At 33.8% G+C, this 144179-nt stretch overlaps 1 protein-coding gene and 1 pseudogene across 4 annotated transcripts; one reads left to right on the top strand and one right to left on the bottom strand.

Moving 5' to 3' along the window:
* Window positions 1–33872: 33872 nt before the first annotated feature.
* Window positions 33873–35425, bottom strand: LOC101713050 (ribosomal oxygenase 2 pseudogene; annotated as a pseudogene).
* A 17352-nt stretch (window positions 35426–52777) lies between these two features.
* Adgrl4 (adhesion G protein-coupled receptor L4) lies at window positions 52778–143750 on the top strand. Of its 4 annotated transcripts, none has more exons than XM_004841391.4 (16): window positions 52778–52925; window positions 54188–54337; window positions 99541–99693; window positions 104979–105128; window positions 105515–105585; window positions 106821–107000; window positions 107097–107280; window positions 108345–108461; window positions 112465–112670; window positions 116538–116711; window positions 117942–118145; window positions 119965–120185; window positions 120311–120377; window positions 140376–140467; window positions 141822–141990; window positions 142343–143750. In XM_004841391.4, exons 1-16 carry the CDS (start codon window positions 52904–52906, stop codon window positions 142403–142405), a joined length of 2223 nt encoding a protein of 740 aa, XP_004841448.1. In that variant the 5' UTR covers window positions 52778–52903; the 3' UTR covers window positions 142406–143750. The 4 variants fall into 4 exon arrangements, with proteins under 4 accessions (XP_004841448.1, XP_021111134.1, XP_004841449.1 ...); XM_004841392.4 differs by lacking the exon at window positions 52778–52925 and adding an exon at window positions 52950–53615; XM_087212962.1 differs by lacking the exons at window positions 52778–52925; window positions 54188–54337 and adding an exon at window positions 65037–65127.
* Window positions 143751–144179: the final 429 nt, after the last annotated feature.

Genomic DNA, 144179 nt, shown 5'->3' with positions numbered 1-144179 from the left:
GGCTGCTTCCAAGTTTTAGCTATTAGAAATTGTGTGCTATCAACATGGGTACACATCTATCACTGTGGTATGATTCTTTTAATTCTTTGGGGAAGATAACCAGCAGGGGAATAGCTGGGTCAAATGGGACTTCCGGTCCTAGTTCTTTGAGGTATCTCCATACTGATTTCCACAGTAGTTGCACCAGTCTACACTCCCACCAGCAGTGGAGCAGGGTTCCTCTTTCCCCATAGCCCCACCAGCATTTGTTATTAGTTGATTTCATGATAGCAGCCATTCTTTCTGGAGTGTGGTGGAATCTCAGAGTTGTTTTCATTTGCATCTCTCAAATGACCAGTGATGTTGAACATTTTTTCATATGTTTATTTGCTATTTCTACTTCTTTGTGTGAGAAATGTCTGTTCATTTCAGATGTTCATTTTTGGATTGGGTCTTTAAGTTTTGGAGGTCGGATTTTTTTAAGTTCTTTATAGATTCAAGATGGTAGACTTTTGTCTGAGGAACAGCAGGTGAAGATTTTTTCCCACATTTTGGGTTGTCTCTTCACACTGCTGGTGATTTCTCTTGCTGTGCAGAAGCTTTTTAGTAAGAAGAGATCCCACTTGTTGATTGTTTGTGCTAGTTCACGGGCAACTGAGGTTTTGTTCATAAAATCTTTTCCTACACCAATGTTTTTAAGAGTTCTACCTAACCTCCCTTCCAGCTGGTTCAGCGTTTCTATTTTAATATTTAGATCCTTAATCCATTTTGAATTTAGTTGAGTGCATGGTGAGAGATATAGGTCTAGTTTTAGTCTTTGGCAAGTTGAAACCCAATTTTTCCAGCATCATTTATTAAAGAGGCTATCTTTCCTCCAGTGAGGATGTTTGGCTCCTTTATCGAAGATGAGATGACTGAGTGTATCTGGAGTTGTTTTGGTATCTTCTAATCTGTTCCACTGGTCCTCAGGTCTGTTTCTTTGCCAGTACCATGCTGTTTTTAGCACAGTAGCTTTGTATTATAGTTTCAAGCTGCAGAATGTGATACCCCCTGCCATGCCTCTGTTAACTAGAATTTCTTTTGCTATTCTGGGTCTCTTCTTCTTCCAAATGAATTTTTGGATTGTTTTCTCAAGGTCCATGAAATATGCTGCTGGGATTTCAATTAGGGTTGCATTGAATCTATATAGCAGTTGTGGAAGTATGGCCATTTTCAGTATATTGATCCTTCCTACACAGGAGCTAGGGATGTCTTTCCATTTTCTGATATCATCTTTAATCTCTCTTTTCAGAGTGAGTTTTTAATTTCTTTATTTTGAAATAACTACAGATTAATTTGCAGCTATAAGATACAATACAAAGGGATCACAAGTAGATTTTACCCAGTTTCTCACAAATGTAACCTTTTATAAAATGATTAAATGACCAAAACCAGGAACATAACATTGAAGTAGTGAAGATGCATAATAGCTCCCTCACCACAGAGATCCTGCTGTTGCCCATTTACAACCACTCCACCTCTATTTTATTGTTTTCTATTTGCTCCTCTGTTTTTTGATTCTCTCTTTTCTTAGTGCTCTGTGGAAAATCTGAACATATATTTGCTTGTGTCTTACTTTATTTATGGTCTATTAGGGTCAATTACTTCATAAGTAGTGTTTTTAGTGGTTGCTTTAGGAATTGCAATATACATGCATGATTTATTACAATCTACTCTCTGTTGGTACTTCCCAACCTTAAGTGAACTAGAAGTTTTACTTTCATTGGGTCCTTTTACCTTCTCACCTTTGAAAAATACTTGTTTTAGAATTTTTATACATAAATTGAGCACCACAAGTGTTATAAATTTTGCTTCAACCATCCATCATAATGTAAGTAGCTCGTGCAGAGGCTTATCTATTATTCGTCTTATTTCAATATATTCTACTGTTCATTCCTTTAAAAAGTTCCAAGCTTTATTCTCTTATCATTTGCTATTTACAGAACTCTCTTTAGCCAGTCTTTAAGGATAAATTTGGTGGCAACAAATGTTTTTATTTTTCCTGTGTCTAAGAATGTCTTTATTACTTATCCTTGCTGAAGGACATTTTTGGTAGTGATGGAATTTGTGGTTTATAAGCCATTGTGTCCAATATTGAAAGAATATTGTATGACTTTCTTTTGGTAGCCAAGATTTCTGCAGAGAAAACTTTTGAGAAAGTTATATATATATATAAAGCTATACATATATATACACATATATATGTGTATATATATACACACATATATACGTATATATGTGTATATATACACATATATACGTATATATGTATATATATATACATATATACGTATATATGTGTATATATACACATATATATATCAGTGCTCAGAAATTTAACAATGATATATGTTGGCTTGGCGTTTTTAATGCCTATTTGTGATTTTCTAAGCTTTGGGAAACTCGATTTATGTCTTTTTCCCAAATTTGGGGAATAGTCAACCATTATTGCTTCAGATACTTCAAGTACTTTCTTCTCTTTTTTGACTCCAATAATATAAATGTTACCTCTTTTGTTATGTTCCAACAGATAATTTTTCAGTCAGTTTTTTTCTGTTGTTCAGATTGGTTAAATTCTATTGATCTGTACTCAAGTTCACTGATTCTGTCTCTTGTCATCTCCACTCTAATACTGAGCCTATTCAGTGACATTTTTCCATTATTAGATCTTTCAATTCTATAATTTCCACTTCATTCTTCTTTATAACTTCTATTTTTTGGTAGTGTTCTGAAACTTTTTCCTTGTTTCAAAAGTATTGGTAGTTGTATAAACATTTTTATTATGGCTGTTTTAAAATTCTCATGCACCAATGTCAGCATCTGACTTGTCTTGGTGTTGGCATCTGTTGATTATGTTTTCTCATGTGCTTTTCCTGTTTATAGTCAGGATGTGTATGATATTATATCATCAGACTCAATTCTCTTTAACCTTTTTTTAAGCAGGTCTCTGTTGGAGTGTAGTGCTCAGGCCATTTGAGAGTGCATGTTCACCATCTCCCTGCTAATGCTGTCCTGCAAGCATGACTCAGGCTGCTATGGAGACAGGCAGGGTGACAGTCTCACCTATCTGAACCTGCTGACCTTTTCCCACCAAAAGTAAGGCACCTGCACCCAGCAGCCCATGCTTCTGAGTGGAGAAGCATCACCAGCTCCCCTCAGGGCTCTGCTGCCCCTGAGGAGTGGGGAAGTAAAGCCTTCAAACCTGTACTGCTGCTGATCCAGGATGGATGGGTGTTCAGCTCCCTGTTTGGTCCCACTGTCCCACTGACTTCAAGAGAAGGAAGGTTAGGGAAGCAGAGTATCAACTAGATCTGCCTCCACCACCTCTTTTTACCTCATGAGATGGAAGCACAACAAACTATGAAACATTCAAGTCAATCTGAAAGATGGGAGAGGCTTGTTCAGAAGTAGGTATGTGGCAAACTCTCATTGATACCTTCTCATTTGGTCTCATTGCTGCATGGTAGATACGGAAGTTCTGTTCCCAGTTGAGCCTCAGTGACACCAGCGTGAGAAGCAGGTAAATGTATATCAGAACTTACTTATATCCCTTTGTTTAGTTTTGCTGCCATTAAGTTGGGTAGGGATTCTTCCACTGATAATGAAGAGATGTGAATTGGAGTGGTGACTAGCCATGCCTACACAGCCTCACTGCTGTTGAGTAGGGAGGGAGGTTCAGTTGCCCACCAGATCCCACTAACACTACCCCAGTAGAGGAATGAGTTATACCTGAGGCCACCGGGAAGAGGATGGAGTAGCTGTCCCATTGAGTGGAAGATCAACTCAACCCAATGCCTCTCCACAGCTTGAATTCCATTATCTGGAAAACCATTGCTTTTTGTCTATTTTCTAGTATTTCTGCTAGGAGGATAAATCTGATCACTGTTACTTCATCATAACTGGAAGCAAGGGTCTGAAACTAATCTTTTAAACTAATGACCAAACTTTTTGGAAAGATAGATTTGAGTTATGCTAAATTAGTCACAGTTACTGCCATTACTGACATGGACTCATAAGTTATAAGTTATAAACTCGACTGTATCGAAACATGGGACAAGAAAAACCAATCACTGGGCCAGGGATTTAGCTCAGTGGTTCTGCTGCCTGCCTCACAAGTGCAAGGTCCCGAGTTCAATCCCTAGCACCAAAAAAAGAAAATCAATAATTATGCTATTTTCTCACAATTTCAGATTTAAAAATTTGGCGTGCTCCTCAGAACCAATCAATGCCAAAATGACGTTTCATGACTAGAGTCTAGTAACCATTGTTTTTTAAATACAAACAAAAATGATAAAATGAGAATGGAGAGATATGAATTCAAATAATTAAGTGAAGTTGGTAAGCATATAATACAGCTGTGAATAAAATTTATACTTTAGTTAATAATATTGCAACAATATAAATGTCTTAATTTTGTTAAATGTACAATGGCTATAGAAGAGATTAAGTAGAATTAGCCAGATGGAAGGAATATATAAACTTTCTATTTTTGCAAGTCCTTTATAAGTTTAAGTTCATCTCAAACCAAAAGTTAATTTTTGAAAACTCTTTCCTGCGTTCTTATTGTTAGAGTCAATGACTTGAAATATCAGGGACGTTTCCATCCTTATTTCCAATCCTTTGCACAGTCACCAAAGCGTGTCATTTTTAACTCTGCACTGTCTTTTTTTCTGCAACACTTTCTTTGCTCAAATTCTCATTAATTTTAGCTTAAATAATTACAATGGGACTCTACAGTATCTTCTTAATTTTACATCTGAAAAAAACGAACTAACTTAGATTCCATAAATGAGTTGCCTAGAATTAACTCACTTAGTCACTGAACATTACATTGACTTAACTCTTCCACATCACAATATTCTCAACTTTAAAATAAGAATAATTGAAGCTGAATTGTTTATAGAGTGGCTCTGAGATATGGATAGATAGATAGATAGCCAGCCAAATTGATGATAGGTAGATCTTGGATTCTGCAAATTTCTTTCATATTAAAATAAAAATGGATTTTTAGTTTCTAGGTGCACATGAACAAACAATTGTCTCAAGAAAAATTATTTATTCGTATTTTGGTCTCACAGACGTTTTGTGATCGCCTTACAAAGAAACAGCTCTCAGGAGGTCATCGAAACCTAAAGCATACTGACATCCCTTATGCCAAGTCCACCTTGGGATTTACTACAGTTTCTAATTTTTCCTTTGTTTTGTTTCAACCATGTAATAAAACCACACAAGGCAAAAGCTGTTAATTTTCATTTTGTCACTTTCAGTAATCTTGACTTCACATAGCTATAGAACTGCCTACAAATTAATCCCAAGTAAAATAAGTCACCCTTAAATGATGGAACTGCCTTCCTGGATACATGTAATAACATCCATTAATTAATGCATCTGTAAGTACATGGGTAAAACTAAAGTAATAAATGTTTCAAAGAGATTTTTTTGCAAGTTAAATTGCAGGAAACAATGGAATGTGCTCTTAAAATCATTCATGAGCTTTAAAAACCATCATCACCTATGTAATTTTGTCCCATTTAAAATTGTTTATGAGAATGAACACAGACATTAGCATGGCTTACAGTCTTTTAAAACTAATGGTAATTTTGCTGAAGATGTTTAATTTTACAAATCAGACTCAGCTCAGAGCCTAGATTTTCAATTCCTCCCTTTCTTGCCTTCCTATGGAAAAAATTACCCAACGTTTCTTAATGGTAAATAGCAATCAGATATCTTAAACTTTCAGTTATGGGCTGCACATACTTTTCTTAAAGTAATCTTAGATATGTGAACAGGTCTAAAAGTCAAAAGTAAGGCTCGTGTTTTACTTGAATTTTCCAGTTTGCAATAAAAGTTACACTGGCATAACACCACATGTCCTCTAAGTAAAGGGCAAAAGGTTAATGAATAATTCAGAATTACTGCCAGAACCTCGCCATCATAATGGTTTTCATACTGCTTGGTTATTTCTTCCTGGACTCACTTAACTGGCATCATCCACATTTCCACAGAGCTTTATTCAGTGAAGAAAATCTACATTGAGACTCTAAGCCTTAGCAAATTGCCAAAGGATGAAGCTAGAGCTAACTGAAGATCTCTGCATATTTAAATATTCAGAACCCAAACCTGATAAATAGAGAGGGTAAGGAAGAAATTTAAGCAGAGGCAAAAAAAAAAATTCCTATTTGCACCTCAGGTAGTTTACCAGTTCACTGTGATGTTAAATAAGAACTTTGGCTTTAAATATTGACAGATGAATGATCTGACTGGAAGAAGAGTTATTAGCCAGCCAGGGCTGTGTGTTATACAAGCACTTCTGTTTTAGTTCTAGGGGCACTTGGCATAAGGACCCTCCACTATTATCTGCAGCTTGAGGATGCACAGCTGGAATGGCAATGGATTTGTTATTTGTAAAACATCCATGAATTTCACCGCAGGCCTTCTACCAATGTGGAAGCATCTGTGAATCAAACTGTTCCCCAGCTGTTCCTCCACTACCTGCAGGTTCTTGTGGTATAAAGTCCCCATTAATACTGCTGGTTACACTTCACCCCTGATGGGTCTGTACAAAATCCTTCCTCTTACACCACAGCTTAATGCATGAAATCCCTCAAAATTAAATCCCTTGAGATTCTCTTTCTTAAAAATTGTCATGTCTTTATGGAGTTACTGCCATGGTTTCTGGGGCAATTCTTTACATTTTCATTTGAACTCTTTTTGTTTCCCAAATTTCCACAGAATGTTCTCCCTTCCAGGCAGATACCCTCTCCATCCTTTCCCACAAAAAGAACAGAGAAAATTTCCATGAAAGCAAGATTCAAATGCTAAGTAAAATAAAAACAAATGCCAGGCTGACATTGTTTTAGGCCTTATCTTCAAAAGCACAATTGCTTCGGGACCCTTTAACAAATAGCTTTTTCTTATTAAGACTCAGGAAATTTTCATTTCTTTAACAGTGACACACATATTTTAGGTTTTAATTAAAAGCTTTGAGTGATAATAATTTGTATCATTGTACCACCATACTTTTATTTAAAAACAAATTGCATTTATAAATCATTGGCAAAGAGGATTTAACAGCTTTACTTCAGGAAATGGAAAAAGAGTAGACTTTCATATTAAAAGCAAGGTAATAATCTGTTTAAATTTGCAAAGAACACTTACTTTAAGTTAAACACCAACTAAGAAATATGATAAATGATTACAAGATTTGTTAATTCAACCTAGTTTTTCAAATGTTAATGGAGCACACAATATTTTTTGCTTAAAAATTCAAATATCATCAATGATTCTGTTTTAATGGCTTCAAAATTTTATTAAAATCATGTTAACTGCTGTCATCCTTGAGCTTTCAGAAGTATCATACTATTTTTCCACACAAGAGATCTAGAATTTTGTGACATCAAAGTGAATCCAGTATCCAGTTTCCACAAGCTTGTGTTTCATTAAATATAAAGAATATATGAGGTATAATTAAGAACACGTGGTGACTTCACATTTAAAGAATGATTACAGTAAAAGGCACATTGGTATTAATCCCCCTTAACGTACTCTCTCTCATTCTGCACACCCTTATCCCATCTTACTTGCCACCTTCAGGAGCAGTTCTAGAAGTCCTCTTCCATTAGTGTCTTTAGTTGTGTTGTCGGGGCTGCCTTCATGTCCTAAATAGATTCAAAACTTTAACTTTTCATGGTCATTTTTGACTTTGGGAAACAACTAGAAGCCTCATGGTGCCAGATCCAGTAAATAAGGTGGATGAGGACTCTGATGCTTTAGCAGTCTGCTCCCATTGCATTGCACTGGGCAACAGCAGTCTCCATATCTTTTACATAACATCCTGTAGACATTCATGAAAGAGGCTTTCAGAACTGCTTCAGAAAGCAGCAGAAATTAAGAGATCAACATGTTCAAAGTGAGGGGATAATTTGGGGGATGATTAATGCCAATATATCTTTCAGTGTAATACATTTTTTTAACTTAAACACACATCATTGTTTTGATTTGCCTTAATAGACTCCATTTGGTAAAGATTGCCCTAAATAACATCATTCATTACCAAAGAGTTTCTCTTCTGTGCAGATTTATAGTTTTCATTTAGATGTTGGTATTTTTTTTGAAATTTTAAATACTAAGCACTTTTAGATTTTAGATATCACATTTGTTTGTATTCATAAATGAACATAAATGTGATGTGCATTTAAAAAATTGCTGGTGCAAAAGCCACCTTCAAATGGTAAATACTATATTTGTGTTTGAGGAAAGAAAATATGTCAAATACTCTGTTCTGTTCACATTGAAAGAAAAAACATCACTAGGCTAGGGGTTTGGCTCAGTGGTGGTCAGTATGTGCTTAGCACGCACAAGCATCCCCAGCACCAAAAATAATAATAACAACAACAATAAGTAGAAAAGTAATTAACAATATTGATTTATGGTTTCTGTAGATATTTTTTTAAACCAGGATAGATTTTTCTGCTAGGGAAAATGATCTAGTTTGAGTACTGGTTACTGGTATTACGCATATTTTTCCAAAGAAAAAGCTGTTCTCTCTCCCATTTATTATTCTTCTCCTTTTCATTTTTTTTATACTCTTCCTTCCCAAACCTAATCTCCTGCACAGTATTCTCTACACACCAACATTAGTCACCAAGAACTTCTCCATTATTTGTGATAGCACACCAGTCAAGGTGATGACAGACAAATGGGCTTATGTTAGGTCTTCTTTTTGTTTAGAATGTTTTTTGTCATGCACACACATACGCACACACAAACACACAAGCACATATGGATCTGTGTGTGTGTATTTTTTCTGCCCATCACAGCCCGTCATGTAAATGTACCAAAAAGGCTTCACAAGCCATCCAGTTATGCATTCATCTTGCCATATCATTTTGTATAAAGCAGGAATCCCGTTTCTTTGCAATTACTGGAAATCTCAATCAAAGAGTGGCTCTCCTACATTAAGGCTTTGTTTTTCTTGTACATGAGTGTTCAGGCAATTTATCAATCTAAGTCAGAGTCCATGTTCTGTCTTTTTCACATGACTACATTGTGTCTGCTTCAGGATCAGCCATCATTTTCTCATTCCAACCAGAAAGAAATAGTTGCAAAGAAGGGAGTACATTGCCATAAGGAATACAAAACTTCCACCAAATCTCTAGGAGCCTTCTCATAATTTATTACTCACATGACCACCCTTAGCTCCATGGGACACTTAAAATATAATGTTTTTACCACTTATAACAGCCATGTTACTTATTTTAAAATAAAGCCTTGGTAATGAATACCCAATCAGCAATGTCTGTTAAATTTTCATGCACCCTTTTATGTTTTACTTGCTTTGCTGACTTTATCAAATGATTTATTTATGCATTTAATATCCTGTCTCCACCTTGCAAATAGTTGAGCTCCAGGTGCACATAAAAACTCTTATTATCTGCTGCTGCATCCCTACAATGGAGAGAACTCTCACATGTTTTATAAATATTTCCTAGTAAAAGAATATGGTTTATTGAAGTTCAATTAAATAGCAACTTCTAACTTGTGTAATCCAAATTCACTAAATCTTTCTTCCTTAAACTTTCACCAAAAGTATCTTCATTATTTTCAGTTGTGTCAATTATTGTTGAAATTTTTTCCAAAAAATTTCATGTAAAATTAATAATCGCAAAGATTGCATCAGTAAATATATTGTTTTGATTGGAAAGAAATTTAGTAGTTGTAGTCCAACATATTTTCCATAGAGACAAGTCCTATCATTTTACCAGCCTCCAACTGTTTCTTATCAACTCTTCCACCAATAATAAAAATGTAGCAAGCAACATTTTTGAGCAAATACTAAATGCTAAAATCTCTGCCAAATACCACATATATAAACATTTCAGATTAAGAAAGTCATTTGTTTAATCAAGTTCTATAATGCTGTGTATAGAATAAGGATTATAGTCTTTGTAAAGGCTCATAATTTAATTTGTAATGCAGCATCTCAAAATATGACAATCTGTTATAAGTAAATTAAGAAGGCTAGGCTAGTCTTTATTTAGCTTTAAATGAAATAATTAAGTAAACACTTGCTGAATATCACATGCATATAAATAATTTCTTTGGAAGATGTTCAAGTATCTTACACAAATATAGCTGGGGAGTTTAGTAGTTCCTTTAAGAACCTTTAGGAAAAATGGAAAGTTTGAGACTTATAGCTCTTATCACCAAATTCCATCCTTTCTGGAGTAACCTGCCTGGTTACTTTTAAATTCCCTGGTCTTTGATATTGTTGAAGGCAAAGAAAAATCATTAATGCTTGGCTGTTTTCCAGTGACTTGGATGAGTGGCCAATGCCATTCATTCAGTTCTCACCACTTAGAAAACAAATTCCAAGATAAGAAAGAGTAATTTCCATTGATTCCCAGGGAATTCTTTGGTAGCTCCTAAATCCGGTAGATGTTTCAGAGAAAAAAAGTCAGACAAAACTGATGGAAATGTTAATCTTCCTATTAGTATACAATAATTATTGAAGGATATGAATTTAAGTTGTGTAAACAATTACTTTTCCACTGAGAAGACTAAAGAACTAGCTGAAGTTACACAAAATCACAGAACAGACTTAGAAGTAATATTGAAACTATGACCCAAGTTTCCTGACTCTGACCTTGTGCTTAATCCATTGTTCAATCAGGTACTTAATAGATGAACCAAGAAAGAGGATCATTAATTCTTTCAGGACTCTGGGTCATTTAAATACCCAGAAAGAAATAACCTGCCAACTACGACACTGACTTTCCTGAAAGATTTAACACAACGAAGAGTTACCACCCACAATATCTTTTGCAGCCTTTAACCATTCTAGAACCAGAATTTTGTTTTAGTTTTAAGATAATTTTCGTTCCTAAAATATATGTATTTATTTCCTGCTCTTTGATCAGAAGATCAAGAAAAGCATTGTAACGTATTATATTCCACCCACTCACCTGCTTAACCATAATTATTTTCTAAGATGGAATAACATGGAAATGAAACAATCACAGATGAAACTGCAGTTGCAGTTTTAATTTTTTCTACTTTAGATTGAATTGTGGGTCTTTTAATGAAGATTCAGAAGTTTATTCATTTTGATTTAAAAAGTAAGCATAAAAGAATATATTTATCTGCCTTTTTTAGCTATCACATTAGGAATTGCAATCAAAATGAATATCCCAGTTTCATTTCCACTACAGATAACTCAGTTGTAATAATTTAGATTCTTGAACCGTAATTTTATTTAGCATTAATACAAATTCTACTTACATGTCACAGATAGTCTTTAAAAACTTGAATTATTTTGCATATGACAAGATCAAAAAATAAAATAAAAGCTTGGCATTTTTTTTAAACATTGAAAAACAATTTATAATGACAATAGTGTTAAGTAGACTACCCATAATCATTACTTTCTAGTTAAAAATACAAAATTATTTCTAGAATTGTATTTATGAATTATACTTCTCTGGGTTGGAGGAATATGCAAGAGAACAGAAAAAGATGGATGGATAAAAAAGCAAGAAAGAGAAAAGGAGTCCAGAGAAGGAGGATGCACTCAGGGGAGGAGATAATCAGAAAAATCACTGTGTCTCTTGCTTCCTGTTTTATTCTGTTCTGCCTAAAATAAGGAAGACTAAGTGACATATACTGATGTAGTTTTTAAAGGAATTGTTTTCAAAGAATTCTGCATATAGCATACATAAAACCTAGCCACTGGTTAGTACAAGCTATGGCCCCTTCTTCCTTCCTTTTCTCTCTCACTTCCTCTTTTCTCTTTCTCTTAGTTTCCACTAGTTATTGCAATGTTTCCATCTCTTTCCTTTCTAACTAAATGCAATCCATTCACCTGAATCACAGTATCATGCTGACTTAAGTCTTCCTGCTTTTTTATCTTTCAAAAAAAAAACTCCACTGTTCAATTGAAAACACAAATTACAGTAGGAAATACACAAGGCATTACTAATTCAGATTTTGATCACCAATACTGACTGGAATTTTAAAACACTATGTATGATCTGTCAAAGAACAATAGAAAAGTTATCTTGCATACACTGAAAGTAAATTGACAGTATGAAGAAACTTTAATGAGAACATTTACAGCTAAATTTGTGTTCTAAAATTTGTACTTGACATGGGAAATAATTTCTTTCTTGTTAGTATTTTAAGGGCATTAAAATTTTCTTGCTGCATGTCAATATTGGGAAGCGATTAAAGAGTATTGATATGTCTATTTTTGGAAATTTATTTTTTTCCTTTGGGAATGTTTTCAGGGTGATAATAGTTTTACATTTCTATTATTGCCCTATAAAATATTTCTGACAAATCTGCTGAATTTTAAATACTAAAGATTTTGGTGTTGCAAATAATTTGTAGTTTTCCTTGAAGTACTTTAGAGCTGCTTCTTTTTTACTAAATATTTGTATTTGTTATCATATGTGAGTGTTAATTCAATAACTCAAAATGTTATATGTCTACAGGAATCAAATTCTTACTCTTTATATCTGAAAATTTCAAATTTCTCTTTATGCAGCACATTTTCCAACCATGTTTCAGCCTCAACGTGCAGGACACAACTTCATTAAAATCATTCAGTGTATATTTATTCTTATAGTCACAAGATAAAGAGAAGGGATAATTGCCAATCAATCTGCCTGGTTCTTACATTTTAATTTTGGGAACATTTAAAGTTACTTAAAATTATTAGCTTGACATATTGCAACTAAAGTTCTTCAACTTATTCCTTTAGCTTGCAAACATTGAGGAAAAGTGCCCATAAATATTCAGCTAGTTGAATAAATTAAAGCCAAATACACTTGAAGAAAGATGATTTGATAATATTCCTTCTGGGGTGATATTCTCACTAATTTACATGAAAGAATGAATCTATATCATTTCAACTGATTTTTAGAATGTTTGACTAAGAACAGCATTATCTTCTGCTCAAAAGTGTCTTTTCTAAAAGAACTCACATTGTTCATGAAAATCAAGCTGCTGGATTTTCTTTTACTCATTTGAAGGGCTTTTGATCCTTATATGGAATTAGACTGTTTTGCATACACTGTTAGACAAAAACCATGAATATTAAGCCATTATTTTTACATTAGCAAGATTTCCCAAGGTGGGCTTTTATCACTTTAAGACATTTTGTTTTGTGTGTTACTCCTTATTTGTCTAATCACCTCTAAAATTATGAACACTGCAAGAATAATACATACTGAATAACAAAACAGCTTGAAATATTCATAACTAAGAAAGCAACTGTTAAATGTTCATAAACAAAGTTGTTTGGAGACTCCTTTATTAATTTTTAATTTATTTTCAGTCAATTCCTTATTACTTCTAAATTCCTATAGGGGATTCTGTTAATTAGTCATGTGTAAAATATTCATTAAAACTAGCCTCCTATTTTCTTCTTTTATTGCAAATTTACATTTCTAATCTTATAACCAAAATAAACGCCATTGGGTAGAGGAACCACATTAATTTTGATCAGCCATTTAAAATAGGAGCTCATGAAATAAAAGATATGATAATAGAAACTAGACTAATATTGAGGTACTGTGTTGGTAAATCCTGATATTGAAATAGCAGATGACTATCAATTCCATATTTGAAAAACATCAACATCATATAAAGTACACTTTGTTTGAAGTCTAGTAATCTAAAATGAAACTTATTGACTTTGTAGTTTATAACTCAGCATGTTAGTGTTTTAGAAACAACATATAGTTTGGTTAGGGATGCAAAGTTAATCAACCTTGATAAGGTTAACATGAAACTCAAATCTTTGGGTAGCACAATTTTGCTAAGCCAGTATTTAAACTTCATGTTTTCTTGGTAATGAATTTCTTTAGTTCTTATTATTTTTTAAATATTTTAATTGTCTTCCTTAAATATAAATTGTATCATTTGGATTCCATACTACAAGCAGTGTGGTACAGGAAATGGCTACTTTATTTTAAATGTAACATTATTAATGTAGATACTGATTTTTCCACTATAAGATAAAAGTAAAAATAAGTAAAAAGATCACGGAGGGGCCAGGGATTTAGCTCAGTGGTCCCACCGCCTGCCTCAAAAGCAGAAGGACCCGAGTTCGATCCCTGGTACCAAAAAAAAAAAAAAATCAAAGTACTTCTTTTGGGGCCGAGGATTTAGCTCAGTGGTTCTGCCGCCTGCCTTGCAAGCAGAAGGACCCGAGTTCGATCCCAGGTAGCAAAAAAACCCAAAAAAACAAAAGATCATGGAAATATCTCTCAAAGAAACATTTACCAGCATTGTGAGAGAAGTTTCCAAATTTAGATGTAGTATTACAGGAGTGAAATTCTTGCTCTGGTTTAAAAATAAAATAAAATAAAACCATTTGTCTTTTGATACATAGGATACTGGTCTTCAGTTACACTCCAGAGAGTCTATAATAATTCATACCTTCTGGAAGTCTATGTCTAAATTTTAAGTCGTGTAATTGAAATATATCAAATACAACTGCTTATCACTAGTTATTCTACTAAAAATCCACCTAAGGTGAATATTATCTACTTTTCATTGATTTTTTTATTTCGACTACAAGAATTCAAGAAATTCATACCATAGTAACACACATATAAAGCAATGTAAGAGTTCAGTATTATTATTTAAAGAAATAAATGAGTTCAGCATTCCTTATTGGTAAAAGATCCATGTTTGCCCTTCAAATCAATAATCACCAACCATGATTGCACAGTTTCATGATTGCTTAGTCTTGGAAATGCAATTCTTCATGACCAGGGTTTCCTAACTTAATCTCTTAAATATATCTTAGAGTCCTGTCTCATTCTCAAGCTGTAATTCTCCTTGATAATTTATGTTCTCAAATTTCCCATTTGCAAACCAGCTTCACATTTTAGATGGTGAAATGGGAAGTGACAAAACAAGAACACGAAATCCGATCCTAAAATCAAGCACTGATATCCTCAGTGAACAGAAGGTCCCATGGACATGAGGCCCTGCATGTGCTCCATCTCTATGAAAAAAATGTATAGGAGCCCAAAAGTTTATAAGAATGAGTGTATTATGAGAATAAAATAAATACCTTCTCCTTTGCTGTATTCCACTGCCTACAACAGTTGCCCCTCTGCCACTCTGTTTTGGAGCCAGCCGATTAGGGACTGAAACCTCTACAAACAAAACATACGGAAACAATAACAAGAAGCACCGATCTTGAACATTTCTATGAAATTGTACCATGATAGGGAACAGATGCTGCTTTCCTGTCAGACATACATTTCCAGGGAAAAAAGAATCCAGTCTCAGATACTATGCCAAGGCTGACCCCTTCACAGACTACAGCACACACTGTCTTGGAGGCAGCGCCTCAGGAGGCTTCCAGGTCACCGTGCCAGTTCCGAGCACAGAGGAAGCTTCCAGGTCAATGTCCCACAGCTCCCAGCACAGAGGAGGGGGCGGCTTCCAGGCCAACCTACCACCTCTCCCAGCACAGGGGAGGAGAGCCGTACAGATGCCAGCAGCACACCACCACCACCACCACCCCATCTAAATGATAAGGCACATAAACCAGCCTCAGAAACAGACTTCCAGATCCTCTACAGCAACCCCAAAGGGAAACAAGATGGAAGACTCAGGTACTCAACCACCTGGACTCACTGAACTAGCAATGAAACAGGATCTAGAAAAAATGAAATCAAAAATAATTTCTCAGATAACAGCAGAGCTTGTGCCCATAGTGCAAGACATGATTAATAAATCGAGAAAGGACACAGATAAAAAAATAGAGGAGCTGAGGAACATGATGGAATCCCAACATAGGAAAAAAATGGAACCCATAAAACCGATGTAAACAGATTTCCAGGAGATTTAAAGCTCCACTGAAAGTCTATGCAGTAGAATGGGCCAATGTGACACAGAATTTGAGATACAGAAGATAAGATTGCAATTAGTGACCGGGAAAAGAAAAATTTCTTTAAAATTGTAAGGGACCACGAGAAATCAATCGAGCAGCTGCTAGACGATGCAAAAAAGAGTAACGTAAGACTGATTGGAGTCAATGAAGAAACAGGAGTGCAGATGACATAAAAAAATCTGTTCACAGAAATGATAGAAGAAAACTACACAAGCAGGGGAAAAGAACTTGACATACAGATAAGGGAGACATATAGGACTCCAAATAGCCTGATCAAAAAAATCTACACATAGGCATGTGATTGTTAAGATTCCAGAAACCCAACAGAAGAACAAAGTTCTACAAGCAGTTAGAGAAAAGAAACAAATCACATACAAAGGAAAGCCCATCAGAATCACAACAGACTTCTCAACGCAAACCCTCAAGGCAAGAAGAGGTTGGAGTGATGTATTTCAAGCCCTAAAGGAAAACAACCTCTAACCAAGATTGATGTACCCTGCAAAACTACCTTTCAAAATTGACGGTGAAATAAGATACTTTCATGACAAAGAGCACCTTAGGAACTTCATGAATACCAAACCAGCACTCCAAAATATTTTAGAAAAAATCCTAGGAAAAGACAACGAGGATCACAACCCCAAGAATCCCAGTAGAATGAATCAACCAGGCATGACAAGAAGTTAAAAGCAAAGGTGGAGAATCCAACAAAAAGAAAAAGTCATGACAATGATAAGTCAATATGTATCAGTTATAACCATCAATGTTAATGGTCTCAACTCACCGATCAAAAGAAACAGACTGGCAGAATGGGTCAAGAAGCAAGATCCAACAATATGCTGCATACAAGAAACATAATTAATTCAAAAAGAAACTCATAGACTGAAAGTTAAAGGGTGGAAAACAATACTCCATGTGACAGAAACACCCAAAAAGAAGAAGCTATCCCATTTGCAGACCAAGTAGATTTCAAATCCACACTGATTAAGAGAGACAGAAAAGGACACTAAATCCTTGTAAAGGGAACAATCCAAGAGGAAGAGAGGACAATCATAAATATCTGTGCACCAAACAATAGTGTGCCCAACTATGTAAAACAAATACTAATGGACATGAAAACTCATATAAAGACTAATACAATAGTAGTGGGGGACCTCAATACCCCATTGTCACAAATAGATAGATCAACTAGGCAAAAACCAAACAACGAAATACTAGAACTCAATCAAACTCTTGAACAAATGAACTTAACAGATGTTTACAGAGTCTTCCACCCCATAAAATCACAATACACATTCTTCTCAGCTGCACATGGGTCATTCTCCAAAATAGACCACATACTCTCTCATAGAACATATTTGGGTAAGTGCAAAGGAACTGAAGTTATCCCCTGTATATTATCAGACCATACCACTATGAAAGTGGAAATCAATAGCAAAAGAAACTGCAAAAATTTCATAAACACATGGAAATTGAACAATACTCTTCTGAATAACCAGTGGGTCACAGAGAAAATTAAAGACGAAATCAGATAGTTCCTTCAATTAAGTGACAAGGACAATACAACATATCAGAATCTATGGGACACAATGAAAGCAGTCTTATGAGGGAAATTCATAGTAGTAAATATGCATATTAGGAAAACAGAACAAGCCCAATTAAACAACCTGATGCTGAACCTCAAGCTTCTAGAAAAAGAAGAGCCGGACAAACCCAAAGCCCATAGAAAGGAGGAAATTATAAAGATCAGGGGAGAAATCAATGCAATGGAGACTAAGAAAACAATACAAAAAAATCAATGAAGCCAAGAGTTGGTTCCTTGAAAGAATAAACAAACTTGACAAACCCTTAGCCAATCTTATCAGAAAAAAGGAAAGAAAAGGCCCAAATCCATCCAATTAGGAACAAAAAAGGATGAAATTACAACAGACCCAGCAGAAATCCAGAGGATCATCAATACCTACTTCCAGAACTTATATGCCAATAAGATGGGCAACACAGAAGAAATGGACAGATTCCTAGACATATATGAATTACCAAAGTTGAATGAAGAAGACCTAAAAATTCTACACAACACAATATCAATCAATGAAATTGAAGATGTAATTAAAAACTTACCAAATAAGAAAAGCCCGAGTCCTGATGGCTTCGCTGCTGAACTCTACAAGACATTTAGAGAGGAACTACCACCACTATTGTTTAAACTCTTCAATGAAATTGAAAGAGAAGCAATACACCCAAATTCATTCCTGGAAGCAAGCATCACCTCGATCCCCAAACCAGAGAAAGACCCAACCAAAAAAGAGAACTACAGGCCAATCTCACTAATGAACATAGATGCAAAAATCCTTAATAAGATACTGGCAAATAGAATGCAGAAGATCATCAAGAAGATCGTACACCCTGAGCAAGTGGTATTCATCCCAGGGATGCAGGGATGGTTCAACATATGAAAATCAATCAATGTAATACACTATGTCAATAGAGCCAAGGACAAAAACCATATGATCATCTCAATAGATGCAGAAAAAGCATTCGACAAAATCCAACACACATTTATGATAAAAACCCTACAAAAAATTGGAATAGATGGTCTCTACCTCAATCTGATCATAGCCATCTATGAAAAACCAACAGCCAACATCATACTAAATGGTCAAAACCTGAAATTCTTTACCCTAAAATCAGGAACAAGACAAAGATATCCACTATCACCACCCCTGTTTAATATAGTTTTAGAAACATTAGCCACAGCAATTAGACAAGAGAAAGAAATAAAAAAATAAAAATAGGAAATAAAGAAGTCAATTTGTCATTATTTGCAGATGACATGATACTCTATATAGAAGACCCCAAGAACTCCACCAAAAGTCTTCTAGACTCAATAACCAAATTCAGTAAAGTAGCTGGATACAAGGTCAACACACAAAAATCAACAGCTTTCCTCTACACGAACAACAGACTCACTGAGAGAGAAATAGGGCAAACAATTTCTTTCACAATAGCATCCAAAAAACTGAAATATCTAGGAATCAGTCTAACAAAAGAAATCAAAGACCTCATCTCTGAAAACTAGAGCACTTTGAAAAGAGTGATTGAAGACGATATCAGAAAACCAAAAGACATCCATTGCTCTTGGGTAGGAAGTATCAACAAAGTGAAAAATGGCCATACTTCCAAAATTGCTATGTAAATTCAATGCAATCCCAACTGAAATCCCAGGAGCACACTTCATGGACCTTGAGAAAACAATCCAAAAATTCATTTGGAACAAGAAGAGACCCAGAATAACAAAAGCAATTCTAGGTAACAGAGACATGGCAGGGGGTAATACAACCCTCAACTTGAAACTATACTACAAAGCTACTGTGCTAAAAACAGCATGGTACTGGCAAAGAAACAGACCTGAGAGCTAGTGGAACAGATTAGAAGATGCAGAAACAATTCCAGACACACTCAGCCACCTCATCTTTGACAAAGGAGCCAAACATCCTCACTGGAGGAAAGATAGCCTCTTTAATAAATGATGCTGGAAAAATTGGGTTTCAACTTGCCAAAGACTAAAACTAGACCTATATCTCTCACCATGCACTCAACTAAATTCAAAATGGATTAAAGATATAAATATTAAAATAGAAACGCTGAACCAGCTGGAAGGGAGGTTAGGTAGAACTTTTAAAAACATTGGTGTAGGAAAAGATTTTATGAACAAAACCTCAGTTGCCCGTGAACTAGCACAAACAATCAACAAGTGGGATCTCTTCTTACTAAAAAGCTTCTGCACAGCAAGAGAAACCACCAGCAGTGTGAAGAGACAACCCAAAATGTGGGAAAAAAATCTTCACCTGCTGTTCCTCAGACAAAAGTCTACCATCTTGAATCTATAAAGAACTTAAAAAAATCAGACCTCCAAAATTTAAAGACCCAATCCAAAAATGAACATCTGAAATGAACAGACATTTCTCACACAAAGAAGTAGAAATAGCAAATAAACATATGAAAAAATGTTCAACATCACTGGTCATTTGAGAGATGTAAATGAAAACAACTCTGAGATTCCACCACACTCCAGAAAGAATGGCTGCTATCATGAAATCAACTAATAACAAATGCTGGTGGGGCTACGGGGAAAGAGGAACCCTGCTCCACTGCTGGTGGGAGTGTAGACTGGTGCAATCACTGTGGAAATCAGTATGGAGATACCTCAAATAACTAGGACTGGAAGTCCCATTTGACCCAGCTATTCCCCTGCTGGTTATCTTCCCCAAAGAATTAAAAGAATCATACCACAGTGATAGATGTGTACCCATGTTGATAGCACACAATTTCTAATAGCTAAAACTTGGAAGCAGCCCAAATGCCCATCAACTGGAGACTGGATAAAGAAATTTTTTTTATAAAATGGAGTACTACTCAGCCATAAAAAAGGAGAAACTAGAGACATAGCTAACTGGATGCACATTGGGGGAATACTCTTAAGTGAAATAAACAGGACACACATGTTTAAATACCAAATAGTTGTCTAGTGTGAGAAACTAAAAGTGTAAATAAGGACTAAAAGGTATAATATAAAATGTGAAATAGGAAGAAAAGGGGCAAACGGGAAGGGGAAGTGGGAGGGGTATAGGAAAGGAAAGAAGGGAATGGAATTAATATGAGAAAATGAAAAATGGAAACAAAGTCTTTGTAAATAGGGAGGGATGGAGGGTTTGAAGGGAGGGCAGGGGAATGGGGAAAAATTAAGAACCAAGAGAGTATGTAAAGGTGCAAATTTCCAGTGATGACTGTCATTATATTGTATACCTAAAATATACTAATAGAAGGATATAGAGAAAAAAAACACCTTACCTCTATTTAGATTTAAATTTTAGCCTCACTTCAATCTTTTGGAAAAATTTTCAACTTGGTTTCCTTCCCTGCAAAGAGAAAAACAGTAGTAGCTCTTTCTACACTACTGTGACGCTGGGAGAACTCACTAATGCCTGCTACATATAAACACACTTCAGCATGTAAGCAGACATTGTAATAATACAGTAAACTACACTACCTGCCGCTTGTTCTGGCTATAAACTCTTACATCTATTCTCAATGTAGTCCATCCTTGCTGTTCCTCAAAGTGATTTAAAATCCTTCAGTAACTTTTGTCTTTCTAGAGTCTAATGGAGAGCAAACATCATGAACTTCTGTATAACCAATAATGTTTTTCCTTAACATATCCTTTTTAAAAATTAATTTTATTGGCACATTTAAGACATACAATATAATGACATTCATCATTGGAAATTTGCACCTTTACATAATCTCTCTTGGTTCTTATTTTTTCCCCCTTCCCCTGCCCTCCCTTCAACCCCTCCAGTCCTCCCTATTTACAAAGACTTTGTTTCCATTTTTCTTTTTCTCATATTAATTCCATCCCCTTCTTTCTTTTCCTTAACATACCTTTTGATGACCATCATCATTTTTTACAGACATTTTAATAATTGTGTCTGTGTTTAGAGTCAGGATGGTAGCCTTTCTCTTTGCTGTTGTTGCTTTTTAAAATTATTTTATATTGTTGTTAGTGTATGTTTGTAGTACAGTATATGTTTGTTGGTACATGTGCATAACACTTCTTAATTCTGCTTTCATTCCCTTTCCTTTCCTTCTCTCCTCCCTTCTCTTGGTGCTTTTGCAACTGAGGAGACTGAAATGCAAGCGGTGGCACCTCTCCAGATACACATCCCCTCTAGAGTTTCTTGTGGAAGACACGGCCACATGCAGCTTTTTCTTCCTCACCCAGAGATTCTATTTGATCTCTACAAAAATTTACCATTAGTTTCTTTTGCAAGTTCTTAATAAAGAAGCCCTAGATGTTGCATTATTCTAAAAAATGTTCTCTGTCCCATCCTTTAGTAGCTCATGGGAAGCTGAATATAATAACAAGATAATACAAAAGGATACTACTTAACATAGGCAAATAAAATTATATTTTATTTTTACTATGCGCACTATTAAAATCAATGAAAGAAAATTACATACTTGTTATGAATATATCCAGTTTCTGTAAAAGATACTCATAAAATAATCCACAATAAAGTTACTATTCAAATTTTTAAAGTATCTACTATCTCAAATACTTTTAAAAGATTATTAATAAACAAATTTATGAAAAAATTATAAAACTGACAACATATACTAAGAAGTTAGTTGATTTTGTTTCTGTTTTTATATCTTTAATGAAATAAATGTCATCCATTATCAGACATATTCATAGTATTTCAAAATGATTAAATATAATATAATAGTATTTGATTATGCTTCTGGAATTGTCATAAAACAATCTTATTTTAACTTACATAAGAACTTTTGTGCTGTAGAAAAGAGAAAATCATTTTCCATCATCCTTTCAAGCACAAATAACAACTTACATACAGAAAACCCAGGGTCTTCATAACAAAAAAAAATGAACAAGTTTTTATTCACATTCAAAACTTTTAAAGTTAAGATCCCAGTTGAAAAGAGAGGAATTTGGAAGAGAATCAAAGATTAAGGGTTCATCATTGCAGAATGATATTTCTTTTGACAACATAACTCAACTGCTGCTCAAAAATAAATCATTTATGATTCAAATGCTGTGAATATTTGTTTAGAGCCATACCTGTCATTTGTTTGACTTTTTATCTCCACAGGTATGAAGGAACAACTGCGGATCTCTTATTACACAGTTGAAATGATCCCTGGTAGTAAAAAAATCACAAATCGTGAGCACTAGAAAATGGGCAGCAAAATTTTTCCATTGGCCTAAGAAATCACAAACACCAATGTAATTTTGTTAATATCACTCTACTGGTTCTGAGCCAAGCACTCCATAAAATATCATTCAAATGCGGCATATGAGAAATCTATCCAGGCCATTTGATAGGATGGTATTTTTATTAGATTTAATGAAAGTGGAAAAAGCCAAACCCCCAGCCATCTCCCAAACAGCACTTCTGAGTCTCTATTGTCATACCAATGCCGACATTTTCCTGAGGAGTTAACCATAATACTCACATAATGTACATTGCAACCGAAAATAGATATTCCTAGGAAATTAAAGTAGACAAAACAGTCCTAAATTCTGCGTAGGAAAGAGTCAGATTTTAACTAGGTAAACCCTAAAATTTTGAAACAACATTTTAAATTAATTTACCTCTGAACCTATACAGCCTCTATTTGATCATGTTGTTGGGGATTAGATTTAATGTCAAAACCATTGTGCAGGATGAATGATTTTTGATAAGGAATTAATACTCTCTAAAATGCAATGATAATTTCTACCTCAAAATATTTTGGCTAAGATTGAATGAAATTTTTCATGTAAACAACACTGTCAAATACTGCTCTGTTCTAAATTATTTACAGAGCTGAATGGTAATGATTATTTTTGGCCAATTTAACTAGATATATTTTCATCTAATTTGAATGTATTTTAATAAACTACCCTCGATTTATCAGAGAGTTGGATCTGAATATAAATCTATAGACAAAAGTAATCAATTAGTATACAAGTTACAGTGTTATATTAAGTGCAAGTATACAGTGAAGTATGTCGTGAATTTCAAGAAATTTAACAAATATTGCGCTTAGTTCTCTTCAACTGTGAAAAATAAGGATTGGACTGTAAGTTATGCAACTCTCTATCTAGCAGTAAAATTCCATATTTGTGGTCAGAAATAAATATTTAAAGATCACTAATAACATAATACAGATAGGAAATTATACCTTTATGAATCAAAGACTATTGGCCATTCATTAACCCAAATGATTTCAATCTGCTTCCTCACAATAAAAGCCCTGAAAAGGAAGGACAGACCTTACTATTCCCATTTTATGAATAATGAAACTAATGGCAAGTGAGGTCACATAATATGTAATGAATGAAAACATAAAAATTCAACTGGGGCTGGAATGCACAATTATTTTTACCTCAAGAGAATTTCAGGATTCTTATGAAACATTCTTTTCAAAAATGGAACATGTTGATTTCTGTTAAAAATAAATTTTCCCCTAAGTTAAAGGATAGAATACAATATTAGAGATTAAGATATTTTATTCCACATATTAATACATTAAAGTAGTTTAACCCACATTAAATATTTTTAGCAAATGATAATAAAACATTATTCATAGGTTCTTAGATATAAAGCTTTCCTGCTAAGTGAGTTGTATTTGAAACAAAACATCAGGGCTGAAAAAATATATACACTTATTAAAAATGATTTTTCTCTGGGTTAAAACAATGATAAATGAATGTATTCTATCTATAAAACCTCTAGAGTTGATGAGAATTAAGTTAATCATATACATATTTTATGTTAAAGCCAATTAATTCTCTTAATATGAATGTAGTCATACTATTAATACCACCTTCTTTTAGGTAACTTATAATATTTCTTTGTTTCAAAAAAATACAAACCTATTAAGGTTGACTTCATATCCTATATAAGTATATATTTTTAAAAGATGATCTATAGCTCTATTTCTGAATTTTCATGTTGTTTAGTAGTGTGTGATCAGCTTTGAAACAGTTCATAAAATTTGAAATGCAGTGATATACACAGTGTATCATTTATATGTCAAAAATATTTGAATGTTAACTGTCGAACATTTTCTACTACTGATTTCCCTGGTGAAAAATAATACATTGGAATGAACAGCAAGTAGCTGAAAGAGAACCACAAATTAAGATGCAGTGAATCTTAGATTACTTTTTTTCAGTAAGCTCAATTTAGATAGAAAGTTCATGAAAACTTGTCGATTTCCTTTTTTTTTTTTTTTTCACTTTTTTTGGGGGCGTTGAGTGACAGCAGGTATATAACTGGCTCAAGGCTATCAGCATATATACTAAGGAGGGACTATTTTTGATTACCTAAAAAATTAATTTTCAAGACTTTTTTCCTGGATGGAATCTATTTCTTATTTCAGTGAACTAAAATTGCTCTGCAACTCAGAACACCAAGGATATATTTACTTCATTTTAATATTTACTTTTTATAAGATGTATGATAATAGCTTTTGAGAGTATTGTCTTTAAAATCATGAAGTGACCTGAAAAGAAGGAAGAGGAGAAGGGAGGAAGGAGAAGGGAGAGAGGGGAAGAGAGAGACAGCAGGAGAGCAGAGAAGAGACAGGGGAAATGACGCTGACACCTCTATAAACAAACTGCCTCCCTTCCCTTCTGATCACTCTGCCTCTCATGGTACAGTTTCTCAACTGACAAAACCCGGAAGTGATTCACAGCTGCTGCAGGTTCCGGTCATACTCACGGGAATGGATTCTGGCCGTCCTAAGAACTCGCTGAGAAGATGAAACTAGGCAGAATCCATGTGGAAATTCATTTCACCTCTTTCCGTTTTATACTATTATGTATTTTTGATGACTAAATGGAAAAGAAAAAATGAAATTCTACCGTATGAATTTCTATTAAATATCATTTTAGCTATCAGTTGTCACACCTGCTATTTGATGCACTTCCATCAATTGACATAATATATATATATATATATTTTTGCAACCTGTATCATTCTCTGACGACTTATTTTCTTTGCAATAAATTCTATTTATGGAAAATTTATTCAAACAGTTTAGCACCATATTGTTTAACATCATATTGTTAACACCATATTGTTTCCAATATATTTAAATATTTTTCAGTTTGAATATATAAGTTACTGACTAGTGTATCTATTTCATGCTAATGGGAATCACTGTTTTTCAGGGAAATGTGATGGCTGTTCTGCGGGCTTTCTTTAGAAACATGTGGGTCGGCCCATGCACTTCGATTTGTACACAATTTCAGGAAGTTATGAGGCTTCCTGACATTCCTTCCTAAGTTCTCCCCAACTTCATATGCTCCATCAAACGTTGATAGTCCATCAATTGCCTCCAAAATTTTATCATAAGATTCACATATACATTTCCTTCTCAGTAACCCCAAATACACATTAAGTTATGTATGGTGCCATAAAGGATTCATAAAATGCAAACATATATAGAAGTTTTACAAGATGAAAAAAATTTAATGGGCAATATTTTCCCTTTTCCTTATTGAGATGGCTTTAGAGTATCATTAGCTTCATTTTTGAGTGAGTGTGTGTATTCTTGAGTAAGTATATCATGTGAAACCTGGTTTCAAGCAGGATCCCCCCCAAACTGTAGTCTAAATTTTTGTCATATATGATTAGTCACTGTTCTTACATACTCAAAATAGTGAAAGTGTCATCATTTCACTTTCAAAACCAGTGGTCTACATATTACAAGACAGGCTGGATTTTTGTTACCTATTCCACAAAGGTAGCTCATCACCAAACACTAAACTTGTGACTGAGTAGACTCAGATTTAATCAGAAAAGTTTTTAGTGAGATACTAATAACAAAAATTCCTATACCTGTATGTGATTATTTTTATTTACACGTACTTTAGTTTCCTCCGTGGTACTCAGTCTCAAAACCTTTTGTTTTCCTCATTATGTAAATATTAAGAAGTTTAAATATGCACTACACTAAACATATTTAAGATTATTTTCTAGATTTCTGTTCCCTGACATTAAAGAGCTTTTAGCTCTTTTTGGCTTGATACTTTGAGAGAAAGAAAAAGCAAAAGATAATGCTTTCTGTTAACAAAAATATTAAAATTTTCCCACCATATATTTTTAATATCATGCCAAAGTTTTCATTTATGAAAAAATGTTTATGTCATTCCTCAATATTCATTTTTTTAAAATATACTTGAATGCAGACTATTTATGAACACCATCTAGATATCTTTTCAATAGTTGATACCTGCTTGTTTTCTTTATGGAGTAACTCTCAGTCTTAAATTAATTGAATTGACAAATGTTACACCCAAATTTTCTCTGCCAAAAGTAAATTTTTTAAATATACTGCAAATGCTTTTTTCCAAGACAATGGAAAATGCATGGTCCTTATCAACCACAAAAAAATTATTTAACTGTGTATGAATGAGTGCCATAGAATCAGTACCCACCCTCACAATCTGAGCTTAGAATAAATCCTGGAAATAGTGCTCCTTTTATCAAGGGATATGGATGATAACATTTCTATACTTAGCCCTTAGTCTTTCATCTTGAGAGGGAAAAAGTACTGATATAATCACCCTAGTATTCTAAATTACATCATAGATAGTGACTCTCAAGCTGAAACCATATGTCACAGACTTTCTCTGTAAGATTTATATTCTGTGTTGTGACAAAGTATTTGGGGAATGAAAATGACAGATGTAAGGTACATTAGCAAAATGAATAGTCACTTCTTCCCACAGATGAAGCACTTTTATCACAGCAATTTATCATGAACTAGATAGTGATTTAAGAGGAAACACTTGAACTACAGTATATAATGCAAAGGAAGTTAGAAAATTTGAAATTATGACTGCAAAGCTGGTAAGCAGAAGCCTTTTAACCTACATTGACAGATCATTTTTGTTACTATTTTGAAATTAAGCTTCATCACTTAAAAGGTGAGGAAGTGAAAAAAATATACCGTTCTCAGAATATTTCAGGCAAATGTTAAGCAAAAAAGCAGCTTAGCCCTGATTGAATCAGTAATTGCTTATATTTTTCACTCTGCATTTGCACATTTATATTTCTTGGAAGACTGGGTTGATTTTCTACTGATTCTTTCACGGTCTGAATCACTACTTAAAATGTCCATTGTTTCCATTTAAATACATTAGAACTAAATACAGTTCTGAGTTCAAGACCCAAATACTCAAAAGACAGAAAGTTTTGATTAATTCTAATTTGTTTTAATTTATTAACAGCTATTGACATTTAGGAAATATTAAGGCCACGTGTGTCCAACAAGACCTCTAGAGATAAATGTATATGATAAATGACAAAATTAGAGAAGGAAAATCTGCTTTGATGAGCATGTAGAACCAATCCTTTACTCTTTTGCTCACTACATTACACATAAAGAACCTCCTCTGGTAGTCTCTGAGAGATGAATTAGACACAGCCCAGGAAGTGCCAGCTCATACTATTTTGGTACAACAGTTAATGTGCACTTTCTATATGCAGTGCAGACATGCTGTAATAAAAATATGTTTAATATGCTGTGAGAGAAATAAGAACAGAGTGCATCACTCCTTGAAATGACCTTAGGGAGCGCTGCCCAGCACAAGAGACTCTGTAGGTGAAAGACTTGGAAAACATGGAACACAGCTGGAAGTGGAGGCCAGCCCTAAGTACAGAAGTACAGTTTAGCCAGTCAGGACACTTCCCTCCTTCTGGTCTGAATGGCAGCATGAAATAATCCTGGACAACATCAAGGGAAATCTTTGGGCAGAAGGGATTCTAAACGGTTTAGAAAAAAACAAAAATGTACACACCAAGACAGGTGTTGTCTCTTTCACACTTTGCAGTTTACTGTGAGAGGTTACAACAATAACAACTAGCACAATTTGCTATCACTTTAAGGAGAAAAGGAAGGAAAAAATTGGCAGATGTTATTTTAACTGAATATACATACTCCAAACCTTAGAGAGAGGCACATGTTACTTTGCAAGCAGAATGGCTTTGCTTTATAAATTGATCAGTGCAATTCAAAAGAACTGGCGTGTGTGTGTGTGTGTGTGTGTGTGTGTGTGTGTGTGTCTTTGGAGGCAAAAGGGGGGATAGAAGAAGCAGCTCCAAGTGATGACCTGTCTGTCCTCTACTCATCTAGTTAGTCTTGGTATTTCAGTCTAAATGATCATTTCCCTTGAGTATTTTGGGGGGGGGGGGGTACAGGGGATCGAACTCGGGTCCTTACACTTGTGAGGCAGGCAAGGAAACCACTGATCTAAATCCCCGGCCCCTTCCCTCGAGTATTGATATCATCATTTAAATATCTTTGCAGTGTCTCAGGTAACATTACCTAAGGTAAAAATGCATATTATTTACTTTAGTAGATGACATAATAATGCCACAGGTCAGATGCAGAGAAGGTTGGTTGATGTTTGGGAGAAGCCTAGAAACAAGAGCTCTAGAAAGGCTATAAATCAAAGGAATGACACAAATGGAGGACAGAATGGAGATTAAATTTACCTGCCACACAATTTTGTCTGGCTCTGGTCTAGACAAAGCTTTTCAGTTAAATTTTATTTCTTCACCAAAGGGCAAGTTTTATATCTAAAACTGAGTTTTCTTATTTTTTATTTACCAAGTCTATTACCAATCAGGGGAAAATAGAAGTACTCCATATTGACAGGACTGCTATTTCATAATGTTTAAAAATTGCTACCTTTATTGAAATTGTGTTTACTATGCATTATCCCAGTTATATTTTTAGCAAAACTGTGATGCTGATGTTGTCCTTATACTGCTCAACAAAATCAGAACTCAGTTGCCCAAGACCCTAGAACTTGTAAATCACAAAGCCAAGATTCAAATCCAGACTTTCCAAAAAGTCTTGTGTTCAGTCATAACCACTGGGTATGGATGTATAGCGCCTAGGAAGAAATTAGTCTTCAGATATGATGCTGACATATTAGAGATAATTATTTCAATATTTATTTTTGAATGTTTAGATAATCTATGGAAATATCTCTGGTTTGTCTGTCCCCTCTGAAATGCATGTTGAATTTTAATTGCCATTGTAATGATATTAATAGATGGACCTTCCAAGAGGAGATTAGACATGGGTGAATTCATGTTTTTGTCATGAAAGTGGGCTGCTGTGGGCGTGGGTGAGCTATTGAAGGGAGGGGTGGCCCTCTCCTTCCACCCACTTCTGCATGCTCTCTCACTGTGCCATTCCTTCTTCCTTGTTATGGATTGGCCTGAAGGCCTTCTCCAGTTGTGGTCCATTCATCTTGAACTTTATAGCCTCCAGAAACAAGAGTCTAATGAACTTCCATTTTTAATAATTCATCCAGGTTGTGGTATTGTGTTATAGCAGAAGAAAGTGAACTAAGAGAAAGTCATTTCTACATTTTCTTATACAACATCACATTTCCTTGTTAAGAAATGGTAACACTTTTTAGCAAACTACATGCGGACTCAAGTATTTGCAAGGATTAATAATTCATTTTTAAAAATCAGAAAAAAATCCCATAAAAATTTGTCACTGATTTCCTTACCAAGTAAGTGTTTTTATAAAATATTAGAGTTTAAAATTTATGCCAGAATAGTAACATTAACAACCTCTTTTGAAGTTTTAAGGGAAGCAATGAGTTAATACTCATAAAGTTCATTGTAGTTCCTAGTTTAAAGGCATTTAATTTAAAGAATATATATGGATTCTAATAAAAAGGTCAAGCATGAGATTTATTGAACTGAAAGCAAATTGTTCTTCATGTGTAATTAATCATGGGACTTACATTAACTGAACTGAAAGACATCCTGACTCATTGCAAGTCAGCCTTGCTTGAATAGTGAAATAAGAAAACAAATTGTCTGAGGAACATCAGCACAACACAACACAACAAGAACACAACAGAAACAAACATTAGCATAAATGTCATAATTGTCATCATTTAATATTTACTGACTGCCTGTTGATGAGTGTAGCTACAAGGACCTTAACAGTTTTAAAGAGAGACAGAATACCATACACCAACAGCATAGGGAAAATAAATTATGGAAGCAATTTCAACAGTTCTAGAATATAGACCCAATTAAATTATTACAGGTATCATTCATTCACAACATCTGCATCATCTTTTCTTTCTATAGGTAACTACTATCCTGTTTTTCTGTAGGATACTCTCTTTTTTCATGGTTACAGTACAAATATAGCTATCCTAGAACTATAAGTTAATTTATGTGTTTTTCAGAGTTAAATAAATGACATCACACTTTATCATCTTATTTAATTTGTTTTCCTCTCCTCATTGTTTTAGATTTATTCATTTGTTTCCTTTGCTTCATTTCTTTTCATTACTGAAGAATATTACATTATATGAATATACTTGTTTATTTCTTAACTCTCCCAATATTCATGGAGATTGTTTCCAATTTGTTTCTGTTTTTGTTTTCTGTTTACTTGCATATTTGTTTTTGATATTACAAACTAAGCTGTTTTTAACATTTTTACCTTTGAGTTTCAGGACATATGTGTAGGAGCTTCTTGGCTTATATATCTAGAAATAGAACTGTTGAGTGGTATTGTTTTTATTCTTAAGTGTACATTTTAAAATATAAAATACATAATTTTACTTCATCTGCCTCCAAACCAACCCTGGTATTATCAAGTTTCTTTCTTGTTGCCAATGGGAAGGACAGCTTTATTTTTGCTATCTTAAAACTCTATCGAGGGCCAGGGACTTACCTTACTGGTGCAGCCGCCTACCTCACAAGTGCAAGGTCCTGAGTTCGATCCCTGGTACAACAAAAAAACAAAGAAAGAAAAAACACTCTAGTGAGATTTTGTTTGAAATTTTATTAGATTTGTAGATTAATTTCTCAAAAAATTATAGCCTTAAGTTCAGTATAATTCTTTATACATTTAAGCTTTATTTAGTAATTTTCATTAGAGTTTCCTAATATTCCCATTAAGTCTCCTAATTTTTTTTTTTTTTTTTTTTTTTTTTTTTTTTGGTACAGGGGATCTAACTTGGGACCTTGTGCTTGCAAGGCAGGCACTGGAACCACGGAGCTAAATCCCCAGCCCAAGTCTCCTAAATTTTATTGAATATTCCAAAGTAACTTTTCTCTGTTATCTTTTCATACTGTTCTTATTGCTTTTGAGTTTCATTGTTACATCAAACTTACAGACTGGTTTGCATCCCCATTCTCAAAACATTTGATTGAAATGATATGTTTCTTGAAAATTTGATTAATCTCACCTATAAAATCACCTGGGTTTTATGTTTTCCCTTTGGGAAGACTTCTGAGTACTGTGAAACTTGTGATATCACTGCCCTATTATTACTCCCCCATAATTATTTCCTAAATCAGTCAACATAAATTATTTTCCTCATGAAATCTAACCTTTTGGACAAATATTATAACTTAATTTGAATAAAATGATTTATAATGCTGTATTTTCTTCTACTGTGAATTCACTGTTCTTGAACACTGTAAGAATTAACACAAGGGGATTATGAAAGTTTTAATTGCCCCACCTGTAATTCATGTACTCCCTATGACAATCTTAGAAGCAGTAATGATCAATATTACCACCTAAAGATGAAGAAACTGAGGCAGGGATGAGATTGATGAGTTTCTGAGTAGCCCAATCAGAATTCACAACTAGATTAATTTCCTTTAGGGTTTCTGTCCTCTAAAATGTTGTTTTTCCATTAGAAGTTTTGTAGTTTCGTGTCTTTGGTCTTAAACCAGTAAGTTGTCTTTCCCTTCTTCAAGCTTTAGAACTTCTGATGAAGGTTTTCAACTGAATAAAGTTACTTTCCATTCAGCAATGGTCAGAATGGCAAAGTTTGCAGGAACATTACTGCTCTCATTCTCTCCATGTGCTTAGAGTAAATTAGAAGAAATTTATTCCAAAAGTAAAAAGCACTGTATTATAGAAGATGATCAAAGTTCTGAGCAAACAGAGGCATGGAATGGAAATGAAATAATGCCATACTTGGAAGGAATCTTCTCCTTTTCCAAATAGAGCTTTGTATATAATAAAGAATTTAACTTTACTCAAAGAGAAGTCTGGGCTCAATCTCTTAGAATGATCTGCTCCAAAACGTTATCTTTTTATTTTTCAGTCTGGAAATCTTAAACCAAATCAACTATCCAGTGCTAACAATGTTATCTATAATGCGTATTTGGGTCACACATTATTAGCTTGACTTCTGGAAGAGCTGGAGACTGAGTTCAGCCATATAGGAGGCCAGCTATGTCTATGTGACCAAATTACCATGAAGCTCTGAACATCAAGGCTCCAGTGAACCTCCCAGCTGGTAATATCCAATGAATGTTTCCATGTAGTCTCCAAAAGTAGTCAGCAGTACCTACATCTCCACTGGGGATGCACAACTAGAAGCTCCACATTTGCAACTCTCTCACTTGGAGTTGGCCTCATATGTGTGTTCCCACAGATACATGTAATATGTGCCTTTTTGCAGCAAGAAACTATAACCATGAGTTTAACACATTTTAGTGGGTTCTGTAAGTGCTTTCAGTGAATTAGCAAATCTAAATATAGTCCTGGAAGTATAGGAACTCTGCAGGTGATGTCAGAAATGAAGGTGGTCTTGAGGACTGTTCCCTAACTTTGTATTTGACAATGACATAAGTTTATCTGCCTGGAACCCTATTGTTTTGGACAGAGTAGGTCTCCTTTCAAAAAGGCCCTTGGTCTCAACTACAAAGACGTGTGGCACACAGTCCCATTAAAACAAATAACATGCTCAATCTTCTATAATGGATTCGATTTCAGCTTCTGTATGTGTATTCATATATCCTAAATCTATCTATCATCTATCTATCATCAATCATCTATCTATCTATTGAACAAAGTCATTTTCCTTTTAGACTAGTCACTCCATCAGGTAATTACCTTGCATCTCCTAAGAGTTGATAGAGCCTCTATCCAGTTATCATTCAAAATCGATAGATCTAGGGCCGAGGATTTAGCTCAGTGGTACCGAGCCTGCCTCACAAGCGCAAGGTTCTGAGTTCAATCCCCAGTAACAAAAAAACAAAAATGATAGATGTATTACTTGATTTATTGATTTATTTTATTTCTTTTACTACATGATACATTTATTGGAGTTGTGCCTTTTCTACCACACTGGATTAAATAAACTTTCAAAAGCATGGTTTGGTCACATTCTGGGACACCTAGTATTTCACTGTTTTTTCTTCCACATGCCCATTAGTACAAGTATGTCTAACAGACATGCTGTAAGGTAAGGGCTGGTGACATTCTCTTCTTGGGTCATGTGTATGGCCAGTACTCTTACTTTGTGGGTAGACTCAAAACAACAGTACCTACCTAGCACTTCCATCTTCCCTAACTATTTGCTTCAGGAAAGACACTAAAATAGTTGTATTAAACATTCTGTCCAGAGGGATAATACCAAGTTTTCCTTTTCCTCATCTGTATTTAGTTTCAAGTCCTTGACAGAAATAGCTGAACTGTTCCAAATGTGCTTCAGTGCATCCACATGTGAGAAAGGAAAGCGAAGTCCATGAAACTCTGTTTCCTCATTTCCCATCATATGTGTGTGTCTTCTATTCTTTAGAGAATGATAGCTGTAAACCATCTTTTCTTGAGCTTCATCAGATCGATTCTGATCTGGCCCTACTGTGAGGATGATGTGGTCTCTAAATTGCAGTCTCACTATGCTGTGCAACCTCGGTAACACTCCACCTGGTGTTGACAACTCTGTTCCATCTCCTACATAGTAAGGGAGAAGTCTGTGTATAACAAAATCCTTCTTCATGTCTGATGAAAGCAGTTCTTTAGTGCCCTCCAGTCGTTCTGCAAGAGTCCTCAGAAAGCTGCTTAATCTTGTTGCAACAGCTAATGTTTCCACCATCAGCAGCTGCCGTGGTATTCCACTCCGTAACTCCACATCTTCCTTTGCAGTATCAAACACTAGCCCTGAAATGGTGTCCAAAAGGAAATCTCCCCATGAATTGTTCTGGTAAGTGCTGATGGTCACGTGAGTAGAGTGGGCCAGCCCTGGAGGAGTGTCCGCCTGATGAATGGCCCCTCTGGGAAAGTACAACAAATCACCTGGCTTCAACGTGAACTCACGTGTTGGCACACCAAGCCGGGCCTCGTACTCCACACTGTACTCGCGTGCCAGTGCCACTGTGGGTGAGTAGAGCCGCCAGTGATTCTCTCCCTCCAACTGCAGGATGAAAACCTCAACATCATCATAATGGGGAGGTAGGCCCTGAGATCCTGCAGGGGTTATGTACACATTTGAGCCGACCAAGAAGCCAAAGTAATATTCTAGCTTCTCCTGGACCCTCCAAAGCTCATCCTTAAATCTCTGAGGTTGGTGAAACTGAATTGTTGCCCTTTTCTGATCAAAATCTTTTCTCAGCTGAAGAAAATGCACTTTGCCATCTTTATTTAAAACTTTCTTCTTCCCACTGACACTCCGGCAGACATTCACATCTCTTCCGTAGTACAAACCCTGGCTGCACAGACTCTTCAAATCTGCTAGCCTAAAGAGAGATTGGTAATATGTGGCTAGGGCTGGGTCATCATGCCTCTGAACGAGGAGGGGCTTCTTCTCCCAGAATTCCTTGAAAAAAGTCTCTGTCTTGTTGGGTGAGCTTAAACTTTCAAAGAGTCTACTGGGGCTATCAAAGTTTAAGGTGGAAGCCCCACCAACAGCCTCCACCTTCACCTCTTTACTGGGAACAGGCCCCTCCTCCTTCCCATTCTCCGTAGGCTTCACTTTCTTTGGCATTGTTTGGTGTTCAAGACAAAACAAGGAGGAAATGCAAATTTATAAAGGCCAAGGCTCTGACTTTGTTGAGTTACTAGAATTGCACGAATGCTGTTTTCTTCTTTTCTCTTGTCATTATAACTCAGCTACACTGAAGATTGGGTAAGTAGAATTAACACTTAAGCCACGGCCGAGAGCAGAGTGGATGTCGGTGGCCGGGGCGGGGCGGCGTGGAGTCGTTCGGGGGAGCGCTGGCCCCGCCCTGGAGGGCGCTCCCTGACAAAAAATCAAAATGATAGATGTATTACTTGATTTATTGATTTGTTTTTTAAAATGAAAAATCTTTATTGTAAAGATTCCCATCATGACACATAATGAGACACCCTCCCTTTGATTTGGGATCCTGGTTACACAGGAGGCTAAACAGGAGGATTACAAGTTTGAGACCAGCCTGGGTAACTTAGTGAGACCTGTCTCAAAATAAAAAATAAAAAAGAGTCAGAAGTGTATCTCAGTGTGAAAGCCCTGGGTTCATTCTCCAATTAAAAACAAACAAACACAAAAACCTCCTATACAAGCTGCAATGGTCCTCATTAAATTTTTAAAAGTATAAACCTTTAACAGTATTTAGGTAATAATCCAGCCAAACTGACATTTGATTTAGAAGGAAAAGCAAGGAAATTTTTTGGTATTGATGAATTCAGAAGATTTGTGTCCTGTGTACCCTCTTTGAAAATGTACTTTAGCAACCTAAGTTGGTTGCAATAAGTAACACAATATATTCTCCCCCTACCTACACAATCCAAGAAGTCAAAGAGTAAAACATCACATCTCTGTTCAGAAGGGTGGCTAGCCAAGAGCTCCTCCAGGGATATGGGGATTTATTGATTTAATCAGCCAATAAATATTGGGGTGTTTACTGTATGCTGAGTTAAATAAAGCAGAGTTAAAATTTCTGTTCTCATGAATCTTACAAGTTATCAGGAAATATAGCATACATAGTTTAAACACATAATTTCTCAGATGGTGATTAATACAAATAATGGAAAATAAAGAAGGGAAGATAAAAAGGTAGTATCAAATTTAAGGATATGGTTTTTCCATGGGATGGTTAGGAAGGGCTTCCATTAAAGGTAACATGTAAGCACCTATCTGAAATCCAAAAGCAATGTACCAGCATTGAGCATGTTGCTGAGACAGTCATATAAAAACTAAATAGGCGATGATTTTCAGACTAGTAAGGATAAATTCTTCAAAGAGACCAGCATGAGCACTAGTCGAGGTAAACTGGGCTTGAGGGAGGGGTGAGGAATTACAGAGGGTGAAGTTAGAGAGTTAAAGGTGAGTATAGGTTGTGCAGGGTCCTGCGGGTCCATGCAAGCTCTCTGGTTTCAATTCCAAGCAAACACAAACAGTTGTTAGATAGTTTTGAGTGGAGGAGTGTCACAGGACTCATGCTATAAAAGGAGCATCTGACTGCTTTGTTAAGCATAAGTCTCCATACTATGCCAAGAGGGAAGAGTAGAAAAGCCAGCCAAGAGACAAATGGGAAAATGGCAAGACATTGTTACTGGTGGCTAGGACAAGGGTCACAGTGATGTTACCAGGGAAAATGAAAGAATTCGGAATAGATTATGAAGACAGATCTCTGAGAATTTGCTGATGGGTCAGATGGGTATGAGAGAGGGAAGCCAAGGGTGATTAGAATGATTATATCTCTAGTAATGGGATGGAATTGCTATAAACTTAAATGTGGAAATAGATGCATTCCATTTTCAGTGATTTATGGGGGAAGTGTTTTTGTTGCTTTGTTTTGTTTCGGATTTTTTAATTCTTGTTTTGGGTTTTTTGTTTTCTTTAAAGGGGGAAATGAGAAACAGACGCAGACAAATTTTAGTTTGGAGAAGGTTCCAGGCATTTAATCAGAAAAGGCTAGTGAGTAGGCTGAGGTGCTAAGGGTACAGCTGAAACATGACAAATATAAACAACAAATGCAGTCTTTGCCAGCCTCCTGTCTCGGGGACTGTGACATCCCTGTTACCTTGCACTGTGCCTTGCTCTCAGTGTTCAGGAAGTATTCAGAGACACGGAGTAACAAAGGCTCAATTTTGAGGATTTAAAATCCTGCCATAATTCTGTTCTAAGGACCATGAAATGGGAGTACTTGAATACAGACAGGGTGAGGGACTTCCTCAGGAAGCAACTCCAGAACTACTCATTTCTGACCTGTACATGGTATCAACATATTCCCTTGAGCATGTACTTGACTTTGGACAGTGACATTCATGAAAGTCTGTTAGTGTGTTATCAGAAAACAGACTTCTGAATAAGTCCATAAATTACATTGAACCACCAGGCTTAGAGTTACCTATTACAACACCAGATCATTTGTGTAAAACAGAAACTGTGATATTTTTACACAATTGATATTCAGATGTTTTCTGCTGACAACTGGTCAAAATATTTGGCTACTTCTTGAAGCCACTCCTAGAAAGAGGAAGTTTGTTTTCCTGTTGCTCTGACAGGAAGAGGCGGATGTGCTTCACCAAAACGCAAAACCAAAATAGTAGGGTACAAGATAAAAAGGAAGAGTAAGTTATGATATGGTGCTCTCTAAGCTATAGACCTAGAAATATAGAGTTGTGAGTGTGTGTTTGTGTGTGTGTGTGTCCACATATTAAATTTGCAATGCCAGACGAATCTATTATTATGGGTTAGGCAAACCAATTGTGAAATGCTCATTTGACCCAGAAGTCATAAACTATGAAAAGGAATCTAGAAACTGCCCTTTGCTAGTAGATGGAATCTGACACATTTTCTCTTGCCCTACTTCAGATCTTCTTTTTCTGTTGTAGTTCACTTTTATCCAGTTGCAATTGAAAAATAAAAATCATATAAATTTTTAAAATAAATTTTATTTTATTTTTCCTTCCCCCCCAAGCCCCGTCCCCTCCCTATGTACAAAAGCTTTGTTTCCATTGTTTCCTTCTATTTTCACTTTTTTCTTGTCCCTTCCTCCCTCTCTCCCTCCCTCCTCCCTTGTTCCCCTCCCCATTTGAACACTTTCTTCCCATTCCCCAACATCCATTATACAGTTCAGTCCTTACTTCCACTTTCAGTTTCTCACACCAGAGAAACAATGTGGTACTTAAAATTTAAGGTACACAACATGCTATTTTGATATTCATAGTATAATGATTAATTCAATCAAATTAATTAACAATCCATCTCCTCACCTGGTTACTGTTTCAGGGTGTGTGGCGAGAACACTTTAGCTAACTTCAAGCATACAGTATGGTATTGTTCCTTGGTATCTGTGAGAGGTTGGTTTCAGGACCCTCCTCAGGTATCAAAATCCAAGGATGTTCAAGACCCATATAGAAAATGCCATGTTATTTATATATATAATCTGTGAACATCCTCTTTTACTGTAAATTAGCTGTAGATACTTATACTACCTTATAAAATGTAAAAGCTATGTAAATATTATGGTATTGTTTAGTCAATAATGAGGGGAAAATCTGCACCTGCTCACTGCAGACAGCATTTTAATTGAACCTGCAGATGCAGTGGGTTCCATTATTGACCATAGTCACCCTGCTATGCATCAAATCTTGCAAATGTATTGATCCTGCAAGACTAAAATGCTACCTTTCAGCAACATTTTCCCAATACTCTGATCCCTCCACACACCATGCTACTCTATGTTTCTATGGGTTTGGCATTTTTAGATTCCATCTGTGGGAAGGATCGTGCAGTGATCTGTGTTTGGCTTATTTCACATAGTATAATGTCCTCCTGTTGCATTCATGTTGTTATGAATAACAGAATTTCCTTCTAATTTCTGGCTGAACAATATTCCATCATATATGTACCTACCATATTTTCTTTATGCAGTTGTCCATTGACAGATATAGCACTTGATTGATTCCATGTGCAGATCTTTGTTTCTAAAATGGCAATACATAGTTGTTTGTGGAGTTATGACAAAATTTTCATAAACTTATCCACCAAATACTTTAAAGTGACTGATGTATAACAATATATAATACTATTATATATCCAATTTTGTATCTTTCTATTTTAAGGTTATACAATAGTAATCTTCCTTGTCATTGAAAAGTCTTTAAGAACCACTTTTTAAAATATGTGCAATATTTATTTTCAGTTATCTTAGTACCTAATGTTATACATATATATTTTACCTACTCATTCATTCATTCATTGCAGTAAGCTACAGCTCCAGCCCAAATTTATTTTGAGACAGGGTCTAGCTAAATCATAAATGACCCAAATCAGCTCATACTGTGACCCTCTTGCCTCAGCCTCCAGGAGTGCTGCGATCACAGGTATGCTCTACCATGCCCAGCTAAATCAGGGCTATTTTTAATAATTCATACCCTGGTATTCTTTGTTGCCATTATGCCTTGATGTTGGCATGTTAAAAAACTGAAATCTGTGTCATTACTTTATTTAGATAAAGATTGTTGACACCAATACACTTATTATGAATGGAGAAATGGGTTACTAATCTTTAAGTCTAGCCAGATCCATACCAATGAATCTAAACATTGTAAATACATTACATTGTAAATATTCTTTTTTTTAATACAATTCTTACTCTGCTTAAAAACATCCCAAATGGATGGAATACGAAAAAAGTATTGAAACTGATACAGGCTAAGTCTGCGACAAAATGTTGTCTATCCACCAAAAAATTAAATAAAAAGACAAATCTAGAAAATATCCTTTGCATCAAAAACAAAATATATAGCTCTCTACTGATAAGCAGTTTACAGAGACAAACAAATAAACCTAAACTATTATTTTTAAAGATTTCCTCAAGGTTATCAACTCGAAGGATTTAAAGTATTTGGAATTCTTTTATAGCCTTGTCTCTGTACGATTCCCCTGACTAATATAGAGTTAGAAAAAGCTTCTTTGGGAACAAGGAATAATCTACACAAAAACAAACTCCTGCATTAACATTGACAATAATGACACTTTATTTAAGATAGTATGTTTTTTAAAAAAAGATTAAATATCATTATGATTTAAAGTATTTCAAAATACAGTTTTTACTTTTTTGCTTTTAGTTCACTGAAAATATTTCATTATGTTCATTTACATTAAAAGATGAAATTTATTTAAATTCTACTCTATATCATTATATATTTACAATTTGTAGTGCTTAAAATGTGTTTGTTTTTATTTTATGATTTCAAAACTATTTTTAAACAAAAAGAACAGCACTGAGATAGCATTTTGAAATTAGCCAAAAATAAGAAAAACAAAAAAATATATTCTTATTTTGTCCTAGTGTTGCTACCATCAATTTTACATGAACATTTAACATTAACTAGCTGTAGCATATTTTTTAAACTGTTTCGTTTCAGTTGAGTTTTAAAAGTTGTTTCCAATATTGGAATACTATAAGGTGGCTGTAAAAATTTTAATGCATAAAATATGTCAAAATCTAGTTTTCTAATGTGTTTTAGTTTTTTGAATATTTGTAAAAATTAACAACTCCCGAGTCAAAACTTAAGAATTCTTTCAAGGCTCTGCATAAAAATTGAGAAATTAATCTCTAAATCGATTTGTGTGCCTTTGTGTGTTTAGTTAACTAGCAAGTTCAGAGAATTTGCAGTGGAAGGTATTCTCAGGCAGTGATGCCCTAATGATGGCCACAGGATAAAGTTTCACAGTGCACAGCAATGAGTAAGCAAGGCTGAGACTCAAAATTATGTATCTTTGGTGGTTAAATCAGGGTTTGTCCTTGAGAGAACTTCTTGCCTATGTGGGCCAATCAGGCTACACATAAATAGTGACACTAAGGCAGATCATGATGTCAAAGTAGGGAAACAGAGTCAAGAGGACATGGATGATGAAAAGATGAACAATCACAAATCATAGAGTAAAAAGCAGCTCACATAATTAGTGTGTGCTCATAATGTAAAAAGACATAAATTGCCTTCATTCCATTATGGTTTATAATATTGAATTTATTTTGTTTACAATTGAAAACATACTCCAAATTTTTCTTCATGTTTTACTCTAAAGCTTATTTTTAGTGAATACTATCAAATTCAATACTTTTTCCAGGACAATATGAAATTAAAAAAAAATTACTGTTATGCAAAATAAATTTTGGTGTATAGAAAATGATTCAGTATATTTAATTAACAAAAAATGATCAAGACTACATGTTAAGATTAAATTGCTGTCCTTATTCCCCCCAGAAGTAAACCCACCAATATCTGAAGGTGAACATTATCTGATAACTGCATTTGAGAGGAAACCAGAACTGGCAAGTTTAATAGTAATTTATTAGTTCTAAGTATTTCACTTCTGTTGTCCACTGCTTAGGGACCAAAGACTTTATCAATAAGCTACATTTGCTTCACTCAAAGCCCAAGGTTCTGTTACAGAAACACCATGTGTTAGTTATAAATTAATAAAGATTCCCATTATCACTTACAGCATGCTGGGATGCTTTTTTCATGTTTCTCCAATAAAGACCATCTTATTTTTTAATGACTGTGTTCATAATCTATAAAAGCCACCACGTTGACTCTTTGAAAACGTTTTAGTAAACTTTTGAGCAAAACCCGTACGGATTTCTTTGAAGTCTTGAAGGTTTGTCATTATTTTTAATAGACAAAGCCAAGCACTCAGAGAACAGAGTCAGGAGCAGTTAAACCACTTGTATGGGGCATGCCACACTGAGGACTTCTCCTGTAGCATTTAGATTTTAAACAGGGACAATTTCCTTAATTCTCAAATTAAAGGATCTCTCATAAAATCAGTATGTTAAAAAAATTGGAGAAAGAGAGATATAGCATTAAACTACTATCTTGTTGTAAATACTAAGAAAATACTTAGATTTTCTAATTTAAATCCCAGACTTGGTGAGTGAAAAAATGTAATATAATATTCAAATTTCAGATATTTTAATTGTATTTATGTATGGAAAGAAGTATAGTTTCAAAAAATTATTTGTATTTGTCTATGATAGATACATGTATATACATTTATATAGTATACATACTTATATATCCATATGCATGTATACATGTGTGCATAATGTATCTAATTTTCTTTTTTTTTGTATTAAATTCTTTTATTGGTACATTGTAGGTATACAACACAATTATATTTCTCATTGAGAATTGTACCTTTACATAATGCATCTTGGTTCTTATTTTTTTCCCCATTCCTAGCCCTCCCTTCACGCCCTCCACTCTACCCTATTTACAAAGACTTTATTTACATTTTTTCCATTTTTCATCATTTTTCCTTTCCCTTCTTTCCTTTCCCCTGCCCCTCCCACTACCCCTACCCCCAGAAAAGGGGCAAAGGGCAAGGAAGTGGGAGGGCTAGAGGAAAGGATAGAAGGGAATGGGATTAATATGAGAAAATGGAAAAATAGGAACAAAATCTTTGTAAATAAGGAGGTCTGGAGGGGTTGAAGGGAGGGCTGGACAAGGGTAAAAAATAAGAACCAAGAGAGACTATGTAAAGGTGCACATTTCCAATGATGAATGTCATTATATTGTATACCTAAAATGTACCAATGATTAGAATGAATAATCGGTAATATAAAATGTATCTAATTTTCTAAACTGCTGTTTGGGGTTTAGAACTGACTTATCTCAATGTTATGATTTCCCTCCTGTGTATCCGACTTTCTTTACTGAGGATTTGATAGTTAACTGCTGAACTAGACTCCAAGAACAAATCAGGTGAAAGTTTGGGTTAGCATAGAGGTAACAGCACCTCAGTGAATGAGGCCCTTGCAAAATGCTGAATCTTCATGCCTGTGTTCTGCTGTACCACAACCCTCTCCTCATATGTAACATTTTGAAATCCAAACCACTGATACTTCTGCAATAAGTTGGGATTACATTTATTTAAACTTAAAAGTAAATTCCCCAATACAATGGCTCCATGAAGTTAGAAAGAATTTATTTATTTATTTATTTATTTATTTATTTATTTATTTATTTGGCATTAAAGAAGACTGGGAGGCTGCAGTGGCTGGACAGTCTTCCAGTCATGCTAGTTTATCACTGCATCACTAGGGTGAGGCTCTGTCTTCTTGCCCAAGATAACTGCTAGAGTTCTGATTTCTACCACTGTGTCATACACAGCAGAATAAAAGAAGCAGGGAGAAAAAAAATCATCTATTTTAAGGTGGTTCCTAAAGGTGAAATTGAAAGCTTATACTTATACTTCAATGGCCAGAACTTGGTCTCAGCAACCCCAGGTATAAAGTAGACTAGGAAATGCAAGCTTTTCCCATTGGCCAAGTTCATGGCTTCAGGTATAGGGCACCATTACTAAGAAAATAGAAACAATATTTCAGAAAGCGTGGATGAAGTATTTTTCTTTTATTAGGAGACAGCTTCTTCTACCTTAGAGATCCACTGCAAGAGGTACTACTTTCCAAGGTTCCTACAAATCCCTTCTTCTAGGAAGGAAGGACGTAAAGCCAGATTTCTTATCTCCTAGGTATAGTATCTGGTATTCTGTGAAAAAGTAAGAAGGGAGAAGAGTGGCAAATCCCCTCCAAAGAGTCCATTCAACGCAGTGTATCATTCAAAGTACCAGGCCAGGTACATTTACAGCTTCTACGGTTTGAACACACTTTGTTCCCTCAAAAACTCACATTGAAATTGAATTCCTATTATAAGAGGTTAAGAGATGAGGCCAGATAGAAACTTTCTAAGGCTATTAGGTTCCTGCCTTCATGAATGGATTAATCCCCTGATGGGTTAATGAGTTAAATCTGGGCAGTGGATCCACTCACTTACTCTAAAGGCCCATTTGGCTGGGTCCGTCGCATGCTCTCTGTCTCTCACAATGCTCTGTGTCAAATTGAGACTTTAAACACAAGAAGATCATCACCAGATTTAGCCCCTCAACCTTGGAACAAGGCCATAAACCAAATAAACTTCTCTTTATAACTTAGTCTGTGATATTATGTTATTAGCAACAGAAAGAGTTAAGATGCAAGCCGTTCATCATTAATAAAAGAGAAGGCACGGGCCATCAGTTTTCCATCATCCACAGAAAAAGGCCCCTGGTCCAGCCACCTCTGTTGTCTAGGAAGTGCAGGTGTATCTTCGAGGAAGGAGGTCTTGCTTTCTCCTTTGGTGGGGTAAGTAGGAGTTCAGTCTTACCAGTCGTATAGGAAGGTAGTGTCAGTCAACTTGCATGCCAAAAAGTTTGAAATTGGAAAGCAGCTGTGGATAAGTTACCTAGGAAAGTCCCTGGTCCCCAGAAGGTCCCCTGAAAAGTCAGATCTAGTGAAACTCATCCTGATAAAGGCAGCAGAGGAAGATCTCTCGATTCCAGCCCAGGTACCCGGAGTGAGTGCCTAATAGCATTTAGGATGTTTCTTTTCGATTTACTAGAGCTTTGAATCTCCAGAGTGTCATAGATTATGCCACACAGTGGATGCTTGGTCATCCTGTCTGCAGACTTAAGGATAAATAGAAGAAGATATCTTATGTTATACTTGAAGCAACACTGAGAAATATATCAATACTTGAATTATTTGCTTCTTCATTTAAATGAAACAAAAAGTCACTTTTCTTTAGATTTGCTAACTATGAAGTATGTATTTTCTCAAGAAAAACAGCTGGTTGGAGACTCTACTAAGGAAAATAGAGTGTTTTACTGGGGTGATGCTGAGTCTTTGTCTTAAGAATCACTCACCAGAATGGAAGCTTGTTCCGAGTTGTCCTTTTTAATTTACTACAGTTCTTCCTGTCTGGTTACACTTGCCTCGTTACAATGCTTGAAATACTTGCCTTTAATTGTTAGAGAAAGACTTCACTATAAAATAAATTTCTCATGGCGGACTAGGGAGTGGTGAATAGGCCTTTGGAGCTGGTCTGCTGGTATACAGGAGAGCAGCAGGTCGGGTGAGCACTACTGTTTACTGCTCTGAGCTGTGGATATGAAGCAATGCTTTGGCCTCAGAAGACACGGGCAGTTGGACATCATCTTGGGCACATGAAGTCATTGGAAGGAAATGAAGTCTGATCATCACATGATGAATATGAGATAAAGCAGGAAAATTCAAAATATTTTATGTTCTATTATTCCCAGTATTCTAGTTAATTATTAGATACTTATGAACACTTGTTTTATTGGATAGTAATACTTGGAGATGATTCAGTGCTAGAGTGATTTGATACTCTAATAATAAATTCTTAGATTGAAAATTGGATAATACACATTAAGAACTGCATCCAGATAAGTTATTTGTCATTTATATTGATTTCAGTGCTATACAGCACTTGCCACAAACAGTAAAGTGATAACAAGATTCTGATAAGAATAGATTTCTTTTTGACAATATTATTATCAATAAAATTGTTGCACTGTGAGAATATGAGGTACACTTTAAATTCAACCATAACTATTTGTTAAGTGTGAGCGTTTTATGATGACAGACTTACAAAATTAATCCATGCTGTTGACAGCCTTATAAGTCCTTCACAAAACAAAAACACAAAAACAAAAAGATCTGAGATTTAGCCATTCTATTGACAAGGACAGTAGAGAAATGGAACAAAATTAGTATATTTACAGGACAACCTCTAAGACCATAATCATATGGTTCCTCTGAAATGCTATGGTAATGACCCACAGAAAACTGTAAACAAGACACATCACTTAAATATTGTACAAATCACCCTTATCAATCTCAACACTGAAAGTAAAAGCAATGCATAAAATTAATTTCAGCTTTCTAAAGAAAGGAAGATAGTCAACAAAAGGCTCACAATTTTAGTGATATGAACCAAAGTTTTCAAAAGTGTTTTCTTTCAAGACTAAGTAAATCATGTTTGTGCTCCAAAATACGGGAGTGATGAGTAATATGTTTAGAAGATATATTGCTAATGATGAAAGACTGGAGCTACTTAAAATATAATGAAAAATAATTTTAAAATGTGGTTAATAGTAAAAGACATTAGTATTTTAGTAGAAATGTTTTATTATGTTTGATATGACTCAAATTAAAACTACTTAAAGTGTTCAATATGTGGTTCATTTTTTAAAGAACTGGTCAATTAAGGAAAATGTTTACTTCTTGTAGTAGAATCTTATTTTTATCTTCTAATTTAATTAGTGAAAATGAGAACCTCAAGCTCGGGATTAAGGGTCAATTATGATAATAATTCAACTGCAACTTTGATCTTTCATAGCTGAACAATTTCATAGCTAACTATAACTGCAGTTTAGAAATCTTTCAATTTTAAATGTAACCATTTTCATTAAGAATATTATTTGTAAATATCTGAATAAGTGCTTGTGGAAAAACTCTTCATTCTTTCATTCTTCTTGGCTCAGTGATTATATTTTATTAGAAAAATAATGTGTTTTTTTTCTGTAATATTATTATGTACACCTTAAAGGGTTGTGTTTATATTTCACAAACAAGATTCAGTTTCAAAACACGTTATTTTAAATGTTTTTTTCTCTACAGAAATCCAGACATATAAATGTTCTTGTAAATATATCAAATCTGAACTGCATTCTAGATTTCCAATAGCCTCTTTCACATGAACAAATATATTCTATATGTTCTATATGAATGTATATGTTCACATAATTTCATATGATATTGAATTTCATTGACACTTTTAAAAATTACTTTGCACTATATACTATGTTACTGGAATAAATAACTACAATAAAAATTGTCTAGTATAAGTAATATTTGGAAAATAAAAAAACTAAATTTGGAAGACAAGATAATAAAACTAGTTTATGAATAATTTTAACACATATATAAGTGAAATTAATGAGATTAATTCTATATCATAGTCCTTTGTTTAAAAATTGTCAATTTATAAATACCATGTCATTAATGTTTCTCTGGTATCATGGCGTTAAATAGCTACCCTTAAATTTGTCCAATTACTATATTTTAGACGAAATTACATTTGGAATTGGTTGGAAACAGTATTACTTGTGTTTATTTATGGTCACAAACTGAGATATGAAGAATACTCATATTTGAACCCTGTTTTGAAAAGAAAACAACAAAAAATAAATAAATTACCAGTGAGTATCAGTGAACATTTTACTTAGACTTCCAAATAGCTAGTTTTTAAACCAGTCTTTCCTCACAGATGGCTATTAATATACAGGTTACAAAAAGAAATTTAAATCTCATTTAATATTAAAATTGTTACAAATAAAAAAGTAAAAATCAAAAGGTAATTCTCAAAATGATATGAAATTAATAATCAAGTTCACTGTGGCTCTGAATCAGACTTTTATCATTAATATGCATGTTAATATCAATAAATAATTGTTCCACATAATATATAGATATAATATTAAACTTTCCTAAAGATATGAGCAATTGTAGGGATTTTTAGGAAGATATAATGAGCTAGTGATTGAAGAACAAAAAGATAGCTGAAAATTAACGTAAGTACAATGTATTATAAATCTAAAGAAATAATTTACACTAATACATACAGATGGACTCTGTAACCTCTGAAGATATTATTTTGGACAAGCCAATGAAGAACAATCAACTATGAATAAAATCAGTGATACAATATATTGAAAGCACAACTAAAATGTGTAGCATATTAAATAGAGAGTGATTTAACATGCTTTCTGTTTAATATACGTGGTTGGTTTAATATTTGTATAACATGGAAAAGATCCAAACAAAAGAAGTATTTTGGAATTCCACTAAAAAAACAATTAGCACAGGATCTCCTCCCTGCCAATCTCTCTCCGTAAATCAATGCCTGGCTCAAAAAAATCTGTTACTAAGTGTGTGGCTGCTAGTTTATAAATCTTTCTGAAGGGAATTTTAGGGGCAAAGAAACAATGCAAAACAGGGAAGTTTGCAAATGTTAACCAGAATAATGGAAAGATTCAGTGATTTTTTCTGAAGGTCACAAAACAATTGAAGAACAAGGCTGGGAAGGAACTTGGGTCTCCTCCCTTCCATGCAGTATTGAAAATCACCAGATGCTTTTTGGATCCCCTTCCACTAAAAAAGCGGCAGAAAAGCAAGTCAGGTGTTCCTTCTCAGACAGTCAAAGTTTCTGCTTAGAAAGCAAAATGTTCCTGCTTGGAAAGCCAATTTTTAAAAATGTCCTTTGAAATATTAACTTACTTTCAAAATTAGAGGATGAGATAACTAAGTAGAATTTAATTTTGATTAAAAAATGTGGACAGAGACTAAACAGAGTTAATACAGGCTATAGAGACAGAAATTTCCAGAGTTGTATTTGAATATTGCCCTATCTCCTTACTGATTGGTTAGACCATAAACTTAACACTAGACAGAAAGTAACAATTTATTTCTCCCCTGTATGAGAACTATAAATAACTGTATAAATGCCTAAATTTTGCTGGCTCGTTCTTTAAATTCTTTAAATGTAAAAGATGAGCCTTTGCTCTATCCCAATGATATAACATATATCTGGAAACCTAAAAGAAGTCTGAAGCAAGAAATTTCCAGCTAAAATCCAAAAATAAGACTACTTTCTTGACAAATTTTACTATGCACTCTTTTAGAAACTTATTTATTCGTTCACTCAATTAGTCATTTTTTAAAAGTCCCATACTTACCATACTCGGGCAGCGTATAAAGTAAGAAATAACACTATGTCCATAACTATAACACTCTGGTTCCAAGAGGCCAAGTTAAGAATTACTGTCAAACAAGTCTTTTTTATGACACCTCATTCTTTATCCATTTCTGAGAGTTCTTTTATACTGGGGGTGTCAATCCACCACTTTGTTAAATCCTTTTCAAATTTCAACATTAATTATGTAGTGCTCAAAGTATTCTTCCCTACTTTACACATAACTCAATTTTCTTCTTTTACCTTTCTACTGCACTTTGGCCAAGTGTACATTGTTAATGTTTGTTTTGATGAAAACTGAGATATGCTGGAAAACTGTGCAAGGTAAACAATAATCCATTGAGGGCTGCTGTAAAAGTAGTGATGTGAAGTCTTAAGAATTACTGGAATAAACAAATTGTTGACAGAAGCTCAATAACTTGAGAAAAGACAAACGTCAGCAGTGACTAATATTTAGAGGTATAGTCACAGAGCTGGATAAACATTTGGAATCCAATCACATTAGTAACACGTAGGTGAGAAACACAGTGTGACACTGTGACAAAGGTTTCAGGAAGGAAGTTTGGAAACAGCATCATGTTCTTAGTGTGGGTCTTCATAGGCACAGTAAATGTCTTTGGAGAAGGCTTTTCTGTCATCTGAGTACTGATTGCCTACACTTACATGTGTTGAATGTTGAAAGTATGGTTGTCCGATAGTTCTGAGCACACGACACACTGTGACATACACTATGATCTTGCAGGGCAGCCACTGTTACTTTCATGTATCGAGCTCAACTAATCTCCAACAAGGTTAAAGAATCCACTCAAGATAAAAGCTATAGCTAAATCCAGGTCTTCACAGTTAATGCTTTCTAAAGCAAGATCCAACCTGTCCAAGAAGTTTTCAAGGATATCCTGTTAATTTGGCACTCACAAACATACCTAAAAAAACACCTAGAGTAGAGCTAATCATAGATTTGATAAGATCTCACATTGCAATTTAGAATACTACAATACGTTGGTGTATGCCATTAAAGCTACAATTGGGTACCAGCTTAAAGTGATCTAACTTCACTGTGTTATACTTAGGCCAAACTCTAGCTCTAAGTCATTGTTTTATCTTCCAAAGTTAAACATGCCCCGGTGGTTGCCAAGGGACATTTTTGATAAAAGTGTAGACTTACAATTCAATACTCCTTTGAGAACACCCTTTTCAAACATGCTTTTCTCTCACTGACAATTAAAATAATTTTTATTGAAACTTCTAAATTTTTCTTTTCAAGTAATGTAAAGATAAGGGACCTAGGTTTATACAATGATTATCTTATACTTATCCCTTTAGGAAATACAGATTTCTTGAAGCAATACATTTTTTAATGGTTTTGATGTGTCAGTGAGCAATCTTAAAACTACAAACAGCATTAAACATTTTGTGTTCACCAGTACACTATCATTTTTAAATGAAAGTATGAATAACCTTTACCTTTTAATAAGAACACAGGCAAAAAGAAAGACTGGACAACAAAATCAAGTTTTAATTCTCTTTTCCTAATTTTTTAGCAATGTATAGGGAAGAATAACATTTTAAATGATCTAGCTGTCTTCTATGATTTGAGGCTAAAACTAAATGTTAAGCATGTGTGGTGTGTATATGAAGTGAATCATTTTAGGGTGATGTCATGATTTTTTAAACAAGTACTGTGTTTTGTCTCAGAAAATAATGTATTTCTTCATTGAAGCCTTCTGCCCTCAGCTTCTATGTATATAGAGTACACTGAAACTAACTTCCTGTGACTGAAAAAACTAGCATCATAAAAGCAGAGTAAGATCTTCGGAGCACTTCCAACTTCGTTATACAAAAGTGGACTCGTTCTTTCATCCCTTCAAAGCTATCATCATCCTCACTTTCCTATTTGTGTGAATGATTCCAACCATTTTGCACTGCACCACTAGAAAAGCTCCACACTGTCGGTATCCTGCATGTCCCTCACCTTTTCCATTCTAACCAGCCATCACTTGTCCTTAGTCCTCCCTGGAACCTGTCCCTGTGATCTCATCCCTGACACTCCTGGTCTTGGTTACCCATTTGCTGCCCTGTCCTGGATTATATAGTCTAGTCTTGCTTCTTTGCCTTTGCTATCCTCCTAAAATCCATCACATGGACCTCTACCAGAATTTTTCAACTGAACTGCTATCGACATTAGAAAGAAAAAGAAATGAGAAATCATTGTTTTTTGAAAAAAAACAGTGATTAAAAAATAAAAACATTTTGGGGGTGGCATTTAGAGCATTCAATCTACTCTTTCAACTCCCAGAGTAACATTTTATCTGATGGCTTCTCTTTTTCAACAGCTTCCTGAGGGGAGTGCCGCAGTAGAAGGAATACAGCGGGGTAATGGGCAGCACGGACTGAGGGTCAGTTACTTAGACTAGCTGTGCAACTCTGGGGAAGTCACCCAACAGCTCTGTTCCTTGTTTGCCTCATCTATTGAGGTATCACACTCAAGAAAATTTTGCCCAGTTTAAATTAAACCAGAAAGGGACACACACCTCATAAGCACTGTCTTTGGGATGAAGGTCATCATGAATAGTTTTGGTTGTTCCCCTACTATTTTACAGGTTCCATGGGCCACTACTCTGTAGGGCTGCAGCTGACCACCTCTGTAATGTCAGTGTGCCGTCTATACAGAGTAGATTTGCAGGAGACATTTATTAAATTAAACTTTGTGATATGACAAAAGCATGCCCAACTATTTCAAGGTAAATAGGTAAGGCTCACATTAATGAGCCACTGTCATTTCTTTTCTTCAAATACCAATCTTAAGTATATGATTTGATGCTTTTTGACAAATCTACACCATCCTCTGAATGTCACCATCCTCTGAATAAAACTATAGAACTTTGCAATTACCCCCAAATTTCTGCAGGCCAGAAATTGGGACTCCAGGCCTGTCCCAGTCTCAGGAAACCACTGATCTGCTTTCTATCACTTATGGATTACCTTTCCTGCCAGTTGTTTTTCATTTTTTAGCTAGCATTGTCTCTATGTTCCAACCCAAACAATCTGTAAGCTGTTTCTACATCATTAACTCATACATTAACACGAAAAAGCTTTTCATTCCTGACACACAAATTGTTGGAGGTAAAGTGAGGAAGGAGATACAGGTAGATTTTACTTGAAATTTAGTTTGAGCATGAAAAACAGCTTTTTGTACTTCAAGATCTGTTTAAGTCTTGACATTTGGCTTTGGGGCTTTTGTTTGTTGTTTTTTGGGTTTTTTAAATCGTTTTTAAATTCTTAAGTTCTTTTATTGGTACATTTTAGGTATACAATTCGTTTACATTTATCATTGGGTGCTTGTACCTGTACATGATGTATCTTGGTTCTTATTTTTTCCCCATTACCTGTGCACCCTTCACTCCCTCCACCCTTCCCTATATACATAGACATCATTTCCATTTTTTTATTTCTTTTCTCATCATTTTAACCACAGTTCTACAGCAGGTGAGTCCCAAGTACAGGAGTGTTCCCTCCTCCCACAGTCGGGTCTCTTGATTCCTTGGCCTATTGTTTGCACAGGAAATTAATTAGCAAGTGGAAAAAAAGGGTGGGTTCTGGAATTTAGGTTTCAGGGAGGACCCCCAAAATCCATTCAGCTGGGGGATTTCCCAGGAGCACCTCCCTGGGAATTGGGAGATCTTTGGCTCCTAGCACAGGCTCTGAGAGTGGCACCCCCAAAATGAGGCCCCAGGTGGTCTACAGTTCTGCTGGGATGGGGAACCCCAAGGCAGGATAGGGACCGCAGGTGGCCTGAGGCAAAGGGGCTGGAGGCCGGACGTGGCCGGCAGACTCAGGGCTTGACACAGAGGCACACAAAAGAGGCCGGAAAGTGTCCGGAGGAAACCGACGCGTCACGGGGACGCAGCGGGCCCGGGCCGGGCCGGGGCCGAGGCCGCGCCCGCCCAGCATCCCGGTCCTGGCCGCACAGCCCGCCGCGCTCTCCGCCCGCGCCTCCTCCGGCCGCCGCCAATGAGACTCCTCCCGCTGCTAGGTGAGTGCTCCGCGCCGCCACGCCAGGTGCACGCCGCGCCGCCCGCTTGCAGGTGTGGCTGGCCAAGTGTCCTGCGGGAGCTGACACGGCGCTGCAGGATGTTTGTCCCCTTGGCCTTTCAACCTCTGGAGTCTGACATTCCAGGCCCAGGGGCTGTTACCTTTTTAAGCCTCCCAGCGAAGTCCCCGAAACCTGGGAAATCCAAGCCTTTAACACCTGTGGAAGGCTTCCTGACATTTTAAGGGGATTGCCTGCCTGCCAGACTTTGGGCTCATTGAAATTACCTTTTTGATCATACGGCGCTGAAATATAATGAATCAAATCTCTGAGGACGAATTAATTCTGTTTTAGACGATATATACACCCCGATGTGAGGCTGGGACTTAGAATTGGATGTTTAAGAATCTCTGGGTACAGATAAGGACAATTTATCTCAGATGACTCTTTGCAGAACAATGACTTCGTGATTCATAGCTGTTCGTCCCCAAGCTTGCTCTTGAGAAGACCTGGAACAACAATAAAAACAGGAACCTCCTTTGCTTTTTCTTATCTTTTCCTTACAGTCCACCATATATCATTTCCAACTTTATTTTCAGTAACCCTGAAATGAAGTCTTGCTGCATGTTTTGTTTCGTTTTTGTTAGTTGTGTTTAGGTGGTATTCCACTTCTGGAAGATCGGTCTTTGAACAGTATGTGTTATTTTGTTTAAGTTTTCTTTAATGTAAGAAAATAAAAAGGATTTTCTTATGAAAAGACAGAGTTGGCAATTCATAGAATATAGGGGGTAAAATTCAATTGCTTTGGTCCTCTTAGATGTTAAGATATCTTTAAATAACACAGATGTGAATTTGAAAAGACCCAAATACCCAGTTTACCTGGCTTTCTGCAAAAATTTGCCCCCAGAAGAGAGAAATTGATTAACAAAAATGCAGTTACCTTTAAACGTATCTCACCTCAGAATGAAGGGTGACATTGGATCAATGATTGGAAACAGTTTTTATTATAAAACTGGGTTGCTTGTTACATTTTAGTATATTGAGATTTACTTGATAAACATTGAAATGGAAAAAAATAGCCTTTATCTTTTTGCTTAGTTGTTTTTGTGCTGTTATTTAGCTACATGTTCTCTCGGGAGTTGTTATTATCTACTAACCTAAATGGAAAGAAAGAAGAGTATTTATATTTATTGTACTCTAACTTAACAATGGGGGGAGTGGTTTTCTTTTTTTTTTTTTAAGATGAATTTCTCCATTTTATTTAGTGGGCTTTTCCACTTTGCTGAATTGTTGTCACACACAAAATTGCACCAAGACACGTTGCCTCCCAAATGCAAAATGTGAAATACGCCATGGAGCTGAAGCCTGCTACTGCAACATGGGATTTTCAGGGAATGGTGTCACAATTTGTGAAGGTAAACAATCTTTATTACCTCTTTTGGACTGTATCATATTGTAACATTAAATTCTGGTGTTACTGCCTATCTTTCCTCCAGAAATTATCTTATTTTATCCTATAGTGTTAGATTTCATGCTACTGGGGAGAAGAGGCTTAGTTAACTAAACAATAGTTTGAAGTTCCTGTGTCAAGACCTATGCTTTAGTATTAATTTTCATGAATCAATTATATCTTATTTTTGCTGTGAATATCAAAGATTGCCCTTGAACTTAAGCTGAAAAACACAGAGACAAAGGGCAGAGTCAATAGCTTTGAGAACACAAGAGCAGAAGGTTCATGAAGTCCTGTCTGGTTTATGGTGATAAGTGTGGCCCCCGATACTTCCAGTAGTTTTAGACTATCTAAATTTAAGGACCATATTAAGAGATTTGAGGTTTTGTCATGGATACCCTACATATAGGAGATGGAGAAATAGGGAGGAAAGAAGAGAGAAAAGGGAGGAGACAAGGGAGGTGAGAAGAGATGTTGAAAAGAGATTCATTTCTGAAGTAGATTTTATTGGTAGAACTTCATGGCACAGCCCAGAGATTGCTAGAAAAGTTGCTTCCGGGGGGTGCAGTGTGGCCCATCCACTTGGGGTTGAACTCAACCCCATTCGATAATCAATTTTAAGTGGTTTCTTGTCTGTGATTCTACCAGCACCAGCTCACTCAATCTTTATTCTGCCCTTCATTTTCAGTATAGCTTGGATTTATTTATTTATTGGAATCCAGGGCCTCCTGTATCCTAGGAAAGGTCTACCATTAAGCCAAATGCCAGGGTCCCAGCAGAAGCTAGTTTTAATAGATCAATAGTACAGTATTCTCTGTAGGAGAGACAGACGGGGAAAAACAATATTCCAAGTCAAATAAATTAGTTTGAACATATAATTAAATGGCAAGTTCAAATTAGAGCTACATGATATTTTACTCTTAAATGTATTTAATATAACATGGACAATTTCTAATTAAGCCAGGATATTGTTATTTGTTAATATTGCATGTGGTTGCTTATTGCATAAACAGATTGTACCTCATGATTCAGTTTGTCAGGCTCTTAAAAAATGAAATATGCAATATATAGTAATGCCAAATCTCATCATAATTAGTTTAATATTATAAAAACATATACAGCAAAGCTACAGTTTGCTTAATGGCACATTAGGTCAGGCATTTCTGTTTCTACATACAGCCAGAATTTGTAATATATTATTCCACAAGCACTATAAAATTCTTTCCATAAATTATCACAGATTTTTATCCTGTGTTTAATTGAATGGCATTAGGGTAAATTGATAGCTAAGTGATATTCAAAATATCGCATCAGATATATTAGTATGGTTTCTCACTAATGACAAATTGTGCTACAGTACTTCATAAACAGCATTGCTTTTTTTATTTACTTTTCAACTGTCATGATTACTATCATTAACATCAATAAACTTTAACAATTTGGGCCTTCACTAGCCAAGCAGTTTATAATCATGTTTTTATAGATTTCTTTTAAAAATGTGTATTCCATTATTCAAGGCAGTTGTTTCTCCCCCCACTGCCCAATTCAATACCCAGTGACAGTATGGAAAATATTTTCCTTTGGGAAAAATAAAATTGCATCAAGACTTTTTGGCCCACAATTTCTTCTCACTCAGAACACAATTTATTTTTTTAAAAAGTTATTTTTCTTTGGCAAACTTAAATTCCTTTCTATTTAAAGAAATTATATATGCACTTGTTTTAGTGTTTATTACCTTAAGTTTGTAATATCTTCTTAAAAACTGTTTAAACAGTGATTTCTTACTTTCTTTTTTTTTTCTTTTTTTGGTAGCTGGGATCAGACTCGGGTCTTTCCGCTTGGGAGGCAGGCGGTGAAACCACTGAGCTAGATCCCTGGCCAAAAACAGTGATTTCAATGTTGCCTACCACTTATTTATTCACTGAAAATTTTTGAGATTTGGCACATTTTAGTAGATATATCAATATATTCTTTAATATTCAACTTGAAACATTGTGCTTTTAATTGCTGAATCGGTTATATTTTGAGTTTAAAGACTGTTGTTTGTTTTTATCTCTAAAGATATTTCTCACTTTTATCCTTTTATAAAACTAGTGTACTCATTAGATGTAGTTATAAGAAATGTCTTGACAGGAGCTTAACTGGATAGGATGACTACTTCTTTAGAAATAAAACTTTTCTTTTTAACATCATTACCATCATGACCATTATAAAATATTTTTTCTAGGTGGTAACAAATAAGTGTTATGTTAATACCCAGTCTCAGTAAATGTACCACAACAATTAGTTTTAAACAAGTTATGTAGAACTTGTATTATATAATTCCAGAGAAATAAATATTAATTGTAGTGAATTTATTTTGTTTTGTTATTTTGTTATTGAACAATTATTTAATGATCAACTTCATCATCATCACTGTCATCATTAAAATAGCTAGTATCTGCTGTTCACTTTACCCAAGGTTTTAATTGGCATCATGCTTTATCTGTTGTTATTCCCATTTCATCTATGAGAAAATAATCATAGAAAAGTTAAGTGAACAGCTCAAGTGATACAACAGAGAAATGGTGGAGTCAATATTTTGCCTAAGGCTGTCCAATCCTACAGCCTATATTCTTTCTTTTTAATTTTTTTCACCTTTACATACTCTCTTGGTTTTTATTTTTCCCCCTTCCCCTGCCCTCCCTTCAACCCCTCCACCCCTCCCTATTTACAGGGCCTTTGTTTCCTTTTTTTCATTTTCTCATATTAATTCCATTCCCTTCTTTTCTTTTCCCTATCCCTTCCCCTTTGCCCCTTTTCTTCCTATTTCACATTATCTATTATACCTTTTAGTCCTTATTTACACTTTCAGTTTCTCACACTAGAGGAACTATTCGGTATTTACACATGTGTGTCCTATTTATTTCACTTAAGAGTATCGCCTCAATGTGCATCCATTTAGCTATAAATGTCTCTAACTTCTCATTTACAACCTATATTCTTAATTGTTATATTTGATGGCATGGCTTCTGCTTAATAGGTACTTGTGCCCTTTGATTGAAATCATAAATAAGATACTGACTTTGACTTCCATGTAAGTAGTGGGACAGTTACACAACTGTCTTAATGACTATGCTGTGATCCTATAAAGGATATAAACAGAGGCGAATTTGAGATACATGAGCAGCTGCAGAGAGAAGTCTTCCAAGTGGAAATGATGTATCAAAGTAGGCAGATTTTTACAATGTGATAGCTCCATTTTAATACAAAGGGCCATTTTGTCATTATTTGAATGCAAAATTTTCCAGAATTGCCTTCAATATATAAATTAGACTTTTTCCTTCAGCCTCTTTTATCTCCTAAAACTATCACTAAAAATACCACTTTCCAGGCCAGTTTTGAAATGTATTCATCTCTATTTGTTTTCTTGTCTTTTCTTCAGTGACTGATTAAGTTTAAATGGCCTTCATATTTATAATTAAAGAACAAAGTTGATTATTTTTTTTCCCATGAAGTTTATTGGTACATTTTAGGTACAAAATATAGTTACATTCATCACTGGGATCTTGAGTATACATGAGTATCTTGGTTCTTATTTTTTCCCTTTCCCCTGCCCTCCCTTCACCCCCTCCACCCTTCCCTGTTTGCAAAGACTTTGTTTCCATTTTTTTCCTTTTCTCATATTTTTTCTTTTCCCTTTTTTCCTTTCCCGTACCCCTCTCACTTCCTCTGCTCCTTTAGATCTTTTCTTGCTGTTACACAGTATCAATTACACATTTTTAAAATTACAATATCAAGATCTAGGAGACATTACCACAGATTTTACAGAATTTAAAAGGATATAGAAAGCATATTTCAAAAATCTGTTTTGAAATAAATTTGACAACTTCGAAGAAGTACCTTGGAAGACAAATTAATAAAGCTAACTCTGGAGGAAATGTAAAATTTGAATAGCACCTATTAAAGAAAGTATATTCCTAGCTTGAAAAGCTACCTACATGACAACAGCAGGCTCATATACATTTTAACTGATAAATTATATCAAATGATTAAAGCAGAAAAAAGAAGGAACACTTCTCCCCTCATTTTAGGAACTCAACATTGTGCTAATCCTAAAACTGGATAAAGATAATAGAAGAAAAAGTATGAACATAGATAGAAATTTGTTTAACAAAACAAACTCTTAGAAGTCAGATCTGGCAGGATGTAGAAAGTGGTTTTGTTGTAGGGATGGCAGTGTTGGTTCAGCATTGGAAGATCCACCCCCAAAAGTCATCGTTTTAACAGAGGAAAGGAGAAAGCCATATGATCCTGTCACTAGTTGGAGACAAAGTATTGGACTAAATTCTACAGCTGTTCATGGTAAAAGCTATCAGGAGACTAGAAGTAGAACAGAACCTTCTCAACAGATTAAAGACATGTACTCCATACTTCCAGCGAGAACGCCTTGGGTCCTTGCACTTGCGCAGTAGGCGGCGAAACCACTGAGCTAAATCCTCGGCCCCACAGACCTGAATTTTTATGTATACCTTGTGTTTTCTAATCCTGCTAAATTCAAATACAAGTTCTAGGGCCTCCTAGAGATTTTTTAGTATTTTCTCTGTAGATGATCATTTCATCTACATATAAAGACTTTGCTTCTACCTTGCCAATTCTATCCTAATTGTGTCATTTTATTTCCAGACTATTTTGGTGGGGCCTAGGTTTCAAAGTTTAATGGACAGATAAAGAGTAAGCATATCTGCCCTTGTTCCCCACCTTAAGGAGAAAGCATTGTATCTTCTCCATTCAACAAAGTTGTTTATTACCGGTAACGTGGCCAGGTTTTGTGAGTGAGCCATTACAACCTGTTTACATCAGATGATTCAGAATTTTTCTGTATAGGTGGGTAAAGCCCAGCAAATTTCAAGCACTATACCAGCCAGCATAGACGGGGACGACAGAAAAATGGTGTCAATTTTCACTGTCAAGAGTTCCTTCTAAAGAGAGGACCACATTTCCTTTAGTACCAGAGGTATCAAGGCAATGAGTTGATAAAATAGCATTGCAAACAATTCTTGAAAACCACATAAGATGAAGGCTGAAGTCTCCCATACCAGAGATAATCAGTACGTGAAGTAGGAAAGCTACAAATATCAGCTTTAATTGCACATCAGTCCAGGGTACATAAGGACTGCATTAGTCAACATAGTCTGAGCATTTCAGTCCAGTAAAATTCTCCTATACGTAATATTCCAATTTCACCTCATTGCTGTTTTTTCCTTTATCTTTGCCCAGTCCTTTCTCTAATTTCTTCTCTGCTTTATCCCAAGGGTTAGTCAGGGCAATAGTCACTGTGTTTTCTGACCCTTACTGCATGCTTTGCTTGGGATTTTTCACATTTTAATGTCATTTTAATATGGGAATGGAATCCATACCTAGTAACCAGGATTAGTGCATTGTTGCAGAAGAAACTTAGATCTATTTGATTAAACTTAAACTTTTTTCCTCACTTACAACTATTGAGGCTACAATACTGAAGCTCTCTGCAGTCTCCTCTCAATCTCTGATCTCTGGAGCTGGAGTGAGAAAGGCAAGAGATGCTTACATCTACTCCTCTCCTCCCTACTTGAGACGTTCCTCGACATGATACTGATCTTACTAGGCATGAGCTACAAATCAGTAAAGGCTGGAACACAAATAAAACTTTTTTCCTTATTTTTTCTGGTGGTTTCCTCTCTTAAAAGGTATTTATTTCATCAATCTTCAGAGGACTCTCCTGTATTACAATGCTGAAAAACAAGGGTTTGTATATACTGTACTATGATCAGTGTGAGAAATATTATACTAGTCATTTGAAAAATTAAAAACAAAGAGAAGGCTCTGAAACCATGATGTTTGTATTTGCTCCCCTCCTGGGGCAGTTTAATCACAGTTGTATATAATCAAGAGTAGCCCCTTTGAATAATATGTGCATGTCCAGGTGGGAGCAGGAGGACTGTGATCCATTTGACGTTATAATTACCATGTACCTAACAACTGGAACAGAATGTGACATAATGGAACTTGCCCTTGAGTTATAACTGCAAAAGAACTTTGATGAATAAATGTTTATCTCTAAGGCCTGTAAACAAGTTGGGCAAGTTCTCTCAACTGGAAGGGAATCTGTAGCCAAATTTCTGTATTCTAAGGATAGTACCTATTACCAGGCATCAAAACAACCTTTGAATTGAGCTTAATATATGGGACACCCCAATCAATTGACATATGCTCAGGGGGGAAACCAGGTTCTTTCAATATTAAGAATATTATAAGCTTACTGTCTAAGACCTAACTCACATGTTATTTTCTTTGCAAGGCCTTTTAAAAAAATTTCTATCCATAAACAAATAATTATTTTTTCATGTTATCCTACATTTCATTTTATTTTACATTAATGTATTTTGGTGAAGTGAGTGAGTTTCAAGAGGTCTGTCTGTTTTTCAGCAGTGACTGTGGAATCCCAACAATGAGTAGTCATTATTCTTGTTTGTGCCCTTGGACACTGTCGAATACCTTGGATTCAATCTATAAAACACTATTGTTCTGGATGATGCCTCATTTTTATTCTTCTATGCCTATACTGAATTTACTAGGACATTAGGAATAGTACTTAAGCTCCCATGAATCAACCACTTAGCTTTAATAGAATTTTATACATTGAAAATTACAACAATATAACCTTAGATTTAATCCTACTTCAAGTATTTTGCCATTAATGACGAATATACATTATAGCCACATGAAAATGCACACAAATGGTCAAAGTATCATAAACTACATTGGTTTGCTCCACAATATCTTTGTTTTCCTGCTTCATTTTGATCAATTACAAAGGATTGAATTTTTTTGTTTCTGTTTGGAATATTTCTATGAATTAAGAAGGAATATATTCTCAGGCACATTCGATTCTGACGTTGGCACTGTACTTGTGATAATCTTTTGTGTTTCTGCTTAGAGAATTCACAGGAATTATTTGCTCTTTCTCAGTCTGATGTATCAAGCACACCATTTGCATTAATAGTCTAGGAAGAATTAAATCATTGGCACCTAGAAAAATGAAAATTTTATTTTGACCGTTTATTCTTCAGTTACAAAAACTTTACTTTTTGCCTATAATCCCAGCATTTCTGGGAGGCTGAGGCAGGAAAAGCACAAATTCAAGGCCAACCTGGGCAGCTTAGCCACTTAGCTAGACCTTGTCCAAAAATAAAAATTAAAAGGGTTGGGAATATAGCTCAGTGCTAAGCCCTGGGTTCAATCCCTAGTGCCCTCCAAAATTATTTTTGAATTCTAAATTGGATTAAAATGAAATAAATGATCACAAAGAATCTGGAAATGAATAAAATATTTATCTATACAGTTTTAAATAATTTTATGAATATTTTGATATACCTAATATATAGTTTATGAAAAATTCGTCACCACCCATAAAAGTTTTGGTTCAATTTTTAAAAATGTCTTTTGATTCTGCCCAAATATACTTTGCTCCCTCTTACCTGGCTGAAGAAAGGATTCTTTTCATTCTGTTTAGCATTGCTGAAATCAATTAAAAGATTACATATTTAGGAATGTGGGGGAAACAATTTGAGGAGTTCTAAAAATATCATCAGATAACTTTCTGCTTGTTACTTGTTATCTACTTGAGACATGATTTTATATCCTGTGTTTTATTCACCTTCTAGCATCAGATTGGTCCCAAGGATCTGAAATTACAATAGATGTGTGTAATTTGTTAGCCAGCTGCCTGAGACAATACCACTGGGTTGTATATTATATAGCATTTACATAAATGTACTGTCTCTAATACTTGGATTGTTTATTTAAATGGAAAAAAATCTTGTTTTTATGGTGTAAAAATTGTGACTTTCCAAATATAAAACATTAAGGCAAAATTATTGAAATGTTTTAACTCTCTTTGCTATTTTGGTTCATTGTCATTGAACCTAGGTACCAACCTTAACTCATTACAGTTTCATGTGCAGTTGTGAGTCGGGTGTGAGGATATTAAGAGGAAAAAAAAATGTTTTTTGAGAACAGCTAGAAAATAGAGAAAGAACCCTAACACCTGAATGTATTAGATGAAGGTATTTTATATTCAAGTCAAAGAATTTTCATTAAAAATGTGACTATCTTGAGTGTCATTGGTCAGACAAGCTCAATTCCTGCAAAGTTTTTATATAGGATTTACTGCAAGGTAACGCTGTTCTCCATATTAACATGATCTTTTCTGCGGTTCAAGAACATAATTTATACTATCAAGAAATACGGATTAGTATACAGTTTCATAGATTGTCTTTATAGTTTTTGAAAGTTTCCAGGTAAATTTCTTGCTTATTCTTGCTCAAAGACAGAATGTCAGAATTGTTCAAACACTGTACTTATTTTAAGGAGGAAATTAACACTTTGGTCCTTTATTTGCCAGGGGAAAAGATAATGACTTTCTCTAGGAAGATTAGAATCTAACCAAACATTGCAGGCTAAATATAGCATGCAAAGCCTTGGGCCATTTGTGAAAATGCTATCAGGGAGAAAACCCAAGGATTGAGTTTCCACACTGTACTTTTTAGGTACACAGATTTAATTTAGAGATTATGGTTTGAAAATAAAATTTACTGTATGAGTGTTTTTGGCTGATAAGAAATTGATTTTGTGACCTTGGTACACATTAATTGAAATATCTGGCAACGTCTTGACCATTTAAAAGGAATCATACGTACTTAGAACCACAGTATTCCTTCACATTGAACTCAAAAGTTAATCACCTCATTACTGTTATAAGGAACAAAAAAATTTTTTGCTTTTGGGGAACTAAATAATTCCTTCTATTGTATAACAGGTGGGTTTTATGTAACTAGCATTATATTTAGTTAGTTCACTATTGAAAGGAGAGTTAAGAATATTATTAAATATTAAAATAGTGTTTTATATTTTCTAACATTTTAAAGGTTACATTTATAAAATCATAAATAAGAAAACGTGTACTGATGAGCACATTGAGATATAGTTAAAGGTTATTTGGTGTTTGAATTAGTCATTAAATTTTAAGATGTAGCTTACAGATGTTAGAATGTAGGTGAATATTTAACTTGTCAGTGTTCTCCATATATCTTAAATTCTAGCTTATTGCAAGGGTATTGATTCTGGCTGCATTTACGCAAGAAAAAGGACTTCAGACGAGAATTAAAACATATTGTGAAATTTATAAAGTATCTGCAATAATTTCCAGAATATATACTTTTGATGAGAGTCTTTGAGTTTGACTTTCAAGACCAACTACCTATAAGATAATTATCCAGAACAATGCACATCTCCTATTTACTTTTCTTTCTTTCTTGTTTTTGGTACCGGGGATCAAACTCAGGACCTTGCATTTGGGAGGCAGGCGTGTTGCCACTGAGCTAAATCCCGGGCCCCTCCTATTTACTTTTCTTTTGTGTATATGGCATCAGAACAAAAAGGTAGGTCATGTTTGTCAAGTGACTTCATGATGTTGACCCTCTGTTGAAGTAGCAGAATCATAAAGAACTTAATACTGAAATTATAATTGAAGTCAGATTTAACACTTAAAACTAGAAGAGAAGGGATATTCAGTGTTTTGTTCATTTTTTAATAATTAAAATTGACCTGTTTAGACAGTTCGATGTATTTTGATGAGATTAAACAGAAGCGAAGGTAGTTCTAATGCTTGGTAATTTTGCCTTTGTGGCAAATTTTTGACATTTTGAAATAACAGAGTTATATATCCTTTGTGTTGAAAAGGGTCTTATGCCAGGTTTCCTGGTGCCATATGGAGAATAAGTTCTGAAGATTATTTCTGGACCTTTACAAGTACAGAAACCTATTGAGAATACTAAAAAAAGTACAACAAATCTCTGTTGTATATGCAATGCAGGAAGGCAAGCAGATGCTTGATTATAGTGTTATGTTTGTTCAACTAATGTTATGTTTATTGCAGCAGTTTCATAATGGAATACCATGTGGAGAAGAATGATTTTTTAAATGTGTTTTCAACTTTGAGTTTCAGCTCATTAGTAGACAAATATGTCAGAAAATTTTCAGTGGAGGTATTAATTGTTCTTTTATAGTCAACGAACGATGTACTTATCCTTTTAAAATCAGATGGTTGCTTTAAGAATAAATAAATATGGAGTTAATTTTTAAGCAAGGCTTTAGATAGTAGTCTATAGTACAAATTGCATTTTTATGTTGAGAAAATGAAACCTAGGTCTTATGAATTATTGGTGACATAATTTTAGTGGAGTCTAGTGATGTCTAAATTGTGATCCAGGGAGCTGCTACTATTGATGCCTTAATATTTGCAGATCAATTTCTTTATTAATGAAAAAGAAACTGCCCTTCCAACAATATTTAAAATTGAATGGACAATGACACACTTAGAGAGTAGAACTTAAAACAAAACTCTGAAGTATAAGTAGTCAAAAGTAGGATACCAAATACAGGTAATACATATGGAAGAGAAAATGCAATTACTTATTTCAAAGTAGGTATCAGAGGATGAAGTATTATGATAGCAACCCCTATGGAAATATGAGCCTTAGCATTTTAGAGTCAAAAACTGGATGTTGTGATTTAAATCAGAATTACACAAAACCTAATGAAAATGTGTCTATAATCAGTAAGAAATGGAATCACAATTTATGAGGAGAGGCGGGGCCATGGAAGAAATAAGGAGGAAGCCATCTCTGAATTTGAATCCTGCTTTCAATGTATCAGTTTTTGTATCTACTCAAGGTAAATAGTTTATCAATATCAAAATATTTTTGAGGATTAAAAAAGATAACATAAATAAAGCACTTAATCATAAGGCTATTCACAAAATAGGAACTCTGTAAATGAGGGCTCTTACTATTGTAGGTATTGTAGCTAACACTACAAACTCACTAGGATGATCCTCTTCTGCTTTCCCACACTCAGTGAACAGCAGCAAATATGTTCACTTCAGAATATAAGAATAAGGACATGTTCACCCCAACTTGTTAACAGTTTACTAATCCTTAACCTACATTTTACATTTGCTCTATCCAAAAGAATAACACTTCACAAAATGTATTCATTTATTAGTAAGATTTCTTTGAAGAGTGACCTTATTAAAACATTTTTTCTTTTACTATTATTAATATATGTGTGTACCATAATGATTCCATTCACTGTAGGGAATTAGTATATGTATATTATTTAAATCTTACAACTCATACAACATGATAGAAGAGTGGATTTAAATTAGACATATGTTTACACAGAACATCTGAGAACTAAATTCTCCCAAATCATACACACACACACACACACACACACACACATTAATAAATTAAATTGTCCGAAAAAAGATGTATAGTCTTTAAAGCATGAGACCTAATGAGGGGAATAAAGTATGTAAAGAAATATATTGAAAATGTAAATGCTCATAAAAACTATTTATTTCCTATGAATATTTATCAAAATAAACTAACAAATATATTAATATGAATCATACATTTTTATTCCTTGGAAATAATGGTATTTACATGAAAAATTGAATAAGCTTCTATATCATAAAATTCTAAATTTTTTTGTCGTTAACAAATCTCCCAATGAGTGACAGCTATGTCTGTATCTAAATTTCTTTTAATTATTATTATGCAATTTTTTAAAAGTCTTGCCCGATACTTTGCCATAAAGCTCATTTAAAAATATATATGTATGAGATTATTATGGGTAAAGGAAGATAAAGTCATTTTGTAGGGTGGAAGTATTGAGTAGTTGGCACAATTTTGTTTTCAAGAAGGGAATTTGGTATCTCTGAATTGATCTGTATAATCTCCAGGTGAATATTTAAACTCTGGAAAAAATCAGAGATCCATGGAATAATCTTATGAGACAGCACTTTTCAGAATTTTCAGTGCCTGTTTGTTAACAGAAACTAGTTGAGAGGAATTCTTAGAATTACCCTATCATGATTGTTTTTTTCTGTGACTGAACACCTATCAGTATAATATCTGATCCTGAACAAAGATATATTTGAGAGGAAACATTTCAAGTCACTTTCATTCAGTTCAGCAACATTTCCGAGTTACAGTTTAACCTATGTCAACTCAAGGTGATCAAATATTTACACATGGCATTGAATCCTTTGTAAATTTTTTAGAAGCTGTCCGTGGTTTGGGTGCATTTTAATTATTTAATTGTAGCAATGTATAAAGATCCTTTGTTATTGAAGGTTTGATTCCCAAAGTGGGGCTTTGGAGGAGTGGGGCTTCATGTGACATCTGCAGGTCAGTGGAGGGGATGTCCCCTAAAGGGATTATGGGATGCCAGTCTCTCCCTTTGACAGCCTGCTGGGCAGTGTAAACTCCTCATTACATCTGTGTGTTTGCCATGGTAAGACAGCAGCTAGGAGGGACTTCACCAAAACTGAGCTGCTGCTGGCACCATACCCAGAACATCCAAAACTTTTCTCTTTATAAAGTTAGCTGATTTAGGTATTTTGCTGTAGTAAGACAAAACTAAAGTAGAACATTTCAAATAAATAAAAAGAAGGGAGGCCAAATATGAATTCAATTAATAAAGACTGAAAAGACATCTTGAATCTCAACTTGATATTTTTGAAAAGTTAAACTTCTTAGCAGTTTAAATTAGAGGAAATTTAGCATTGATGTTTTTATCTTATCATTTCAAAATATTATCAAGGAGCTTGTGGTCAGTGTAACTTTTCTGAATGGCCTAAAAAAGTACTTAAAGTCTTCATATAATCACATTTTTATCACTACTTTTATTTTGTAATTTAGTATGAAAGCACTGGATTGTACGTTAGACTGCTTTGTTTTTAAAGTTGTTACTTATAATTTGAATACAAATTGCAGCCTTTATTCTAATTAATTAATATTCCTAAATTATAGAAACAAAAAGTGTAATTGCCATTTGAAAATGTTTTGAATAATGTGATGAATATTGTCCTACCATAAATCTAAAACTCCATTCTATATTTAATGTGTATAACAATTTTTTAAATAAACAGTAAAATAGTAAGGGTGAATCAGATTGAAAGCTTATTAGTCACTCAGTAAATACTTTTGTAGAACTTGTAATATATTTGGTACTTTACTAGGCTAAATATAGTGCAAAGAATCCTTACTGATTCTAGAAAAATAAAGAAATATTAAAAACAAAAATATGTAAATAAGTACTTAATGATTTGAGTGGTCTGAATGACCAGGAATGTTCATTAAAAAGAGGCAGTTTTTAAACTGAGATCTGTACTGGGAGTTAGCTTTATGCAGCATGTTTTTGAGGATCCCTGTGGTGAGGACGGAACAACCATCAAGTGAACTTATGAAAGCTTCAATTAATGAAAAATAAATCAAAAATCCCTGGAACAATAAAGAGTTGTTGGCATAGTTGTTGGTTAAGTGCTATTATCAGATAAGGCATATATATAAAATTAATAATATTATGTGTGGCCCTGATATCTTCCATAGGAAACCTAGATCCATTTCCAGATATTTGCATTTTTGAAAATCATGTTAGTTTCTCCATAGAAAAATGAATTGGAAACTAATAAAATGTGGATACTGACTCATTAGGTAGGAGATTATTACATTGTTCAGAGATAGACAATACTAGCTTAATCAAAATTACTGTTGGTAGGGCCTGGGGATTTACTTCAGTGGCTCCGCCACCCACCTCTCAAGTGGAGGGACCCGAGTTCAATCCCCGGTACCAAGAAAAATTACTGTGTGTAAAGATAGGAGGTATATATAAAATATAGAAATCTATAGGTCTTAATGATGGACTAAAAATCCCAAGTAAGAGAGGCAGCAAATGTGAACGATATCTCTTAGACTTGTATTATGATGAGTTAGGTGGGTGTTTACAGCATTTTTTTTTTAGAAAGGAAAACGTATATGGAGACAAATGATTAGTCCAGTTGTGGACATAATATGATTGACATGGTATTCATAAACCCGAGTGGAGAGCACAGTACATTTTGTCTGAAATGTAGAGAAGTCTCATATATGCAGGGAATTTAGAAGTGTGGCCTGAAAGGTAGAAAGAGCATTTGTATTATCATTAAACCTAAGGGATTATTGAAAGAGAGAGAGTGGGAGAGGGAGAGAGGGGGGGAGGTAAGTGGGATAGGGGAGATCTTGTTTCAAACTCAACTGAGAGGTGAATGAAGATTGGAGAATGTCCATTATTAGTGTAGATATCAATGGTGACATGAGCAAGAACTGTTTGGGTACACTTTGGGTGGCTAAATGCAATCTATAATAAACCGAGCAGTTCTTAAGAAGTAAAGCCAAAAGTCACTAATTCTTCTGAGTAGATTGGATGCAAAAAAATAAGCAGAAAAGCAAAAATGGAAGCTGATCAAGCTTAAAGTCTGATAGGGAAAAATGAGTAAAGTGTAGGAGATAAGAGGCTGGAAGAAAGAGTTGGCTGAATGAAAACAAAAATATATGGGATCTAGCACATAGGAAACATCCCTAAGACTGAGTAAGGGTCTGGCAGGGAAGATTCTGGCTGGCTGCTAGCACAGGAACAAGCCTGCATTTGGAGAACTCTCACTTACTGTTTTTAGTGTCTGAGTGGTGAAACCAAAAGAGCAAATGATTGTGGCGTGCCTAGGAAAATGAGAGTGTTGCAGTATCGAGAAGGACAGGTGTTTAGCAAAGAAACCATCTATATAAACGAAAGAGGTAATATTTGCCAGTACGTATATTTATATACAGGCTTTCCAGGACACCACATGATAAGTTTCCAGAGGTCCCAAGCTTCCCATCTTCTCCATACATAACAGTCGTGGTATCTTTTCCAGGTGCCGAATGGACATTGCTTTAGGATGCTTCTCGGCACAGTGCACGAGCAGTAACTACAAAATTATTAGAATTATAATGGGAATAAATCTCCTTTCAATTAATAATGCTGAAAACTTTCATCCTGACTCATTCAAATTTTTCAGTCTGAACATCTAATATATTTATATTTCTAATCACACATATACAATTTTATTTTAGGAGATATCCTAAAATAGTAACTTAAAAATATAAATGAAGAAATTTTTAAATTATTTTCCTGTATGTCAGTGGAATTCTTTGTATGTACTTTGGGGCACTTTACCCATTGTAAATTGGAAACAACTGGCACTGCTGCAGCGCCGTGACATATATACCATGATGTCCTGTCACTGAGAGATGGTGTTCCTATCTTACTTAAATCATGTATACAAATGGCAATTATCATAGTTTTGGTTACTGATTTAGACTTTGAGATTTGAAGCTACTTTTAACTAACATTCTTGGTTTAAAAAAATTCATCTGAAACTGGAAATTTCAAATACTGCTTATGTCTCCTTCCAAAGTACCGTGCTTAAAGGACACCATCATGCCATGATTTAGCTATTTGTGTTTCATGACACACATTGAGATTAAAGTACCTTCAAAGCATCTTATCCCTTCCTACACAACACCTCCCTTATGGTCAAAATTATTTTTAGTCTCTATCCAGTCTCTTTTCTAAGATAACATTTTTTCCCTTTGATAATCTTTTGAGTCTTTAACTTAGAATGTTTACAGTTACTCCAAGTAGGACACCAGCTGCTGCTAGTTTTGATGAGTAACCAAATTGAAAAATATTTGAATTTGAGTAGAAACTCAGTTTGCATTTGGATTTCAATTTTATTTTATTAGCTGCAAAGTATTCCCACTTTTGAAAGTTTAAATAAGAGAAGAAAAATAATGCATAATCCTTGTTAAATAATTGACATCCTTGTTGCAGATTTCATGATTAAAAAGTCAAAGTCAACTAGTCATAGTTCTGCTGTATAAAAAGTTAAATCACTCTCACTTTTTATGTATGGCTTAAACTTTGCCACTCTTTTCTTATGAAATTTAAGAAGAGGTTATTGTATGTACATTTTGCCTCTGGTATTCCATCCTAATTTAGGTAGGAAATAAGAGGTTATAACTACCAACTAATCTCAAATTACCACTGGAGAAATAATACAATGCTAGTTCTATACCAGTAACCAAATAGTCAGAAGATAATATGCTGTAGTTAAGTTGATCAAATGAGGAACAAACTCTATGCTTTTGTTTACAAATATATTTTAGAGGGTCAGGGATTTAGCTCAGTGGCTCTGCCGCCGGCCTTGCAAGGGCAAGGTCCCAAGTTCGATCTCCGGTACACACACACACACACACACACACACACACAAAAATATATATATATATATATTTTGTTTTTAGAATGATTTTTTTGTTTTTATAAAAGTGATACATACTTATTAAAAAGTTCCAAGCCATTTTAAAAAGTCAAGGAAAACAAAGCAAGCCATCACTCCCATCTCCAACCCCTAAGCCCAATTTTATGAATTTAATTATCATTTTTCAGGTTATCTTTCTATGAATGGATACCTATAAAAGAATATTATAGATAAGATAGAGGATAGATAGTAGGTAAATTACTATTTTAACAGATAGATTATTATTTATTTTTTATTTCACTGAATGGTGTCCACTTTCATTTTTCTAGAAGTTAAAAAAAGAAAAGGAAAATGAAATTACTCAGAAAGTGTTACTGATTCCAGATCCAGGTTACTGAATTATTCCAGATTTTAACTACAAGAAAAATTAATTTTTAAAATACCTATATATATAAATAAGCAAAAATATATAAGTATGTGGTTGAGATCATTTTTAACCACTCTCATTTTTATTTCAGACAGTACTAACTAATCAGTTGCTCTAAAAGGTAATTGATAATTATACCAACACTTCCTCCTCCTTTTATTCCATTGTTTATTCTCTTTTTATTTGTCAGGGGTTCTAGTATTGATATTCTGCTTTTCCATGATTCACGCAGTGATTTAGTCTTGATTTTATGTTTAAAAGATATTAGTGCCTTCTTTGAGTCATTTTCACTATAGATTCTCCATTTCTGAGGGCTTTTTCTTTTTAAATGCAATCTGTTCATAATCTGAATTTCTATAAAGTTTGTTTGTTTTTCCAAGAAGGGTTTCTGTTCTCTGTATTTTCTGTTTTCTTCTGTATTTGAAAATGTCTTACTCATCCTATTGTATTAGAAAAATCTTACCTGGATCATCATCATCTTCTTCTTTCTCTTCTTTCTCTTCTTCTTCCTCATTAATTGATTAATTTATTTATTTATGATACTGGGGGTTTATTCCCGGCCCCTTGTACTGAGCTACACCTAAGATCACCCTGTAAGCCAGTAGCTGAATGGAATTTCAAAAACATGGTTGACTGTAAATCATTACATTCTATTTTCCTTTCAAATGTGCCATTTATATAGTAATACTGTTTTAGATTTATCTGGATAGTTATCAATTTCTTCTTACCAATACTTCATATGTATCATTTCTTCCTTCTGAATTCAGTATTCATTGTCCAGAGGTTCATTCACCACTGGTGATTAGTATTTTTGTGAAGATGTCTTTCTTTTTCTTTCCTATAACATTTTGAGTTAACAAATATTTTCCTAAAGATATTGAACTTATGCAGTACATTATTTTCTAGTTGTTACACTATAAAAAGTGTGTCTTTATGTCTTTTCTTTGTAAATCATCTATCTTTTCACCGTAGCTGTTTATAATATTTGTGAATTGCATTGTCTCTGCAATTTCTCTGTAATTTTTCCATATTTAGAACTCTTGTCTATTTGGCTTAAAATTTGTATTCCATGAATTTCAACATTCTTGTTCTTCAAATCTGTAAATTTTTTATCTATTAGCTCATCAAATAATGACTCTTGCTTACCTCTCTTGGAATTTGAATAATATTCTTTATGTTTTCTAAACTTTCCATATCTTTTATTTTCCATTTCTTCTGTTCTGTTCTTTCACTTCAACATTTTTTCTATAGCTGTATTAATCTATTCTGTAACCAGCTCACTAACTTACTTTATTGTTTCACTCTAGAGCTTCTACTTCTTTCTTTTAATCTCTCTTGAGTCTTTCTTAATAGAACCCTGTATCTTTCATATATTTTAAGTGCCCTTTCTTTCATGTTTTAAATAGTTACTGTATTTTGTATTATGAATCCAATAAGTCTATTCATGAAGAGTCCTAATTCTAATTGTTTTGGGTTATCTTCACTCTTGGTGGGTTATTTGTGCTTAAATTTAATTGTGGAATTTATATTAGCAGGCCTTTCTGTTTGGGAAATCTCTGAGGCCTTTGTCAAGGATCTTTCTGTAGAACCAGAATATTTCTTTGGAGCTTGCAGCCACTGTGCCCTCTTTACTACCTCCTTAAGGTACTTTCTGTTATTTGTTAGTTTGGAGTTTCTACGCCCATTTTTAATTTACAGCACAAGACAAGAATACTGTATTTTAATTTTTCTTACCAGTCACTTCTGTAAAACTAAGGAAAACTAAGCTATCAGAGTCATAGTTTCTGCAAGATCACATTTCAGGAGTTTTTTGATAATTAAAATTCTACAATATTGTTTACATGTTTAAAGAGTATAAAAAGATCATCAATACTACAACAAATACTAAAATAATACGAACTTGTAGTGGACATCAACTCATTCCGATTTTATTTTCAAGAAATAGCAGAATTACTATTCTTACAAATGGATTTATTGGATATAGACTATGAATTTCTATATTTAAAACATGTAAGAGATGAAATTTAAAACATGTAAAAGAGACAAGGTTCTACTAAGAAACTCTTTATAGTGTTCAAAAGAACCAAATAGAATCTGTAAAATGAGAAACAAATAACATGAACTGGTGACATGAGCTCTATGTCTGCTCCACCCATCACTTGTATGAACTAGATTCTCTTCTTGTAAATAAGACTTTAATCGATGAAAAAGGAGCTATGGCATGACTTTTGTAGTTGGGTCAGTTGTGGAATAAATGAGCACCAAAAATTGAAATATTATGAAGGGTGTGGGCATGGTGAAATTATGGTTTCATAACAACCAGTATCTTTTCGTATTGTCATCTCTGCACAAGTGAACACTTCACATTAATTTATTCTACTTTAAAATATTAATTTGAAACTTTAAAAACTTTTGATCTCTTTTGATCTATGGATTTTTTTAATCAGTTGATCTTTTATGCTGTCCGCTTTAAAGTCTGCAGGGTAGTATGACTGGTTAAGGAAGGGCTTGTGGAAGGGTGGCAGCATCCACCTGATGGCCTATACAGAGAGGCTGGTGCCTGCAGCAAGAATGCAAGAGCTGTCACTCGTGTGATACAATTTTGGAAAGTGGCTATTTAATATGAGACAAGAGAAGTAATCAGGAAATCAGGAACAGTATGTGGCATCTGCTTATGCAGAGATTAACCTGCTAGTCTTGAGACTTCGACAAGGAACATACAATAGGAAACAGGTTGAAACTCCAATGCATGAAAGTTATGATTTTTAGGGTTAAAGGTGTTAAGTGCTGGAATGAGTTACAAAGAAAAGTTGTCATATGCACTTTCTGGAGGTTTTTACAAATAGTATAGTTTCTCCTCTCTGTGGGATGATTTAAAAATGAAAGATGAACTATGTGACCTTTCTGGTTCATTTCCAGTCTTGTAATTCTGTGAAGAAATAAAATATTTCTTCAGAACTACTCATAAATTCCATTACACTGCAGTTAGTATTCTCAGTGGTAAACAAGTTGCTAAAGATTTCTTTTAAATTTTCTGACTTTATAAATAAAGTTTCAACTCCTGAGTGACTATAAAATTTTGTTTTAAGAATATTAGGTAAAACTTTTAATTGTAGATGTCAGCATTGTATTACAATAAAGCAAGCAAATAGACTGGATTTATAGGTCTCTGCTGGAGATAATGTTATATTGTAAACAGCAGTGTTTTTTGTTTTGTTTTTACTATTTATTATGTGTCTATTTTTAACTGACAATGTACTAGGAAGGAGGAAGAAACAAAGTCCCTACTCTTCAGAACAAAGGCCCAGTGAAAATGTCAAACAGTAAATAAAATGATTTGGAGCTCAGCATGAATAAGCACGATGAAAAGACATAATACATAAGAGATGGGAATGCCACACAGTCTGTGTGTGTGTGTGCGTGCGTGCGTGCATGCGTGTGTGTGTTCACCGCTACATCAGAAGTTAGGAAGGCTCCTAAAAAAATGAAACCTATGAAGCTTGATCTGGTTCCTAAACCTTTAGTATTCTTGTTAAAAAGTTAAGAGAGTATAATGCATTAGAAGCAATCTTTTTGTGGTCTATAGTTGATATTTGAAAATCTTTAAGTACTTCACAGGTCTGAAATATTACCTACCAGGATGAGCAGAGATGAGGAGTGTACCTAAGGAATGGACCATGGAGAGACTTCAATATAAATCTAAGGGAAATGGACTTAAATTTGGAGCTATGGGATTTGAAGTTAATTTTTTAAAAGATTTTTTAAGTAGTAAAAAGACATATATTATAAATAGAGCTCTCATGAATAAAAACGAGTTAATTTTGAGAGTTAGGTTCACTACTTAAGAATTATTATTAAATCTTAGATTTATTTTCTTAGGAAGGCCAGATACATTAAGGAGAAAATTACAGAAGGTATAAAGAAGGCTGTGGAGTTTTCTTGGTCTTATTTAAACACATTTGGAACAGTGTTTTCATTAAAATTAACTTGCAACTGAATCTAAAAATTTCTGCTACTAGTACGGGGTAATAAATTCACAGTTTGAAAATATTAAATGTGGAACACTGACATTAGATTATCAATCCACTTATAGATGTTAAGATAAAGAAGGAAAAAGAAAAAACCAGAAAAAAGAAGGAAAAAGAGGTAAGAACTTCGGCATTAGATTAACTTGTGTTGCAGTTCTCTCTCACCTTTGTACATTTTGAAAGTTAACCTCTTTGACTCAAATTTTATAACTGGTAAAACAGAAGGAATAAAATATAACCAAAAGGAATTTTTGTGAGGATCAATTGAAACAACACATGTCAAGCACTTACAGATAACACCAGAAAGTATTCAATACGTGTTCATCTGCTCTTGTGTGTATTTGTAAAATACAGTAAGGTTTCTTGGGAAGTCCTTCTCAAAGGGAAGCAGACATCATATATGTTAAAAAGTTTACTTATGAAGAAAAGATGATAATTAAAAACAGAAGTATCTGGCAGCAAATGCCTAAGGAGAGCAATTGAAGCATTGATTATTGCAGTTTTCTACCTGGAAATTTAAGCTTTTCATCTTACATGTTCTTGTGGGCAAAAGCAAGGCCTTTAATTTTTACAGTGTGAGCTATGCATAAGTTATGCAGTAAGCATAAGTTTAAAAACAAAAATAGTCATGTGAGTAAAAAGCTCAGTGACAACAGGTGTTCTATGTTGATTCCTCGCAGACAGTAAGAAAATCGTACAAGTGATCCAACCTCCAGAAATACACAACCTGACAATGGCACACAATTACCCAGTCAGAAACGTAGATCACCATGGGTTAATTTTAAGCTGGTAGAGAACTGGAATGCTGGGCTGATGTGATACATGAGTTAGGATTCAAAAACCAAATGAAAGTCCTGTTACATTCAATGCCAAAAAAACTGATCTCCAAATCTTTTCCACATGTTTAGGTTAAATGAAGAGATTCAGGAGAGGGGGAATTGTTTTAGAAATTTGGCTGCAAAAATTGTTCCATTGGCTTAGTACTCATTTAAATATTAATTTAGAAACTCCCTTGTTTGTTGATTTCTTGTTTACTTAATGAATTTCTCTCCCCATCGACTGATCTATACAGTATTTCTTTGCTAGTGTTCTATACCACAAACATATTAAGGGGTGGCTGTCTGCCACTTTGATTGTCTTAGTCCTTTCCAATTACTGTACTGTGATTCCAGGTAAAGTTTCTGTAAAACCTGGCTTATAAACTTTGCTTGCTAGTCTGAGTGATTTATAGGGAGATTCTGGTAGTGCTAGATGAAAAATAGCACTTATTCTCCAAGCTGTTCACCAATACAAAAACATATTACTATTATACATGGATCCGTCTCTGAGTTCTCTATATTCTAGTTCATCAAGCCCTATCCTTTGTCTAGTCTTGTACCAACATCATATGGTCTTAATTAGTGTAACTTTAGATTAATTTTCTACTTATAAAGTCACTCCACCTTATTTTCTGCTCAAGAGTATGCTGGCAAAAAACCTTACACCTTTGAATTTTAAAACTTGAACCTTATTGAGGTGTAATTTGCATATAATACTCATCCATCTTAAATTTTTACTATGATGACTTGTGAATTTATAAGGCCATTTAACCAATACCACAATCAATACATAGAACATTTCCATCACCCTAAAAATTTGCTATATAATTCATCATAGTCAATCTTGTTTTAACCCCCAAACCAAATCTGAGGCTATGCCAGTTGACTTTCTGTCACTTGTCTGTATCTATCTCAAACATATAAAATCATTAAAAATGTATTTTAAAAAATCTTACATTTTTAGCATAATCACATTGTGATTTTTATCTATTATGGGAATATCAGCAGTTTATTTTTTTCAATAATATTTCATAATTTGTTAATCATTCACTTGTTCATGTACATTTGTGTTGTTTATAGTTTGGTATTATTATAAATAAAATTACTATGAGCATTCATAAAAAAGTTTTAATGTGGGAAAATATTCACATTTCTCTTGAGTAAATGACTAGAAAAAGAATTGCTAGTTTATTGGGTAAATATACATTTAATAATATAACAAATTGGCAAAATGTTCTGCCGCATAGTTGAACCATTTTACTTCTCTGTAATGTATTAGAGATTCAGGTGTTCCAAGTCATCACAAGTATTTGGTCCATCATTTTAAGTTTCACTTTTTAAATAGACATATAATGATAGCTTTTTGGAGCTTCCAAAGTTATTAACTTATTAGCAATCTTTTTGTTAACTTATCTGCAATCCTTACTTTTTAAATAAAACATCTGTTCAAGTATTTTGCCCAGTGTTATTGTATTATTTTCTCATTATTGATTTTGAGAGATTTTTATATATTATGGATATGAATCTTTCATAAGATGCTTGTTTTACACATATTTTCCCTCAATCTGTGACTTTACATTTTCTTAACAGTGTCTTTCAAAGAAGAGAAATCTTAAACTCTGATTAAGTTTAATTTATCAACTTTATTTCATATTGTGCTTTTTGTGCTGTGTCTAAAAATATTTTTATAACCAAAGTCTCAAGGATTTGTCCTATACTTGGTTTTGCATTGTGGTCCTTATATATGATGCAAAATATGGATGATGAAAATTCAAAATTTTACATATGAATATCCAAATACTTCATGACAGTTTACTAAAAAAGACTATCCTTTCAAAATAGATGATTAGGTCACCTATAATTATAGTTTAACTTCTTCCTTTCCATCTTGGATACCTAGAAGTAGAATTCCCAGTTCATTCATTTATATGTAAGCCTATAAAAATACTAACAAATTGTACTGCAGAGTTGAACAGTTTTACTCACACATAGAAAATGTGTGAGGGTCTAGTTCCACTGTCTGTCTTATATTTATGTCACTGGCTAAAAATTCTAGTTGAGTGTTAAATGGAAAAAAATGAAAGTAGGAATCTTCTTTTCATTATCTTCCTGAAGAAGAGCATTTGATTTTTCACAATTAAATGTGGTTGTATATGATTTTTTTCATAGATGTCTTTTATGAAGTTAAGGAAGTTTTCTTTTATTCAGTGTTAAGAGCAGTTCCATCATCAATAGATGTTACGTTTTGTTAAATACTTTTTTGGCACTGATAGAGATAATTATGAATTTTTTATATTTGTTCATATAGGGCACCGTATTGACTGATCCTTGAAATTAAAATGTGCTTATATTCATGCTGTGTTGTAAATAATGGGGTTAAATATGCTATAGTTATGTTTAAAAGTCATGGCTGTGTTTTCATAAGAGATATTGATATATAGATTCCTTGTAATTGTTTTTGTCTCATTTTGGTGTCAGAATAATGATGGCCTCATAGAATAAATTGGAAAGGATTTCCTTCTCTTCAATCTTTTGGAAGAGTTTATGTGGATTTGTTTTTATTTCTTGATTTTTTGAGAGAATCACCACTGAAGCTATTTGGTTTTCATTTCTAAGAAAATGTTTAAATAAACATTGAGTCTCTTCAAAAATATGGGGCTACTGCAATTGTTTTTTCTTAAGTGACTTTTGACTATTTATTTATTTTTAGGAATGTGTCCATTTCATCTAAGCTAAAGGTTGGGAAACTTTTTCTTAAAGAATACGAAAGTATCATAAAATGTTGAGGGCAAAATCAAAGCTCTTATGTATGTACTTTAGGAATCATTTAACATGTAACCATTTTAAATATAAAAACCATCCTTTGTACAAGGGCCATAAAAAGATAACTAAATCAAATTAAGCCTATGTAAAATAGACATCCAGGGTGTTTTTCATCTCGGTTGCTGAATAAGTTTTGTTTCATTTTGTTTTGTTAATATTCCTTATCTGTGTGCAGTTGTTCAACAAATGGGAGGAACTGCTCAAGTCTAACTAACCCTGTTCAACAGTCTACCTCTGATCCTACTTTACATATGGTTTGTGGGAACAGAAAATATTGCAATGTGACCCAGGGACACTGTTCTCTCTTCACCTTTCAGATGTTTTGATTTTCATATGCAGCACTTACCAGTACTTTGCTGAATCCTCAAGGGAAACATTGGATTCTTTAGGATTCTCTTTCTCTGTATTTTTTTTTTCTTCATCTTTCTATACTGTAAACTCTCACCACCTTGGTCTTGTGGAACTATTTGTTCAATCTACTCAGTTTGAGGAATCCATCAGGTTTCATTTGGCTTACAGTCAAGAAACTCTCTTAAAGGAGTGAAGTGGTGAAATCAGAGATAATTGTCTTTTAATGACATGTTGTCCAGTTTCTTGAAACCACTGGTCATGTATTTTTTCTGTTTATTATTGTTTTTATAGATTTTTTCTGATAGTATTTAAATCTTACCACTGTATCAACAAAAAAATTTTTAAACCTTTATATTTTTATTACTGTAAGTATATTCCTTTCCTATACAGACAGGATGCTCTGAGTTTCATTATCCACAAAATGTGCATAACTAATAATGACTTCATCATGCAAAAAAATAGTAACTCTATAGAGCTTAACTACCAGAATGTTTTGATGAATGCATATGATTTAGACCTGTTAACTATCTATACATAAGATTTCCTTTAAATACCAAGATAACCTCTGCATTGATTCTTTTTTTTTGCTTAAATTATTTTATTTGTACATTAACATGTTTACATTTATTATTGGGTGCTTGTACCTGAACATAATGTATCTTGGTTCTTACTTTTTCCCCATTCCCTGTGCTCCCTTCACCCCCTCCATCCTTCCCTATTTACAAAGACTTTGTTTCCATTTTTTCCTTTTCTCATAATTTTTCCTTTCCCTTCTTTCCTTTCTGGATTGACTTTTTAATCTCTATTTCCAACTGTAAGTAATTATAGCAGTGGCAAAGTCAAAGGTAAACCTGGGACTGTCTAATTGTAAATGACCAAGTGACAAGTCCATATAGGACTATTTAACAAGGCCCTTATAAAATAGTGGAGTCGAGATGGACAGATAATCATACAAAAGTCAAAAAAGTCTTAATATCTGGCCATCTCTCACTACCCATCTGGGTGACAAAATCATATCAGATTTCTCATTTTTAAAATAAAAATGTGATTCATGTAAGTTTAGATTCTCTGCTTTGGAAGTTGGCTTTATTTTCTCATTATTTAATAATTTTAACTATAGATCTTCACTAACATTTTCACATAACACAATTGTCATGTCACTAATTTATCATGAAATGTTTATTCTAAGCTCTAATTAATGTTTTTTAAATCAAAGTTACAACTCAGAACCTATTTTGCTTGCCTTTACCAGAGTTACATCTAGAAACAAATGGTCAAGTGTGAAAATACTTGAGAATCACATAAACTGTCATATTATTAATCCATATTTTTCTTCTTGAGATTCTAAGAGACGTTGAAAGACATGTTTTCACCTGCCTACTAGAGTTTGTTGATAGTTTTGTTAGTTTTCCTTCACCATATGAAATAGGTAACAGAAGTAGGCAGAATAATAGCTCCCCATGTGTGTTAACCCTCCAAAATGATAAATACAGTACATGGCAAGAGGGAATTAACATTATAGGCAAAATTAAAATTGCTAATCATGTAAAACCCCAAGTAGAGCAGTTATTTCAGTTGGTCATTGAAATCTCAAGTATCCCAAAATGTGGAAGAATGTCCAACTGATGAAAGACTCAACCACCCTTTTATGGTTTGGAAGATGAAAGGAAATCATGAGCCAAGGATTCTGGAACCCTTTTGAAGCAGGAAAAGGCAAGAAAATAGAGTCTCCCTTCGTGCTTCCTGAAGGAACCGATTCTGTTCAACTTGTGTTAGCCCAGGGAGTCCATTGATCTCTAACCTCTAAAACTGTAAGAAAATATATTCCTATTATTTGTAACAGGAAGTTTGTGCTAACTCATTATAGCAGAAATAGGAAAATAACACAGTAACTGAGAATGTTTCCTTGGGTAAATTGTTATAGTTAGGTAAAAAAAAAAAAAAAAAAAAAGCATTAATGTGTAGAATTTCCATTCTTTTTTGGCTTCATATGATTTTTTACAGTCACTTTTTAAAGGAAACATTATAAAAGATTACTTAAAGCCCAATATCATGATTGAGTTGCCATAAATATCTGGAAGAGTAGAGAAAAATAGGTTACAGGATGATTGCCCTAAAATTTATATATGTCCAAAGGCTGACAGACATAGAAAGTTGTGACTTTGACCCTAATTTTGTAGATATTTATTACCCCAAGACCAGAAACTAAGTAGATTTTATGTAAATTATTTGATAATATATAATTAAATACAAATATATATATATATTCTGCCAAAAAAAGTACACATCAAGAAAAGAAAAACTTGTATAAATATTTTAACACCAAATTTATATATATAATTTAATATAAATTTATTTAATACTAAATTTATTGAGACATCATGAGATTCATACAAGTTACCTTAGGCCTCTACAATTACAAAAGGTGATCAAAGTGGTGGCCATTCACTTCCAGACACTTATTAGTATGGTGAACTGCTGCTTGGCTAACCTTGGTCACTGAGATTATTGCACACGCATTTTCAATTTCTTCTCTAAGGGCCAGCAGTGTAGTATGTTTTCTTCCCCCTTTAGGGTCCCCCATATGAGGGTGACACCATCTGTTGAAAAAAAATCGTATTATTTTTCTTTTCCTGAAGTGTATATGTATGCATATTTTTGTGGACTCTGTCTCTCTCTCTCCCTCCATATGCATATATATGTATATGTATGTATATATCACCCACACACACTCATACACTCAAATATGTGTGTACGTGTGTGTGTTTGAGAAAGTAAGAAGAAGGCAGTCTGACATGGGGACAGTACCACAGTACCTGGTGGTTCTGCAGGCTGAACAGAGTGCTGGAAGGGGAGTTGTTTGCATTGTGTATGTTCAATACAAGTGTATCACATCAGGAAAGAAAAGAAACCCTTTCCCCTAAAGATCACTATACATACATACACATATATATATATATATTCTTAATAATTAAATAGTTCTATACTGATAAGTGCTGAAAGATCATAGTCAGTTGCTCAAACTTAAATTTATTTCTTAAAATAGTGACAGTTCTTCCTGGGATTGTTGAAAAGAGAAATTATAGAACATAAGCGTATATGAGAAAAGCCACATAAAACAATGCTACTTTAGCATCAATGTATACTTGAGCACTTTTTTAAATGCAGAAAGAAAACACAAGTTCAATTCATCATAAATTTGTTCAAATTTGTTGAAAAATCTGTTATATATGTGTATACACATGCATGCACATAGACACAAATACTTTATTTCTATTAAACACAATTTTATATGAAATACATCTTACATCACTTAGAAGAGACTTAAGTGCTACATTATTAAATTATATTTTGGTATATTATGCTGCTTCAAAAAGTATCCTTTTCCCAAAAAAAGTATCCTTTATTTTATATTTAAGTATAGTCTTAATATATTTTAATATTGTTAAACATATGAAATGTTTTAAAATAATGTTTATGATAATAATATTTTAATAATATTTCTGTTATAAGCATAAAGTTACCTAAGAATTCTTCAGCACTATATATATATATATATATGCATACATAATGTTCATACACATATTTGTATTGGCATTGCATATATATAGTCATATAGATATATAGATATGTGTGTATACATATGAAGGGAGTTAGAAGATATTTTCCCTCTTACATAGAGCTAAAATAATTTTAAAATATACAAATTTCATAATAAAAATGGTTTCTGGCTTAGCTCTAAAATACAAACCAAAATTGAAAACTTATTTTGTAAAATGTTTTGGAACCAGTTCCTAAGGGAAAAAAGGACTAAAGCAAGAAGGAAAACAAAGGAATAAAGCAGAGGAAATGATATTTGAGAGAAAATGCAAATGCTAAAACCTAAGGGTACCACCTGTCTGGCTTTTAGAACTACAGAAATATGTGCTTTGCCGCTGAACTCAGCCTGATGCTCATAGCTGGGAGCCTTGCACCTGTGTGAACAAGCCCACTGGCAGTCTTGCTCTTCAGACTTCGCACACTTTTGGTGTAGACTGGGAGAGGCAGCAACAACAGATGGAGTTCTGCTGTAGTACAAAAAAAACATTTGCTGGGAACCATACGCAGATGTATGTCAGCCATGAAAATTTGTGAAAGGTCTTAAAATTTGAGAAATTAATCAGAAAATAGAGCCATTGCAAAATCAGAAAATAGAATTTAAGAAAGCTTTAGCAATAAGCGATCACATTTATAAAACCAAAAGTCCAACACTATTTTCCATGTCTTTCAAACAATGTTTTGTTTCCCAGCATGGCCCTTTTCTAGTTCAATAAATAGTGCTTTCAAAGAAATAAAACCATTGCCTATATTTTAATGGATGTTCCTCACATGTTGGATTTTATTCTTTTTAATATATTCATAATTTCCATTTGTTCTTAATAAATAGTAAAATGTCTTGTGAATCAATAAGATGTATGAGTACTATTAATTTTAATTTTAGAACTGTACAATAACATGTAAGTTTCTATTTACTGCCTTAATGAAGATTCCCCTGTAAATGTTAGTCCCAAGCATTAACACTGACATAAATTCTGATCAGAATTTTCATTATGGTGACATGGTAGGATGATAAATACATATTGTGTATAAACAGAACTAGAAATTCTTAACTTGGGTGGTAAATTAAAAACAATTATTAATTTCCTTGCATTGTTGTTCAAAACTTGGCATGCTTTATACACACAATTTGTACAGCACTTGTAGTACACTAAGTACTACCTGAGTATGGTTAATTTTAATTCTTAAAACAATTCTAAAAGTTCTTATCATTAAGTCCATCTTATGGTGTGGAAACTAAATTTGGATAAATCAATTCAAGTTTTCCCAATCCAGTGATGGCTGTTCTCAACCAAAATACCAAACAGCTAATGTTTGTTGTTATTGTTTGGTTTTGATTTTGTGCTATCATCACTATTAAAATGAAATAAGCCTTATTTTTCTGTTGAAGACTATTTCTTGTCCACCGTGTTCATTTTAAATAGTATAAATCTTGCTTAATATTTTCAAGTATTAGCTCAGCAGGCAGATTTAAAAGCCAGCTCTGATGCAGTCTGTACTATGTCATTCAATGAATTGCTTTACATCTCTATGCTTTCAGTATTTTCCTCTATAGAATGGGACAATATCATTTCAAAATTTTTTTAAATATTTAAGTGATGATTAATTTTGCCCACACATGGCTTGCTCAATCTATTAGCTTTTATTTTCTTAGAAAAGATGGGTGGAAATTGATACAATAGAGTTTAATATTTATAATCTCATTCTTTCTAGCTATTGGTCTTTGAAACAGGTTATTTCAAAGAAGACTGTAGTTCATTTCTTCTCAGCAAACGATTTTATTGCTTGCTGTAGAACTGATGAATTGTGAGATAAAAATTTTTTTTTCTTAAATTACCACTTTATTGTTTGAGTAACTCCCAGGAACACTACAACTAAAATGTTAGCATGTCAGCCAGGCATGGTGGCACGCACCTATAATCTCAGCAATTAGGAGGCTGAGGCAGGAGAATGGCTGTGAGTTCTGTGCCAGCCTGGGCCACATAGTGTGTTCAAGGCCAGCCTGGAAAACAAAAACAAAAAAAGTTAGCATGTTGCTCTATATTGTTTATCTTTCTGTTAGCTTGCAAGGTTTGCATGCTATAAACAAGTGAGCATATGAAGTTATTGCTTCAAATATTTCTTTTTCTAGCATAGTTAAAATAGAATAATCAGCCAATTTTTACCTACATTTTATTTGATAACAAAGTATTCTATGGATTGTTTATATTGACTGAGTCATATTTAAGTGTGATTGTTCTTAAAATTTCAAAAATAGTTTTTTATATTTTACATTACTCTTCCGAAATATATGTTTTTTTAGAACTCTAAACCAGATCATCATAACTGTGAAGATGATTTCTGTATTATAAATTAAATAAATTTCTATTTTTAGGATTAAAATGCTGAAATACTTTACCTTCACAGTTATATTTACTCCTGTCCATTTACAGCCACTATATTATTTATTGCAGAAAATAACCTGCAGAAATTTAAAGTGCAGTTTTAATATCATAACTCTGTAAGTGAAAAAACAGACACAAAATAAAACTAAGTGGCTTGCTCCAAATAAAAAAATAACTGATTGTAAATAAATCCAGTACTGGAGCTTTATCTTCCCAATTTAAAGTCTTCATACTTTTTATCACACCAGTAAACAGAGTCACATTCTGATTGCACATCTTTTCTCTTCCAAAATATCTACCATGAGTCATTTAGGCAGACCACGAAATGCCTGTTTTCAGGAAGTCTGCCCAAAAAAGTCATCAGGCATAACTAACTGCTATCACAGCCGCCTTCAAATGGACGTTTGAAGGAAAACACTTAGATTCTGTAACAGAAAACATTACAGAAGCAAAAACCCCACCATTTTACTTGATAAGTTGAACAATATCTCATCTAATAAATGGGGTGTCACCCTGGCCCAATGTAAAGATAAGGCGGATGAGAACATGTAGATTTCTTTCTCAGTGTACAGGTTTGCAATCACCCTGAGATAGAGCAGTTTCCCTTTGATGACTGATGAAACATTGTAAGAAGAAAAGCCTTAAATGGAAGAATTTTATTGGGTTTTTGAAGTGACATTGCTAACCGTAGCGCTAAGGGAAAAATAAACATAAAAACATTTTAAGTAGATAGTAGTAATGCAACCTAATCCAAACTGCCCAGGATGTCCTTGCTGTTTTCACTTACTTTTGCATCACATATGGGATGTAAACAACTTAATTCTAAGGTTGTTGCATGACCTTTTCTGCTTTGTAATTTGATCAAAAATAGTGTGTGAAATAAAGATTATATACTTCTAAGACTTCAGTAGCATGTCATAAGACTGTTGTTAAACCTAAAAAATGCAATGTGTGTACTCTGAGCTAGAAAGCCACAAGAATGATAAAGAAATGTACAGTTTACTGTAATATCAGGATCACTGTGATCTTGAGCACTCATTTTGAAGTTGGACAAAGTTTTTGAACCAGTCTTCTTTGTACTTATGTATTCATATCTGAAGTTATAAAATCAGTTTTACTATCCTGTTTTGGATTAGATCTGTGTTGGCCCAGAAAATCAGACATCATATCCTTTTTCAGGGTCTGTGCTGTTAGTTAAATCATCTTTACATAGTTAAATGTCCCTAACCAGCAGCATAAAGTGAAAAACTACTAGAAGAAAGCGCTTTCTGATGCTTTAGACAATGGTTTTAGGGCTGATATCGATTAGACTCAATACCATTTTCAATTTAGACAGGTATCAATCATATCTTTGAATAGCCACAATTTTTATGTGTAAATATGATTATATGGCCACAATTTTTATGTGATTATATGGCCCACAAAACTGTGTTTTTTTAATTCTTTATTTCGTGGGGTCTTGAATTTATGCATAAATTTGTTTTCATCTTATTTTTTGAAGAAATTATATAAAACAATCAAATGTCTGATGATTTTTTTTTTTGGTAACAGAGATCGAACTCAGGTCCTTGCACTTGCGAGGCAGGCGACAGAACCACTGGGCTAAATCCCCAGCCCAAATGTCTGATGATCTTTGACCAGCCAGACATCAATAATAATAGTTTTGTGACATGCTTTAGGATAAAACAGATTTGTTTTAAAAACAAATGTTATATTTAATCCTGCTCTTATGACAATTAGGAATTCAAGACTCAAGTTTCATTTTCTGCAGTTTCAGAATAGACCTAAAATATACGGATCCAATGAGATGTTTCCTTAGACTTCAAAAGGCAGAGAAAGACAGTCTTCACTGCACCTGGGAGCACAAATTCTCCTCTCTGGGCAGGGTCTCCTCAGCTCCTTCCTGGGTTCAGAGGAATTTGAGATCCATAGGAAAGGTAACAAGGGGAGTTGAGGCCAAAGGAATATAAATTTTGGATTGGCTTTTGAGTGACATAGTTGCCGCATTGTGATTTGAATGTTAGAATGACCTGTGTCTCTAGCAAAACCCATATCAAGTTTTCAACAGCTTGTCAATATTAGACGCTTGACACACACAGATCTGGGTGTGATTAAGAGAGCTGGATATGTGGTTTCCCACTAAACAGGAATTTGTTGTGCATCCGTTTGTCAGGTGTGTACTCACTCCAGAAAATACATATAGGAAGATTTGGGGGCCTTTCTCTGTGATAATCTCACAGCTTGAAACAGAGGAAAACATGTAGTTTATCAACTTACTAGTATAATAAGGAAATTAAAAAAGATTTTTTACATGCTGTAGTTTGGCATATTGAATTTCTTTTAGAAAAGGTAAACTTCCATGGATATTTTTCTCCAAGTAGATTGGCATTGTATTTTATGGTAATTGGTTAATATGTGATTCATTTTACATGAATGTAAATACATTCTCATCATTATTACTCTTTGCTTTGTGTATAGTAGAAAAGCATTTGACAAATTTGAAAGAATATTATATGAAGAATGTAATGGAAAGATCATTGAAGCCAAATTCTCATGTTTTCTTTAAACAAAAACTATACCTTTCCATACATATACGGAACAAAAAAGCAAAACTGACATTTCACTGTCATTTTTGAAGAATGTTTGATTATTTATGGGGAGTTTTTTAAAAGCAGATGCTTTCCTGACAATGCCAAGATAAGTTCTGCTTGGATGGAGAAGACAGAGAGAGAGAACGATGTCTTTGATATAGGGCGATGGGAGGGCTGGAGAAATGATGGTGTGAGTAGGAAGAATGTGAGAGAGAAAATGCAATGAAGATGGTAGAAGAGATGCATGTAGTAATTCAACTATGTAGTTGAATTAAAATACAAAGAGAAATCAAGATTGCAGAGAAAAAAATGTAGATATATCCTGGTGGTAATGATTAAGCACAGGAGAATGAATGTGATCCTCGAGACAAAAGACTGCAAACAGAGGCAGAGCAAGGGCACATTGAATGTTATGGGAATTCTAGTCTGAAGTCTTGTCATTCTTTGCTCTCTGAGCCATGTACTGTGATGCAGGATTGGGCATATGGACACCGGGTTCTGTGTGCGCACCTAGTCCCATGCCTGCAAAACTGCAGCCACATGCAAGGGGACATTTTTCTAACACATAATGGGTGCCACATGCTAACCAACAGGCCATGTGAGGCCGTGAAATCATGCTGTGGGGTGATAGAGCCATCGGAAAGCACTGCCTGACACCTGCCATCCAGAGGTCATCACCGAATGGTGTCGCCTCAGGTCAAGCTAACCACAGTCAAGTGACTTGAGCTGCTCTGGGCTGGTTCAAATGTAGTTTGTGGCCATTAGGGCTTCATGTAATCAATGTGGTGGATCATGAGTAGCATTTTGAAATGTCCTGAAATACAATAGAATAAAAAATAAGAACACACAGTACATGATGGAAGAAATATAAATGAGAAAGTTATTTCAATTATTTATGAATATATCCATTTATGTGTGCAGGAGATGCATTTCTTACTGGAGGTTTGTTTTAGTTCATTCTGTCTGCTGTAACAAAATACTATAAACTGGGTAGCTTGGAAACAGTGGAGTAGGAAGTCTAATATCAAAGTACTGGTGGATTTATTGCCTTCTGAGTGTCCACTTTCTAATGTCATCTCACTGAACACCCACAAGGTGGAAGGTGTTCTTCTTACAAAGGCACAGATCTCATTCACCTGCCAAAGGGCTGCCCCTCTAATACTGTTATCTCAAGATTCATATTTCATCATACAAATGTGGTGGGGTGGCAGATGTGTACATAAACATTCAGTTCATTGCAAGACTGCTAAAAAACTGCCAAACATTATCCTAGGAAACACACAGCAAAATGGAAGATGTAAGAAAAAAAAATCTCAAAAAATTTTACATCACTTCTCAGACCCTAAATTCCCTGCCATTTATATGATATGATGTAGGACACAGGATAACTTTGTTAGATCATCCAATAATGATGTCAGGGCCATAATTATTGTTCCAAGAGAAAGAAATCATGTTTATTGGTATATTTATGGTATGTTCCAGAGATCTATGGTTACCAGAAAGCTAAATGTTTATTGTTGGATTTGGTGATAATTCTAAATGCAAAGAAGAGATGAAACATATACTTCGACTAATTAATAACCAAATGGGGACAGTCATCTTTTGTTTTTCAGAATGTTTTACCTATTAAACAGTAAATATGATCTAGAGTCAGCCAGTATTCTTCAAAATGTTACTTTCAATTACTGTATTCTTTGAGAATTCAAAGTATTTTGAGGGGCATGGAGGCTCTCACTTATTCTTAACATATTACTTGCATGAATATTATTGTACATAAATTTCGTCAAATTTATTCACCTCAAAATTAATATCTAAAAGGATAATTGGTGGGGGGAAAACATGGCAATTTTAGGTCTCTTGATATAATGATGTCTATACTTCTGTACCAGGATATTTTAGTACTGAAATCATACCGACTACTTTGGTATTCTCTAAAGTTATTATATTATCGTATGTACATTTACAAGAAATTAAAATATTAAAATGACATGACTCCTGCACAGTAAGTAAAAGGACATGCATGTTGAATTTCATTACATCTGTAGTTGCTTGCTGATAGATAGATATAGATAGACAAATAGGCATACAGATAAAAGTATGTATGTAAGTAAAAGGCCGTAAGACAAGATGGTTCACCATTTCCTGCACTGTTCCCACACTGCTGAGGAGGAAGATGTACAAAGATCGGGGTGGAGCCACAGCTAGCATTTGATGTTAAGGACCGCTTTCATGTCTTTGCTTTTTCTGCTTTATAACTCATTCTGTTTTAAAACCAGTTTTGCTGGTAAATCATAGCAGTCAATGTGGGAGAATGTCATAACCAATTTGACTATTAATCATGAAGTAATAAATCTCTAGCTTTAAAAGTTTATCACTTTTAAATAAACCTTGACCATTTTAGCTTATAATTGGCCTTGCATTTGCTATTTAGAATATTTCTAAAAATAAATATTTATTTACAGAACAATTAGTTATTTCTATTTTCTTCTTCTGTAAATTATACACTCATATCTATTTTTAGAAGAGCATTACATTTCATTATGACTTCTGATTTCTTCTTTGTCTTATGCATTACTTAGATTTTTAGTTTTATGATGTTACATTTTCAAACATTAATTTTAATTTAAAATTTTTGTTACATTTTACCCTATTAATACCTAATTTAATTCACTGTGGTCAGCAATGCTATTCTATATTATGCACCATGCAAAATAATAGTGGGACAACCTAATTTAGCATGAAATATTTGGAAAAGAAGAGAGAAATAAATTAAATTGAGAGATGTGCAAAATGAATCTTAGCTCCTTGTCATACTGAAAATAATAAAGACTTGAATATTAGGCAAATTTATTTTTCATATAGTAACCAGATACCAAGATGTATCTTATACTTACTAGCTTATAGACGAATAAACCAGTTTTTTGCTGCTTCTTGTTCAAATATAAGCACATTCAGATCTCCATGCATGAATAATAAAATGTTTATGTGTAGTTGACATTGACAGTCAATATAGGCTTCAGGAAGAGATACAGCTGAGGGATGGGTTATCTACCTGTCAGAGCTTAAACTGAGTGCTGAGAAGTTATGTTGAATCTTAGCCCTATACAATGGAACAAAATGGAAAGAAACAAATTTCTACTTTAAATTTTTTTTTAAAAAAATGAGAAGTGATAATTTTGTGCTTCAACATATTGATTACTCTCAGCTGTAATAAGCATAGAAGCAAGGTTATAATCACAAATTATGGAAGGCAGAATGTTGTCATGATCCTATGTACTGTACGATGACAAGCTATTCCAAGAAATACCAGAATTCAGTGTGGGAAGGACTAGACTCAATTTTTAGGATATAATAAAGGAAATGGATTGTATTGTATTGTATTGGTAAATCTATAAACATATAGTAAATGTAGATTGGATGTAGTTCTTTTGCAAAATATTTTACTGTGTTTATGATGCTTATAAGTTATAGCACTTTAAAATCCAGGAAACAAGGTCTCAGTAATGTGTAAATCAGGCTGGCAGTGATGTGGGTATGGAAAACCCATCCACTAAAGAGTGACTTCAGAAACTGCTCTAGGTACATTAATACATTTTGAATATAAAAAGATAACTTTTCAAATGAATGGAAAAATAAATGGTTATTCAATAAATGATAATGAAACAGTTGCTCCTTCCAGGAGAATTGGTTAAATTTCTACTTCACAATATACATTGAAATAAATTGCTTATGTTTTAAATATTTTATTGTTAAAAATAGAACAAAGTTCATTTTTAAAGTATCGGTAAGCATTTTTTAAAACTTTAGAGATGGGAATATTTTATGTATGTGTAAAAGATCAAAAACAAGAAAGGCAAAGGAGGTCCTATTTGACTGTAAAAAGATCCCTGAAGCCTTAAAGCAAACAAGGAAAAAATATAAACTATACCACAAATAAAGTGTAAAAGACTTTTAAATTTGAAAACATCTATGTCACATCAGGAGAGTCAACAGTTGATAATTTTTTAAAGGCTCATATAAATCAAAATGAAAATTAATAATACTGTATTCAATTAATTAGTAATACTGTGACCTTTATTTTACTTTATATTAGTTCCAAAGTACAAAAGTGTTGATTCTGGCAATTCAGATATGCCCAAGAGAAGTTGTAAAGTACTTCCTCTAAATGAAAAGGTAATGGTTCTCAACTAAGAAAAACAAATCATATGCTCATATAAAACATTATTTTTCTTATTTAGTTGCTAACATCTCCAGGACAATGAGATATCTTGAGAGAACATTCATATAACTTTTGTTATAGTATTGTAATTATATTTTATTATTAGCTACTACTGTTAATCTCTTAGAGTGCCTATTTTATAAACTTTATCAGTGGATGTATAAACAAGGAAAAAATAGCATACACAGTATTCAGTACTATCACAGTTTCAGACATCCACTGGGGTGCCTGAACATATTCCCTGTAGGTAGGAGGGACTTCTGTATTACATATTCATAATTACGTGGTCTTTATCCGTGTGCATTTATGATGCACATGATGGCATTTATATATGATGGGCTTATTGCCTACCAGTCTTACCTCTTTCTCTCTAATCTTCCCTTATGTGTAGGTCTGTCTTATTTGCTATCTTAGAATGCAATCTTGTGCATTTCCTTCATATATAGTGCATACGGGATCTACTTTTGCCCCTTGTAGTTCGCTCAGTGTAACAAATAAAAGCTTTCTTTAGCTGGTTAGGGAATCATAAGGACTCAGTCATATTATCAGTGAATTACACATGCTATACCACTATAATTCAATACTGTCAGAATCTGATAACTTTATTTTTTCTTTGTGAACTAGCAACTTTTTGCCACTGAGGGTAAGAATTTTCTATCCATGCTTTGATATTTCCCATTGAATATTTATCACTTCAATGATTAGAAAAAAGTCAATAAAACTCGTTTCTGAAAAACAACTTCATAAGCATCATTTAAATCTCAGAGAAACTGTATTACTCAACTTTCCTATTACACTTCAAAGATACATAAGAATGAAAAATTTTAGAATCATTGATTCATGGTTTGAAGTAAATGTCCTAGGATTTTGACGCAGCCTCTGCACCCAGTGAGCAAGAAGTGATTTCTATTGTGTAGAAAATAAGACCTTTTTCTCTTCCATTTGCCTTCTCTACTTATATTCATTTTTCTTGCCTTGTTAATATATGTGTATTAATAACTATGACAGAAGAGAAAAATGATAGTAGAACAAACTGAGAAGATTTTCTTAAGTGCTAAATTTCATTCAAAAAATAAGTAATTGGGAAATCAACAGCAGAAACAATTCTGTGATTATATTGTTTGATCCCCCCCGCCCCGCCACCATGCTTATACATCCTTTTTCAAAATGTGCTTCTAGCCAAAGGCATATTTCCTTTCACAAAAGATAGAAATATTACATACACTTGAAGGAGTTTAAGCATATTTCCATTACAGAATTTAGAAATAATAATAAGTACCCAGTATAAATATTTTATTCTTGAGTAACTTCTTTGTTTACCTCAATAATTGCATCATTTTTCGCTTTTATCCTTCTCCTTTATGAAATTTGACTTTTTAAATTCATGGACAAGGAAATATTAGTTTATAGTAATTATTTATTTTATAATCAATAATGGAAAAGAGAGAAGTATTGTTTTCAGCATTTAATTTATGTTTTCATCCATCTTGTTAATAATTCTACACGTGTGAAATATATGCATGTGGCAGCATAGGATATGCAGGGATCATACTTGTATTTTTACTACACTTAAAGATTCAGGTGCAAAAGAAATTCCCAGGGGCAAAGGAAAATATAATTCTGTTTTTCTCCTTTATGCTTTTCCTTGTCTTGTAAAGAGAATGGCAATGACATCAGTTCCAGTGTAGAAACAGTAACTCTATTGCTTCTCTTAAGTGATTGAATCCATTTTAGTTTCATTATGGTTCTCTTTTTTTCTCTCCCTTTTGGTGACCTTTCCTTTCCCTCACTTCTGTACCTATATGTTTGCTTTGGTATTCACCAGAAAAATACAAACCATAAGAAGTATAAAATTGTGCAGGCTAATGATGATTTTTCTAAGTTCATTAGTGTATTGGGTATAAGAACAGAATGTCTAGTGCTGCTGAAAACAAATGAGCCCAACAAGCTGAATTGGGAAGAGAAACGGGGGAAAAGCTTTTTGTATTGCTCCACCTTTGACATAGAGAGCCTGTTTCACAAGAAATCACATAATGGTTATAGTCATCTTAGTGTTCACATTTACGGAGCAATACTGGCAATCATGTCTGGAGGGAAAACGTGTACAAGAGTGATAGTGCTGTTAAAGTCCTATGGTTTTCAAGTTTTTATAATCAATTTGAGCAAATAATATCTCTAGCTAGTAATATCTCATGCTATGAAAAGCAAAGGGGATTTTAAAATTTTTTAATTTTTTTTTATCTTCAGTCAATAGATTGAAAAATTGAATACAAAATAAAACCTTGTTCAGACATAATACCCATGTTTTATAAAACTGGTAAAAATTCTGTTTTATTATCCATAGAAAGTAACATAATCATGATTTGTGGTAAAAAAAAAATGCCATTACTAAGTGATAATCGATATCACTCTTGAATTTGAAGAATTGGATACTCACTATTTTTGTCTTAATTACAGGTATTTTATGATATACTTCACTCTACAATATAGAAGAAAATAAAGTAACTTTGCTTTAGAACTAGCCAATTTAAGTTCTGTCTCTACCCTAGCACCCATCCAAGATTCCAAGATTTATTTTCTCCTTGGTACCAATGGAAACAGTACCAGAGGTTATTATTATTTTTTTGGTACTGAGGATCAAACTCGGGACCTCGCGCTTGCGAAGGAGGCACCAGAATCACTGAGCTAAATCCCCAGCCCCAGACATTATATTTTTGCAATAATTAAGTAATTAAAATGTACCATTTAGCAAGGTGCCTGAAAAACTCCGTCCTTTTCTTCTTTAGAGGGGTAAGTGTAAATCGTGCTGATCTAGTTTTTGACCCAAGATAACTAAGCAGGTAACTAACCACCAACCACAGGAACAAACTTTCCAAAATATACTGGGAGACAGTATTTCAGACATATAGGTCTGTTTAGCCTTTTGAGACCTCACCTGGTCTGAACTGTAAAGAAATCCAAGGATTCTTCTGATCAGTGCTGAAAACAAAGTGAAGGGGCATCCCTGGGCCTTTTCCTTTACCCTTGCATCTTACCCTCAGTTCTCTAGACTTTATCACTTATTTGATAATTAAGCAAACAAACGCAAACAGGAGAAAAGAAAGGCAAGACAAGGGTGCAATGATACCCACAACTAAGTTCCCTTGAACAGAGATTGAAATAGGCACTAAAAGGAGTGCAGTCTTGTCCATCTAAAGATGTGTGCAAAGGAAAGAGCAGGCTGGCCCTTTGCGGTGAATTCTAGTAAATACCGTGTTCTTGGGTCTGACAGCCTGTGGGAATGAAGATGGGAGTCTTTAGCTTTCCCTCGGAGTTGCAGAATCTATGGCTATATGGCTGTCTCTCTGTTAATACTCCTATCTGAATGTTCGCAATTATTTGAGACACATCAATCTTTCCAAGTCCAAAAGTGAACTCACTATCTTGATTTGAAAGAACTTAACTTGCTCCTCCCACTCCTGGTAAGCAGGTCCATTTATCTACCAAATACCTGCCAGTTGGAGCCTCAAGATAGTTTCTGGATCTCTTCATTCTCCAGCCACCTGAAATATCCAATCTCCAAGGTTCACTAATACCTTACGTGTTATTTTATTATGAAATTAATCTGAATAGACAAAACTGAAAATAATATTTAAAAATTGAACTTAGCTATCACCCGTACTACCCACTTTTTTCTCTTCTCTTCCCCAGATCATTAACTTTTACTAACATTATTTCTGAAGCATACCCTGTTTCTTCTTGACTCTGCTTTTGTTAATTCTACAAGTCTTACAGTGTTTCACAAGATCTATCTGGATCTTTGCTAGTTTTCCTTATATTTCAAAAATCATTCTGAAACTCAGATCCAATCATACTTTTCATTACATAGAATCTGTTGAAAGCCATCCTTGACCCCACTAACAATGGTTCCAGATTCTCGCCATGTGTTTTCTGTTTTAACAATGCCTACCTGCAGAGACTTTTGCCCTACAGCCTCTACTCTCATACCTAGTGTTCAACAGTGTAATTTTCCTCTGAATTATGCTGCTCCTGCGGGCCCCTAGGTATTTGAGTAAACTCTTTTCTTTGCCTGAATGTATTGTCTGGGCTCTTTTTCTTTGCCTAAACTCTTGCTTTTACTGAAATGCCTGGCACAAGCATCACTTTTTCTTCAAAGCCTTTACTGCAAATAATCTTCACTCTTTTATACTGAAAATGACCCCAGGAAGCCATTCTTTTTTCTGAGTTGCCTCTGCACTACTAAATACCTCTTTTATTTGCTGCCCACACTACTGTGTACTAATTTGAGTCTTCATACATCTTTTCCAATTGCCGTGGATCCCATTAAGTTAGGGGCTATGTATGGCCTTTGTTCTTCTTGTACTCAGCATGCCAGAGGTGAACCAAGAAGTGTTGATGACAGAATGCCAAAAATTTTCCCTATTAACAGTTTTAATAACATTTTAAAACTGACCTCAAAGTATATTATATTGTAATGTGTTTTCAAGCAATATCTTAATTTAAATATATTTTTATAATCGCACAAGAAAAATTAAGTATAGAGTGACCCTGCTTAAGTAGTTTGACTGGCCAGTTGATTTGAACATTAGCAAGAAGAGTACAAAGGAAGCAGGTTTTTATTTTTCCAAATTATCTCTATTCAAAGGAATTTTCTCCTTGAAGATAAATTATTATGAAGCTGGACGCTGCAAAGTTTAAGGCTATTTAAATAATTCATATTTATATATTACTTCACAAAGATAATTTCTTGCCTATCCCTCTACTATCGTGAGGGAAGAGAGAAAGTTACTTTCAGATAAATGGTATGTTACTGAACAAGATTTATGTATGACCATTAGGGAATAGTAGGACCATCTTATATATCCATTCTAGGAAATTTGGGAGATAAGGAAATATTTTTATTTCCAAATTCTTGATAAGGAGGTTAAGAGACCAAGAGCCCAAAGCTATACAGGAGGGATACACACACAAATCAATGTCAAGTTTTTCCTGCCTATTAAGAGGTTACCCCAGACTATTTAAATTATTGGTGAATTAAATAGCAGATTGGTATGTTAATTTATTTTTAGAAACACAATCAGGTGGCACAAAGTATTTCATTTTCTTGGCTTCTGACCAATACCTCAGACCTAGTGAGTCCTTTTTCTCTGCAGTTTTGCATATAATTTTTGCAGTTATATTCCGCAAGGGATACAATCCTCATCGTTTTCTGTATTACCAATAACTGATCTGAGAGAACAGATTCTTTTAAAGTTTAATATAAACTTCTCCCAGTATGATGTGAAGGGAGTCAACTTCAGAGATATAAATGAAAACTTTTATTTTAATAAAAACTCAATTATACATTTCTCCTTTAACTTACCTTTAGAATGTGAACTCTGACAGGAGGGCAGAGATCCTGACTTTTTGATTAATTTTTACTTATTTCCCAGTATAGACATTCACATGTGGGACCTGAGAAACTTCATAAATATTTGAGTAACTTAATGATTGAATCAAACCCAGTGTGGGTAAAATATTCTTCTTTAGGCTTGAGTTAGTTGGCTTTTGTTCAATTTATGAGCTACTCAGTTAATTGTGATGAATGGTTTAATTTGTTGTATGCATAAAAATATATTTCTTTTTCCTTAGTATATACATACACATAATGTTAAAGTATTAACTTTCAGTGTTTTGTATAAGATCATTCACAATTTATCTCATCTTATTGTTGTATTTTCAGCAACATTTCTAAATTCCTCCAAACATAAAGAAAACTGCCTGAACAAATAGTAAATCTGAACATAGTGTTTTAAATATTGTAATTTTTAAAAAATTAGATCCTTTAGATGAAGTATCTCGAGTATCACCAACTTCTAGTATCTGATACCTGGCAGAGTCAAACTGAAGTTCCTGCCTGGCCTACACTGTAGCAGCTTTTGAGAGCTTCACTTTTGTTTTATGTGACTCAGTTTCTGGCCTCTGGGGAAAGTTCAGAACTGTTCCTTGATGCTGTCTGTCTCCTTCTATCTACACAAGAATAAAACGGCCACATCCTAGGGACTAGAATTTTTAAAGAAATAATAATATCAATTCAATATACCAGAAAGGTAGCCATGGAAAGGTAGAAAGGGGTCTCATGCCACAACACACAGACCAAAAAGAAAAATCTACACTATGAAGCTAGACTAGCTCTGCTCTATTTTTCTCATCAGTGAGAAAAGCCTGTGTTTACCTCTTAAACTTATGTAAGGTTTAAATTATATTTATAAAGGATTTAGAAAAATGTACAACTAATTATTGCATATTATGTGTGCAATGTCTATATTTACACTACATATCATACAACCCACCCTTTAAAAAGAAACTTATTTGCTTAAAAAGAATTTTATTCAATATATTTTCCAAATAACCTGTTTTTACAATGATTCCTCTACAGTATCTCTGTGTGTGCACCAGTTAAGCTGCCTGTATTGAGAAAAGTCACAATCACACTCAGGGACTGTACCTTTGCCTAACATTTTTGGCCTTACTTTCCTTCTTTCTCACCTTCTCTCTAACTAATACAGTTTAGATCTATCATTTCCTAGGGCTGCTGTAGCAACTTACTACAACTTGATGGTTTAAAACAATACTACTTTAATCTCTCACCACCATGGAGGCTCGCAGTCTAGAATCAAAGGGCTGACAGGGCCATGTTCCCTCCAGAGGATCAAAGGAAGAATTCTTTCTTGCCTCTTCCTAGCTTTGTAGTGACTGTGAGCTTTTCTTCTCGTGTTCCTCAGCCGGCAGCCACATCCTTTGAGTCTGCCTCTTCCTTCCCACAGCCTTGTCCTCTATCTCTGCATCCAAACTTTATAGGAACCTGGGCCTGTTGGATTGGACCTCACCCTAATCTGGCCCCATTTTAATTTGATCACATCTGCCAAGTTCCTATTTCCAAACAAGGTCACTTTGGAAACTCTCAGAAATGAGACTGGAACACATCTTTTTGAGAGACATGATTCAACCCTAGCAGGGTCTCATGTTGACTCAAAATATTTTTTCTCTCCAGACCATTGTAATCACCTCTGAGAATGTTTCTAATTCACTTATCTGACAGGTAATATATGCTTCCTGATTTGTAAAAAGGGTCTCTGAACTTATATCTTTCTGGTAAGTTGTAAGACTATAAGGATCATGATATCATTTATTGTGTGTGTGAGTATGGATATTTTGTATGTACATACACATATATACAGAGAACAAGAGAATAACACAAATAGTAGTGAATAGATGCTTAAAGAATAAAGAGATTACAGATAAAATAATGCAAAATTCTACTAGGGAAAAAATGATGACTACATAGAACACGATAAAAGCCTATAAATTTATGATCTCTGATTTTTTAATTTTTACCTTATTTTATGCTTTTAAATTATTATAAAGTATTATAAATTGACAGTTGAAATGTAATTATTGAAAATTTTATAATTAAGTCATATAAAATTTGAAAACTATCCTAGTATAGATTTGATAGTTATATTTACTGCTTTTGAATTAAAAGTTCTTATTTTGCTTTGCAATTATAAAAAAGTGTCACATTATAAATCATGAATGGAAAGTGAATTCTTTATGGAATTTCTTTGAAATAAGCATTGTATTACCTTAAACTATTTAATAGTCAAAATTCTCAAATATAGTGAGAAAATACAAGAAATTCATAACAATTTGTATAAAATAATATTTTAAATTGATATGTTCACAGATGATAATGAGTGTGGAAATTTAACCCAGTCCTGTGGTGAAAATGCTAACTGCACTAATACAGTGGGAAGTTATTTTTGTATGTGCGCTCCAGGGTTTAGATCCAGCAGTAACCAAGACAGGTTTATCACCAATGATGGAACCATCTGCATAGGTAAGTTCGATTATCTAACTTAAAATTTCCATCCATATTTTATTGTTTATTTTCTCTACAGATGCAATAATATTTGAATCAATATCTACCACACCCTGGTTGAGCCCTAGCTTTTAAATACTTTCAGATACTTCACTAATTCTTTACATTTCATAACACCCTATTGTTGATAACTGTGGAACATTTACCAAGCATATAAGGAAAAGATATGTACTATTTTCCAAACCAAATTCTTTAGAAACAAATTTTAAGAATAAATGATAAATCATCTTGTATAATTCATTATGACTGATAATGCAAAAAAAATCAATAAATAAACAAACCCCTGAGAATTTAACCACATACCAAAAAAGCATAGTCAAGAACAGTGCACTGGTTGTGCCTTACATAGTCAGATAAAAGAGAGGTATTCAAGCTAATCTAGATCACACTAAAGATTTCGATTGTTTTTCTAGTGGAATTTTCATTAGTAAGCTAAGGGGAATTCTGGTAACATTAACACATGATAAATAGGAGACAATGTTCAAAGAAAATTTATCAGTGATCTGTATCAAAGAAATCATCCAGTCTTCTCAACCTATGCCTCATACTTATTCTGCCATGCAAGCATGAATTTTATTCTCCTCATTTTATAGCCAAGTGAAGTACTTGAGGTTTATGCATTTAACATAAAAGGCAGACTAGAGTCACAGTCTTATATCTAGAAAGCCCTTGTTACTTCCACAGGAAACTTAAATGGGTGGACCATTTAAATTTCACACTGAATCATTCAACATAATAAATCAAGTTTGCAAGGGTATACATGATTTAAAATATAAGATAACAATGCTCTTCTTATTCAACAATAACTTTACCTTTACTGCTTGCAAAAATGTATTGGAATATAGCATTGCAATGTATTTAGGATCTAGGAATCTGTGACATTCTGCTTAGAAAATTTATGGTACCTCTCTATTTGTTTTTCTCAAGTCTGTGCTCTTACCAACAATCTACTTACTATGTCAAAAAACATATCTTGGCTTCAGTGAAGTTCTAATGTTCCCTGTTAGTGAAAAAGCCTAATTTCTAAAGTATTAATTGCTATAACTTGATAGGACTTTGTACACTCTCCTAATCCCTCTCCTCCCCAGAAGAAATTTGTATTTTCATCTGATCCTGTTTACTCATAAAATCGCTGAATTCATAAAGGACTTCATTTCTTCATTTTCCTTACAAAGTAGAGAATTCTTACTCTAGAAGAAACTGAATCCCAAACACCAGAGAAAACCTACACACTGATGATTGAATGCCAGCATTAAAAGAAGTATAGTATATTTGTAATTTTGACTCCTTCTCCCAATATTCATTTCTACTGAGATACTTTGGAATGGTCCTAAGGTTTTGCTAATTCCTTTTTTAGCTACATTAATTAGTCAGTAAACACAATAACTATATCAAAGCATAAAAACTAACACTGAGTCCTTCTGTTTCTACCTGTTTTGTTTGGTGTATTATTCAGTGAAAAATTCATTCTCTGGAAAAATATTTCTCACCAACTTTTGTTGTTCTTAAAGATTAATCTTTTTGAGAAACTGTGAAGATATTCTTTTTGTTCTCCAGTCCTGTAAGAATTTTTATTGTTCACTATAATAATCCTCAGAGAATTGGAACAGAGAGTACCAAAAATGTATTCCTTTTTTCCATTAGTATATCACCCTATAGTGTATCGCTTCTGATTTGAAATTTTAGCTGATCCTTAAATATGATATGGCTGGTAATTATAGTCATTATGACCTCAATAAATAGACAATGCAAGATTCCAATTAGGAACAACATATGACCAAAGCAGAATGTTTTACCTGTAATTCACATTCAGCTGCTATTTTGCACAGATAAGCTAATTCATCACAGAGAGAGGTTTGGGGTGAAGTTTAGCCATGTGCAATTGTACCTCCCCTCAGAATCCCAGTAAAACAGAATGTCAAATGATCAGCTCCTTGGTCCTGGCCAGAATTCCACAAATGTGGAAACTCAAGTATCCAGTAGTCCTTCTCCCAAGGGAAAATGAGCAGCAATCAGAAATTTCTTTCTTCACTATGTGCTTTAGACCAGTGTTAATACACTTGAAATTTTTATGGTCTACCTACCTTGGGTATTCTGTGGAATTGTTGATTTTTCCTCTTCTGTTTTTGAATAATACTAAAATTGGAATTTATCTTAGCAAATTACTTTTTGTTTTTTCAAATTACTTTTGATATTGGAATATTTTATCTTTTTTTGAGTTATACATTTTAAAAACCCATTATTATTAATAATTATAAGCATCATATGATGATAACCATTAAAGGATCATGTTTTGAAGATGATGACAAACTTCTGGGTTGACTAATTGTGGACATAGAATACAACCATAACTTTATTAATGAAAAAATAATAAATGAATTAAAATTGTTAATGATGTGCTTGCATTTAGTAATATTGAATTATTAATATAAAGTTTAGTAATAGTTTTATAGTGGGAAAAGGCTCAATTATTAAATCTGATCTGTCAATCCTAGCCTGACTTAAATACATAGTAGCAATTTAGCTTACATTAAGCTAATTTTTTTTTCCTGTGTGGCACTGGGATTTTCTAAGACATGGCAACCTAGAAAGAAATTTACCACTCTGTATCTCCAACCATACTTATGCACTTAGCCCTTACTATTAAGAAAGCATGCAGTGTCACTGGTCCAGATTTTCCAATTATAGTATCAGGTTCTTACTATATCCTAAACACCAATCTATATGTTTCCTCTTTTGTTATTTCTCATAACTCTTTTGAGTTAGGAGGATTTAAGGTATTGCCCAAGTTCATGCAACTAATGAATATGTCATCCACGATTTAAATAAATTTCTTCAATCTACCTGGGCCAGTTTCATCCCATTCTGAACTGGGATGCTTTTTCAATGTTACATGGCTTTGTCTGTATTACTAGGGTAAAAATAAGAGAGCATAGAGTGATGTGTTGAGGATTGTGAAAGCTCTTCTGACTACCTAGGTACATAACCAGTTTTGGTAGTTACTCCAACATTATTGGGTTAATTCTATATACTCTACCATGGAGGTCCAAGGCAACAATATCAAATTTAGTAGACCTCACTTCCGCAGTTTATTAAAGCATTGTGGAAACTAAAGTATGAACAAAATAGCAGCTGATGAGATCATTAATATTCTTTCCTAAAATATGGAGTCCGACTGTAATAATTTACATAACTTTAATCTTGAATTCTAGTATCCTAGGATACTATTGTTATTCTTAGTGGATTCAGACATTGAAATACTTTTCTTGGTCCAAGCTTCTGGGATAACAACAATCTAAGTAGTGGCAAGAGGACTTGAACTTAAAGGAGAGATCCCAACAAAAACCCCAAAGGGTATGAAGGAAACAGAGAAAAAAGCTGAAACAAAGTTAGTTAAAAGCATCAAAATTGTGTGTATTTTAACCCAAAGTGAAATTGAGTTTGTAGAGCCAAGATTTTTATGTTGCAGAGATTGGATTTGGGTGAAGTTCCCAATATTATTACACAATTAAATAATTTTGAAATTGAGAGAAATCAACAACTCATTTCCAGGGTCCATATAATGCATCTAAAAACCACAAAACGTGCAGATGCAAAAGATATATTGTCTTGCCCACGAAATAGGTTATTATGTTCATGGGTATGTTCACAGTTTCTTTGGAGTATTTTTCCATTTGGGTTCAGCATGTGTTACTTCAACAGCTCTGCTCCAAAAAAGACTCATCTTGGCTTTAGTCCCATAATTTTGTCTCACTTCATAAAAAATAATAACCTTCGTCTGCAGCAGCACCTGCATTCTTTTGGTCTTTAGCCCAGCCTGCAATGCTTTCCTTGACAATTCTCCATATCCCTGTTGGTCTCCTACATTATTTTTTGTCCATTTGTTTTTGTGGAGTGGTAATTTTTCTGAAAACACAGAAATGAGGGAAATTGGGGTGAGGATGCTAAACCAGGATTGCTGCTTGTCTAGAAGCAATGAACTTGGGTTTCTGGATAGTACACGTCATGAAAATCATGAATACATAGATTTGTCAGAAAAAAAAACGAGGATTTCTAACCTTTTTTCATGTTAATTCTTTTAAAACCTAGTATCACTAGTTTCCTTGCCAATGGAAATTTCTTCAAGACCCCAGAAAAAGATTTTCTGTGAATTCTGTTTTTTGGCAGTGTGATTTTGGATGTTTTTATGTACTTTCATTGTATTTTCAAGTCAGAAGTTAGGACCAGCTGCATTTAAGATAACTACCTTGACAACACTTTAAATCAGATTTTGATTATTCCTTTCTTTTTTATACTTGTAAAACAGTACTGTGCCATCCTGTTAGTTTTTTAAAAATCAAATTTAAACTCAAAATTACAGATTCATTCATTAATCTAACAGAAGGTATCTCTGAGAGATCAGAGATAGATTAGGAACATGAAAACTTTCCATTTCAGGTAAAAATCTGGACAGTTTAATTCTTTGGAATTATTCCCTATCCTGGCAGAGAATTTATATTGTACTTATAACTTTAAGGCATATTTCACTGTAGTACATAAAATTTTAAATTAAGAATATAAATGATGTGAGCCTGAAACCTAGCACCTTCACTATGGCTTCAATATATAACTGCTGAAAATCTATGACTTAATCCTGTATAATATATTATTTTATCTATAGTTCATCTACAATGATTGTGTATTACAAATTATACTAAAATTTAATCTTAACAAAAATAATCAGTTGTACATTTTAAGGGAGTTAATCACACATCCTGCTATATATTAGTTCTCACGTTAACATATGTATAAAAACGAAGCCTTGAAATGGAAGTGAGTCATTCTTTTATATTCCAAATTACTCTAAACTGAATTGTTATAATCAATTTATCTTAAAACTAGAAACAAATAACTTTAAGTATATTTTTTAAATTGAGTCTTTATTAAATTAGGACTGTTTCATCATAAAGGATGGAAATTACTTTAATGACTTTGTTGATTAATTACGCTATTCAGAAAGCAATTTGAGACTTTGGTGCATGAATAACATTTTCAATACTCTGTCAAAATAGATTGGCCAAATTAGAGTTAAAAACTATGTGCAGTTAAAAACTATGTTTTCTCTGCCTTTTTCCCAGTAGTAATATTTTTCTTTGCTCTCCTGTGAAGCTTAAGAAATCACTAATTGTATGTAATATGGTTATCAACAAAGTAGCAACTTATATGTAAATTTCATAACTTAAATTTTCAACAATTATTTCCAGATATAGATGAGTGCAGTGAATCATTTGTGTGTGGTGATCATGCAGTATGTGAAAATGTGAATGGTGGGTATCGCTGCTTCTGCAGAGAGGGTTATCAGACATCCACAGGAAAGTTACAGTTCACACCAAATGATGGCTCTTATTGTCAAGGTAATTTTTATTATTAAATGTAATGTTTTGTCAAAGAACTATATAAAATATTTGCTATTTAGCTGTGAAGTGTCAAACAGCTACATTTTGAGAAATGTGCCTGTATTCATTTATGGCTTATAAAAAGAATTAAGAAGAGGAGGAGGGTATTTTTTCATGTCAATAGAAGATGTGGACAGCACATTTATGGAATTAATATTCATTCCTCCATCCTTAAAACTATGCTCTTCCATTTTTTGTAAAATATTATGTAGTCTGAACCTGAATTGGAAATTCAAGTGTTAAAGAATGTGCTTTAGTGAAGAAAGTCATTGGGATCAATGTGAACAGCTTGGGGCAAATGTTTTTTCTAAAACTTACTATGTAATCTATGTCTTTTTCTACAGAAAATGTAAACACAAACTGCTACTTAGATAATGCCTGTATAACTGAAAATGTTAATAAAACTTTAGAAAAAGTAAGTAGACAAATTGAGTTAAATTTATCTTATTTTACCATTTTGGTCTCAGTTAAAATGCTTCCAAAGTCATATTCCAAAAAGTGTAACCAGCAGTTGAGGCTCATGTACAGCTGAAATTTATTATATAGAGATCTAAATATTGTGCTTATATCACAGATAGGATTAATTTGAATATTTCCAAAGTATTGAAGAAGACTTTGATTAGAATGAATAATCGATAATGCAAAATAGGAAGAAAAGGTCCAAAGGGGTAGGGGTAATGGGAGGGGCAGGGGAAAGGAAAGAAGGGAAAGGAAAAATGATGAGAAATGGAAAAAATGGAAACAAAGTCTTTGTAAATAGGGAAGGGTGGAGGGGGTGAAGGGAGGGCTAGGAATGGGGAAAAAATAAGAACCAAGATGCATTATGTAAAGGTACAATTCCCAATGAAAAATGTAATTGTGTTGTATACCTACAATGTACCAATAAAAGAATTTAACAAAAAAAAAGAAGACATATATATATATATATATATATATATATATATATATATATATATATATTTGATGGTGCTTTTACATTATTCAATACACTGTATATTTATGTTCAACATATAAAGTTACTGAATTAAATAGTAAAAATAGACTCCAGACCCATTCCCCTTTCTAAGAAGACATAGCTGAGTGCAACTAAATTTTGTACTTCAAAGTGAGTACTTCAAAGAGCCAATAAAGTAGGACATTCATAAAATTATTGACATGTGATTGAAAGTGTGAATCTCAACACAAGAAATCAACTGTCAGCTAAAGCAAATTTCCATTCAATCACATAGTAAAGAATTTTCTTTGGTTGATTAAAATATAATTCAAATTATTAAGTTATAATTTATTACTTAAAATATCAATATTTATAAGTACTAAGGAGTTAAAATATTAATGTAGCTTCGCTGGCTAAAATACAATTCTGTACTGGAAAATGGAAAGTTATTTTTAAACCTATTCTTTTTATGAAAATTATCCGTTCAAATATGATCTATGCCTCTGCTGAAGTCACCTCTATGCATCCTAAGTTATTTCCCAATCTTTTGAAATAAATTCAGCTTTCAGCGCTGCATGTCATGGTTTTAATCTAGTAATTTATATATAGGACAAGAATGCTAACCTCAGAATAAATTTTAACACATAAGCTTAGTTCTTATGAAGCTCCAACAGAACTCTGAATTGCTTCCCTTTTCTATACTCATTTTTGCTCAGATTGGACCCATACAAGAACCTGTGACTTTACTACAGAAAATCTATAGGAATTCTATGACAGATATTTCACTGATGGATATAATCACATATATAGAAATATTAGCTAAATCATCCCCACTACTAGGTTACATGAATAACACTGTCTCAGACAAGGACACCTTTTCAAATTCAACACTTACTGTGAGTATATTTATCTTTTAATATATTGATCTTTAAACCCATATTCATGATTAGTATAGGATTCCAATTTTTTTAATGTCATACTTTTTTAAATAGGAATTTGTGAAAACCATGAATAATTTTATTCAAAAGGATACATTTAAAATTTGGGACAAATTATCTTCAAATCACAGGAGAGCCCATCTTACAAAACTGATGCATACTGCTGAACAAGCTACTTTAAGGATTTCTCAGAACTTCCAAAAAACCACTCAGTTTGATACAAATTCAACTGATATAGGTAAGACCAAAGCCCAATTTTAAAGCAATAGTGTTTTCCAAGCGTGCCATTTTCAAGAAATAATGGGGTAGGTTTTTAATAGAGTTTTGAGGAAACCAGTAGTACGTTTGTCAATGTAAAAATGAATAACATATCATATTATAAAAGCAATATTAATGAAGAACTATACTAGTAAAAAGGGATGACTACTTAGCCGTTACCTCCTTCCTATCATATCTGTCTTTTCCTATTCCTGATTAGCATTTAAATACATTTCATGATTTGCTGGGAACTACCTTGATCAATGACAGTTCCATCAGATCTTCTGGACAAAATATATTTAAATTTCTCTTTAGAAATCTTTTGCCTTTTGACAATATGAAGCAAGGAGCATAGTAAATTAGAAAGTTTCCTGCTTCATGCAATTCCATACTTAAAAATGTTGAGAACCTTGGATCAAATTTAAGATGACCATAAAGTTGTTCTGAGGAAACAGGATACATTTTCTGACATAATTGTTGTATTGTTTATTGCATTTTCTGGGTGATAGCCTGCTACTAACTTGTAGATTTACTAAAACTATTATCTCATCAAGATTCAGCAATTGTCAAAATTAAGGCTGTAAGCATTGTGATTAATATAAGATCCTCTATATTTCTATGATGTTAATGAATGAAAAGGTGGAATATATTGGTGAGGAAATTATCATTCAAGAGTTTAATTCAATTGTTTTTTAGATAATAAGTTAAATTATAGGTAATGTACTCTAAGACATTATACTTGTTTGTCTTTGCTTCAGTAATTATGTATACATGCCCTTGAGTACATCCATATTTTATCTTTTATTTGACTCTATAAAGAATAAATCATTAGTGCTATAGAGAAATGAAAAAGTGAAGACTTGTCAGATTTTTAATATATAATTTATACTATACAAACATGTTCAGAATATGTTTATTTTACTTGATACCAATAAAAATTTGAAATACAATAATGATGAATGAAATTGTTGCTAAATAAATAAATATGGTGATTATGTATATTAACTAATTTCAGAGAATTGATGATTTTATGGTTTTCTTCAGCTCTCAAAGTTTTCTTTTTTGATTCATATCACATGAAACATACTCATCCCCATATGAATGTAGATGGAGATTATATAAAGGTGTTTCCAAAGAGAAAAGCTGCCTACAACTTAGAAGGTAGGACCTTAACAGTCTTCCATAAAATACATCAGTGAATTTACAATAAATACTTATCATGCATTTGATTATATCATATGTACATATGACATCTGTGCTTTCCTATAAAATATTTGATGTTTATAAACATAATATCCGTATGTGTAATATCCGTATGTGTAGTATCCATATGTGTAATATCATATGTGAGATTTTTGTTCTAATATAAATACCTAAGGAGATTTTTAGCTGACAATCAATATCTGGCTCCTACTTTTTCATAGTAGATTTAGATTTGTAATTTTGTGAAGAAGAAAAATATTAATAATATTTTATTGAAAATAAAACTAAGATGTAAAGTTAATGGATTTGTCTCCATGCTTGTAATTAACTAGTAGAATACCAAATAGTAAGGAGTAAGTTAACAAAGAAATCAGCAAGCTTCCCCCTGTCACTTAACTGGAGGCAAACGAGTATCTACTATTTTAATTTAACTATTTATCTGTTCTCTTAGAGCAATGCACTTAGAAAAATCTCTGCTTCTGATAGTAGAATTTTTGTTGTAATCTTTCTCATATAGTTAAGAATATATTACCTAGGGAAAACATGATTTAGAATACTTTATCACAGAATATGTGGATGGTCATAAATAAAAATTTTAAAATATATGATACACATGTATGGTCCCATGTATAGACACTATTTCATAAAGAAATGAATTTCCTTTATTATTTAAAAACATGCTGCACATTCATTTCCAGAAGAATGTCTTTCTGTTTTGTTTTGTTTTCATTGCACTGATGTCGAATTTTTTTTCTCATCCATCAATATATCTTCTCTATTCTTCCTTGTTATTTTCTACATAAAAGTAAGAAACATATGATTATAAACCAAAGGAAAGATAACAGTCAGACTGCCATTGAATCTTTTATTGTTGACCTTATACCATATTCTAATTAACCAAACGTACATATAATATTTAGAAACAAATCCAAAGAAAACATTAAACTGTTGAAATTTCAACTATAAATTGAGTCATATTTAGAAGTTGGGAAAAAGATGTTGAAAATACCTATTATGGTGATGGATGATGAAATTGTCATGGAATTAATATCTCAAAGAAATGCTTTCTCATTGCATAGTAGCTTTTTTATATTTAATGATAACACATATGAACTGACATTTGAAAGAGATGGTAATATTAGCTTTCAATAAAGCAGAATGAGATGTGCTTTCTTCAAGATTGGAACTTTAAAAACATAAGGGCAAATCTAACAAACTGATCATTTCCTCTACCTACATGTGATTTCATTTGCTGGTGGAATTCATTAATGACATACATATATTACTTAAAACATGTATAAAAAGTACTTTAGTAGAAATAGAAGGAGGTCCATGGGGCACTGACTGGCAGATTCTTGATTTTTTTATACATATACTGAATTCTAGAAGAGTAGTTGTTGAGAATGAGCAGAACAAGATTCGATGTTCTAAACTATGGTTTTATAATAAAAAGAAAATACACTTGTTAAGAGGTTCTACATCTTTGTTTTTGAGTTACATATGAAATTGGAATAATATTTAGATGAAAAAAGAGAGCACCTTATAAAGCCCAATTGAGAGAAAAACTAAAGTTAGAAATTCCATTTGACTAGCTATTCCTCTTCTGTGTATCTTCCTAAAAGTTATTACAGTGATACATGCATTCCATGTTTATAGCGGCACAACTCATAATAGGTAATCTTTGAAATGTTTTATATGCCCATCAATAAATGAATTACTAAGGAAAACATGGTATTGAGTATTATTCAACCATAAAGAGGGATTAGAGTCACTTCTGGGAAAATGGATGCACCTTGAGACCATAACACTAAGTGAAATAAATCAGACACATAAAGTTAAATATCACCTGCTTTCTCTTCTATGAGAAATCCAAAATATAAATAAATTAAAGAGAAAAATAAGAGATAGACAGTAGGAAACAGGGAGGTAGACTCTGGAGAAGGGAAGGGAATCTGGGGACTGGGAAGTATGGGAAGGAGTGAAGGGAAGGGGAAATGAAACCGATTAAGGAGCAGTATGTATATGTTTCAATTCCTCACCATCAATGTATTTATTATGGACGGCAAACATACAATAACAAAAAACAAAATTTAAAAAGACAGATTGTTTTTGGTTTTCTCTAAAGAAGTAGCAATAAACCAGTTTAGGAACAATGATTCTCTAAGGAGTTCACTGCATAGTCGATGTTGGGGCGAGCAATCTTGGGATGAGGAAAATCTCGACTTCTGCCACCCTGATAGTTTCCAAGAGTCTGGAGTATTATTCATGAATGGAGCACAGTAATAACAGTATTAATGTCATTCCCACAAAACAAAATAGACACATCTAAGGAAAAATAGTGAATGGGAGCTCTTTAACAAATATATGTAAGTATTAATTTTGAAGTAATCTCTACAGAACTTTAATTACACTAAATAAATGCTCAAATGTAAGTTCCAGTCATTAAATTAATGGATATAACTTGTTCTTAAACTAAAATAGGATAATGGTACCAGATTGGGAACATCATGGGGCAAATAAAACTGACATAAATACTAGAAAGAGAAAAATGAGGAAGGATGGGCGATAATTTAGTAGCACTTATTACCTGTTCTTTTAAATAATTCCACTTTTTAAAACCATATTAGTGAATGAACCCCTCATTTCTGACAGAAAGCACAGATTTAAGAAGAGAGCTCAAGGCCACATTAGTCCAGCTTAATGAGAAATCATGAGACTTGGAAGAGGTTCAAAATGTTGAGAATGAAGAAATACTGAAAGTGCATTCATAAAGATGATCAAAAGGGACTTTGGAACATTCTTTATGAAGCCCCTTGCATCACTCCCCCCAAAAATTAAGTTTAAATAAATATTTGTCTTTAGATAGGATAATAATTAGTAGAGATGTAAAATCCATCTTTTTTTGATTCTTCATTTGATTTTAGGCAACCTTCTACTGTAACCACTGAGAACTCACTATGGTATGAACTTGATGTTATATTAACCAAATCAGTATTTAGATCCTACTTCAGGTCTTGCTTCAAGCATGGCAAAGGCTATGATAATTGTCATCTTTTGTAGTCATAATTTCACTAACCCAACCATGTTAGATTAATGTCTGTTTCTTTGGTGTGTTTCCTAAGTTGGCATGTCAAGAAAAATGTTCTATTTAATGTATCTGGTCTAAATAAGGCTGGTTGTTAATATCTTTTATGGTGTATGATAAAATTAAAGAACATGAATAGTAATGTAGTTTAGGAGTTTCTATCTCACAAAATCATATCCAAGGAATATCACTAGTGTGATTTGCAATTTTATAGTTTTTTATCGTAGTCCTTTGTCTTCTGATGGTATTATCAATGTATGTACTTATGGCATCACTATATTGGCTTATGTGCTGATACATTGCATTTGGGGACCATCAGGGGTCCAGATAAATGGCTGACTCCTAAAGCAATACATTTCCTCCTTTACCACCACATAACTATGTATTATCAATATTAAATAAGAGGCAGTGCAGCTAAATTCAGTGGCATGTCACTACTCATTCATTTCTTAATACCATGACCTGCGATAATTCTCTCCTGGTATCTCTCCAATTCATGTGCTTACAAATGGAAGTAATAACTCAACGTTTCATTTTACAAATGAATATACCTAACACTCTGGATCATTGTCAAGATTTGGATGTAAATTTATCTAGGACACAAAGAAATAGGACATAAGGGAATGCTATAGATCATGACCATTTTCAGACATCAGACCATTTAAGTCTCAGTATGGTTCCTAGACATCAAACCGTGTAAGTCTCAGTATGGTTTGATAATGTACACATGGCCTTACTGTGACCCATAATTCAGTATCTGAGTATGCGGATGAGGTCTTTAAATTTTTGTCTGTTCAATTTTTATGCGTATTTCGAGAGATAAAATATATTTTTGTTTTACGAGAATTTCACTAAGTATACTTATTTGATTGGTAGGCAATGTTGCAGTTGCATTTTTATATTACAAGAGTATTGGCTCCTTGCTTTCATCATCTGACAACTTCTCATTGGAACCTCAATTTTCTGACAATTCTGAAGAGCAAGAAAGAGTAATCTCTTCAGTGATTTCTGTCTCAATTAACTCAAACCCACCCACACTGTATGAACTTGAAAAAATAACATTTACATTAAGTCACACAAAGGTAAGTTGTATTTCTGGTGGTTTTGGTTAAGATTGGGAAGGGGAAGTGGGAGGCATAGGGGAAAAGAAAGAAGGGAAAGGAATAGAGATGAGAAAGGGAAAAAATGGAAACCAGTCTTTTTAAATAGGGAAGGGCAGAGGGGTTGAAGGGATGGCAGGGGAATGGGAAAAAAATAAGAAACAAGATACGTCATATAAAGTTACAAATTCTCAATGATGAATGTCATCATATTGTAAACCTGAAGTGTACCGATAAATGAATTAATGAATTAAATTAATAAATTAAAAGATTGTGGAATATTTAGAGAAGTGGACTTACTGTGGTATATTAGTTATATGTGAGTTTTAGAATTTAAAAATACAGATTTAAAATTAAAGGACTAAAATGGTTTCAATAAATATTTCTATAAAATATTTGTACTTCCAGTGCTTTTTAAATTTTCTAATCAATACCAAAGTATTTATATATTTGATTCTCTAAATTGGGCTATATTTTAGTTTTATTTTTAAGTATACCATTATTTTGGAAGTTTCATACCTGTGAGGAATAAATTCATTTAAAAAAAGTATCACAGCCAAAAAGGTAAATGTGAGTTGTGTAATAAGGAGGTCATTAGTTAATATGTGTCACTTTAACATTTGCAAGAAGTTGGTGTTGAATGAAATAAAATCATAGAAAATTTTACAGTATTTATTAAAGATTGTTTACTCATATTTATTCTAAAGTATTTTTTAAACTTAAGTGTAACTAAAGCTATATAATAAAAACTACACTAAGAATTAACCAAATATTTAGTTATTTTGTTAAAAACAAATGGAGAAAGGCAAAATTATTGATTATTTACCGTTATTTTGCAGTCAATGATTTCTTCGGCTTTTGACAAAATTTAAGTTACAGTGCATGATCAGAGTCCCTCATAAGCTCCATTGGAGAACCTTGGAGCTGGCCAGTTATATACATTTACACATTTACCATGATGGGAAAGGACTTTCTAAACAATAAGAATACATATGCTTGCACAAAATACAAATATGTCACTGTTAAATGAAAACATCTAATATAGAAACTAAATGTATAAAATTTCAAATTATAATTTGTCAAGCCTAAAATATGGTGAGCACTATGTGGAGAGAGTATGTGTTAAATGTCTTGAAGAATAGAAAGTAAGCAGATTGAGTTATGAGGATGAATCATTTTCCCATAAATTTGTCTATTTTAGTTTGTTTAGATTTCTGTGTATACAATAATAATTATCTCAGAGTTTTTTGACAGTTCTACAGTCTCTCAAAACATTGAAATACATACGATTATCTATCGGCTAATCTGTTGTCTCAGAGCTGTGCTTGCAAAGTCTCTGTCTGCTCCATGTTCTCTGGGTGTCACACCATCCTCGGTGTGACTTCACTTTTCTCCTGTGTCAGACTCCACATTCCCTCCAGCCAGTTGCTTTCTCTTTCTGAGTTTATTTACATAGTTTCGTAGCATGTTCTACAATAACTGCTTGAGTAGGTAAGCACCATTATAGAGAGCTACACATTACAATTTTTCTGACTCCGAATTTTCTAGACCTGACACGTGTTTTCTAATTTTCAAGGTTAACCTGGAAAAACTGAATGCAATTAATATTTTAATTAAAATTCATAGTCTTTTGCACATTCTCTTTCTCCTTCTCTCTTGTGCTTTTTGGATCTAAAATTATTCTTAGTATCCCAAACTTTGAGATAGACTTTGGTGTTGCTCTTTCTTCATTAATCGTAGTAAGCCTTTTGTGTCTATTTAGTCTGAAAATACATAGGTGTCAGTTCTAGAGAATTTTCTAGTATTGTTTCTTTGGTAATTTCTTGTGTAGTGTCTCTGTTCTCTTTTCTGTTCTTCTTGTTTATTGGCCTTTCTAGTCAAGCCACAAATTGATTAATCTTTTCTTGCCCATTTGTTATTTCTTTTTTTCTGCTTATTTTCCCTTATACACAATTTTTACTGACTGTTTTATTTTTAATGAGCATAATATTTCATCCCTCTGAGATAGTATTTGTGCTTATTTTGAATTCTATTTCCTGCTTACTTCATGGTCTTGCCTCTGATTTCCTTTGCCCGGTTTGTCTTTGTCGCCTGTCTTTCTTTCCTCTTAGAGCTTGCTGTCGGGTGTCTAATGGTTCATGACCATCCATTCATGTTGGATAATAAGACCCAGAGTGCTCGGGTAGGCTATGGCAGTGGGACTTCACTAGAGACTTTTCACCAGGCAAGTTCCTGACCATGATATTGGCATAACCTCAAGATCAATGCCTAAAACAGTTTCTTTTGAGCCAACCAGTTTTACTTTCATACTTAAGGCCATTAGCCTGGCTGCAGGGGTTAAGAGAAGTAGAAAAATGTAGTGGTAGAGGATGGTGGAGGTTCAGTGTGTGAACAAACTCTCATTTAACACTGTGTTTTCTGAACAACATCCACTCTTCCCACGGACCCACTTCCCCAGTTCTAAAGTCCTTCTGGTTCCTCTGGAGCTGGACTTTTCTAAACTCTTTTGGGGGCAATTTGATAAAATGTTTCAATTTTCTTCATATAGTTCAACATCCTTGAAATACTACTGGTCTTCTCTCCAATTTTAACTTGTCTTCTCAGACTCATGCCAGTAAAATTCAGTCAGTGTCATTGTCAGTGTCCTAACTATTGATACACAAGTTTTATTGAGTGTAATTATCACATTAGAGTAATTATCATGAGTTTCTATTGTCTTTCAAGGGCAGATGTTTTATCTGAGAATCTTCATTCCTTGAACAGTGCCTGTGATATTTAACCCTTAAGACATAATTTCATTAATAAATGGTTGTCCGAAGGCTTGAGTTTGATTTTGTGTCACTCCCTTTATCAATGGCTAGTCTTAAATATATCTTTTTCCCATTTTTTGGCCTCTTAATACAACATCTACTTCACAGGGTTCTGTTCAGGGTTAAACTAAACAAAATAGATAAGAAAGCACCTAGTTAAGTACAAACTGTTACATAATTTTGAATAGAATTTATTTCTGCCAGATCAAAACTCTATTACTAAATTATTAAAAGTATAGTACATGAGGCCTAGTGTCATGGTTTCTTAATATAAAAATATGATAAACAGAACTCTACTGAACTACACTATCTGTTTATTGAACAACCATCTGACTGTCTGTGTAAGCTACCCTTGCCTATCTCAGGTCTTGTCTTCCATATACTTTACCTTACTCAAGTGCTCCATCTTAACTGGCTTCTAGATGCTTCTGGAAGATTCCTGTTTCATTTCACTGCTGAACCTTTTATTTGCTGTTTCAACTTTCTGGAACTGTCTCTTCCCAAGTCAAGGCTCACTCTCACTTCACTGAAGTATCTGTTCAGACATTACTTCCTAGGAAAAGCCTCCTCAGACCATCTTCCTTCCATTTTCCTCTTTGCCTGTTTATGTTTTCTTGTTTGTCTTTCATGTCCAACTAGAATGTAAAGTCAACAGTGCAAGTGTCTTTTTCTATTTTGTTCAATGTTGTATTATTACAACATGGATAAATGCCAACTACTCAGTCAATACTACATATTTATTGCATAAAGATATATATATATGATTATTGTTATACTCTGTTCTAAATGACATATATGCATGGTCTCAATTAATAATAAAAATTATCACAACCCTGTGACACAGGATGGAAAACAATGTAGTACTGTTAACAATATAAATTTCAATTCTACCACATAGCAACAGGCTTCATTATTAGAATTTGTTTTAATTTTTAGGCATTTTCCATCATATTTGTGGTATTTTAAATATGACAAAACCAATAAAGTACTGTATGTGTAACTTTTTCTTTTTCCCATCAGTAAAATGTTTCTTTTTCAGATCACAGATAAGTATAAGCCTCAATGTGCCTTTTGGAAATACTCATCTGATACCATGAATGGCACCTGGTCCCCACAGGGCTGTGAGGTGACAAACTCAAATGAGACCCACACCTCATGCCACTGTAATCACCTGACACATTTTGCAATCTTAATGTCTTCTGGTCCTTCAATTGTAAGACAGTTTTCTACTTCATACATATAAATCAACCTATGTTTGTTTTTCCATTTTTTCATGTTATTTAAAACGATAAGGAATTTTCATATTTTTATTGGGTGTGAATAGAATATTTAAAGTAAGTATAACTTTAATATTATATTTGTTTACTTTTTTTGTCCCTGGCTTTTAGGACCTATCTAGTATGGATTTTAGATTATTTCTGATCTAGGGCTTACCTAGTCAGTACTATCTTGTAGATTACATGTTAACTGAAATCTTTATCCATTGACTCTTTTTTTTTATGCTGCTTTCAGTAGGCATTTACAAATTTTATCATAAGAGCCTTTAACTTTTTATTGAAAGTTCATTTTTACCAGTGACAGAGTGTCTCAAACTATTTGATATCTGATCAATAAGTTCTGACATCGTTATAACTAATATATTTTTAATAATATAGAAACCCACAAATTTTTCAATTATCTCTCTAAATTGAATAACTTCATAATATGTATTTTACTTTAATAATACCTTTTTTACATTACATAATTATATAATCTCTTTTTTTATAGCTCTGTCATAATGCTCATCAGATTATAGATTTACTTCCATGCATACTTAGAATCCATTATTAAGTTTAAAAAATGCCCCAATAAATCTGAATGAAATAAAATAAAGATGAATTTTTTTCAGGATGTTGATTAAGCAAAGTAGCCTCTATTGTGTATATGAAAATAAATATACTTCTAGTTAGAATAAAACCAATATTTCTCATTTCAAAGTCTGTGAAATATACCATTTTGGCGTTCTATATATTCAACTTTTCTTATACCTTTGTTTAATATATTGTAGATGAATCACTGCGTAGAAATAAGACTTGGACATACCACTGATAAATCTGTTTTAATTAACGATTTTCCCATTACAATAATGAATAGCCTTTCCAATATCATGAAACTGATGGCGATAACATTGTTAAACCACACACTAATAAATACTGTGCTGAAGAGAAAAAAAATCCCCAATTGCAGTACTGATAAAGTGCTACATGATTTATATTAGACTTTTCTGGATATTGGGGATTTTCAAAGTTAGAAAAATTTGCTCATCTAAGTGCACAATTGTAATTTTATACTTTATGAACATTTTGATTAATGTCTCACCAAAAAGAAGTTCATTATACGTTGTAGTTCCTTTGACAATTTACTGAGTTATTCTCCTAACAGCTTTATTATTATTTTCCCTTAGGGTGTTAAAGATTATAATATTCTTACAAGGATCACTCAACTAGGAATAATTATTTCACTGATTTGTCTTGCCATATGTATTTTTACCTTCTGGTTCTTCAGTGAAATTCAAAGCACCAGGACAACAATTCACAAAAATCTCTGCTGTAGCCTGTTCCTTGCTGAACTTGTCTTTCTTATTGGGATTAATATAAATACTAATAAGGTATGTAGACCCTCCTACTTTCTATTTTTATTTTCTATTTTTGCACTTTCCTAAATATGTGTCTTAGAAACATACAATATAATTTTTCTTAAGCTGCCTTTTCAAAGTTTGATGATACTAACAAATGTAATCAACTCACTTATCGAGTCTATTAAGTAAAAATGTTCCTCTTTATGATGAGTTATTAGAACAAATTAAAACTTTGGAAACCCTGAAGAAATGTTTGTTTTGTTTTTAGATAGGCATTAAACAAAGATCACAGGGAGAGAATTAGAAATAAAGTTTATCTTATGATAGGGATTGAACATAAAAGCCGCTAGGATTTATAGGATGAAATATGATAAATTGTCTCTGTTTTCTGCACTTACCTAAATATCCCATTTCCCGTGATTTTTGGTCTAGGCCCTTATCACATAGTGTCATATTGTGGTAATCTATGTCCTCCTAGAAGCAGATGCTAAAATGGGATTAAGCATGGAATAAGTCTATTAAAAGTACCTGTAAGAGGCCGGGGATTTAGCTCAGTGGTTTCGCCGCCTGCTGTGCAGGTGCAAGGACCGGAGTTCGATTCCCCAGTACCAAAAGAAAAACAGTACCTGTAAGAGAAATGGGAAAAGCAGGCAAGGAAAGACAGCACATCACGATGGAAGTCTGAGCTCAAGTGAAGGAAAGAGGGAGGAAAAGAGGAATGGGTGGAAACACAACACTGCAGCTCTAAGCGAAGTTCAATACAGTTGTCAAGGGAGTCCTCAGAAATACATAATACACAGCATCTGTTTTAAACACGTGTATGCACTGAACTGTAAACTGCAATTTGTTTTTGTGTTTTGCAGTAGGATTCATAATTCCTCTCAGTTTTACCTCACATAATCTTCCAGTGCTTATTTTCTCTTTCAGTTCCTCCCATCACCATTTTTGCTTCAAAGCTATTCCTTGTAGTGTTTGTTTATTTTCAGTTTTCACCTATTAAACCATTCCTATTTTCAAGCCATCTTTCAACTCTCACTTCATCTACTCAAAATGGTTCCCCAATTCTAACTGCCAATGACTTTTCTGCTCCTCACACTTATCAGGTACTCTCCAACATGTCTCAGTATGTAATCTCACTCTTAAAATATATTGTTTTAATAAGTGGGTTGGGTATAGGTACCTTATGTTTTCTCTCTAATGATAGTTCTTATTTGTTCTGGAAATAGAGGGATATATAACTATTTCTTTTTCTATTATTTCCTATAACCCTAATTCTAGTTCTAGATCTGAAGTAATAATATATAACTGATGCTATCTCAAGCTTACTTAATAATCTTACAACCCAAATCAGTTCTATAATGGATACCTTGGTAAAACATACCATTTGTCTGTTCTGTGAATTCAATTTTGTGACTTACCCAAGATTTTTATTTATTTATTATTTATTTATTTATTTTTGGTTAGCATAGTATTACCATTCACTTTCCTTTTTTAGTATGAATAAAGGAGAAGAAAAATATCCCCACAACAGTAATCAACTGAAATCATAACACAAGCACAAGATGCTGTGGTTGATATGTGAACTGTCCAGTTTACCACATTATGAGGAATCTCTGGACAAGGGCAGTAACATGGTTCTAGCACAAGATTAGCCAATGGTTAAGGCTGAAGAACACAATTCTTTTAAATCAGCTAGAAGTAGTAGTACCTCTTAAAAACTGACATGACATGGATATTTTAATGTGCTCAATCAGATATGAGGTGGCATACTTAATGGGAAAAGTTGAGATTTTTGTTACGGATGATTTTAAAGCAAACATCACTTATGGGTTCTCTCTTCGATTTCTAGCTCTTCTGTTCAATCATCGCTGGGCTACTACATTATTTCTTTTTAGCTGCCTTTGCTTGGATGTGCATTGAGGGCATACATCTGTATCTCATTGTTGTTGGAGTCATCTACAACAAGGGATTTCTGCACAAGAACTTTTATGTCTTTGGCTATCTCAGCCCAGCCGTAGTAGTTGGATTCTCAGCATCATTAGGATACAGATATTATGGCACCACTAAAGTGTAAGTTAAAATGATTTCTTAAGAAATGAAAAACAATTCTGTATATATTTTGCATATCCTTGAGAATATTGCTGTGTTATAGAAAAGACATATTTATGAATTTATCTATTTTATTTACTTTTCAGGTGTTGGCTTAGCACAGAAAACAACTTTATTTGGAGTTTTATAGGACCAGCATGTCTAATCATTCTTGTAAGTATATATAAAATTGTTATTAAAATTCAAAAGAGCTATGATTAAAGGTGCTTAAAATTCCCAGCAGTCAGACATTATATTTTTTTAAAGTATTTGGAACACTTTTCAGTGTATCATGTATTAACATTTCACATATATTGCATTGGGATTGAGGAAAAAAATATATGGGTAGCTTGTTAATTCAGTGCAATGTAATTCATTTGGCCACTTGTAAAGAAAGATGAAGTTTTGCGTAACATAAGCAAAAGCATTTTTTGCTTATCAGTAGTGTCTCAGCATACTTCAGCATTGAAAGTGTGCCAACCAGCTGATAATCTGGTATTTCAGATGTTTATGTTATTTAATCTTTTATCATTGATTGGTCAACTTTGAAGATTAGACTGTCATCTTTATAGTTTTATCATCTTTATGTACCCTGTCATCACAAGGTGATTTTAAACAAAATTGCAACGTCAGAGACAAGAACCCATTATTTCTCATGGGCAGACAAGTCATACGTATATCGATAGTCCTATTTCAGCAAGGAAGAGGGCCTTTTAATTCTTATTGAAAGTGGTTTCAAACCTACAAATTTGGCAGGTATTATATGTTCCATTCTAAATAAAGACATTTTTATATGTCTCAAGAGCATTCCTAAGTGCTGAAAGTTTTCAACAACCATTCTGAATATAATAGTCTGTCAATGAATCTGGGCGGTCTGACAAGGCTTTAGAATGGAATAAATTGTGAGTAGAAAAATTGTGACAATATTTTGGACAACTTTCTTCCATATTTTTTAACATAAACTAGCAGTCTTTTCTGAATTTGTCTTTTCTCTTTTACTCTATTCCCTTGAGTCTTTTATGGTTGAGAGGGAGCTGCTAAGTGGAGAAAGACTTGAAATGCAAAGCCGTGAATTTTCATCAAGCTTTATTTTTTAATAGTGTGGGTAAAATCAAGTACATTCAAAAATTATACTTCCTAATCATGGAAAATTGTTTCTAATTCTCATAATTAATCTAGCAGTTCTTTTTAAAGCCACTGGCTAGATTTCAGCTAAAACAATTTGAGCTCATTTATTATAACTCCAGGATTTTCAGTCCACATAAGAATACAGACTGAATGGTGTCCCATTTATGCATCTCCACTGGTGGCTCTGATCTGAGTACTTGACGGGAAGACACTCTGTGTATTCTAATTTTACTGATTCCCTCTCTAAAGAAGAAATCATCTCTGCTTGTTTTGTGCAAGTGACAGTTCTGTGAAACAGTGATTCTTAGAGTTTAGATGAAAAACAACAAACTGGAAACTGTGGTGAAAACAGGAACAATGTGAGCCTGTTTCTCTACAATAAGAATGGGAAAGTGTTTTATGAAATCATTTTTAGCATGGGCTTCTATAAGGGAGACTTAACATTGATTATTGCATGGTAAGGAATGTAGGCTGTAGATGGGCTTATCTAAGAAGAAGTCCTGCAAATTTTCTAAATGAATGCTATTATACTGTTTTAGTGTGGAATTAATGAATCAATTTATCTTCTGTGCAGTTTCAGTATGATAATCATTCCCAGGTTAAACAGAAGATCGGGTTACTGAAGAAATGGATGAGACATCTCAGTTTTATTCTAAAACTAAGTACTACTTTTATTTATAATACCTTCTAACATAGCAGAAACTCTTAATTATTGAACCAAAATGAGTTCATTAACTGCACTTGTTCTATACTAATGTTGACATATTATTATTATTATTATTATTATTATTATTATTAAAGCTGCATAACATGATGCTAAGAGAAAGGTTTCCTTTTGCCTAAATCAATGTCTAATTCAAACATAAAGTCAAAGAGATTGAGCACCAAACATTTTTGGCCTGACACTTGCCCCTGGTCTTACAAAGAGACAGTAGGACCAGCTTTAGTCCAGTAAGATAACCGGAGAGAGGGTGTGAAGGAGTGCAGGCCTGGCAGCAGGGATGCATGGCATTTGGAAGAGTACAGTGCTTTCTGTAGGAAGCTTTTCCTTTCCCTGGCAATGAGAAAGGAAGGTAGTTCCACTTCCCCATCTCGTGAAGGCAAGGCATGGAGCAAAATGACAGTGGGTTTGTAGAAAGTGGAAGCAGAACCAGCAAGAGGAAAGCTGTCATTCTGACCCCAGATTGCTAGTGTGACTTTAGAATTTTCATGTGTTCTGCTACATGGAAGAACAAAATATGATGAGCATATTTTTGTGAGAGTTTGACTTATATCTCCTTATTTGAGGCCAAGTGTAAACATAGAAACTAGCACCTGCTTTTGTTTAGAATTTCCTGCAGGCTGCATGCTTACTAGAGTATCCCTCAACAGCCAGGAAGGAAAGAATTATTATACCATGTGCCTAGGAATCAAGTGGTGGGGAAACACACAAAAACTTAGTTGTTCTATGAGCACCAAAAGGCTAGAGAAGTGAAAAGGATTTGGAAGCCTTCCCAGGTCAAATGAAGCTATATTCAACCAGGAGAATGGGTTAAATGGAGAAATGCCCATGTCTCTGCAAAATAAGAGACCACGATGGAAATGAATTGATATAAATGTCAATACAAGATAGGCCATCTAAGTGGAGGCCATTGTATAAGTCACAAATATCAGAAGTATTAAGGACCAAACTAAACTAAAGTGATGTAGTAAAGCTCCTCCCACTCCCAGCAGGTGCTCAGACCTTTATAGCCCCCAGAGGAGTGGAGAGAGATGGTGGTCCAGAACCAACTGTGCTGCCTCTAAACTTGTCAACATGGACACAAACACTGGTCCTCCAAAGTTCTGTAATAAAACATGAAGTAAGGACCATGTGTGTTTTAAAATATAAAATTACTAAAAGCTGTGCCACAGCAAGAGAAACCACCAGCAGTGTGAAGAGACAACCCACAATGTGGGAAAAAAATCTTCACCTGCTCTTCCTCAGACAAAGGTCTACTATCTCGAATCTATAAAGAACTTAAAAAGATCAGACCTCCCAAATTTAAAGACCCAATCTGAAAATGGTCATCTGAAATGAACAGACATTTCTCAGACAAAGAAGTAGAAATAGCAAATAAATACATGAAAAAATGTTCAACATCACTGGTCATTTTAGAAATGCAAACGAAAACAATACTGAGATCCCACCTCACACCAGAAAGAGTAGCTGCTACCATGAAATCAACCAATAACAAATGCTGGCGGGGCAGTGGGGAAAGAGGAACCCTGCTCTACTGCTGGTGGGAGTGTAGACTGGTGCAACCACTGTGGAAATCAGTACGGAGATACCTCAAAGAACTAGGACTGGAAGTCCCATTTGACCCTGCTATTTCACTGCTGGGGATCTTCCCCAAAGAATTAAAAGAATCATACCACGGCGATATACATTCACCCATGTTCATAGCAGCACAGTTTGTGATAGCTAAAACTTGGAAACAGCCCAAATGCCCATCACCTGGAGACTGGATAAAGAAAATGTGGGTTTTTTTATAAAATGGAGTACTCCTCAGCCATAAAAATGAGAAATTAGAGATATTTATAGCTAAATGGATGCACATTGAGGCGATACTCTTAAGTGAAGTAAATAGGACACACATGTATAAATACCAAATAGTTTCTCTGGTGTGAGAAACTGAAAGTGTAAATAAGGATTTAAAGGTATAATAGATAATGTGAAATAGGAAGAAAAGGGGGAAAGGGGAAGGAAGTGGGAGGGGTAGGGGAAAGGAAAGAAGGGAATGGAATTAATATGAGAACATGGAAAAATAGGAACAAAACCTTTGTAAATAGCGAGGAATGGAGGGGATGAAGGGCGGGCTGGGCAAGGGTGAAAAATAAGAACCAAGAGAGACTATGTAAAGGTGCAAATTTCCAATGATGAATGTCATTATATTGTATACCTAAAATGTACCAATGATTAGAATGACTAATCGATGATGCAAAATAGGAAGAAAAGGTCCAAAGGGGTAGGGGTAGTGGGAGGGGCAGAGGAAAGGAAAGAAGGGAAAGGAAAAATGCTGAGAAATGGAAAAAATGGAAATGAAGTCTTTGTAAATAGGGAAGGATGGAGGGGGTGAAGGGAGGGCTAGGAATGGGGAAAAAATAAGAACCAAGATGCATCATGTAAAGGTACAAGTTTCCAATGAGAAATGCAATTGTGCTGTATACCTAAAATGTACCAATAAAAGAATTTAAAAAAATAAAAATAAAAAAAAGCTGTGCCAAGTATATTCATCTCAGTGCCTATAGAAAAAAAATAAGTTTTCTGTTAAAAATGTTTATTAAGTAAAGATTATATTCAGATATTCAAAATCAATCACCACTTGCCATTTGGGGGATAGCAATTACCTGCTGATTGGAAAATAATTGTGGCATGCTTGGGAATATTCTGGCAGCTATGGATGCTAAGCCATGCAGTTAGGCTCAACATGTTAATTGGAGTCTCTGAAACTGATGACAGTAAAAAGAAAATATAAGAATTAGCCCTGCTTACTATGGTATCAAGAAGAAAACAAGACAAAACAAATGACAAGGAGCAATATCTGATTAAATATAAGTGACACTGATGAGGTCTGAGAAGTTAGTATGGCTTTCCAGATCATTCAGCCAACCCGAATAAGGACAGTGGCCTTGTCTACGGATGTGGCAAGAAGTGGACTCTACTTTATATGGTAGGGAAGAGACAGAGCATTCACAGCACGAACTTAAATTTCTATCGAGCAACTCTTAGAAACTTATGAGGGAGAAGAAAGGGCACAGCAAAAAATAGCATTGAAAACCAGCCAATGCCAGAAATAAACTAAAATACCATCTTGTCTCTATTAATAATGGTATGCAAAAATTACCCTTACGTAAATTTATCACTCTTTAATCTAGGCTGTTAATAATTATTTACCAAATTTTTACTTAAAAAACTTATTTATATCTTCTCCATTTTTTAGTCCAGCCTTTAGTATCCATCAGTAAGTTTCCAGTATTACTAACAGTAGTAAGATTTTTTTTCAAATTTACAGCTCATTGAGTATCTACTACTTTTGAAACACATGACTAAGACTTTAGTACTGAATTTGCTTAAATTTGGAGTATTTTTATTATCTCATTTTATAGTTAACAAAAAAGATTGATTCAAGATGTTAAATGATTGACCTACAGTTGTAAATTTATGCATAAATGCTGGAGCTGGAGCTTGAAACTACTTCTTGTTGTAATCTAAAATACACCTTTCATTTTGTTACATTGCCTCTTTCGCAGTTGCCTTTAACCTACTTTTTGCTATTATTCTCTCTCATTTCATGATAATCTACCTAGAGTAAACTGCCCTCAAGTACACTCAGATAATGTGAATTATTAATAATAACAACAAAAGCAAGTTTAAATCCTAGTGATTTCTGGGGCTGGTATCTAAATATTTTCAATGTATTAGCACTTTTAATTTAATCCTTACAGATCTCAATAAGAACTGTGTGTATGTGGATGCTGTGTGTATGTGTGTGATTTATTTTATTTTGAAATAGGATAAATTGAGTATAGACTGATTATACACTTGCCCAAAAGATAGTAAGTATCATAGCCAGACTCCCATTCCTGGATTTGAATTCACTGCCTGCTTTCTGAATTCCAGGGCTGATAGTTCTCATTGGCCTAGAATCCAAATGGCATAGGCCGTGATATAAAGACTGCAGTAATCTAGCTAAAGCCTGCCTGGTTTCACCCTTACTTCACACTGTATATCTTCATACCATGACCTCTCCACAAATTTTATCCTTATTAGACTACTTACTGTCCCTCGAATATTTTCTTGGCCCTTTGCACTCCATAATCCAGCCACCTTATGCAAAGTTTTGCTGCTTGAAATCTCATTGATTAGTGCACAGAGACATGAATTCCCTCCCAAGTTTGTAACTAATCTCTTCCTCCAATACACTCCTGTAGAATTTTGATTGTAAACCTACATAGTACTTTATATTTTTTTCCCATTAAGTTTATTGGTACATTTTTGGTATAAAATACAGTTACATTCATCATTGGGATCTTGTACCATTACATGAGTATCTTGGTTCTTATTTTTTCCCCTTCCCTTGCCCTCCCTTCACCCCCTCCACCCTTCCCTATTTCCAAAGACCTTGTTTTCATTTTTTTTCCTCTTTTCATATTTTTTCCTTTCCCTTTTTTCCCTTCCCCTACCCTTCCCAATTCCCCTGGTCTTTTAGACCTTTTCTTCCTGTTACACAATATCAGTTATACATTTTTTAAATTACAATATTAAGATCTAGGAGACATTACCACAGATTTTACAGAATTTAACAGGATATAGAAAGCATATTACAAAAATCTTTTTTGAAATAAATTTGACAACTTCTAAGAAGTACCTTGGAAGACAAATTAATGAAACTAACTCCAGAGGAAATATAAAATCTGAATAGCACCTATTAAAGAAAGTATATTCCTAGCTTGAAAACCTACCTATATGACAACAGCAGGCTCATAAACATTTTAACTGATAAATTATATCAAACAATTAAAGCAGAAAAAAGAAGGAACACTTCTCCCCTCATTTTAGGAACTCAACATTGTGCTAATCCTAAAATTGGATAAAGATAATAGAACAAAAAGTATGAGCATAGATAGAAATTTGTTTAACAAAACAAACTCTTAGAAGTCAGATCTGGCAGTATGTAGAAAGTGGTTTTGTTATAGGGATGGCAGTGTTGGTTCAGCATTGGAAGATCCACCCCCAAAAGTCATCATTTTAAGAGAGGAAAGGCAAAAGCCATATGATCCTGTCACTAGTTGGAGAAAAAGTATTGGACCAAATTCTACAGCTGTTCATGGTAAAAGCTATCAGGAGACTAGAAGTAGAACAGAAACTTCTCAACAGATTAGACAACTACATAGTACTTTAAAAGCTCTGTTTATGGGCTAGGGATTTAGCTCAGTGATTTTGCCGCCTGCTACGCAAGCGCAAAGACCCGAGTTCAATCCCCGGTACCAAAAAAAAAAAAAGCTCTGTTTTGTCACACATAATTTTCTGCATGCATTACACTATGTTTTGGCCACCCTAGCACATAGAAGCACCATGTAACTCCTAAGTAATTATCTGTGCATTTCAATTGATCCATTAATAAAACCACAGTGTTACATGAAGCAGCAAGAAAGACCATGTGATCTTTCTTAAACAACTACTCTTTATCCTGGATTCCAGTCATACAAATGAAGCTAATAATGTCACCCCAATATAACAAGACTACTATAAAAACAAGAAGACTTTTTTAAAAGCATCCAATCTTTAGCAATTAAAACAGAAAGGTGGGCAATAATTTGGAGGACAATCTTCTTATTCCTATTCATATGTTTTGTATTAAAAATTAAATGAAAAGAAAAATTTTAAGACCAGAATTTTTACAAACAAAACTTATGTATAATAGAATGTATGTCTCTGATATACTCTGTATGTGTATCTGTCTGCAGATCTTCACTTTTAAAATGTTAATGAATATGTGACAGCATTTAACTATAGCAAGATATGGTTATAATATATGTACCTGTTGCACTATGGAATTTTTAAAAACTTCTATCATAATTTTCCGGGAAAAAGCAAGCAAAGCAAAAGAAAGCAACAAAAACTTAATAGAATAAATAGCATTTATTTTCTAGAGTCAAGACAAAATGTAAGTGAACCTTCAAATTTAAATTAATGGCAACATTTTTATGGCTTTAAATGAGGGACAAGATTTCTTTTACAAGTTTCTATAAACAAATCTAGAAAGACTCGTAGTCCAGACAAGAAATTGTAGAACATTGCAATCATTTTCATTCTTACGTGGAAGCATTGCATTTCATTTGTAAAGTAAGGACGAGGTATCTTAAATGGTATTTGCTTGTTTTAATGGCTGCAGCTGTGGGCGGGGAAAGTTTGGAATTTTAAAGTAAAATGCCCTTGAGACAACATTGCACATGAGTAAGAACGGAATTGGTTCCACACTTGTGGCATTTACTGCTTGAAGTTTGCTGTTTCAGACAAATATTCGAGCTTTTAATGTACTTTGATAAGTGTTAGCTACTTTGGTATTTAAGCAGGAACATTTTCTGCATTGATCGCATGAAAGTACTTCCTTAGGTGTTGACTCACTTATATTAAGAATCTCTTGAATTCTGAAGTATGAACCAGTGACCCTCTTGATTCTATAAATCACTACATTTAAAATTTAAGATTATAACTAAACATGAAAAGGCCTAGCCATGTTTTTGAAAAAGTGAACGGCCCAAGAAAGAGATTTCTAAATCTTTTTAAAGCAAGCTGCAACCCGAAGATAATTTCCATAAATTTTCTTCAATATTTTTAATCTTTAATACTGAATTCTTTCAACAAAACTATACAAGCTATTAGATTCAAGTACACAAGTATAAAAAAGAGTTTATAAAAATAATTTAACTTTTAAATATAAATTGAACTTTCTCATAGATACGCTTAATATTGAAGAATAGAATTTGCTTGATTGAACCAAATACTAATTAAGCTATGTCCAAAGAAGGCATTTTTCTTTTAAAAAAATGTGAACTTTCATTAGAATTTAAATCAGAAGACTTATAATTGAGTGTTGCTATATTGCTACGCTTACCGATTTCTTTTTAGATCTCCCTCTAAATCCACTCAGTTTTTTAATGATGGTCTCCTGCAATGGTTCTATGTCTACAATCTTTTAATTCTCCTTTGCCAGGGAATGCCTATTAAAAGCAATGAAATTAATGAATAAAAATAAAACCTACTCAAAAATGAATTCTTTATATAACTATTATAAGACATATCCTGTCATATATATAATATGTAACATATTATATTTCTATATTTTTATATATTACATATAAAATCTCTATATATTCACATTATTCTTCAATTGCACAAGTTTTCAAAGATTGAAAGAAATGTAAATATTAGAAGTTCCATGTCACTAGCGATGAAGTAAAGCAGATCTAACTCCATCCCTTCTTTTTACTTTGCTCATCTTTTCTCCTTCAGTTATTCCTAGAGGGTCATTACATTTTGATAATTTATAACATACCTTGCAGTTTTTATTAGCATATTTACATTTAAATCTATTCTAGTGATATGCTTTTTGTTGAGATCTCCAAAATGTGAAACAAAACAAAAATACATTCTAAATGTTTACATAAGCATCCCACGATGCTCCTTTACATAACCAATCAAGGATTCCTCAGACTTGAGTATAGATTACAGCCTTCATCCTTCTATTCATTCAATAAATATTTTTTGAGAATTTTTCATGTGGCAGACAGTGTTCCAGGCCTTAAGAATATATGATTGAAAAAACAAGAAACAGAAAAAAAAAGTTCTTACTCTTATGGACCTAGGATTCTAGATCAGGAGTTGGCAATGGCTACATCCTGTTTTTTGTAAAGTTTTATTGTGATACAGTCACACATTTATTTATATATTATCTACGGCTGCTTTAATGATATGACGAAGTTGAGTTTTTGTGACAGAGATCATAATGCTCTCAAAGCTTGCAATACTTAGCATCTGGTCTTCTTCAAAATTGTTTGCTGATCCCTGTTCCATACTGGAGTGATGTATGAAAAGATCACTATCCACCTGTACAATATATTCCTAGTATTTAAGATGTCATCTATAGATCAACATTTGGAATACAGTTATTTCTTCCTTTACTAAGGAGCTCTTCAACATAAGCAATTTTTTTGGCCGGGGGGGGGGGGTACCGGGATCAAACTTGGTACCTTGCGCTTGCGAAGCAGGCAGCGGAATCACTGAGCTAAATCCCCAGCAACATAGCCAAATTTTTAACCTGGCTATAATCCATGAGTATGGCTTTAAAAATAATGTATTCTTTATATTTCCCTCAAAAATTTTTTTGAGAGGTGCATTTGCTGCTTTCTTAAAATGTCCATATCATATCAAGTAATGTTCTCCAGACTTTTTTAACTAAAGAGCACATCAACAAAAATGTGTACTTTGATAAATCTGTTTCCATCATAAAAAATTCTGTACATTTGCTAGTTGTGCACATTATGTATATTATGTGTATTATTGGCCATACTTGAAAATACAAATGTAAAGAATAAAAAAATGAAATAATAATATTTAACATATTTCAATATGATCTTTACTATGAACATTTCATTTTAATTAAATTGTGATATACATTAAATACAGTAATCCAAAGATATAAGACTTGAGTTCATTTTTCTACTTGGTTGTAATGGTTCGCAGAGCTGCACTGTCACAAAGTAACCATTAAGTGCATACTTTCACATTGCTGTGTGGCAGATCGGCCCTGTTGAGTACTCTCTTCAAATACCTATTCCTTCAGATCTTCAGTAATGGTTTATCACTGTTCTTTCCAGTAGCATCTACTGAAAGAGATATACACTCGAATTTATAAAAGAATATACTGAAGCATGGCATAATATCATTTTCCATGCATTATTTCAATTAATTTCATCAAGCAAAATGGCTTTGTTCAATATGATTTTTAAACTCTCGCTGTTAAGAGGAAACTTTAGAAGAGACTTCTAAATATGTATCACTGACTTTAGAGAAATTATGTGTTCATCTGAACCCTGCATGATCTTAAAAATGATTGAAAACTGTATCTAAATCCTTACTTAATTTGGTCTTCTTCATAATTTGAATTTGTGAATAACATTTTGCCAAATCTGATTAGATCTATGTAGATTTTAAACTGGCTAGCTTGCATGGACTTGTTAAGTGGATTTACAACCTGTCTGGCAAGTAACTCGTTCTAGAAGTAGGAAGAACATCAGTTTTAGCACTTTTTCATTTGCATATCCTTCTACAATATTAATTTCAATCCAGAGTGTACTTGGAAACAACTTACGACTTATTTGTCCATTTTCTTAGGATTACTTTACTTGAATGACATAATGTCATCTTAAAGTCCACTTCACAGGCATTCATACAGTGTGCTGCAGTTGCTGAAGGTTGAAGGGTATGAACCCATGTACTCTGAGGCCCAGCATCCTTCAGAATGACTACTACCTCACATGTGACTCCACATAACATGGGGAAAGTGAACTCACCACTACCATTCATATTTTAAGAATAAAATTTAATTTTTCCTTGGAAAAATATCAGTTCAAATTCCAAAATGTTCTTTATTCATATTATTTTGACATCTCACTGTGGCGCTCCATGGCATGAACTTAAAAAACACTGTTTGATTAACAGATGGAAAGCTTTGCTATTGACCAGCAGAGGAAAAGCACAGGTTCTTAGAAATCTTGACGAAGAGAACAGTGAGGGCAGGTTCTCTATGAGAGGAGGACTGTTGGCACAGTACCCCAAATCCTACTCACTGTGCTCAAGGCTTCATCCTTGGCCTCTTGAGCAAGCTCAGTGAATGCTAAGTCATGTCAGAAAGCTAAGTAGATCACTACTCTTTGGTACACTGCTCTTCTCCTTTTAACCATTTCTAAAATGATAACTGTTAGCCACTCATATATATAATTATCTACATAATTAATTGCTTCAAATTTTAGACATCAGTCTTCTTTAACTCTGCCTTCATCTGCAGAATGGTAGTTCTGCAGAGTATAAACTCCATAATTTGTTCATTAGTTATGAATATTGACCCTGCTACTTCCTAACTATAGCCTTTGGCAAGTAAGTTAGTTTCTATGTGCATCTGTGGTTATAAATGAAAACCAAATATATTGCTAACATAAATAATAACATTAAAAGAATACCTACACTATAAAGTTGGTGGGAAGGTTAAATAGAGAAGACTTGAAACAATGTCACATAGAAATCACTCAATAAATGTTAATGCTCAAAAGATTTTTTTGTCATTGTCTTGAATCTCAGTGTTAGAGTCATTTATAAATACATGCAGAATGCTAGATTATCCCAGAACAACTTTTCATCTAATTGTATTTCCCAGCAGGCAGTGCCTGGTGGGAGAACTTCACAGTCTCTTAAAGTAAGTTTCAAGTGACTAGTGTAGTATCATGAAAGTCTAATATCCCAGAGTGACCTATTAAGGACCCTCTCCTCTGGTGATATTTAGAAACTACTTGAATATATCTATTTTGTGTTCAGATTATTCCAGATGTTTCCATATGTTTCCAGTTATTCAGCGTTTTTCTTATAATTGTAGACTGTATTCTCATTTCTCTGAGGTCTCTTCCCTCTTGGGTGTTGGTAACCCCAGCAGAAGAATTCTCTTAGCTCTGTGGATATTCTCCAGGATGCTAAATCTGAGCCAAGTGAGAGGCAAACGAGATGAGGCTCATAGTGTTAAGAGAGACACACTTTGGAACAGTTTCTTGTAGGTGTATGGGGGGGGGGATTACCGTTTTCTCCGCAATTTCGACAATAGATCAACACACACTGTGGCATCATAATTTCTGTGAGTTTTCACTAAATTCACATTAATGCCATTTTATATGTAAGCTTTGCAAATTCTATTTCTAACCATTATTTTATTAACAAAAGACACTCAGCCGCTGCCACTCCAATTACCTCACTTGCTTCCTGGCACAGATTTACCATGCATACCCAGGAGGTCCAAAAGGAAAGAGTTCTGTCAAGCTCAGACATACGTGTTCTTTAACACAATACTTTCATAAGCCTTTTCATGATTGCATGGTCTTAGGCCACTTTTCCAGTCTTAGCAAATACACGTATGTTCAGGCCCCTTTACCATGAGAGCATCTAAACTTCAATTTCCTCCAAGATCTCTTTTTCTCAGTCTTAGAGATTGTTCTGTATTGGTAGGGTGACAGCCTTGGGGTTTTCCACTAAGATCAAATGTAAACTTGTAAACTGTGAAGTTAGGGTTACCCTACAAAATAGACGATGTCAAGTTTACTTGAATTCTAAACAAAGAATTATGTACACCCCAAACATTGTGTAGAACACACCTATACCAAAATATTACACATTATATATATGAATTTTAAATTAATTGGTATGCTATACTTATTTTTACATCTGGCAGTCCCAAATTTATATTTATTACATCTGGCAATCCTATGAACAAAGGTATTATACAAGAGAAAATGTAGTAGTTACTTGAAAGTACAAATTGAGTTTTCAGTCTACTTATCCCTTTCCCAGGAAGTTATTTAGTAGTTATAATTTGTCTTGATTTTTTATTTTAAGAAACATACAAACAGAATCCATAAATAATAAGTTTAAAAGTCTGTAAAATTGCTTATTCATCAAATATTTTGAACATCAATAGCAAACATGTTAATGATAAATTACTATTTATTTAAATTGGATTGAAAACTTTATTTGAAAAAGAAAGCAGTGCCGTTCTAAGGTATCTTTATATTTGTATAATGTGTATATAATGTATATATATATGTATGATGTATGTGTATGTGTATGTATCTATGTAGATTTCCATTTTTTTTCTCTTTATGTTCTATTTTCTGTTGCTGTCATAACAAATCACCTTTATTTAGCAGCACAAAGCACAGGCTTATGATCCATAGCTCTGTAGGACAGAATGCTGGGTATCACATGGCTCAGGTGGCTTCTCTGCTTCGGGCTTTTCAGGGGCTAAAGTCAAAGGATCAGCCCTTCGGGAGGCTCTGGGGGGAGAGCTCGCTTGATACTCTTTCACCCTAGTTGACCACATTCAGTTCCGTGTAACTGTACAGCTGAAGCCCCATTTCTTTGCTGGCTGGTAGTCAGGAGCCATACCCTGCTTGTAGAAGACTCCCCTATTCCCTGACACAGGGCCGCTCTATCTTCAAAGACAGGAAGGGCTGGCCGACCCTGTTGGTTCTGTTCTCCCCATCTCTCCTTTTTCACCTGTGCCTCACCTGTCCGCCTTCTCCTCTGCTCCGCCTCTTCTCCCTTAAAGGCTCCTGTGATTATACCGGGCCAAAGGGAAAATCCAGGGTCATTTCCTTATCTTAAAGTCCATGCCCTTAATTCTGCCTACAAAATCTTTTTTTGTTTCTTTTGTCATATGCATAGGTTCTAAGATTAGAGTGTGGACATTTTGGGAGGGGGACATTATTCTGCTTTCCCTAACTTTTCTGATACCCTATATGATTATCATTGTAGCATAGGCATTGAAAGGGCTGATTACAATTAGGGAATGATAAAATAAAATCAGAAGACAAAATTTTAACCACTTGATTCTAATTTGACTTCTGAACAATCAGTAGAGATTTCTTTTTTACCATGATGCTTAAATGGATGACTAGTTAGCCATTTGGACAGGGGTCTAAGGATTGAAGATTGAAGCTTCCTGGCTACAGCCAGGCATGGGAGTATGCACCTGTAAACCAGTTCTCTGAGAGGCTGAGGAAGGAGGATCACAAGTTCTAGCCCAGCCCAGGAATTTAGCGACTCAGTGAGATTTTGCCTCAAAATAAAAAGAAAAAAAGATTTTAATGACTAGGATGTTGCTCAGTGTGAAGGCCCTGGGTTTAATTCTCAGTACAACCAAAAAATATTTTTTAAAAGAAAATGAATGGTTGTCTTATAAGATCTCTCAGTAGCCTGGTAAAAAGCCACTCTTGGTCCATGGCAGAAGCGGATTTGTCCTATGCTGGTTAATTTAATGGTAATAAAACTATCTGAAAAGGACATATCAGTCATGATCATGACATGTTCTTAAATGAACCAAATTTCATTTGATATATATGTAAAATTAAAGAATGGGTCTAAAAGTGCTGTGAGAGAAATTTTCTCATTCTTTTTGGTGAGATCTGACATCAGCATATAGATGGTTTCATCAATTATTGAGACAAAGACTAAGAAAAGAAAATGACTGATTAGGATGTTTCATTTTGAAGTCTGATTTTGAAGCCCTTGGGTTGAATGTACCTGTAGGTCTAAATACTTCAGAATTAGCTCTTCCTCTCTTCACCAGTTCATCTATTTAAATTTCATGTTTAATAAAAGAAAAGAAAGGCACAAATTTTTAACACACTGTCAAACAACAGAACCTTTGCTAACCTTTGAAATAAATGTATCCATCTGAAGGTAAGAAGCAGATTTCCGTTTAGACAGATATTTCAGAAGAAACAAGGGAAATTACTTTAAATTTAAAACATTGATTTATTTCAAGGCTTAAGTGTCCATGACTTTGAATGATTTTTGTTCTTCATGGCTGTTTTCAGTCTCTTCTGTATTTCAAAGTGCAGCAATGGATTAGAGTTCCCATGTTTCTGACCCAAGGTCCTTGTCTTGTTTATTCCTGTGAAGACATCATGGGCTTCTAGCTGACAATCTAAAATGTTTTTAGAAATGGAGACAAAAGTGAAAATAAAGGAAGATTTCTTTATAAGTCACTACTTACCCCTTGTGCTTTTGTGGCACTAACATTTAAAGATAAATAATAAAGGAACTACAGCTGATAAAAGACGCACATATTGGTAAACATTATGTGCAAAATGCATACCATTTTTAAGGGGCATTTTCTGAAATAAAGTTAATGTCAATGACTTTTCTGATACGACAAAGAAGGACTCAAGCACTCAATTCAAGTATCATGATGGGGCCGTTCCAATGTAAGCACAGTGCTAGTATCTTTCTAACTGTTCTATTCTCCAGGTCATTATCTCTGGGTTAATTCCAAAGTATTTATTATCAGAAACAATTTTTATTCTATGTAATTTTATTTGGAGCTGTTTTTTATTATCTCATCTTAGACCCTTTATACTTCATAAACCTTTCTTTTTTCTTTTTCTTGGTACCATGTAAACTTCATAGAGTTTTGACTTCATTTCTCCCTCTAAGTACATAAAGTTATGTGCCTTTAGATGCCCTTAGGTATACTGATTCTGTATATATGGTATTTGGCTCTGTTAGGAAAAGGATTTAAAATAGCTTATGTATTTATAGGTAAAAAGAGAATATAAGCAATATGAAAGGAGTACTTAGAGGTTTTACAGTTGCCCCAAGTTTGCTGGACCATATAATCCAGGACCATAATAGTCAGCAAATTTAAAGTAACTGAAAACATTCTAAATAATTTCAGAAAATAACTGTTCTAGTAAAAAAAAAAGTATTATTCTTATATAAAAATTTAATTGAAAATATTTTTCTGATTCTTAATAAGTGGTAAGGAATGCTTTAGATGAGACTATGCTCAAAACTCAGGGATATAGCCTAGTGGTTCTGCCACCTGCCTCTCAAGTGCAAGGTCCGAGTTCGATCCCTGGTACGAAAAAAAAAAACTTTAGCAAAAGGGGAGAGAGATAGGCTTAAGTCTGAAAACAGTAAAGACATCAGGGGATTTATAGCCAAGGAGATGGCTGGCAGTAATGGAATAAGTACTAAGATGAGACACGAGAGTAGGGACCCAAGTGATCAGGTAGAACTGGTGAGAAGTGAGAAATTTCCTTAGATTTTGAGAGTGATCAGACATCAGAGGAGGGAAGATTCTCACTAGAGAGACCTAAACTGACTTGGCAGGATTTTGATGAACTGATCCCTACAAGGATGGACACTGAAGCTCAGGATCAAAGCTGAGTTGACAAGAGGGTCTGGAGGGGCCTGAGCAAAGTTTGGTCAAGAAGAGAATTTTTGTTGGCTTCTGTGACAAAAACAACAAAAGAACCTGTTGGCATAGAGTTTGCATTGTCCTAAGCAGTACAGAATACTTGTCACTCTCTACACATCAGCAGAATTGAACTCAAGTCTGAATTTATTATTTGAATTTCAGCTTTTAGAAAAAAATATTCTGAGAGGCAGTTTACAGACAAACAGAGGTGGTGAGGGGCTGAGCCATGAGAGCAGCTTAGAAATAGTCTCTTGCTTGCATACATTTTGAAATTAAAGGTGAAGCCTTTGGGAATGGATAGGCCTGATTGGCTCGAAGAATGAGATAACTTCTTTTGTTTGTTTTATTTTTGATTTGCTTTGTTTTGGTTTGTGCAAGAGGGAGATTACAACGAAAGTAGGTTATTTTGGGGGAGAGCAGCATTTTGTTTTTTCACATTTTTACTCCTGTTGCTTATTGTACTTCAAATGGAAGAGTCAGGAATAGGAGGATAGTGTTTTGAACCTTTGGATCTGATCACTTAGGAAGGGAATGATTTGGGGACTGAGATCAGAATGGTCCCCTGTTTACCCTAGGCTGTCCTACTGTCTCTACTAGCCACTCGCAATTTGCTTAGAAACTCTAGTTTAGGGTGCAGTTACCTGTTCTTGTCATGCAACCATGCAAACTTCCCTACATTACTGAGCCTGCCTATGGACTGGTCATCTCTTCCACTGACCTGTAGGTTCCTTGAGGAAAAGCTCCTGCAGCACATAAATGATTCTTGAATGAAAGAATAAGTAACTTTGCACTTAAGATAAAATCTAAATTATATTTGTCCCTATGCTATTCCACTCTGTTGACTACAACCCAACCACTTTTATCAACTATTTAAAAGGGTAACATTTTCTTAGCTGTCTCAACCCTCATGGCTTTTTCTCTGCTGTTTTCCTTCTCTCCCCATTCTTTGACTTGCTAATGGGTTATAATCCATCAAGTATTAGAAGTCCCAAGTACTTCTTGAGATTTCACTCAAATCTGCCTCTTTTTGTCTCTCCTAATGCCCAAATTTGTGAATTAAGACCACTTTTTGTGGACCACCTCTGTAATTACTTTTTTATTATCTGTTTTTTAATAAAATTATGAACACAGGAGGTGAGAAGAGAGGTTAAGGGGAGATAAAAAGAATGAAGATGTGTTATGTACATGTACCAACACCACCCATGATGAAAGTAATCATTATCTGCTGCAAACATACTAATAAAAATAAAAGTTAAAAAAGAAACTGAGAAAAACAAAGAATCTATGAGAACAAAAGAGTTTGTCAGTTTTGTTCATTAATATACATGTACAGAACCCTGCACAACTGTAGCACTCTTGTTAAATCATTTAGACAATTCTTAGAGTAAATACAAGTTTAAAATCCAAATACTTGTACTATTATTAGTGCATACAAATAATATAATCCATCTATTTATTATTTTTGATTGGTAAAATGCCTCAACATCTTTTCTTTTGCATTTGGGAATATATGAGTTTATGGAATAAGGATTATTCTCCCACTTTCCTAGCAGCACCTGGTTTTTATGAGTATGTAAACATTTTTCTTTTTTTCAGAAAAAAATGTGCTTTCCAGATCTGTGTCTCCCTCAGGAAATGTTCCATTACCCATCCTCACCATCCTACCATGTGATGTAGAAAAGCATATCCAAAATGTATATGTGCTTCTGAGAAAGCATAGCAGTAGGAACAATTATGTTTCAAACAAAACTTTATCAAAAACTGAAGTCGGAGAAAATTTAGTACATATTTAAACACTCATTAATGCGGAAAATTTATAGGGTTGAGAGAAGTTTTTTAATCATTTAGAATTATTTTATCTTATAATTTTTTCTTTGTTGAGATAAAAAGTTCAGTATAAATACACCATAAAAAGTATTTGGAGATTTTCAAACCAGTCCTGATTTGGCACACATTATTTATACTAACCAAATTTTAATGATTTTTTATTATTTAAAAATATATATGTATAAATTTATAAAGTTAAGTACAACTATAGTTCCCAAATTTATACCAAAAAACCATAGCTAATGAAACCTAGGAAATACTAAATATTTCTCTTTCATAACTATTAAAGAGTATAAAATTAAATATTATTAAATTGCCATTTCAGTAAATTATCAGAGCATATAAATAAGGTGAAACTGTCAACTAAATCAATTTAAATATACTTTATCTCCCCTCTGCAATTGCTAAAGTCTTTTATTTGTATGGAAACATTACAGTAATTAGAATTAATTAATCATGCAATTAGAAGTAATTGACAGTTAAAAGCAGGAATAAGGGATTAGGCCCCTTATTCCTCTAAGATTTCCTCTCTAAGACCTCTCCATGGAGAAATGACAATGTGAAATTCTCAGATCTATTACTTTATATTGCTTCTTATAATAATAAACATTAAATTTCATTTTGAGACGCTATATAAAATTTCTTCCAATAGAGGAAAAAATATTTCATAACTATGAGCTTCTAAATAACTAGTAGTAGTATGAGCTGAAAATTATAATGTTGCACTTGGTCACTATCACTGTCAAGGAGTTTTTAAAACCTAGATTAATAAAATATATTCAATACAAGATTAATCTAATAATTATTTCTAGAATAGTTAATATTTTAAATTATAAGTTTGCTTAGAATAGATATACATGTAAATTATAATCCTCATTTAATCTTTTGACTGCAAATAATCACTGTAAAACCTCTGAAAACATAGGAAAATGAAGACATTTTCATAACTCAGTAACATTTAAAAGGGGTGAAAATTCACACATTCTATTTAGCTCATAGTATAAAATAAAAATAATAGAATGTTTATTGGTGAAATGCATTTGTCTTGCAACAAACATTTACCTCATCAATTCATGTTTCAAAAACTTCAAAGGTCAAATATGCGGTAATGAAATTTCAATATAAATATTAAAAGAGCTATCTAGGTCTAGATGAAACATACACAGAAGAAAGTACATTCAAATATTTTCTACTAATAGAAAATGAAGTGTTTTTTTGAGTTTTATAATTTTCTTTCAAATTTTCCTCCTCAGACTAAATTTTTTAAAGGGTTGAGAGAATTATGTCTAACAAAAGTCTGCTTTCTTGTTTATGAAGCTTTCCAAGTCATAATTTATCTTAATGTGCATATTAATCATAATACTGGCAGCAAATGATATGCATCAATCTGTAGATGATCATTATATCTGAAGAATTTTCTTAAACAAGTTGCTTTACAAAATCCAGCACTTCTACTAATTACCATGTGTATTCACAATATTCAGCAATACTGTAAAAATCAAATACAGATTTATTTGTCTGGCTTACCAGAGGGTTTGTGTAGTGTGTTGTACATAGAGATAATAAGATTTTTTTGGTGTGTATCTTACTGAAAACTTCACTACTTGTTTTTTATATGCATCTACTTTACTGTAAAAATTCTCTTTTTTAAATTAATCTATTTCCCCAGGTGAATCTCTTGGCTTTTGGAGTTATCATATACAAAGTTTTCCGTCACACTGCTGGACTGAAACCAGAAGTTAGTTGCTATGAGAACATAAGGTAAGTGTTTCTTGAAGTGTACACTGACTTTAGTAATTAAAAGCTTTAGAAACTCACAGTACAAATAATTTTTGAAATTACTCCTTTCACAATGATTGGTTCAGACTTTCTTCTACCACCTATAAAACACATGATGGACAAAAGCATCTAATGTGTTTAATAAAAGAGTAAACACCACAGATTAAGTGGTAAGTGAAGCAATCTTTTCAAACATACTCCCCTTAGAAGGAAAAGATGATGACTGTATTTTAACACAAAAGGAGGTCTGAGGATTGTCTTTTCTAAAACTTTGCTCAGAGCTTAGTATATATTTCTTTCTTGTACTTCTCTGTTTGACTGTTGCTATGATTTTTCCTTTAACTCTCTCTGCTGAAAACTGATTTATTGAGACCTTCAAAATCGTTTGTTCAGGAAAAGCTGAAGTATACTATAGGGAACATGGGAAACAGCGGACTGTTTGTGTTGCTTGGGAACACTCCCGTAGTTTCAATACCTTGCACAAGATTTATAGCGGAGCTTTAGCAAATGCTTGATCAATTACTTTTTTTTAAACTATGAACCATTCATCGTTTCATGTAGTATGCTGGTTTTAATAAAGATGAAAATGACTCATTTTCCAAAGCGCACTGCTGAAACACCTTCTCCAGTAGAGCATGATTGGACTAAAAATGAAGGCGAGAATAATCATTAGTTGCTTCATTTTCAAGGCAGTGTCCTCACTGAGCAGGATTGAATATTGTTTTACCGAAAATCACTGGCAAACAGTTGAAAATATGTAAGAGTTTTTTCTTTAATTTTTAAGAAACCTATTTATCTTGAGGTAACTGCATCACAAAAGCAAATACATTTATATATTTCTAGTTTTATATCCTTCACTTTCTTCTCTATGAAACCTGGGAGGGATACAGAAGCCTCCTTTGATGTCATGAACATGTGCTGACCCAAGTCCACCTGGTACACTGTTCAGGGTTTCTGAGGGAAAATACTTTCTAGTAGATAGATATATGTCTCACCTTCAGGAATTACTGTCACTTTGGATTTGAAATCAAAGCATACACATTGCAGTATACCAGGTAAAAATGTTTTAAAATAAAGCAATTTTCTAATGCCACATTTTAATAAAGAAACCTTCCTCTCGGGAAGTCTATCCTGCCACAGTACAGAAGGACCGCCTAAAGGCTATTCCATCCAACTGCGGCCCATCTGTCAAACTCAAAGTCATTAATGGTCATTAGAACAGATTTCTCGCTGATGTGAACATCCATTTCCATTTCCATCCATTTCCATTTGAGGGTTTGGGGTTCCCTGGGACATGCGTGACTGTCTGAACTGAAACTTCCCAAATGTATGGCAGGTCGTGTGCAAGAGGAGCCCTTGCTCTCCTGTTCCTCCTTGGCACGACCTGGATCTTTGGTGTTCTCCACGTGGTGCACGCATCGGTGGTGACAGCTTACCTCTTCACAGTCAGCAACACCTTCCAGGGGATGTTCATTTTCTTATTCCTGTGTGTTTTATCCAGAAAGGTAAGCCGTATCTCATTTTGATCGACACTATAGTACAATCATGCGGTGTCAGTTTCCAAGTTGACAGAAAATTTTTATTCTCATGGATGTATGACGTTTACCTTCATTTCTTAAGTGCAGTGCATTTAAGTACTTAATCAGAACATTTGGCTGTTCGTTGGGAAACAGGCTTTTCTAAAAGAACTTAATATTAGCTACATAAATATAGCTTATATTCACTTGAGCATGTCCTGCTAAATAATCAAAAAGCAACAATACTTTAAAGAAGTAAATACAACAATTTATTGTGATTTGAAAATAATATGATGTGACTGCCATGACTATGTTTAACATTTCTTTTTTTTTTTTCAAGATCCAAGAAGAGTATTATAGATTGTTCAAAAATGTCCCTTGTTGTTTTGGATGCTTACGGTAAACATGGAGAACTATGGATAATTACAGCTGAAAAAATTGAAAATTCACATTGTAGATGACCAATGTATCAAAATGACTCAATCCTATAATCCAGCTATTAATTGCTAGATAATCAAATATTTTAAATTTAGTTTATTTCTGTTTCCAGTGTAAGAGTTGTGTATAAGGTAAAGTTATGTACTACATAGCTATATTATGTTTTACTACATGACATAGGTAGCCATGTCAAAAATAATATTGCAGATATTTGGAAAGTAATTGGTTTCTCAAGAGTGATATCACTGTGCCCAAGGAGAGATTTCTTTCTAGCACAAGAAATATATGAAGTCCTGAAGGAAACCACTGGCTTGATATTTCTGTGATTCATGTGTTCTTTGAAACTAGTCCCCTACCACCATGATAATGAGCTTCATTACAGATAGCAAAATATAAAAAAAGAAGAGGCAGAAGGTAAAATAGTAAAGGAAATGGCTGTTATAAGAATGAGATGTATTTTTAATGAATTTGCTTTTCTATTAAACTAGGTAAGAGATTTTTTAGATAACATAAAGAATTGTGAATTATTCCAAATTTAAATTTCTAGGAAAACAGCTTAGACCTCTATTTGCTATATCCATTTTTTCTAATATTCTAAAATTATAACTCCACAAATGAAAACAAAAATATCTGTTTTTAAATTGGATTGAGGTATATGGTGTTTTTATACTTATTTCACTAATTGTAACTTCAGGTGCACAATCAATAAAACATGAATATGTCAAAATATAATGTCATTTGTGGCTGTAAATATAAAAATATTATATCTGAATTATTTTATTCTATAACCTTTCACTGTAGTGAAAATTACCCAATCAAATTAGACTGGTATTTGAGTGCTTTGTTATTTTGAATTTAGCAATATTGTACTTCACATTACAATATTCCCTTTTAATTTACTATTTTTAAAAGGATGTTGTAAATATGAAAGTATTTATAAAGTGAATTATTATTTGTTCTTGTTCAGAGAAGTACACATTTAAAAAATGTTATTTATGACAAAAAATATTACCAAGACCTGTAGAAATTTTCACAGTGGATCTATTTTCTGACAGTTTTCTACTATCTATTAAAGAGTTAAAGAGTACCTGCTTTAATGTATGGCTTTTATCTGTTCTCAAATTTTCTCATTACGATGTAGATATAGTGATTTTATTTCAAAAATATATATTGGTTCAGCAGCTACCTGTAAAAGCGTGCCAATACACTGAATGGTGTGATCTTAAATTAATTCCTCCAGCTGTTAAAATGAAATCTGTCAAATCTTTTTCTAACAAATTAAACATTATCTAAATGAAGCAATCCATCTACTGCTTTGCTAAGTTGTTTTCTGAAGAATTACGTCTTGTCTACCAATAAGGTTTTTACATTTTTAGTAGGTCCATAATAATAAGTTTTCATTATATTTTCTAATTTCTTACATGCTAAGTGTATGTCCAATTATTATCTTTTCCATTACAGGGCAGTGTTATAGAAATGTGATATTGAAAAACTAATCTGTTCGGCCAATGTATACATATGTATACATATGTGATAGGTAGAATAATGAGTATCCAAAAATATCCATATCCTAATCTTCAGCATCTGGGAAGATCAGATGCTGATTACATGGCCAAGAGAATAAAGACTGCAGAAGGAATTAAGGTTGTTAATCAGCCGACCTTGATAGGGAGAAAGGTGCTCCTTGAGTTTTCATGTGGGACCATTGTAATCACACTGGTCCTCAGGAACAACAGAGG

Source organism: Heterocephalus glaber, unplaced genomic scaffold (assembly GCF_053883595.1).
Source record: "Heterocephalus glaber isolate CG9 unplaced genomic scaffold, H.glaber_assembly_v1.0 deba00001442, whole genome shotgun sequence".
Taxonomy (NCBI): domain Eukaryota; kingdom Metazoa; phylum Chordata; class Mammalia; order Rodentia; family Bathyergidae; genus Heterocephalus; species Heterocephalus glaber.
This window is presented reverse-complemented; position numbering and strand designations above follow the sequence as displayed.

Bases quoted from the DNA above. Each gene is read 5' to 3' on its own strand.
- Adgrl4 (XM_004841391.4), top strand. From the start codon at position 52,904: ATGAGACTCCTCCCGCTGCTAG. The intron at 108,462-112,464 runs GTAGGACCTTAA...TTTGATTGGTAG, and splicing joins AGCTGCCTACAACTTAGAAG to GCAATGTTGCAGTTGCATTT. The intron at 116,712-117,941 runs GTAAGACAGTTT...ATTTTCCCTTAG, and splicing joins TGTCTTCTGGTCCTTCAATT to GGTGTTAAAGATTATAATAT.